The sequence below is a fragment of the Notechis scutatus genome, chromosome 1, assembly GCF_049901735.1.
Source record: "Notechis scutatus isolate UNSWTSFEM ecotype Mainland chromosome 1, rNotScu1.2, whole genome shotgun sequence".
Classification (NCBI taxonomy): Eukaryota; Metazoa; Chordata; class Lepidosauria; order Squamata; family Elapidae; genus Notechis; species Notechis scutatus.
The window spans coordinates 81,571,542-81,715,720 of NC_142009.1; the positions used below are offsets into that span (position 1 = coordinate 81,571,542).

The following is a 144,179-nucleotide window of genomic DNA, read 5'->3' on the forward strand; positions in this document are numbered from 1 at the left end:
CGCTAGAACCAGTTGTTAACATTCTAAGCAGTTCAGAGAACCGGTTGTTAAAAGAAATTACTGGCCTAATCCTGTAAGGAAGGCAGGAAGGAAACATTCTGGTGTTGCTTACAGAAACTGCCTCTCTGTTATTACATTCTTGACAGGACTAGACTTCCTGTCTCAGGAACTTCTCTGGAGGTTTTTTTCCCCCTCCTTTGCTGGTACTTTGCTTGTGTGGAGTGACCATTCAAAGTTACAATGGCACTGAAAAAAGTGACTTATGACCGTTTTTCACACTTACGACTGTTGCAGCATCCCCACAGTCATGAGAGGCCAGTGGAGGAGATGCGTGCCTCGATGTGAGTGATATTGAGTTGGCCACGCCCAGGCAATAACATGACCACCAAGCCATGTCCACCCAGTTACATGACCACCAAGACATACCCACCACCTAAGCCACGCCCACAGAACTGGATGTTAAAAATTTGAATCCCACCCCTGTTTATAATGCAACACTGGTTCCCATAGTATTTTTGTATATGTACAGTATATTGAAGTGGCCACTTCTGAAAAGGAATCCTTTTGCATGTTGCAATTTTGTTCTGGAAAAGCTATTTATTTAAGAAATGTAAGAAAGGGGTTTTATCACACATTTGTTGATATAGATAAAATGTATTATAAAATAAGTAGATTTGGTCCCTTTGCTCCCAATTATAGTAAAAGTGATTTCTCTATTGGAACAATCACCTTATCACCAACAAAACTATTTGGAAGATTATGTAGAAATTTGTCTGGATAAATAAATTATCTCTTTAAATTCCCTTTCTTCCCTGTTCTTAGGTGAATGAACAAATCATAATAATCACGTAACATGACTCAGATAGTCCTTGTTTAGCAATTGCTTCAGAGCACAGGTGTCAAAATCACGTCACGTGACTTTTGCGGTTTTTGCCATTCACAGAGCTAGGATGGGCATGGCCTACGCATGATGTATCTGGCCTGCAGGCCACCAGTTTAACATCCCTGCTTCAGAGAGTGACCTTTTCTATTTACAACAGCAATGAAAACGTTTGCTGCCAATCCTCATATTTATGACCTTTGCAGGTTGGCAAAGCAATGCTTAATATCATAAGAACAGTTGCGTTTTCATTCAGCTCAGTGACTGAATTGCCAATCCCACTTGTGGGCATTTACCAAGGACTACCTGTTGTTTTGTGTCACATGTGAAAAAATTCTGGTTTGAGGAGTTTCTTTTTGCAATATAAAATCCCATAAGGTATCTGCATGAACAGAGCGTAATACTGTAATAACAAGAAATTGTGTTTGCTTTTGACAGGTTGAGAATAATTTCAAAACATGTGAATAATGTTGTGCCAGAACAGATTAGCAATATTCCATCTATGCTGACCCAGCGAATGAAAATGAGACTGAAGTAGCACAGAAAGCATTCCACACTGACATAAGCGATGATCCTCGTTGCTATTCCGATCAGCATTTTGGGAATATCTGGAAACATACTAGTTATTCTTTTTCTTTCCTTTAACATTAGGAAGACCAGGTTTACCGTATATGTTCTAAACAGAACTATTGCTGACCTTGGTATTCTAATCTATCTATATACCTATTGTATGCTATTTTTACAACCAAGTATTGTCAATCTATCTGTATCCTATGTAATGGAACTGATATATGCAATTGGATGCAATTCTAGCTTCTATATGTTAACAGCTCTCTGCTTTGAAAGGTATTTATCTGTTTTTTACTTTACCTGGTATCAATGTCATAGGCCAGAACATCTTTCTTTCTTTCTCGTCAGCACAGTGTGGACATTTTCTGGCCTGGTATCGCTTTTGGAATACTTTGCTTGCTACCCAAGGTTCTACATATACTTGGATGAAAGTACGTTACAGTGCAGAATCACAAATCTATTCCAAATATTTCTCGAGTTCCTGATTTTTATTCCCATCATGGTCTTTTACACCTTGGCTATTTTTATCAGAATGCAGAAAAAAACCCAGCAAACTCCTCTAGCAACACTTGACATCTCTATTACTGCTACTGTTGTTCTTTTTCTTGTATTTGATGTATCGGTTAAAATTCTGAATACCATTGAATTTTGGTTTGATGCAGTACACGTACCAACATTTTCAGTGGCGGTATTATTTGACGCCATAAGCAGCAGTGTCAGCCCGTATGTGTATTTTATTATTGGAGGTTGTCTGAAAAGGCCCTTTGATCCTGTTCTAGTTTATCTTGAGAAAGCTTTGCAAGATGAAGGAACAATAGTGGAGGAAACACAAATGCAGCAAGGATAGCTTTCCAAGTGACCCTAGGAGCCAAAGAAATATCCATAGAAGAATACACTATTGGCTTACAATTCCAGTTCCAAAATAATTTATTCAGTACTCCTTATATATCATCCAGGTCCATTAACTAAATCAGCCAAATGCTTTATTGGCTCACAACTCCCTGTTTATTCCTGCCGCACAAAAAAAAAAAAAAAAAAAACAGAATAAAGAAATTGGTGGCCAGGAAAGAAAGGTTCCTCTGATGAAAGAATTTTAATTCTGCAAAGACTTTGTTGTGATTATGAACTATGAGATCGAGAGCTCCTAAAGCAGGAAGTAAGAGGGAAGGAGAAGCAGCTGTAGACTGGCCTCTACACGTGGAAGATATTAGAAGGGAGCAGAGGAAGGAGAAAAGGAAGAAGAGAAAGCTAATGGTGTCAAAGGAAGCTGGAAGGAGTAGAAAGAAAAACGTACAGATGAGAATATAGTGGCATTTGTATACCCTGTCTGAAGACAGACAGAGAAGGTTTATGTTCACACAAACAGTATTTATCCCACAGGACAATTTTGATAGTTATGACGTGATGCATCTTGACTCTGAGTTACATACATTGAGAAAGCACAACTGTTTATCTTTAGAGTATAATGTACTGCTTTCAAGAACATTAGAAAAGAAGTGGGGAGAATCTCCAAACTTTTTGGATTTTGTATGTTAATGTCGTAAACTTTTTCTTTATTTGAAATTTTATAACTACCACGACATAGTACTGAAAGGTTCTGGCTGGTGTAAACTTATAGAAACAAAATAGTAAAAGTTTGCCAAATAAAAGAAGGGTAAAACCAGTAAATAATAAGCAATGCAGTGCCTTCTTTTTAAAACCAAGCTCAAAATCAGAAGCAAAAATAGATTTTTTTCAAAAAGAAAGAAGAAGCATGAACAGTTCTTAAATTAACGGGTAGAATTAAAAACAATTCTTCATCTGACAGGGAAAAAAATCTAAAGAAAACAAAATCTGGTATTGGGTAACCATTTCTGAAAAGATTGAAGGAGACAGAATAAAGCACTTCACAAGACACAGTTTAATGCTGTAACCCATGGGTGTCAAACTCGCTGCATCACGTGCCATTATGTGATGTTTTGCAACATTTTTCCCATTCAAGGAGCTGGGATGAGTATGGCCTGTGCATGACGCATAGGGCCACGGGCCGCCTGTTTCACACCCCTACTGTAATCCAAATGAAGACAGGGCCTTTCATCTCTGCCATTTTATTAAATCAAGCAGGGGAGATCCTATCATAAAGGAGAAACAGGAGTAGGAACGTCTGCAAGGGGTGTGGTAATTAATGAAGTCAAAATGCAGTTGTGATCATATAACTAAAGCCCCACCCCTTTCTGACATGTGTTGTAATAACCATAAAGGGAAATTTGATTGCATGATTGTAGCTGCTATCTTTATTTTATTTTTTTACTGTCGCTTACAGATACTTCTCGCTGGGTGAAGGTAAAACAATTTGGTGAACTTCCTACAAAAAAGCTACCCCTCAGATGCCATGTTCAGTTATCATGAAACTGGATACTATGACATTATTTATTTGATGGGTTTATAGGGCTGATCTAGTAGGCCACTTGTGAACGCTTATGAAGATACCAAACAGTTTCACATAAGTTATTTTGTTTTAAAGTAAAACAAAAAAACAAAAAAGTTATTTCAATCCTTACCCAGAAGCTGGCAGCCGGGGTTTGAGGCCCGAGCATCAACAACGGGATGAACTCCTGTTACTTATCTCAGCTCCTACCTACCTAGCAGTTCGAAAGCATGCAAATGTGAATAGATAAAATAGACGTCACCAGCCAACTGCAAAAACTTCAGTTCCTGCAGTCTACTTAGGAGGAATTGCTGTCCAGGGTACATATGGATGATCTTACAATCTCTACTTTCTCCAGAGAGAATTTGGTGGCCAAGATCTACCCTCTGGCAGCCAATCTCCACTGAATTCCATCACTGCTCTTTGGCAAATGCCTAGGTCACCATGGAAGTGTCTGGGGCTGAACGTGAACTACATAAATTATAACCTTCATCCATTTTTAATATTTCCACTAGGTGCATCTTAAATTAAATTTTCCATCTTTTTCTACACAGGAACTAAAAACAATTGAAACCTGGTTTGTAATCCCTTGGGTCCTAAATCCTATTCATCTCAGAGGCTAGAAGGAAAATTGGGAAGAAGGCACAGCTTCTGGGGATATCAAAGAGAACTGATTAACTAAGTGTATTTTTAATCCAATTTGACATACTGCCCCTATATCCAATCTTGAGTTAATAAGACTGTTAAATTACACACAATTTATATTCTGAAGTATTGCCTCTTTTTTCCATGTTTCTTTTTGTACTGTTGAAATGCACTGTTACAATTATATTCATAGCAGATTTTTTTTTTTTAAATTCAAAGTAAGGACTTAAGGTTTTACTATATACTTAGAAGGGAAAAACTATATATTTCTAAATTAAGGCTGGCTGGTCTAGTTTTTGGATAAGCAACTACACAAACTGGATTGGGCACATCCTTCTGTGGAACAATAAACTGGTGCCATGTTAACTTTGGGGTTTGGGAAACTCATTCAACCTATGTAATCAGCACCTCAAAATTCTCTATTTTGATCCTTTCACTCACGGGAAGTTAGAGACTGTAGCCTTTAGTTTGGGACACAATGATAGTGCTGTTCTGAAGATTATTCTTAGTGTGGAGAGATCACTGGCACAGTCTTGAAAATGGGCATTCAATACCAATCAAACATCCTTTTTCCAGTTTTCTATGAAGTTTTTCCCCCTTCTTGCTGGTAGAGATAGAAGACCATTTCTGAAGAAAAATGAATGAAGATTGGAATAAATGATGAGTTTAGAGTGGGCTATGAGTATCAATATCAAATTGCTTTGTTTTGTAAAATCAACAGCTCTCATAAATATCACAGTATTTATGTTGGATGAGACTAGGAAATATTCGTTTATCAAAAACAGATGTAAATCTTATTTAAAGCTATATGTAGCAGCCATGATGATTGATGGTTTAAACTGCTTACCCTGAGCATTGGAAACTGAGTTTAGGGCCCTCAGGGTTTACATTGGAGCTTAAAATAATCACAGGAATTTTTACTTTTTCTCAACTATAAATAGAAAGAAAATACATTCAAGCAGCATAAGCTTTTTCAAAAGCTCTCTCTTCACATTCTATGAATTACCGAGAAGAAGGGTTGAAATGGGCTGTTAGTGAAGCTGTTTGTTCTTGGAGAAGAAATTAAGAAGGTAAAAAAAATAGGGCAATGATGATACCTGTTCTACATTTGGATGTATTCTGGGTCTTCTAGGGAATTTTCAGCCTAGGACCCCGATACTTAATGCTATTTTTTTTCTTCTACCCCAACTTTCCTGTATACAGAGCTAAACTCCCGAGGTCCTTACCATGAAAGGTTAGTGTTTGGTGACTGGAGTGTCTTCTATGTTACAAGTCTCTACAAGAACTGCCTACTCTGCGATTGGCTTTTTGATATCAAATAGAGCTATTTCACTTCTTCCAGAATTTGACATCTATTTGTGTAGTTTGTACATTAAATTATTTTGGGTTCTCTATATGAACTGTCCTGGAAGCTTCATGTTCCTCTTGAAAAGAAAGGGAGGAAAGTTGCTCAGTGCTGGACAGATTGTGTGTACAAGCAGCAAGCACAAAATATTTTGTGCAATACTTACACTTTTAAGAAAATCCGCAATATCCCTTCCATTACTCTTTTCCATTCTTCTATATATATATTTTTCATAATAAAGAAGTTTGCTTTTCTCTGCATCCTATTTGACCAAGTTCTCCTTTCTTATTCTTCTTCCCATATCAGGAACCACAGAATTTTGGATCATTGCAATGTGTTTTTAATCTATTATTGTATAGCTTACATTGTGGGAAAAAGAAACCAAGCATTTCTAGTGGATGAGCTGTTACACACGACAACTATAAGAGCCTCCAAACAAGAAAGCCAGCAGAGACCAAGAAGCCACAATGCCACATATTCTGAAAGGGCATAAACAAATAAACATAAATGCAATTGTTCCAAAGCCAAACAACATCAAGAGTTAACAAGCTTAGTTCTATCTGCTATAGATTCAGTTTCAACTGAATTCATCATTCAAAATGGGCAATTTAATTACAAGGGCATTATACAATAGTTTAGATACTCTGTGCTTTACTTATTGCATAAAAACACATAATTCCCAAAGCAGCTTATAGCATAAAAATCTTTCGAATATATTATACTCAATAAGCAATTTTAAATAAACCCAGTCATAATGAAATACAGTATCCTGTTAACACAATCCTATTAATCCTGAGAATCTTTCCCAGATTCTCTACTTGTTCAGTCTTTGTCTTCACTACCTGAAGTAGCAAAACAAAATGAATACATATATAAAAAGATTTCATGACCTACATCTACCTTCCCCCAGGAGATTTTTCCAAGTATGTTGGAATACAGCTCACTTCAGCCTTGGCCTGCGTAGCTATGGAGGCTAGAGATGATGAGAACTGCATTTCTCAATCCAGAGCAAATATGTCTGTATATTCAATGACCGTTAGAAAGTGGCTGGAACTGTGCTCAAGTGTGCATTATCAATAACACTTAAAATAAATTCTGCACTCTTTCAGCCCTGGTTCTGTTTGTTCTTTCTGTGGTTTTAAGCACTGTATATCATTGAGGCTAAGGACTGACAGGTTTTACTCTGGTAAGATCACAACTGCATTCCACAAACAGTGCAATTTGGAGATGGAAGTGTTTTTGATATATCAATTCAACATCTTGGAAAATTAAGCCCCTAAATGATGCTATCCAGGATGAAAACTTAACAGTTACATATAGTTTGAGAATTATTTCATAAGTTCCAACAGGCAGAAAAGGCTATTGGGCTAGTGTAGGTCATACTAGTGTAGGTAGCTGTTCTGTCTCCAATGGTATGAACATCGGAGAATGTGAATCTGGACGATACTCAATAAGTTTTTAATCATTAATACTTTGAAAATGTATGCTTGGCCAATAGATGAGTGGAAAGAAACCATGGCAGACAAATGTAGCACACTTCTCTTGAAGAATGTACTTCTAACTGAGCAGCTGCAACCAGATGCAGAATGCAACAACTCAAGCATTTAAGCAGGGTTAGATTTCCACACCAACACGCAGACTGAATTCAGATATTTTTTTGTAACCTACCATTCCAAAAGATAGCATAAAGTCAAGCATACTTACCGTAGGAAGCTAGTCACTCGTGGAGAATGCTTCCAATGGTGATACACGGAAATCTGCAGGTTGGGATGGGCTTTATATACTTTCATAACTATCCTGATGCTGTAAGAATAATTTGAAGAGGAAACTCAGCTTGCTGGATAATACAATGAAGAAGAATGCTTTCATACAACCAAACAATAGCTTTGCTACCAGAAGAAGCATGCACTAATCCAGTGGTCGCCAACCAGTGGGTCGGGGACCACCAGTGGTCTGCGAGTAAATTTTGGTGGTCCGCAGAGAAATGTCACCCCCAAAGTACCCCCCAAAGCAATTAATCCAGACTGCGCGGGAACACAAGGCTGCACTGCCCACATGTCCCATGGGAACACAAGGCTTGTGTCACTTGCATTGCGAACAACACAAGGTAGTAAGGGGAGGGGGGAAAGGGCGGGGGGGGGACTTGCCCCACTTGCCTCACACGCTTCGCCTGGCCACCGTGCTACTTCTTTCCGCTTCTTTCTTCTTCTGCTTTTGGCTGCATGAAACCAAAAAGCAACAAGTCTTTCTTTCTCTCCCCCAAACTCCACCAGAAATGAGTCTTTGGGACCTGCAAGGCATCTTGCTCTGCGCCGGCATGACAAGTCTCACAAAGACTCATTTCTGGCGGAGTTTGGGGGAGAGAAAGAAAGAGTTTTGCTGCTTCTGCTGCTTTCTTTGCATGAAGCCAAAAGTCTCTCTCTCTCTCTCTCTCCCCGAGAACTGAGCTGGAGAATGTATCCTGCGATCATAAATAAAGATCGATTGGTAGGAAGACGGAGTGGGGAATTTTCCTGCAGAGACTTTTGGGGGATTTTCTCAGCGTTTCTGCTCATGAGATTTAAAATTATGAGTTTGGTGGTCCCTGAAGTCCAAAAGGTTGGCGACCCCTGCACTAATCAATGCTGGGAAACTGCTGCCTCAGCTATAGTCCCAAAGGTGCTTTTTCAAGGAGCAATTGGTTTTTCTGATTTTTTTTTCTTTGAAAACGTTTCGCTTCTCATCCCAGAAGCTTTTTCAGCTCAGAGCATATACACTGTAATTTTGAAACTTCTAAACTCAAGTTTTTGCACCCCCTAGAATATCGTCTCGCACCCCTAGAGTGCGAGCACCCCTGATTGGGAATCCCTGCACAGGAACATCAGAGACAGATGATCGTCCAACTCTGAAAATCCCTAACAAAAGTGAACATACAATGGCAGCCTGGTCCATAGGCTGATAGCCCAGTTGGAAAATTGCATATTCAGGCACAATTGGGATTTTAATCGCATACTCTTTTAAATGATTGGAGAGCAGGAGAAACTGGTTCTTTCTTAGCCGACGGACATCAAACCTGCAGAAAGACCTCAACTCTTGATGAATCTGCTCTTCAGTTGCCCCATGCCACCCCTTCACAGTGGCTAGTAGGAGGGGTGGACGTGTTGTTAGGTCATCTGCACCAGAAAAATTCTGAGAAAATAATAAATTTTTAATCACTAAGAGCAACAGAAAGATGTTTCAGACTAATTAGTTGAACCATTATAGCATTCTATACAAAACAGATACACGCTGTATTGATGGCAAAATCCAAGTCCAGTTGACTTTAGCTGATCTAAAAGAAAAGTTGGCCAATACTTGCATGGAAAACAAGCAGGGAATCCCAGAGTTATAGGTTAGAAAGGACATGATAAAAACCATTCAGGAAGAAAGTAATAATGAAACATTTCTAATGTTGTTTGTACTTAACAGATCTTGAGAACAAGAGGAACCATCAAAGCAATAAAGGGAGGAAGCAGAGCCATCAGAGAAGAGGTTCTGGAGTCCAAGGGATGGGTAGAATTGTGAGAAACAAATTCAAAGTTACTAGCTATCTTTTTTGCCCATTTTAACAGACACAACTCTAGGCAGCGCAAAACAACAGTATAAATAAATAAATAAATAAATAAATCACTAGGAAAAACCTGGTACCTCAGCCATTCTCCTCCAATGCAACTAGATTTCACACTAGGTATAAGTTGATCTGGAGAATTATTTTGGCAAGTTTTCAAGGTTCTGTTACATTGTCTTGCTGGCATTAAATATCTTATCCAGAAATCCAAGTGAAACTTGTTTTCTAAGGTTGGCAGCTTCAGTGGGATTGGCAACATTGCAGCAGAACAAATTGCATGGCCTGATGCAGAAAACCACCAAGAATTGAGTACAATTCAAAAACGCCATACCATCATAGATTGCAACGGTTGCAAAAGACCTTGGAGATAAGCTACTTCAACTCCTTGTCCACTGGGGTTTCTACTTCTACAGCAGTAGCCCCCAATCTTTTTTGTGCCATGGCCCGGTACCGGCATCACAAAATGATCCGCGGCCCGGTACCGGCATTAGCACGCATGACAAGGCAAGATGAGCCGAGCGACCGGCCAGCCAGCCGTCCCCCGCTTCTCTCCGCCACCTTCAACTCCTCCTTTGTACCTTTTTTGTGCTTTCTTAATCTCCTCTGCCATCGGGACGGCTCTTCGTTCGAAGCTGCCCCCCCCCTTCGATGAAACTAAGGCGCGAGGATTCCTTCAGGACCCAAACGCCGCTTTCCAACCGGAAAAGCTCACCCGGAAGCACTTTCTCGTCGAAACAAGATGGCGGCGCCCAGCAAACTGGCGGCCTGGTAGAAAATGATCCACGGACTGGTACCAGTCCGGGGCCTGGTGGTTGGGGACCCCTGTTCTACAGCATAATCTTTACTCTCTTTAATAATGTTACATGGTTGGGAATCCTGGATTTGATATTCAGGATAGGTAAAACACACTTGGCAGACTATAATCCTGCAAGCATGAAATGTAAATTTGAAACAATTAAATTTATTAAGAATCAATGCTCTTGAAATGTAAGTTCACTGTGAGGTTACATGTAATGTGAATGTTTGAAAGGAATTTGCTTTTAGAGATTAAATAATGACCAATCACATGAGTCTGTAATTAAGGATGGCAATGTAGCATCAGTATATTTCCCCCTTGAATTCCAGGCCATCATTTGATCCTTTCCATTTGTAAAAAAGTTACATAATGGAGTTGGTGAAAATATTTGAATACTGAGACCTCAAAGCAAGATAGGAGTTTTCTGTCATCACTACCCTCTTTTCTTTATATCGCATCACATCAAAGGGAATGATATACTACTGAACTTCTGTCCAGCCACATTAAAACTCAAAAACAAAGAGGGACTGGAGAAAAACAAACAAACAAACCTCCCTGACATGCGGGTGGGGAGGGACACACACACACACACACAAATGTCAAAAAAAAACAACAGTGAGAAAATCAAAGAAACTGCATGCTGCTCAGATGCCCATATTTAGAGAAAACAAAATGTTGTCAACATTGAGAATTAATGATGTTCCCAAACTTCATGATAGCCTATTTTAGGTGGGTCCCTGGAAAGATATGTATTCAAAAGACTCTGGAGACTCACTCTAAAATTTGATATATTTGAGATGAAGACTGATTTTCTATTCATAAGAACTAGAGTAAAACATTTAGTCAAATGTGGCAAACTAGGACATGTAGTCAACTGCCTTTATTATTGTGCTGCTGAAGATTATTAATCAGAAAAATTGGATATTTACTTTCTTCCTATGATATGAACAACACGTATGTTGCCCATAACAGTATCTTAATAAATGATCCTGTTTTGCCTCCTTGCCTACATGGGGAGAAAGGGAAAGAAGCAGGGGGAGAGAGAAAGAGAACCTTAATTTCACAATTCCTCCCATAACAGATGCAAGCTCTGTAATGGAAAAGGTAGGCTCCTCTAGCTGCAAAAATCATGTTTCTTCATTACCTAACAGAAAAAGGGGGAGTGGGAGAGGAATGTGATATAAGCAAATGGTGATGTGAAGAAGTAATTGTTTTAATTCCTTTTTTGTTTTTTCAAACTCTGCATTTCAGCCTTTCACGGTGTAGCTATTACAAGCCTTCTGCTCCCAAAACTCCGTCTCCCGGAGGCCCATTACATAGGCCAGAGGTAGGGAACTATGGCCCTTTTATGATCTGTGAAGTTCAACTCCTAGAATTCCTGAGCCAATATGGCTGGCTCAGGAATTCTGGGAGTTGAAGTTCACAAATTGTACAAGAGCCATAGTTCACCACCCCTTGTCACAGATCAACCCTTTTTTAGGATTTTAGCAGATGAGGAAGGTGCAGTCTTTTTTCACCTGGGATGGAGGGTGGCCATAGCTCAGCTTTTGTGCTCTGATTAAAGACTCACAAGGGAAACTGCTTGTGATGTTGTGGCCTCACTGGGGCAGCAACCAATCCAATTTGGGGGTGGGAGGTGGGGGAATTTAAGGAATACAATTAGTGCCTTAATGAAAGATTTGCTACATCCATTACAAGACCCCTTCCCCAACAAAACAGGGTTCAAATAGTTAGCCCTGCCTATTTCAAGGGAAATCTGAAGCTGCTCACCCCAACCTGCTAGCTTATGTCTTTTCATAACTGGCTGATGTAATCCCTTTGTATTTCATACTCACAATTTTCTGAATTGCGCCTCGAATCAAGTTCACTTGATTCACATATGCAGCTAATACATCAAGGTACTGAGAAAAAGTTGGTGCTGCTGTTTGATGACTAAATGAAAGGAAATAAGGTAAGCTTTAATAATTTAACAAAGTTGCATTGGAGACCAATACCATGACTTCAGTGTATAAATGCCAAATTCCCATTTAATGCTTTTTGTCCAGCTTAAAATGTTTGTTCTTTAAAGTAAAGAATATATATAGATTTAGACAATTTGCACCTTTTTAGCCTAATAATCATCATATACAATATCCCAGTGTGCTTCTTCAGTTTCATTTTTTTGGTAGTTTTTGAACTATCAAATCCAAGCTTAAAGCTTCTTTTTCAAGCAAAAATACCTCCAACACTGTAACCTTTCCCTTATGCAAAAATGGCTCCATTCTTCTGTAACCTCAGTTGATTTATTCATGTCCTTTTTCCAAACCTACAATAGCTACCAATTTTAGCCAGAAATATACATATCATTTCATGTGTAACATAAATATGGAGAAATTTATCTCTGCCTCTAAGATGTGATATCTAACTTTATCCATAGCAACTAAACATACTTATTCAACAAGTGATCCAGAATTCAAAGGCCTCCTGATTAGTTACCATTAATTCAAATCCTAAAAGGGGCATGTTACTTAGGATTTTTATCTCTTGCCGTAAAAGAAATTCCTTTAAACTTCCTTCAGTCAAGAATATGACATTTGGAGTTGTGAATTTTTTTTAACTACTCTAAGTAATTTGTTGGGGTTAGCAAATTTATTCACCTCTCTGATAACTCTGACTTTCAGAATATTTATCAGTTATATAGATGTTCCTCACAGCATTCAATGAAAAAATTAATTACTGCCATTCACACTTATTATTGAAAGGTCAAACTGTTACTTACCCAGTTTTTCTGCAAAGGAGCAAGTGAGCTATTTTAAGAAGAACTAGAAGAAAGGATATGTATATAGTTATATATATCTATTGTTAGTTACTACCGGTTTAAGTGCTGTGACTGGAAAAATAAATGGGGAAACTGTTAAGTGAAAAGAGAATCCCATAATGATCTTCCCCTACTATAGCTCCTACAAAGCATTAAGAGATCTGGGTCTTTGGACGAAGTACAGGTTTGCTGGAGACAGGTGGAGGTGACAAGGATTTGCCCATTCAGTCACTCAGACTTAAGCCGATCTTGAGGGCACCCAACTTACAAGCCCTTCAAATATTCCTTCATTTGCCGAATTGCAAAAGCTACAGTAGTAAGATTATGGCTAGTTCCTTAGCTAAGAATGTACAACCATTCCCAAAAGGACTGAAATATGTACTCTTGCGGGAGACACAAATATTACTATTTCATTTGCTTTTTAAAAATACAGTAATGGAACAGAGAGAATGATAAGAGTAGTCCTTGCTAAACAAGCATTAATTCAGCAAGCATTCAAAGTTATGTTATGACTGGACCTCAGAGTTATAGAATAGAATAGAATAGAATAGAATAGAATAGAATAGAATAGAATAGAATAGAATTCTTTATTGGCCAAGTGTGGTTGGACACACAAGGAACTTGTCTTTGGTGCATATGCTCTCAGTGTACATAAAGAAAAAATAAAATATATTCATCGAGAATCATAAGTTTATGATTATGGCTGTTTTTATGGTTTGTTATTGTTTTATGGTTATTTATATATATAAAATAATATATATATTATAAATTATACACACACACACACACAAAATATGGTTATGGCTGTTGCAATGCCTCTGCAGCTGTGTCATTACATAGCAATAGCACTTAGACATATACTGCTTCTTAGTGCTTTACATCCCTCTCTAAGAGGTTTACAGAGTCAGCATATTGCCCCCAACAATCTGGGTCCTCATTTTATTAACCTCGGAAGGATGGAAAGCTGAGGACCAAACTGTTGGCAGTCAGCAGATATAGTCTGCAGTACTGCATTCTAACCACTGTGCCACCATGGCTCCAAAATTTGGGCAGTCCATCCTTATTTCTGATTGCAGCATTCACTTCAATTCCTCCTACTTCCCTATCCCACCCCATCTCTAGCCTTTTGGCCATCCTGCATTCCATTGAAACCTACCCCTGCTGCCCCTTGCTGACCTTTGCCACCTTCTTACTTCTACTGCTGAGGCACCCAAAGCATTGCAAAGGGAAGTAGCTGCCTCAGCTAGCAGAAGTGTAAAGTCTTTTCCTAACACCAGTATAACCCTCACTTAACCAAGCAAAGGGATTCCCGGAACTACCATTGCCAAGAGGTGCAGTCATGTGATATTTCACCTAAGAAACCACTTCAGTTAGCAACAGAAATTCCGATGCCAAGTAGGAGAATTAAATGAAGACTGTCTGTAAATGGAAATCAGAAGAGTTCCAGCAGGGAATTTACTTTTCAGAGGAAAAGCATACGAATATATATTTTTTAAAATGAATTATCCATGTAATTTCACTAGCAACAAATGAAAATTTATAGATTTTATATATTCATGAGCTGTGAAGGACAGGATCCAGACGTTCTACCTGAAAGCAAAAGCTCTAACTATGCTGAAGTTTTTCTTTCTACAATATAGCAGAAAATAGGACAGAAGCTACTTGGTAGCAGCATAATTCTATAAAGAGCCGTGGTGGCACAGTGGTTAGAATGCAGTATTGCAGGCTAATTCTACCGGCTGCCAGCAGTTTGATTCTCACTGGCTCAAGTTTGACTCAGCCTTCCATCCTTCCAAGGTTGGTAAAACAAGGACCCAGATTGATGTGGGGAAATATGGTGACTTTGTAAACCACTTAGAGAGGGCTGTAAAGCACTGTGGAACAGTATATAAGTCGAAGTGCTATTGCTGTAACTGTAAAGCCACCAATTTCCCACCCCTTGGGTAGTCCATATCTGGAATTGGAAAAAAGCCTCAAAAAGAAATACATTTGATTCTTAAAGATAAAGCACATACCTGCTCCACAGAGGAATGCATCATAGGCGGCCTCATGAGGACACTTATTTATAGCTGAAAGATTTCAAATGCAGAGAAAAGGTAAAACATGGAAAAAGAACTAGACATATAAAAGAAGCTGGCTGATGTTTTAATAATTAAAAGGGCTATATGAACCATAAATGAACAGAGTAACCATAATAATTACACTGGATTTACAAATAAAATCTTGTGACAAGGGACAAAGAAAAACTGAAAGGAAATAAAGTTTTGCAACATTATTTGAATGCACTGAAGAGTAAGATTGTTAGAATTAATAGTAAGGAATATAAAGTTGGTTTATTTGATTAAAATAAAGTTATAAATGTATATATGATGTAAAAATGCTTAAAATATTAAAAGAGACATGCTGATAAATCTATAAATAATAAAGAGAAGAGATCATTTGTTATATTTAAGAGATGACAAACTAATAAAAGTATTCATATTTGTTAGGATGAAGATGGAAAGTCACTTCTTTGTAAGTTTTTCTTTTTCTTTACTATATTTAAACTTTTCTTTCTTTTCTATTTTTCATTTTCTTCTTTTCTATACAGTCTAATTTTTATTCTTTTCTATATAGTTTAATTTTTATTCTTCTATTTTTGTTTAGTTTGTTTTTTTTAACTTTTATAATTACAATCTTTAATAAAGTTATTATTTAAAAAAGAGAAAGTAAGTAATAGTCACACTCTATTAAGTTGCCCTCGTTATTCCTTATGGATAAAGAATAAGATGGCAACAGAACAGATAACTCTGTAAAGTTCAGAGGTGCCGCCTACACCCCTTTCAAAGAATACCTGAGTGTTTGTTGCAATGAAGCTAACTGAACCTTGTGACAGCTCTATGCACATTAATGTGATCTTTTCTTCAAGATTATGAAAAATCTCTTCAAACTAAGCAAAGGACATTTTTTTAGATTTACCAGTGATAATGGTTACATGGTAAGAGTTTCATTCCAAACCAGACGTACCGTATCTGAGGGAATCATCTGAGTGAAAGATCTCTGGACAAAGCTGGTCTGTTGGATTCACAATGCTGTTAAGAGGCAGAAATCATTTTTAATTCCTGCATGTTTCTTTCTGACAACCCTTCCCTCCCTCCTCCTCCACATCCACTCATATGGCTCCTTTGAAAAAGAGAAATTGAATGGATTAGAATTTCTAGAGTAGGCCTCCAGAGGTCAGATCTAAAGACCTCATACCGCTATTTTATGCTCTCCTGTAACTTCTTAACACCATTTATATAAGCTTCCTATTGTCAGAAACTATGCATACGTCAATCCTATAAAGCAGACGAGAACGAAAAACAGCATGATACAGGCCTCAAACTACTTTTATTAAAATTGGCTACAGTAACACAAACTTGCAAGTATGAATATGTTCTGCTCAATCCTATTTTGTCTATCAGGTGAAGTTTGTGTATGTGTGTGTTTCTGGATGGATGTCTGCTTAAGACATTTTTGCTCCCGGTTCCCAAATCTGGGATTCTGCAACCTTTATCTCCATCAAGGTCATCCTCCTGACAGGCATATTCCCCTCTGAAAAAAAATCGGGGCTGGCCAAAGAGACCCCCCACCGCGTGCCAAGAAATCGCTGCCCAGCTCCCTTTTCCTGCCGCTCAGCAGCCTCCGCTCGCACCGCCCGCCCGCCCGGGCTCCGCTCAGGTATCCGGCTGGGGCTGTCAGGAGTTGCTACCGCTGGCGCGGCTCCGCGTGGCTCCAGTCCGCGTTGCCTGGGGAAGGGAAAGGCAAAACCAGGAGCCGCTGCTGCCGTTGCAAAGCGCCGCCGCAGCTCTTCCTTTTGCCTTTCCCTTCCTGAGGCAACGCGGGACTGGAGCCACGCAGAGCCTGCGCCAGCGGTAGCAACTCCTGACTCGGGCCTCCGAGGGAGGAAGGAGAGAAGAAGTGGGGGAAGGGGCGATTCCCAAAAAATCAAAATTCCGATTTTAATCGGAAGAATATCATGTCTGTCCTGATGGTCTATAGTATTGCAGATTTATGACCATGACATCAGAAAATTCTATAGATAGACTGACTTTAATGTTATCCTAAAATCTGCTTCTGTACTGAGAATGACAAGACTTTTGGGCAATACATTGGTTGTTTATTCCTCTTTCAAATGTCCAAATGAGCAATGTGCCATCTAGCTACATCTAAATGAAGGAAATACGGAACTAAAACACCATTTGAGTATGGAACTAAAACACCATTTGATTCCTGAGAGTTTTTACTGGAATAATCGGTCAGTGAAATGAAATAGTTATTAAGATTACTAATCAGATATTATAATGATTGCACAGGGACGAGTTCAAGAAAGAGGCATTTGGCTGACCTGCACAGTGTTTCATACAATTCGAAAAGATAAGAAACTTGACGAAACTGGAATTCCTGTGTTGAAGGTGGGGAAAAAAAAGAAATGAGAAGTTTTTAGGTGCCACGGATATGAATCAATTGGCAAAGAATAAAAGAGACAGTAAAAGTATGGAAGTCAGAAGGAAGGTGTGAAACCCACTGTGCTTCTGAATTTTCCTATAACCTTTGTTTTCCTATGGGGAAAATGAGATTATTACCCATTTCACTATTAAATTTTCTATGCTATGAATGCAATACCCTTAAATAAGCTTGGAATTTACATGAACCAAAACTGATTTAACATATTTTTATTCTAGTTCCTCCGAAAACACATCTCATCTTCATCAGCTACCCCTCCTAAAAACGGGAAGCCTGGGGAAATAGAATTCTATTTTGAAACTCAAGGAAGGCCAGCCTTATTCCCCTTCCCATAATGAAGATAAATCTTATCAGCCTGCACATTGGAGATTAGTGTGTGGAACTTACAAAGCAGACCTCAAACAGGGACATCAGCATTGTCACTCTGAGCCAAGCCAGTGGTTACATCCTTCCAATTCATTTTTTTGTAAGTTCAAAAAGAGAAGTTTTTATTTGCTCAGCCCTAAAATATACCATTTTTAATATATGTAATATTCAGGTTCCCCAGGAACCTACCAACATTTTCTTGCAGTGTCTGCAGCACTGAGTTCGTGAGCCTGGGACTTACGCTGAAATGGACCAGAAGCTGGCATTAAATCACTTCTGCTGAACTCTGGGATTATTGCTCCTCTAAGAAGTATTGAACAATGAAAAACAAAGAGTAGGCTTTCTTGATCTTTATTAAAAGGGGGAAATGACTATGTGCTCATTTATTTATTAAACTAAAATACTTAATTTGAAAGAAAATGTAATATAAAAGTGACCGAGCTTGATCTCTTTAGTCTGGTAGTCCAAAACCATTCACTTTATGTTAATGGCACTTTATTGCCTCATGTAAGTGTTTTTTTTTTCCCCAGCCACAAACTGAGATCCTTCAGCTATTTAATCTGGGACATTAAGCATCTTTTTTTTTTAAAAAAAGGCCCCTCACTTTGAGAGGAAGAAAGAAATGCAGATGAAAACAAGCTGGAACATTTTTAATAGTGGCAGAGAATGAAAATTACCTTCCACATGGCTTTGGCAATGTTCTTTGTATCCAAAAGAACCGGAAACAGGAAGTGAATGTTATCTTTGAATTCTTCATAATTTTCTGAAGATTATAAGTAATAAAATGGGAAAAGGAGGGAGAACAAATTACCAACTTACAACCAGTTGATTAATAAGTGTTCAAAGTTACGAAGGAGCCCTGCTAAAGGTACTTATGACTTGGTTCTGAAGCTCCAAAGGCTGCCCTCCCCACAGTCACATTTACTTCTAGTTTTCACCAAAAACGTTCCCTAAAAGAGGGGTCCCCAACCCCCCAGGCTGTGGACCAGCACTGATCCGTGGCCCTCCAGGAACCGGTCAACACAAGTGAGCAAAGCCCCATCCGCACACATGCAGGATCCAGGCAGCACGGAAAACTGCCTCCCATGGAACTAGTTCCTGGTACCCAAATTATTGGGAGGGTTTCTTACCATAGAGAACAATGGGTTCACTTAACAACTGTGGTAATTTGTTTAGTGACCGCCATCAAAAAAAGGTTGTAAAATTGGATAGCTCATGTGGTTGACCTGCTTTACAACCATCAAGACTTATGACCATAATGGGCAGACTCCACTATGGTTGCAAGTCGAGACTATCTGTAATGCTTGCTTGTAAATTTATTAAGCTAATGCCATTAAACTTGCAAGAGACCCAAATTGCACCAGTTCTTTTCTAATAGCAAAGATGAAGAGCAATTGCTTAAGAGCTGAAAGAGGGATACGATAGATCCTATACGACTGGTATTCGAAATGGCTTTACCAGGAAGGGGCTTGTAAAATTTCTCGTGTAGATACAGAAGATCCATCAGCATATTGTGTCCCACCAGCGGCTACAGAGAGCGAAAATAAAAAACAACAACAAAACCAAGCAAAACTTGGTAAGATTGTCAGTACATCCTTGCAATTCTGCATTGCTCCTTTAAAAACACTAAGTATAATTTGCTTGCTAGAGCTATGCTTTGCAGAGGGCATTCTTCCAAACCCAGGGACAAACTGCAGGTAATGCAGAACATAAGTAATGTAATGGAAGTGAAATTGTAAGTTGTGGTCATATGATTTTATGGCTTAGCAGCCACATTGCTTCACTTAGTGGCCGAAGGTTGAAAGGCCAGATGACATGAAAGAAACCGGGCCATTCAAACAAGTGAAATACCATCTGTGGGATGCAGACAGCATATGAAACCACGGCCCCTCCGGTCTGCAGAAAAACCTCTCTCCATAGAACTGGGCCCTGGTACCCAAAAGGTTGGGGAGGGGCTGCTGACTAGTTCTGCTCTCCACCCTCCTATCCTTCTGCAAGAGCCTGAAGACCTGGCTCTGACAGGTGGCCTGGAGCCCCAATGGGAGAGTTCCAGGCTGGAGGTACCGTGTTTCTCAATATAATAAAGCTGGGTCTTATTTTTATTTTTTTTGAGCCCTGAAAAAATGGCTAGGCCGTCTTTTCGGGGGTGACTTAATTCCCCCCCCCCCTTGCATCTTCGGGCGGGCGGCAATGGCTTGGATGTTGACCTCGGCGTTGGTGGGGCACTTCGTATCGGGGACAACGCAGGCAGCACCATATCCGGGTGTGCAACAAAAGAACTTCCTAACGGCAAGCCCCCCCACCATTCCCCCCCATTTTGCATGTTTTAATATAGGCCTTAATTTGGGGGGAGGGGCTTAATTTCATTTCATGCCTATAAAACATGCTGGGACTTCCTATTGGGGGAGGCCGTATTGTTGGAGAAACAGGGTAGTTACTGGACTGATGACAGATTCCATCTCCCCTCCCCACTTGCTCTCTGCTCCCCACACGTCCATCTTTTTTGGTTATCATATTGATGTATTCTCATTGTTTTCTTTTTTTGTAGTTTATTTTATGGTTCTGTTATTTCGGTTTTGTTGTCACTCTTTTCATTTCTTCCTTTTCATTGTTGTAAGCCACCTAGAGTATTCCCAGGGTGAGAGAGGCGACAAATAAATTTAATAGCAATAAATAAACATTTTGCAACTCAGGCTTTTATCATGAATGGACTTTCTAACAGAAAACTGGGCTTTACCTTCTTAGCTCTCACAAGTGTCTGGAAAATGTTGGTAAAGCCCCTTGCGGAATAAAGAATTTGTTCTCTCTGACATGGATCAAAAGCCGTGTTTTCCAGGACCCAGCGGTATTGTGGATTCATCTTTTTCACCATCAACTAAGAGATAAGAACAGCAGTTGTCAGTAACTCATTCTCTTTTGTTACCTCTGCTTGGGTGAATGTTTAATATACTCAGCCTTTTTAACTGTCAAACCATGTTTGTCTGTTCAAACTGATGGTGTTTGGTACATTTGTTATACAGTATTTAACAGAGAGAATTTTTCAGTCTACAGTGACTGCAGAAAAATCTAGGCAATTTTTAGTAGGCAGTGATTCAGGAGGCAGGGAAGATTTTTCACTCTAGACATAAGTCAACTGCATCGGGTTTTCCCTTGCCACATCTATGTGCGTTTCCTTTGGACAAAATATAAATAAAAATAAAAGGAAGTTTTCTAAAGAAGAATGCAAAATGTATATGCAGAATTATATCTATATAATTTCGCTCCATTTAGTATTGCATTAATAAAATTTAAAGCACACAAATGCTTAGTCTTTTTTATTTGTCTTAAAATTCTCAAGAAACACAGTATCATATTCATATATATATATATATATATATATATATATATATATATATATATATATATATATATATATATATATATATATATATATATATGGATCTTTGGTTATTCGGGTTTTCTCCCGCGTAAGATTCAAAGTATCTAGGCAACGTTTCGATGAAGTCTCATTCATCATCTTCAGGCTTGCTTCTTCGGCTCTGTGCTTCTCAGAGTGATGTGAGCTTTCAGCTGCTTCTTCCTTCTAACTGCCAGTGGGGTGTGACTTGACTGGGTGGGGGCTTGGCTGCGTTCCGATTGGGTGGGGTGTGTTCTCATTGGTTGGAGGCTTGGCTGTGTTCTGATTGGTTGGAGGGCTGGCCGTGTTCTGATTGGCTGGAGGCGTGCTCTGTTCAGGTGGGGCTTGGCCGTGCTCAGGCTAGTCCCAGCTGCTGGGGATTTGAGCTGGTGAGCTGGGATCTTGCTGTTTGGCTTTGAGTTCGTGGTCGTGCCACATCTTCATGGTGGGGTCAGTTCGCTTCATGTATGGCTCAGATGGGTTTGAAGTGGGTAGTGATGCAGCTGCAGTGCGGCTTCTGGTCTGTGGTCGTGTCTCATCTTCTGTGTGGGTGTGAGTCTGATTTTTACGTGGAAGTGTGGTGGTGGCATCTTGTGTGGCCCTCGTGGGTGTGGGTCTGGTGTCATTCATCATGTTGGGTACTCGTCTGTTCATGAGGGCGGGTTTCCAAATGGCTGGTAAGCGGGAGGTGTCATCTCTTTTATTCATGCTGTGTGGGCGTTTTCTATCTCTATCGCTTCTCTGATTATTCTGCTGCTGAAGTGTTCAGTTTTGGCGATAGTTCTGGTATTTTAAAGTCGATCTCATGTCCTGTGGCTTTGAGGTGTTGGACCAGGGAAGAGGTTGGTTCTTCTTTTTGATTGAGTTCTTATGTTCTTCAACGCGTGCACTTATTCTTCTGTTAGTTTGTCCAATGTATGTGGTGAGGCAGGCAGTGCAAGGGATTTCATATACTCCTTGGTTTTCTAACTCGATTTTGTCTTTAGGGTTTCTTAGGATGGTGGATATTTTTCTGTTTGTGCAGAATGCTGTTTTAATGTTGTGTTTTTGGAGGATCTTGCTGATTTTGTCTGTAGTGCCTTTTATATATGGGAGGAGGGCTTTGCCGTTCTCTTGTTCTCTGTCTTGGATTTTGGTTGGGGTTTCTTTTTGGATTAGGTGGGTGATCTTCTTTCTTTGAAATCCATTGGCTGTTAGTACGTTGGTGAGAGTGTTTAGTTCGGTTTTAGGTGTTGTTCATCAGCTAAGCATTTTGTTCTGGAGATGAGTGTCTCAGCTACGGAATTGATCTGTGCTGGGTGGTGGTGTGAGAGTGCGTGTAGATAGCGGTTTGTATGTGTCTTCTTTTGGTAGATGGTGTGTCCTAGGGAGCCATTGGGTTTTTGTATACCAAGACATCTAGGAAGGGAAGTTGATTGTTAGCTTCTGTTTCCATGGTGAATTGTATTTTGGGGTGTAGGCTGTTGAGGTGTGTGAGGAAGTTGTTCAGTTTTTCTTTCCCGTGTGGCCAGATTATGAAGGTGTCATCTACGTATCTGAGCCAGAGTTTGGGTTTGTGATCATATTTTTCTAGAGCTTGTGTTTCAAAGTGTTCCATGTAGAGGTTTGCGATGACAGGTGAGAGGGGTGATCCCATGGGTGCTCCTTCTATTTGTTTGTATTTTTGTCCGTTGTAGGTGAAGTATGTATTGGATAGACAGTGATTGGTCAGATCTAGGATGTGCTGGGGGGTTGTATTTGTTTTGGATGGCTGTCAAGGCTTCTTTTATTGGCACTTGGGTGAAGAGGGATATGACATCGAAGCTCACTAGTAGGTCGCTGGGTTGTAAGTTTTGTTTCTTTATGATCTCGATGAACTGGAATGAGTTTCTTACATGTGAGTTGATGGATTCTGCATAGGGCTGTAGTTGTTTGGCGAGAAATTTGGCTAGGTTTTGTAGAGGTGAGCCTATGGAGCTGACTATTGGTCTAAGTGGAGTTCCTTCTTTGTGTATCTTGGGGAGACCATAAAGCTTAGGGCATCTGGAAGATTTCTCTCTGGGTATGATTCTTTGCTGGATTTCTTCACTGATGGGGGAGGCTTTTATTTTGGATCTGGTGGTTTTTTCTAGGTAGGTGGTGGGGTCTGTCTTTAGGGGTTTGTATGTGGGGTCTAGGAGTAGGTTGGTTAACTTGGTTTGGTAGTCAGATGTGTCCATAACCACTGTCGCGTTGCCCTTGTCTGCTGGTAGGATTATTATGCTGGTGTCTTCTTTCAGGTTACGTAGTGCAGTTTGTTCTTCTTTGGATAAGTTGCTTTTGGGTGGTTTGCTAGTGCAGAGGATGTTGGTGATTTCGAGTCTGATTCTATTAGCATCATCAGGGTTGGTTTTGGTCAGGCTGGTTTCAACTCCGCATATGATGGTTTCTGTGGGGATGTGTTTGGGAGCAACAGCAAAGTTGAATCCTTTTGAAAGGACCTTGGTTTCGGCTTCGGTGAGGATCTTGTCTGAGATGTTGTGCACTGTTTGTTTCATGTGTGGCTGTGAGGGAGAGGAGTTGGTTTCTGGCATTGTTGTAGTTTTCTGAGTTTGTTGGTGTGTGTGTCTGTCTTGAGGGTGGTCTGTGTTTCGGCTCTCCAGACAGCGAGTTGTTTGGATTTGTCCCAAAGTAAGGGGTGAATCTTGTTGCTGAGTCTGAGGTGAAGTGTGAGAAGATCTTTGTTGATTTGGTCTAGGAGAAATCTTTTTGTGTGAAGTTCATTTCTAATTAGGGCCAATTCTGTTCTTTTTAGGATGCGTTTGGTGGCTGCTGTGTTGGTGTGGAATTTCAATTGGAAGCTTGTGGGAATTAAATTTTGATCTCGGCAGTTGCATAGGAATGCGAGGTCACATAAAATGGAAGCTCTTTGGACTTCAAGTTTTTCATAAGTCCTGGTCAGATGGTGGGTTTCCTCCCCATAGAGGTGCAATATTTGTTTTCTGAGGTTCTCGCGGGTATTTGTATGTGGATCTTTGGTTATTCGGGTTTTCTCCCGCGTAAGATTCAAAGTATCTAGGCAACGTTTCGATGAAGTCTCATTCATCATCTTCAGGCTTGCTTCTTCGGCTCTGTGCTTCTCAGAGTGATGTGAGCTTTCAGCTGCTTCTTCCTTCTAACTGCCAGTGGGGGTGTGACTTGACTGGGTGGGGGCTTGGCTGCGTTCCGATTGGGTGGGGTGTGTTCTCATTGGTTGGAGGCTTGGCTGTGTTCTGATTGGTTGGAGGGCTGGCCGTGTTCTGATTGGCTGGAGGCGTGCTCTGTTCAGATGGGGGCTTGGCCGTGCTCAGGCTAGTCCCAGCTGCTGGGGATTTGAGCTGGTGAGCTGGGATCTTGCTGTTTGGCTTTGAGTTCGTGGTCGTGCCACATCTTCATGGTGGGGGTCAGTTCGCTTCATGTATGGCTCAGATGGGTTTGAAGTGGGTAGTGATGCAGCTGCAGTGCGGCTTCTGGTCTGTGGTCGTGTCTCATCTTCTGTGTGGGTGTGAGTCTGATTTTTACGTGGAAGTGTGGTGGTGGCATCTTGTGTGGCCCTCGTGGGTGTGGGTCTGGTGTCATTCATCATGTTGGGTACTCGTCTGTTCATGAGGGCGGGTTTCCAAATGGCTGGTAAGCGGGAGGTGTCATCTCTTTTATTCATGCTGTGTGGGCGTTTTTCTATCTCTATCGCTTCTCTGATTATTCTGCTGCTGAAGTGTTCAGTTTTGGCGATAGTTCTGGTATTTTTAAAGTCAATCTCATGTCCTGTGGCTTTGAGGTGTTGGACCAGGGAAGAGGTCGGTTCTTCTTTTTTGATTGAGTTCTTATGTTCTTTAATGCGTGCACTTATTCTTCTGTTAGTTTGTCCAATGTATGTGGTGGGGCAAGCGGTGCAAGGGATTTCGTATACTCCTTGGTTTTCTAACTCTAACACAGCCAAACCCCCAACCAATGAGAACACACCCCCACCCAATCAGAACACAGCCAAGCCCCCACCCAATCAAGTCACACCACCACTAGCAGTTAAAAGGAAGAAGCAGCTGCAAGCTCACATTACTCTGAGAAGCACAGAGCTGAAGACACAAGCCTGAAGATGATGAATGAGACTTCATCGAAATGTTGCCTAGATACTTCCAATCTTACGCGGGAGAAAACCCGAATAACCAAAGACCCACATACAAATACCCGCGAGAACCTCAGAAATATATATATTTTCTGAGGTTCTCGGTGTAGATGTGGATCTTGTTATTGGGTTTTTCTCACAGAGATTGAAGTATCTAGCAGGTTGATGAAGTCTCATTCATCATCTTCAGGCTTGTGTCTTCTTCTCTCTTCACTCTGAGAAGCACAGAGAAGAAGACACAAGCCTGAAGATGATGAATGAGACTTCATCGAAACGTTGCCTAGATACTTCCAATCTTACGTGGGAGAAAACCTGAATAACCAAAGATCCACATACATACATACATACATACACACACATATATATATATATATATACATACATACATATACATATACATATACATATACATATACATATACATATACATATACATATATATATATATATATATATATATATATAGACTCAAGAGTTTCTACAGCATGAGAAGTATTTAAATTTTCAAAATCTAAAAGAAGAAGACTCTCCTGCATACTTTTTTTGTATTCAATAAGTAAATAATGAAGTGCGATATCTAACAACCAATTACAAGATTCAACTAACACAATTTGTAGTATCCATGAAAAATTAGTGTAATGGACAAAGAGTTAAGCATTCAGAGATAACTCCCCATTTAATCTTAGCTCAAGCTTTTATGCCTTTTTAGAAAAATATAACTTCATTTATTAATAGTTAACACCCGTTCCTTGGGTCACAATCTTATATTAATATTTTAAATAGAAAGTCACAAAATAATAATACCTTTGTTATTACTGTCTGTTCATTGAAAACAATATCTTTATGCCAAATTTCATTTCTTTCTACTCTTCTTCAATCCTTTTTTTCTTGTTCTACTTATCTGTTTTCATTTCATGCTAGCTGGTTTCACAGTTTAATCAAGTTCTACTTGTCCAATGACACGAAGCCCAAAAATTCTTTATAAAATTATACTGCAAATTTTCCCTTAAGACAATCACTACCTTTATTATTCTTCTATATTTCAAATAGTTGATTATTTCAATATTCAGTATTTTCACTTACATATAGCATAAGCCGCTAATAGAGAAGTATAGCATAAGCCACTAATGTAGCAAGTATAGCATAAGCTAATAGAGAAGTAATTTATGTAATTTGCAAGGCTATATCATAAGCCAACTTTGTTCTGTACCTAGTGATATGACAAACCTAATTTAACAACTACAGTACTTTTGTATAATCCCAGCTAAACGTTTGTCAGAAATCTCAATGTTACAAACAATGGCAGGGGCAGATTGACTTTGAGGATCTTAATACATATACCAATCTTACCTAATATCCTACAGTATTAAACTCACTTTTTCATCTTCCAAAGGAATAGTCCAAATATCTGGAAAAGCTTTTCTTAGAATGAGCTGTAGTTCAATTACTTGAAAGCCTGTAAGACAAAGTGTAAATAGCATAATGGAAAGTTGAAAATAGTATTATTACAATATATTTTTCTGTGTCTAAAAAAGGTTCTTCAGCCTTGCATTAAAGCATTTAAGTGAGAAATTCATCGCAGTTATACAATTGAATGATGGCGGAGACACCAAGGAAAAATGTTAATAGAACATAAGAAACACACATACCAATAGAAATGAGAATCATACAAATTTTCTTATCCTTTTTTCAGTATATTTTTGATTATGGTTGGTCACACAATCAACCAATTGTTTAGACTGGATTTGGCATTTTTATTCACCTATTAAGTCCTTCCCGTAGGCCAAGATAAGCCAATGTTGTTATTTGATGGGGTTAAAGGTATCATCACAGATACCGTAATGACATAGATACTGTCAACCCTGAAGCTGACCTGACTTAAGCCATTTTGAAGCTTCAGTGTTGCCACACTGGAGCTGAGGGATAGGGAGGGGGAAAAATTAGTGTAATGGACAAAGAGTTAAGCATTCAGAGATAACTCCCCATTTAATCTTTAGCTCAAGCTTTTATGCCTTTTAGAAAAATATAACTTCATTTATTAATAGTTAATCCCCATTCCTTGGGTCACAATGTTATATTAATATTTTAAATAGAAAGTCACAAAATAATAATACCTTTGTTATTACTGTCTGTTCATTGAAACAATATCTTTATGCCAAATTTCATTTCTTTCTACTCTTCTTCAATCCTTTTTTCTTGTTCTACTTATCTGTTTTCATTTCATGCTAGCTGGTTTCACAATTTAATCAAGTTCTACTTGTCCAATGACACGAAGCCCAAAAATTCTTTATGAAAATGATACTGCAAATTTTCCTTAAGACAATCACTACCTTTATTATTCTTCTATATTTCAAATAGTTGATTATTTCAATATTCAGTATTTTCACTTACATATAGTATGTTTCGCTAATAGAGAAGTATAGCATAAGCCACTAATGTAGCAAGTATAGCATAAGCTAATAGAGAAGTAATTTATGTAATTTGGTAAGGCTATATCATGCAAGCCAACTTTGTTCTGTACCTAGTGATATGACAAACCTAATTTAACAACTACAGTACTTTTGTATAATCCCAGCTAAACGTTTGTCAGAAATCTCAATGTTACAAACAATGGCAGGGGCAGATTGACTTTGAGGATCTTAATACATATACCAATCTTACCTAATATCCTACAGTATTAAACTCACTTTTTCATCTTCCAAAGGAATAGTCCAAATATCTGGAAAAGCTTTTCTTAGAATGAGCTGTAGTTCAATTACTTGAAAGCCTGTAAGACAAAGTGTAAATAGCATAATGGAAAGTTGAAAATAGTATTATTACAATATATTTTTCTGTGTCTAAAAAGGTTCTTCAGCCTTGCATTAAAGCATTTAAGTGAGAAATTCATCGCAGTTATACAATTGAATGATGCGGAGACACCAAGGAAAAATGTTAATAGAACATAAGAAACACACATACCAATAGAAATGAGAATCATACAAATTTTCTTATCCTTTTTTCAGTATATTTTTGATTATGGTTGGTCACACAATCAACCAATTGTTTAGACTGGATTTGGCATTTTTATTCACCTATTAAGTCCTTCCCGAGGCCGAGATAAGCCAATGTTGTTATTTGATGGGGTTAAAGGCATCATCACAGATATCGTAATGACATAGATACTGTCAACCCTGAAGCTGACCTGACTGAAGCCATTTTGAAGCTTCAGTGTTGCCACACTGGAGCTGAGGGATAGGGAGGGGGGAATAGAGATAACTGGGGTTGTGTAGCCAAAACAAAATACATTCTCATGAGAACCAAGGACATTCTCACACCTGTCAGAGAGAGGAGTGATGTTACCCAGCAACTGAACAGCACCCTGATTGGACCACGTGACTGATTGATTGGTGAAGGGGAAAAACTTTTACTTTTAATTAGGTAAAAACTGTGAGAACCTTCAGAGTCGGTTTTTACCAGAACTGTGCCAATATGATATATCCAATAAAACTATTCTTTGAGGAATCTACCTGCCTCAGAGTTTTCTTTGCTATATGGATGTATTACTTGGAACCCTGACACTGTTCCAAGTAAAGCTGCCTTTTGCAATTGACTGATGGCAATTTTGTCAATGCCAATGATGTTTAAGTGGTGCTCCAGATGTTTTGGGATTGAAAACCCAGGGTGCCTATTAGTATTGAATATTTTTGCTTTTCTTTTGCCATAGTTGTTCTACTTCTCATTTGCAGGTCTTTGTGCTTTGCAATTCTTATGGTTGGTTGTATAGCTAGCCAGATGTTTAGAATTGACATTTTTATCTATCCATCAAGTCCTTCCCAAGGATCTGGGATAAAGACTCAAGAGGTGGATAAAAATGCCAAACCTAGTTTTATTATATTGTTATCCCACCTTTTTTATTTATGTATTTATATATTTCTATCATCCCAAAGGTTTCATATCTCATCTATAACTGTGGCCAGTACTAAGCAGCAAACGATCTAATTCTCCTGCCTCCTATTTTCCCCACAACCACCGTGAGGTAGGTTCTAGCTGAGACAGAGTAAATGGACCAAAGTCACACAGTTGACTTTCATGTGTGCCTAAGGCAGGACTAAAACTTACAGTCTCCTAGTTTCTAGTCCAGCTTTTTAATCACTAAAACAAACTATATATAGCAAACAAATATACACTTTCAAAATTATAGCCTCTCCCCTAATGCAAAAACAAAACAAAACCCATCAGTTTGAAGGGAAATGTCCACATCAAAAACACTGACCCTTTGTTAAAATATTGTACCTCATGAATAGAGTTATAGTTTATGAACTATTTCACATAGATATGTATATTACACACATATTAATAGCTATAGCTCCTGGAAATAAGTCTCTCTCATGCCACACTACCAATACACACACACACCCATGAAGGAGAAAAATTATGCATATTAAGATAACCCCCCCTGACCTGGAAGGGAGGGGGAAGAGTTTTGAAGTTTTGAAAGAGAAATGGGACAAAATATCAAAAAGTTACTGAAGCAAGGCTGGGAAAGAAGAGAGTCTTTGTCATCCCCACAGCCTGTTTCAAATTTGGAACCAAAGAAAAGGAGAATTCAAGATAAAAGGGAACTTTGTTTCTGTAGAAATGGTTAATATGTTTTAGCCAGGAATCTATACCACATTCTTGGCTTATATTCCTTTTGTTGTGCTAAAGTCTGAATATTTTTATTTCTCTGTACTTCTTTAAAATAATTCCTATATTTACATTCTGAAGGCATGTCCAAAACAACTTGCTTTCTCCAGGCTAATACTTCTCAAAGTGTGATCTGAGGATCACTGGGGATTCCCTCAAGACCCTTTCAAGACCTTTCAGTGTGGCCTGCAAAGTCAAATAACTAAATAAATAATTTAAAAATAATCAGGTTTGTTAAACCAGGCGAGTCAAATAACTAAATAAATAATTTAAAATAATCAGGTTTAATTTGTAACACAGGAAATATCGATAGGTCTAACGTGAAATAAAGCAAAGCTTCTGGTTCCTCAATCATTTTTAAGAATGCAAAGGGCTCACCCAGAATATTGTATTTCTTTTAGGAATCTTTTTTTGTTTCTATAAATTTCATTTTATTTTTAAACAACTTTAAATTATGTTTTATCTTTCCTTCCTTTTAAAATAAAGAAGATTTTGTTTCTCTCTTTATGGTCTAATTCCTCAATGCGGCTATGGGAAAGACTGAATCCTTTAGGCCCTATGTTTCAGAAAGCATGCTCTAATGGTCACAAAGTGGTTTGCAAGATACAAATTAAACTTTTTTAATTTTTAATCTTCAGCTATGATTCATCTGCATTACAGTCCAGAGTTGGGTAGGAAGTCAGGTGAGGCAGTTCCCAAAGACAGGTGGTGGCAGAAGAATTACAAAGATACTATCAATAATTTTAATGATACATTTGAGTTTGATTGGGGGGTGGTTATGATAAGATTATGCGTTCTTTGCAAGGTATACCATAAAGCAAGTCATTCCACAAAACTTCCTTGTATTACATGTCGCTCAAATGGTTTAACTATAATTATCACCCTTTAAAGTGAATACTGCTCCCAAACCCAAGAATATAAAAAAAAAAGATTTAAGGCACTCAATAAACAAGAGATTTAAAAATATAAGAATCTTAATTAACCATACCATATACATCATGTAGAACTATAGAATCTTCCTCTGCGGTTAGGATATCCAGTAAGTTAATTGATCAATCACTTTTTCACCTTTTGTTTCATTAAAACCGGTAAGCAAAGAGTAAGAATAATTAATGACACTATTGTCCAGCCCAGCCTTTCCAGTAATCCCTTCCAGGTCCTGAGAAAATTAACCTACTTCAATAATAAATCTCTAAAAGGTCCAGCTGGTAATAAGATGCCTTCAGAGGCCAAAGCCAATAACGAAGGTTCTATGATTTTTAATCATCCCAAAGTTTCATATCTGTCTATATCTGTGAATGTATTAGGAGCAAACATATCTTTCTCCCGCCTCCCATTTTCCTCACAGCAGCTCTCTTTATTGGTCAGGCAGAATGGTGAGTTAGATACCAATTATCACACAACAAGATGCCTCAATGCTTCACAGTTTTATGAGTAGCCCACTACTTTTCTTGAGGTAAACAAACAAAAAAGTTATGTTTCTGTAATGAGTGGTATCAGTAAACTATTCCCAGGAAAATTGTAATAAAAGGACAGAGCAGGTAGTTGAGGACAGTTTAAGAGAAAAGATATGAGGAGTGAGTTGCAGAACGTAAGCAACAAAATATATACTTGAAGATGAGAAAAGAACAAAAGCCGTGAATTTGAGTTAAATAGAAATGAGAATCATACAAATTTTCTTATCCTTTTTCAGTATATTTTTGATTATGGTTGGTCACACAATCTCAACCAATTGTTTAGACTGGATTTGGCATTTTTATTCACCTATTAAGTCCTTCCCGAGGCCAAGATAAGCCAATGTTGTTATTTGATGGGGTTAAAGGTATCATCACAGATACCGTAATGACATAGATACTGTCAACCCTGAAGCTGACCTGACTTAAGCCATTTTGAAGCTTCAGTGTTGCCACACTGGAGCTGAGGGATAGGGAGGGGGGAATAGAGATAACTGGGGTTGTGTAGCCAAAACAAAATACATTCTCATGAGAACCAAGGACATTCTCACACCTGTCAGAGAGAGGAGTGATGTTACCCAGCAACTGAACAGCACCCTGATTGGACCACGTGACTGATTGATTGGTGAAGGGGAAAAACTTTTACTTTTAATTAGGTAAAAACCGTGAGAACCTTCAGAGTCGGTTTTTACTAGAACTGTGCCAATATGATATATCCAATAAAACTATTCTTTGAGGAATCTACCTGCCTCAGAGTTTTCTTTGCTATATGGATGTATTACTTGGAACCCTGACACTGTTCCAAGTAAAGCTGCCTTTTGCAATTGACTGATGGCAATTTTGTCAATGCCAATGATGTTTAAGTGGTGCTCCAGATGTTTTGGGATTGCACCCAGGGTGCCTATTAGTATTGAATATTTTTGCTTTCTTTTGCCATAGTTGTTCTACTTCTATTTGCAGGTCTTTGTGCTTTGCAATTCTTATGGTTGGTTGTATAGCTAGCCAGATGTTTAGAGTTGACATTTTTATCTATCCATCAAGTCCTTCCAAAGGATCTGGGATAGAGAAGGACTCAAGAGGTGGATAAAAATGCCAAACCTAGTTTTATTATATTGTTATCCCACCTTTTTTATTTATGTATTTATATATTTCTATCATCCCAAAGGTTTCATATCTATCTATAACTGTGGCCGTACTAAGCAGCAAACGTATCTAATTCTCCTGCCTCCTATTTTCCCCACAACCACTGTGAGGTAGGTTCAGCTGAGACAGAGTAAATGGACCAAAGTCACACAGTTGACTTTCATGCCTAAGGCAGGACTAAAACTTACAGTCTCCTAGTTTCTAGTCCAGCTTTTTAATCACTAAAACAAACTATATATAGCAAACAAATATACACTTTCAAAATTATAGCCTCTCCCCAATGCAAAAAACAAAACAAAACCCATCAGTTTGAAGGGAAATGTCCACATCAAAAACACTGACCCTTTTGTTAAAATATTGTACTCATGAATAGAGTTATAGTTTATGAACTATTTCACATAGATATGTATATTACACACATATTAATAGCTATAGCTCCTGGAAATAAGTCTCTCTCATGCCACACTACCAATACACACACACACCCATGAAGGAGAAAAATTATGCATATTAAGACAACCCCCCCCCCTGACCTGGAAGGGGAGGGGGGAAGAGTTTTGAAGTTTTGAAAGAGAAATGGGACAAAATATCAAAAAAGTCACTGAAGCAAGGCTGGGAAAGAAGAGAGTCTTTGTCATCCCCCCACAGCCTGTTTCAAATTTGGAACCAAAGAAAAGGAGAATTCAAGATAAAAGGGAACTTTGTTTCTGTAGAAATGGTTAATATGTTTTAGCCAGGAATCTATACCACATTCTTGGCTTATATTCCTTTGTTGTGCTAAAGTCTGAATATTTTTATTTCTCTGTACTTCTCTTAAAATAATTCCTATATTTATGCATTCTGAAGGCATGTCCAAAATAAATCCTTGCTTTCTCCAGGCTAATACTTCTCAAAGTGTGATCTGAGGATCACTGGGGATTCCCCAAGACCCTTTCAAGACCTTTCAGGTGGCCTGCAAAGTCAAATAACTAAATAAATAATTTAAAATAATCAGGTTTAATTTGTAACACAGGAAATATCGATAGGTCTAACGTAAATAAAGCAAAGCTCTCTGGACTCCTCAATCATTTTTAAGAATGCAAAGGGGTCTACCCAGAATATTGTATTTCTTTTAGGAATCTTTTTTGTTTCTATAAATTTCTATTTTATTTTTAAATAACTTTAAATTATGTTTTATCTTTCCTTCCTTTTTAAAATAAAGAAGATTTTGTTTCTCTCTTATGGTCTAATTCCTAATGCGGGCTATGGGAAAGACTGAATCCTTTAGCCCTATGTTTGCATGCTCTATGGCCACAAAGTGGCTTTGCAGATACAAATTAAACTTTTTTAATTTTTAATCTCTGAAATACATCTGTCTCACAGTCCAGAGTTGGGGTAGGAAGCCAGGTGAGGCAGTTCCCGAAAGACAGGTGGTGGCAGAAGAATTACAAAGATACTATCAATAATTTTAATGATACATTTGAGTTTGATTGGGGGGGTGGTTATGACAAGATTACTGCCTTTGCAAGGTATACCATAAAGCAAGTCATTCCACAAAACTCTTTATTACATGTCGTTCAAATGGTTTGAAACTATAATTATCCCCTTTAAAGTGAATACTGCTCCCTAAACCCAAGAATATAAAAAAAGATTTTCAAGGCACCAATAAACAAGAAATTTAAAAATATAAGAATCTTAATTAATTCATACCATATATATCATGCAGAACCATAGAATCTTCCTCTTCTGCTGAGGATATCCAGCAAGTTACTTGATCAATCACTTTTTTCACCTTGTCTCTATCAAAACTACAGTAAGCAGAGTAAGACAATTGAATGACACTATTGTCCAGCCCAGCCTTTCCAGTACCTTCAGGTTCCCAGAAAATTAACTCTATTTCTTAATAATAAATCTCTAAAAAGGTCCAGCTTCTCAATAAGATGCCTTCCAGAGGCCAAAGCAAATAATAACTTAGTTGCCCTATGATTTTTTTAATCATCCCAAAGTTTCATATCTGTCTATATCTGTGAATGTATTAGGCAGCAAACATATCTTTCTCCCGCCTCCCATTTTCCTCACAGCAGCCTTTATTGGTCAGACAGAATGGTGAGTTAGATACCAATTATCATACAACAAGATGCCTTCACAATGCTTCACAGTTTTTATTAGTAGCCCAATTACTTTTCTTGATGTAAACAATAAATAAAAATGTTATGTTTCTGTAATGAGGAAGACTGAATCCATCTCTAGGAAAATTGTAACAAAAAGGACAGAGCAGGTAGCTGAGACAGAAGTGGAAAATATATGAGTAGTGAGCTGTAGAATGCAGCACAAAACATATACTGGAGATGAGAAAGAACAAATGCTGTGAATTTGAAGTTAAATAAAAGGCAACAGTTCACAAGACTAGAAAAGCAAAATGGCCACAGAAATGTGAGAAGGAACACAGACAAAAATTCAGGAAGAATGGCAGACAATTAGAGGAAGACTGTGAGAAGAGGATGTCTGAAATTAAGACCCTGGGTCTTTTATCTATCAGGGAATTGCTTTTTAATTTATCCTAAGGCCTATCAATAAATCTACCAAAGAATCTGTATGTCATACAATATAAACAAAACTTTTTCAACAAAGGATTTCTGTATGTTTAGAGGCCTTTTATTATATTAATCATTCACATTTTAAAGACTTTAAATGACAACTGAAGTCTCAGTTAGACTATTTCTGAATTTCAGTTCTTGTAGAGTGCCATTGGCTGATAGCTACTGTTCTAAGAAGAAGGATTCTGTCACTCCAATTACTTAAATGCATAAAGAAACACAGGAGAAAAAACGCAACATTAGTGTGGAAACAATAGTGTGGAAAAGGGTTACCTTTGGACCATCCAATTACCAGATAACAGATGCTGAAGTTTCTTCTCTTGTGTTTCATTCATATAAGGGATTCCATCTTTAAGAAACTAAAGGCAAATAGATAGTGTTACATAGTATGGAATTCAGGCATCAAGATCGTTTTCTCTTGACTTAAGAGAAAATCATGTATAATACCAGGATAAGTAAAAACAAGTAAAGGTTCTCTCAGCTTGGCTTCTAATAACTACATTAACACATTAATATATTAAATCATAAGGTAGTCATTAAAATTCAAGATTTACAAAAAAAAACATTTGAACTATTTATCAATCACTTATACTCTGATGATAAGCACAATTCATCCTATGATCTAGTAATCTGATAAACTCTAAAGCAGGGGTGGGCAAACTTTTTGGCTCGGGGCCTCATTGACTTTTAAAATTTGACAGACGGGCCGCTACCTGGTGTCGAAATGCCTGTCCTTACAAGTCAAAATCAAATGAATGCAATCATTCAATCATTCACATCAAACCTTAATTCTGTACCAATCTTCGGCGGGCCGGATTAAAAAGACCAACGGGCCGGATGTGGCCCTCGGGCCGTAGTTTGCCCACCCCTGCTCTAAAGTGTTGCAAGCCGTTTGACAAAAAGGGTGGAGAAAGGAACCATTTACTCCTGTATAAGGCTGGTCTAAATTATTCTACTTAGATAGAATGATAGAGAATCAGTACGCTTAGAATCCTTAAAATCTCTTACCTCCCATGCTAAACTTTCCATCCCATTATTAACCTCTTACCCTACATTCACCATGGTCTTTCGGGGGTGGAAATGTTGAAGAAGATTCTCAGTTATCCAGATAAGAGTTTCTGGAAGTTAAGTCATGGCAAATGGACTTTTCTTTTTTAGTTTGAAACATTTCATTCCTTATCAAACTGAAGAAGCTACTTGGATAAGCAGTGAAACATATCAAACTAAAAAAAGAAAAGTAGTCCAGTTGCCGTAACTCAACTTCCAGACATCTTTCTGGGGAATTGGCCAGTTACAAACCTACTAGGAGTCTTCATCAAATGCTGGATCTTCTCTTTCCTGAGACAGGAGCCCTGTTCTGACCTCACAGAAAGAATGAAACAATTCAAGGGGGGCTGAGATATTGACAGTGATAAAAATTATCTACAACAGGGGTGTCAAACTCGATTTCATTGAGGGCTGCATCAGGGTTGTGTTTGACCTCGGGAGGCCAAGTGAGCATGGCCAGCTTGACATCCTGCATCCCTCTGCCAGCAAAAACAGAGCCCGGGAGGGCCGCACATGGCACTTGCAAGCTCCGTTTTCACTACAGAGGCACTGCAAGCCAGTCCTTTGCTGTTTTCAGGACGGCCCCACAGGCCAAATCTAAGCACTCCGCGGGCTGAAACTGGCCTGTGGGTCTTGAGTTTGACACCCCTAATCTATACCATTCAACTGGAAATTAAATGTTGAAAATATATTTTATTATATTTATACCTAAGAGATATGTAAGGGGCGTGCATAAGTGCACCATTGTGCCTACCGTCCCTGTCCTATTGTCCCCATTTATTTGTACCTATTTCCTGTATTCTTACTCATGTTTATACTTATACCTATTATCTTGTAAGCAATTAACAAATCAAATAAATAAATAAAATAAAATACTGCATTTCAACAGCATTTTAAGGGCAAAGCCCAAATCTAGTTTCTTTCCTACTTAAATTCTTGCCTATCTATTAAATAAAAGAAAATATACCTTATTATAGTCAAAGTCATAATGAGACAGGAATTGAATACTAGATGTTCGGCAGGAGAACTCGGAATCCATTTGGCCAAATGTGGCAGGGAACAGGAAGAAGTTATACGAATGTGCAATATACCTATAAAAATTAACAAAAATAATTAAGGCTAGCTAACTGGCAGGGAAGACCTGAAAGTTATCATCAGATAAATATAATTGACAATGAAACAATTTACTTACTCATTTGACATCCCCTTGTAAAATATGGACAAACCTAACAGGGGAAAAAATTCAATTTATTGCGCAGCAATATGCTGATCACAGAGTCTTCTTTGTGGGGTTTTTTGCCCAACTTCTATGTTAACTAGCATCCTCAGGAATGGATTATGGATTATTGTATATATCATCAGATTATGTTCTATTTGGGAGCAAATGTGTTGGTCTTATGTGTAAGGGATTTGTGAATTAACATCTTGGGTGAATGTGGGGTAGTTTGTCTGCCATGAGCCTTCATAGGGGTTGGTCATTCACTGCACTCTTATACTGTATGTAGCTTAATCCCCCCCCCCCCCAAAAGTTCCTTTAATAGATATATCTCAAAATACATTTGGGAAAGAGGAAAGGTATATAAATGTATTCTTTTAAGATTATTATTTTTTTGAGAAATTAAGATGATCTTGAAAGGGATTTTAGTTCAGATACGATTTCTAACTTTTGATTGCCACATTTTAAGCAATCTTAAAACCTATCTTTTAGAAACCAGAAGAGCTCACCAAGTTGATTCACTGTAAATCGCTGAACACTCTGTCTGCCTTTCCGATACCACTCAGCAGGTAAATCAAAGAGACTGGGGAAAAGAAAGATATGAAAGATTTCCATGTTGTTCATCATCTTTCTAACTTCTATGGGAACATTACTAGAAAATATATTTATTTCAACAAGCTTACCTAGGCTGATTGTCAGAATGCAAACCTGTGAATTCCATATCAAGGCCTGCAATAGAAAGAACATGTGCCTTCCACTATTATTAAATGATGAATACAAAGTTTTATTTAATTCATATATCTCAATCTTACCTATGTATGTTTTTATGCTATTCATAATTCATACTGAATATATTAATAAATTGTGTGTGTGTGTGTGTGGTATAGTAGTAACATGCTCCTAAACTTTAAAACAGGGATTGAGGGGTTTCTCCATGATCAGTAAAGTGATTTCAATTATAAATATTTTAATGCACCACACCAGATTTTTGTCCATCATTTGCAGTATTTTCTCAGTATTCTATGGTAATGCATTTAATACACCCTTCAATGTGCTTTTTATTTTTTATCAGTTGGAGTAAAATTCTTGTCTTTATAAGTCAATTTAAAACATTAGCAACCCTTCTACTATAAACTATAAGATTCAGATATGGAATGCCATAGAGAAGGAAGGATGCCAGATCAGAGCTCTTCAAATAATCACACTATGGAAAAAATATGACTAAAGGATTTATTTTACTGGGGAATAGTTAAGTGCAAACTTTGCAAATTTAGAACATTTGCCCTAGGAAATACCTTATTTCTAAACCACAAAACAAGGCAATATTTTTGCTCCTCTTGCAGAGTATCACTGGACACAACATAATCCTGGGAGCTTTCTTGGAATTAAATACTTAAAAGTCTGTTAAGGAAATGCTGTACTGATCTTGCTACAACTCTCAAAATCCCATATTGGTTAGGATGAAAATAAAAGAGCTCTGCAATGATTTCTCTACAATAACAAATTTATGACCTTTCCAAAATCAGAAGGCATAATCCATACAGCAGCATACTGATACCAATTTTCATAATATTCATCAACCTTGCTTACATCCTCTTCTTATATCCTTCTTACAACAACCCTGTAAAGTAGGTTGAGATCATGACTGTGATCACATATACTAAACCATGATTTGCTCCATCAGCTATTTAACAAGCCAGTTGATTTTACATAATCATGGTGTACAAATTACATTGGCTGGATGTGTGTTTTATTTTCTATCTCACATGTCGTCTTTTGGCTCCATAACCCGGCCGGCAAGTCATCCAAAGGGCCAAGTGAGAATCCAGTCAGTGATCCAGTCCCCCATCTACAGTAGCCAGATCCTGGTAAGCCCCTGAAGTGTATCCAGCAACTTCCTTGGGATCAATAACAGCTTTCTCCATTTAAAAACACCTCTCAAAGTTTAAGGAGGAGCGCGTCATCCGTACAGCAGCTGAGACCAAAGTTAACACGGATAAATAAGCGTGGACGTGTGTGAACAACAGGGCTCCCCAATTTCGTAGTTAACCTATTAAAGATGGGAAAGGTTTCACCCTCCATATCACATCCCTGCCTCACCAACAAAGTCGCAGCCCAGGACAAGCTCTTCTAACCGAGGCAACATTTCTGGAAACTGCGCTGCCCCCACATCCATCCCGCCCACGCTGCTTTCTCTCCGCCGCATGGCCAACTCCTGCCTTTGCGGCTCAACTTCCCGCTCCTCTTTGGAGGCTGAAGGGGGCGGAACCAGCCTTATTTGCTACTCCGTCCGTCCCCCCTCCGCACTTAAAGACTTTTCCGCCTTCCCCGATCGCTGGAAATGATTGTCTGAATCCGGTCATTGGTGCTTTTTCGTTGTCCGTCTAGGAAAGCAACGCTTGGGAGATTGCCTAGATTCCGTCGCTGATATAAGGGGCCGAGGAACCACTTGAACAAACGTTTATTGGCTAAAATTCAGATCGGCTATTTAGAAAATTAACCGGGTTATATACGTGTTTTTGCCTTGTAGGTATTCTGAGTTCGATAATATTTAAGTATGAAATAAGGCTAAGCTTAATATTGAGTGAATTTCTATGCCACATGACACTCAGCGACTCTGGACCTAGAATGAAATGGGAATAGGAATAGAATACTTTATTGGCCAAGTGTGATTGGACACACAAGGAATTTGTGTTCAGTGCATAAGCTCTTGGTGTACATAAAGCTATATGTGATAAATCATATACTTGCATACAGGTAGGCCTCGATTTACAATAGTTCATATATTGACCGAAGTTACACTGGTGCTGAAAAAAGTGACTTATGACAGTTTTTCAGAGTTACCACCTTTGCAGCATCCCCATGATCATGTGATCAAAATTCAGGTGCTTGGTAACTGACCATTGCAGTGTCCCAGGGTCATGTGATCCACCTTTGCGACCTTCTGACAAAGTCAAGGGGTAAGCCAGATTCATTTAACAACCTTGTTACTAATTTAACAGCCAATTCACTTAACCTGGCAAGAAAAGTCATAAAATGGGGCAAAACTTACTTAACAAATTTCTTACTTAGCAACATACATTTCAGGCTCAATTGTGGTTGTAAATCTACGATTACCTGTATTCTTGCAGGGTTTTTTCTCCTTTTGTGCTCATAATAGATGTTTAAATGGCACTGTAAGATCAATTAAGGGCTGCTTAATTACCTTTCTAAAATAAAAATTGCACTGCCTTGACTTAATGTAGTATCTTGCTGATATATTGTGTCCACACAGTCTTTGAGAATGAGGTAAAATCATATGTATTTTGTTTTCTTTAACCAACTTCTCTAGTTGCAGCAATGAAGAAGGCCTCTTGAATGGTATCTTCTGAGTAGACCAGAAAGCCATGGTAATAATTTATTTATTTTTTTATTTTTTTATTTTATTTTATTTATTTATTTGATTTGCCAATTGTTTACAAGATAATAAGTATAAGTGTATACATAGTTGTGAATACATGAAATGGGTACATATAAGAAAAATAAAAGAAGAATAAGAGAAACAATAGGACAGGGACGGTAGGCACGTTGGTGCGCTTATGCACGCCCCCTACAGACCTCTTAGGAAAGGGGTGAGGTCATGATGGGCAATCTAGACAAATAGCCGTGAGATTCCCCCTCCCCCAAAGAGCAAGATAAAAGTAACTTGATATGGTGGTATAATCCAAATAAAATCTCTTTTCTTTATGCCGAGTATCTCTTATCCTTTGTTTTATGAGGGAAACTTTGCTAGAAAAGAGACAAATGAAGATACTGCAGAGCAGGTTAGTTGATAGTCCTAATCAAGTTTCTGTTACAGAGACTAAACCTATTACTTCCAGACTCAGCAGAAAATGTGCCAGACTCTGCTAGAATTTAATCAATCCCACCTGGCTTAAGGTCCAGAATGAATTTTGGAACACCATCTTCCAACGTTTTCCAGTAAGTGGATCATAATATATTAAATCACTTTTGTGGACCAACGAAAGTTTTAAACACTGTCAAAAGAAATCTGATATATACATATTTGCAACAAGACAATTTTCTACCATTAAAAGAAATCACCCATCACAGTCAAGTGGTTTATTTTAAAAAGCAAAAGGGAATAAAAGAGCCTTTCGTTACTGCAGGTGAGTGAGTGCACACCAGACCTACCATTTATTTTTAAAGAGAAATAATGATATTGGCTATTTATTTCTTAAAAAGATATAGACACATTGGCTAGGGAACCACCTGTAGCAGGTTATTATTTTATACTGTTATATTTTATGAAAATAGTTAATGAGAAAGCAAACAAAAAACTGTCACCAGCAGTTGTATATTTATTGGATTTTTATTTAATATAGAAAGGTTCAATGGTATTATGTATTAAGAGCGGTATGTGATTGACTGTCCTCCAAGGATGGAACTGCAGGCTTCTGAGGCTGTACTTCTCTGGGAAGCTTCTTATTACCATACTTATCATAAATTCTTTCAAGTTCTTTCAGTTCAACACCACCTTCAGTCATAGCCTGCTTGAAACGTTTCAGCTATTTTCATTTAAAAAGAAAGACACAACTGTTAATTTTGTCAGTTCCATTGGTACTTTCAGCATACACAGTGAATTACAGTTCTCTTAATTCCTTTCTCCTCCCAAATAATGCAATTCTCATGTTAAGAGGGTATGCCAACTCTGACATTAAGCAGTCATTGATATTTACATTTTTAATACTTTGGCCATAAACCATGCTATGAGTAAGCTGTGCAATATTATGGTCAAGAACATAAAATGTAGGATAAGTAGCAACCAAAGTAAGAAAAACAAAGTCAACTTGCCCCTTCGCCATGTTTTTCCCATGGAATTATAACCTTGTCATCCACAAAGTTGATTCCAGCTTCAAGACAACGTTGTGCTAATACACGCCCCACATTCTCACATGCTGCCACACCGGTTGTTTTATAAAGATGCTTCTTAATAGCCCACTCGCGAGTGGAAGCAGAGACTACAATATGACCACTGTAATGTTCAATGTAGCCTTTCACATGTTTTTGGGTTTTTTCCAATCGTAACCTGAATGGTTAAATATGAAAAACAAAATGTTACTGTTTTACTATCAGAGAAATTCACCCACAATAACAAAAATTCATATAGTTCTGTACTTGTAAATCTTATGTCTCATATTTGAAATTTTACATATCTCGGATTATTTGTAAACTTCTCTTTCCCTTTTCAAACATTAATTTAATTATAAACAGAAAATGATGCCTCCGTTATGTGGAACAGCCTGTCTCTGGATAATTGGACCACAACCCTCTTGTTGGGCTTTCATAAGGTCAAACATATATGGCTTTTCAACAAAACATTTGAGGGATTTGAAGACTAATCTATCCCTTGCAGATGGCATATCAAATATTAAATTCTGTAATACTTGCTCATTTTGTTTTATTGATTTTAATTCTATGTGTTGGTGGATGTAAGCTACTTAACACTTCTGGCAACTTTGGCATAAAAGCCATTACAAATGAATTAACATGCATACTTGCATGCATATATGCTGCACTGATGAAAACAGAATCATTCCTCTGAAATAAATGGGAACTGCCGCTAAGTTAGGATTTCCTGCGGAAACTTCAAGTGAACTCCAAGTCTCTTTGGCTCTTGTAGATCCCCAAAAAACAAACCTTTACTTTTAAACTCAATTTTTAGCGCAATAATTGTTTCCCTTAACTATATTTTCCATCATAGGTATCTCATTAGTGCATCTATAAAGAGGGCAGAATCAGAAACAGAATTTAAAAGATTCAAGAAAATAAATATAATTTCAAAACATTATGGCTGAAATAACATGTGGACTATTACAGGCTATATGTTCTGTGTCCTGACAGAAATCTCAAGTATCAACAAATTTATTTTAAACAAGGTAAATTGTACAGTCTTGAAGTATGTTTCAAATGTACACTATAAACAGGAATACAGTCCTCGACTTACAACAGTTTGTTTAGTGACTGTTCAGTTACAATGGCACTGAAAAAAGTGATTTATGACCATTTTTCATACTTACGATCATTGCAGCATCCTTGTGGCCATGTGATCTAAATTTGAATGCTTGGCAACTGGTTCATATTTTTGATGCAGTGTCCTAGAGTTATGCAATCACCTTTTGTGACCTTTGGGAAGCGGAATGGGGAAGCCAGATTCACTTAACAATCATGTTACTAACAGCTGCAATGATTAACTTAACAAATGTGGCAAGAAAGTTCATAAAAAGGGCAAAACTCACTTAACAAATTTCTCACTTAGCAACATAAATTTTGGGCTCAATTGTGGTTGTAAGTCGAGGACTCCTGTACTGCAACAGACTTCATGATTTGGCAGGTGCCACAGGCTGTGAAAATATATGTTTTGCACTGTAACAGTGGTTCTCAACTTTTTCTTGAAAGGTACTACGGACCCTTTTAAATACCTTTTGTTGCCATAGACCCTCAAGACTTAAGATTTAAATCATAATATTTATTCAAGCCTTTGCAGACCCCTGTGATGAGATTGCACCCATCCCATGGGTCCACGGATCACAGGTTCAGAACCACTGTATGTAAAGCAAGTGCAGAAATTTCCAGTGAATTAAAAATACAATATATTGGCTTCCTATGTGAGTTGCTCTATAACTTGCTATATTCACAGAAGGCATTGCTGTCAACAGGCAGAAAAGAGTAGGGAACTTTATAATGCAAACTGATAGAGGAATAAAATACAATAGCTCTTTAGACAATCAATCACACCCTGGTTATTTCATGGCTTGACTACTGCAATACACTCTACATGGAGTTGTCCTTGAAGACCATCCAGAAGCTTCAATTAATGGAATGCAGTGACACAAACAATGATGACCATATCTCAGTATGCCCATATAATGCCTCTGCTTCACGAGCTGCATTGGTGGCCAGTTTGCTTCCAGGTGTGATTCAAGTGCTAATTGTTACCTATAAAGTACTACATATCATAGGGCCTGGTTACTTGAGGGTTCATCTGTCTCCCATAATATCTAGCCAACTGATTCAATCTGTCAGGGTTGGCATGCTCCAAGTCCTTCAATTAAACAATGCCATCCATTAATACTCTGGAAGTGTGCCTTCTTTGTCACAACACCCTTACTGTGAGATTACCTCTGAGATTAGAATGTTCCCCATTCTGCTGGTGTTTCCAAGGGACCAGGCTCTTTATCCAAGCCTTTGGTAATCTCCTTTTATTCTAGGTTGTTTGCTTTTGCTTTTGTTTCCAGCTTGTTTGTTATTCTGCCATTTTTACTCTTTTCTTTGTTTCTTGTTTTTGTCATCCTCTTCATGTTTTAAATAACTTATAAACCACCCAGGATCACTGGGCATAGGGCCCAATATAAATTTAAATAATAATAATGAAAAGGGATCTACAACTAGTGGTCAAAAAAAGCTCAAATATCAATATTGGGAATTTGGAATCAATCAAAAAGCAAACGAACTGCTACAGATTCATATGAGCATTAAGACAGAAAAGATTGAGAGCCCGACAACATGAGTATCACCGACAACGTATTTGCCCTCTTCAGAATAGAATATTTGATAAAAAGAATTCTTCAAAATTAAGTGAAATTCTATATTATTGAACATAGGTTGTTTTTGCATTGTTCTAATTTACCTGTACCAATAGTCCCGTTTTGGCCATGAGGTTTTCCAGCCTAGATCCTTTCTTGCTATAGCCAATCTTTCCAAATTATGTGGGTTCCTATTTGTGAATTCAGGAGCAACAACCTCATTTTCTCTTGTATCCACTTCATCAGGAAGAGGTATGGGATTGGGAACAGAAGAATTAAATTTAACTCCTGCAAGAAAATAAAGAAAAATAAATGTATGCTTAAAAAACTTAGAAAACAACCAAGAATACAAAAAGATTATTCAGTATAATATATAAATGTACTAAAGTCATACACTGATGGTGAAGTGGGGATAAGGAAAACAGATAAAAATGCTTAATATTGTTGATTTAAGCAAGCTGAATCTCATTAAACTCTCAATACATTTTGTATTCCCATTCATTAAAGAATACTTGGCACATCGTTTCTAATTTGTGATTTAGAAAGGCTGCAAAGATGTCCCTTAAATGTTTATTTAACTGCAAAATGTTTATTTCTAGATTGGCCCCCCACCACCTACAGCAAAACAAACCCTTCTCCCTTAAGTTAATGCTCCCCAAAGTACAACTATCATAATTTTATTCAGCATTTTGCTTGCAATTCAAGTTAAAACCATCCAGAAAGTAAGCAGCTAAGGATGGCTGCCTGTCAAAATCTTTTGGTAATCGCAGGAGCTGCATTCTTGTGTAGACTTTGAAAGGGTCCTACTTCCAAGAGGGTAGCTTTAGAATCCGCTGTTCGGATTCAACCTCAAAAAATAATATTACTGTACCGAAAAAGACCCCTGCAAAAAAAGTTAGAAGAGAGAAAACCCCTCGCTGACTTAACCCTTCAGTCTCCTTCCCTACGTTTCTGAATGTCATATTAAAGACCCGTGCTTCTCCAACCAAAAATCTGAAACTCAAAGAGTCGCCTACCGTGCTCGGATTCCTCGAATGTCCTGGCCGCCCTGCTCAGCGGCGGAGCCAACCTCCTGAACGCCATCGCGCCTGGGAAAACTAAACAGGAAGGGACCTAGCCGGACCTACAAGAAGCTGGGGGGCGCCACCTTTTCCTCTGTTGAACCTTGCATGTTTTTTCCCCATGGTCTCTTTCGGTTTTCATTAAAAAAAGAAAAAAGGAAATCGAAAGCCTGATTGGTCAGCCACATATTAATCCGTTTCATTTCCTCTAGAATAGCTCTATAAGCCAATAACAATGCAAATGAACGTGGCTATAGATTTGTAACTGTAGAGTAGCGTTTTTCAAACTTGGCAACTTTAAGATACGAGGACTTTAATTCTTAGCATTGCCCAACCGGCATGTTTGAAAAACGTTGCTATAGTAACGTTGCTATCAGGAACTTTTCCATCATCTCTCTATACAGCAATGTTTTCCTATGCTATTTCCTCTGATCTGTGCCCAAGAACCCACGCCTTAGGAATCCACGGAGTTATCTTTAAAAATATTCTTTTCTAATTAATGCTTTGTTTTTTTGCGAATGGTGGGTTTTAAAGAAATCAAAAGACCTCAACGTATTCTGAGGAACATCGCTGGATTTATGGATGGTGTTCAACAGCAAATTTTATAGGTATATAGAGGCTTCTAAAAGAAGTAAAATTAAGTGAAGTGCAAACAAGCGGAGACCTTACATCAAAACATGGATGAATTTGTTAGTGTCAGTAAATCCGTTACTCCTTGTCCTGGTGCTTTGGAGATAATCCAATGCAATAAACAACTATTGATGTCCACTAACCTCCTACAGAATGTGACGTTTTATCAGCCCAAAGTCACTCAGCTGGCTTTGTGCCGAAGGCAGGACCACAACTCATGCTTTTTAAGCCTGATGCCTTAACTACACCACCGAACTGGTTCCCAGTTATCATAATGAAGATGGAAGTACATAACTTATAAAACGTTTAAATCAAGGGTCTTCAAACTTGGCAGCTTTAAGACTTGTGGACTTCAACTCCCAGAGTTCCTGAGCTAACATGACTGGAGGAGTAGTTCTGGGAGTTGAAGTCCACAAGTCTTTACAGCTGCCAAGTTTGAAAGGCCCCTCGTTTAAATCTTTCGATTTTAACCCCTTTAATTTGCAATATTGAGGGAGTGATTCTGCTGAGACATAGCATTGCTTTTTTCGCCCAATATTGGAAAAACATCCAGTGTTATCTTAATCGAGCAAAAATTCTATGTGTCGGTTGAAATTGCCCTTGGGTGCTTTTTCAAGAGGCAACTGAACTTTGAAGACGTTTCAGTCAGAGCTGAAGAAGCTTCTCGGGTGACAAGCGAAACGTCTTCAAAGAAAAACCAAAAAGTCCAGTTGCCTCTAAGTATGTAACTGTTGAAACGCCGCTTTTCCTTTCTTTTTCCTTTTCCTATCTCTGTGGGTTTGAGATCCAAAGGAAACACTTCATTCGTATCCCGTGCAACCTTGGAGACAGACCATGTGATTGCGCATTTTTTTTAACGCGTTATGTACCGAGCTTCCCTGATTTCAGAGTTTTAAAAAGCCTTTGCGAAATGGACCCCTTCGGTCAGCTTTCATCAGCTGTTATAAGAAACAAAGACAACATTGACTGTTTCTTTTTATAGACCATTCTTTTTATTTATTTTAAACCGGCGAGCCCGCCAGTTGGCAGCAGCGCTTAATACGCCCTTTGAAGGAGAAGCGACTACTGTCACCCACACTAGAATCTTCTAGAACGCATTGACCCCACCCGTCTGTTCTCATTGGTTGTTCCTCGAAAAAAAGGGCGGGTCGTTTGTTGCCCGATCACCAATCGTCCTCCAAGACCCGACGGGCCGAGCAGGGGAAGTTCGTTTCCTTTCTCTTCAAATCACGCTAGTTTTACGACGCTCCCGGGCGACTGAGTCGTGTCTAATCCACCGATAAGCTTATAGGTCGCGAGGGGGCGGAGCTTCCCAAAAGACCTCGCCTCGCCGTCCGCAATCCCTTGCAGGCTCGTGCACGTTGCGGCCTCGTTCTCTTTGTCCGGGAAAATGGCGCTGGAGGGGCCTTTGGCGGTTTTTGGGGAGCGGAGCACCGGCGACAACATCCGGACACAAAACGGTAAACTCTCGAAAGCTTCCCTCGGGGCCCCCTTAAGCCGCCGCAGCTCGAGTCGCCGGAGAGTTAACGGTTCCTCCGCCGTTCGTTTGCGGCGGGTGGAAAGGTGGGCGCGGGCATCCAAACGAGACCGGCCGTTGCTGCCTCAACTCGTGGTCCCGAGTAGGGTGGGGCCGGGTCTGGGTGCGAAGTCGGCCCGGCGGAAGCAGTGGTTGCTGGCGGGCCGGCAGGTAGGCCGGCCGGCCGGCTCGCACGTGTGCTTGATTAACCCGAAAGGGAAGAAGGTGTTACAGGAGAGGATGAGGAAGAAGGGGCCGCATTAGGAACAATCCAGTCCTTTATTTTTTTTCCCCTGTTCGGTTCTGGCTGGGCTCCATTTAGACCTGAGATAACCGCGGACCGATTCTGCGCAACTGACAAGTGATCCCTGATTCCCACGTGGGAGAACTTGAGTCACGCCCCGTATGAATGGGTGGGTTTAGTGACTGGGTCCAGGCTTAAGAGCCTGGATCGCTTCCCTCTACAGGTATCCTCGACTTTCAGCAGTTCGCTTAGTGACCGTCGGAAGTTACAACAGCACTGAAAAAAAAGTGACTTGTGACCATTTTTCACACTTGTGACCGTTGCGAGATTTGCATTTGGATGCTTGGCAAAGTGACTCACGTTTGTGACTGTTGTAGTGTCCTGGGATTATGTGATTCCCATTTGGGACCTTCTGACAAGCGAAAGTCAATGTGGGGGAAGCCGGATTCACTTAACCGTGTTACTAATTTAATAACTGCAGTGATTCACTTTAACAAGTGTGGCAGCAAAAGTCATGAAATGGGGCAAAATTCGCTTAACAACTTTCTCACTTAGCAACATAAATTTTGAGTTCAATTGTGGTCGTAAGGGGAGAACTACGTGTAGTACACTGGTGGTTGAGAAGCAGTGTTGTTAAGCACGCCAGGATGCAGAATCTCTTTGGGGGAGAAGATAAGTTATCAGTAGCCTTTGAGCATTTTAAAATTGCTGTAGAAACCATAGCGAATATATTCAGCTGTTTAAAAGTAAGCTTTATAGCCGAAGTGTTTTGGTCCTTAACTTTTACACCATTTTTTTTTCCAGAGTCAGATACTACTTTATGTCCTATCAAAATATGTCATGAAGAATGTTAGTTCTTCTACCGAAGTTAGAGGTGTTTACGTGCCTCGATTTCTAAAATACATTTCAGAGACCTACATATCTGTAAAGGGGTTTGCCACAGTTTCTATTTAAATATCTGTCTCTTTCTTTCTGTTCCTGGAAGAAATAATATGCAGAACCAGGCTATTGTAGAAAATAACTGGACTGGGTTCAGTTGATTATTAAATCTCAGGATTCAATTGCAATTAAAGTTCTAAAGTTTAAGACAGTGACAAACCACTTTTGTAGTGTTAAGCAAACAACATGTTTCCATGTGGTAACCAAGAAACCAGCTGTACGATGAGACTGCTTTACTTATGAGTAACAAGTTTGAGAAGAAAACTTCTGTAAATGCTGTCTCTTTTATTCTGGATCCTGTGGTGATATGCATTTATGCATCTTGTTTTAGTGTTAAACAATTTAAAAAATAGATTTTGATTATCCAAGTATGTATGAGAGGCTGTTTTTTTTTTAAAAAAAGGATGCTCTTATATTTCAATCTACTGGATTGTCATAACTTCTCTTGTTAAAATAGTTCCAGAATAAATTGCTAGGTGTTAGACTGTCCCATTGTACTGCCTCTTATTTGCACTACAAAATAAGAGATAATCCTTATGGGATAAATAAATATCTGTCATAGTCTGATGGAGAAGAATGAATACCAGCTTCTTTCTATATGAAATGGCAGAACAAAGCATTACAAAGACAAGTACGATATTTCTAAGATTGAATCATGTTCTTTTTTTGGTACTTGATGAAAGGAACCTGAAGTTAATTTTCCATAAAAATTTTCATAATGGCCTAAATTTTGCTTATGATAAACTGAATGGTTGGATCACAAACTATGGCCTGTGTATAAAACAACTGCTTTGTATAAGTTACAGCATACAGTCTGTTTTCAAATGCAACTACAAATATATTAGTGTGTAAACGAGACAGTGGTTAAAACCTAAACAAAGTAGTAATTGCCAGTTTTATTGCCCAAATCTATTTTCTATTTTTAAAATATTTAAAAGCATATATTTAGCACTTGAATTCCATCAGTTAAAATTTTAGGAAACAATTCTGCTTTTGAAGAAAAAAAAATCTGTTTTGTTGAAACAGTTACAGCTGCTGCTTCAATTGCCAATATTGTAAAGAGTTCACTGGGTCCAGTTGGTTTGGATAAAATGCTGGTGGATGACATTGGTGTAAGTAGATCTTCTTTTTTTTTTTTTTGAAACTACCAATAGAAAATAATTTGTTTTAATTTTAAAAATAGAAAGCTGAGTCATTCTATTCAAGGTGCCAAGTAACATGGCGGAGGATGGATAGGCAGGGTTTTCCTCCACCCCAGCATTCCCATTTATGTCTCCCTGATCTGGGAAAGAAGAAAAAAATCCCTTACCCCTACATCTGTATGTAGTCTTCACACAGGTGTCAAAAAAGTAGCCTAAGATACTCCAAAATCTCACAAATAGCCAAACTAGTATAAAAAAAAGCCTTGGTAGCAGTTATTGGACTGCCTCGTTAAGTCAACATTTATTTTTAGCCTTGTACTGTATTTCTAAAATAGAAACAAATAGAATAAAATAAAAATAAACTTTTGGCCAGTAGTATTCCAGGTATGATCCAAAGATGGCATGCATGCTCTCTCTCTCTCTTTTCCTTTGCTACAGGGAAAGAGGGGTACTTCTTTGGCTTCAGTTTGATAGAGGTACTTTCAAACTGATGATTCCATAACAGGAAAATAATTTCTATCACTTTGAGCCAGTCACAGTCAGCCTAACCCATTTCAGGGGGTACTGGTTGCATGCAAAATAGGAAGAGGAGGGAGGATTAGGTATGTTACTTATTTAAAAAAGGGGTGGGGTGAAACTAAATACTAATTCTAGAGCTTAATAAGGACAGTAGGATATTATACATTTATTTTAATACATTTATATAGCCACCTGACTCACATAGGTGGCTCTGGGTGGGTTACAAATTTTTAAAAAACCACCATATAATCCCCTCCACTCCCACCCCACATGGCATCAACAATTGAATTGGCCACTTGATTGGCTTTGTCTCCATTTATAGTCACCAGGCCCATTGACAAAAAATGGGTTTTAGAGCATAGATTAAGCTACAGTTGGATTGTTAAGACAATTATATGATGGATAAATAGTTAAATACATCACTAATTAAAGGGCAATTACCTATATTCCAATTGATATTAAGCTACATGATCCCAATTGATATTAAGCTACATGAATGACTATTGTGTATTTGGAATATTAGGATGTGACCATTACTAACGATGGTGCAACTATCCTGAAGTTGTTGGAGGTAGAACATCCTGCTGCAAAAGTACTGTGTGAACTAGCAGAATTGCAAGACAAAGAAGTTGGAGATGGGACTACCTCTGTGGTATGTATTGGTATATTATATGCTCTCATGACCGTGTCAACATTCAAGTAGCATTAATAGTATTTAAAACTTACATGTTATAATGCAAGTATGTGAAATTAACTTGTGCCCCTTTCAACAATGGCAAACACTAAAGTATTGTACTGAAACAGCATAATTAGCTCTAGCACTTTCTTCAGTTAAAATACAGTTTCACTTGGATACGAAGAACTGGTATGATGTATCTTCAGAGAAACTAAATTCTGAATCCATTTTCAGGGCTACTTAAGTTTGCCTCTAAAAATGAAATAAAACTTTCCCATTTAACTACCATTTATTTCTTCTACAAAATAAATGGCTATGCTTATGGGATAAAGGAATAACTGCCAAAGTCTGAAGGAGAAGACTTAACAATATCTTTTTCCTATATGAAGTGGCAGAACATATTATAGAATAATTTTAACTCTAAGCAGGTAGTCCTCAAGTATTTGTTCAGCGACTGTTGAAGATACGATGATGCTGAACAAGGAGAGTTATGGCCAGTTTTTCAAGTCATGATGGTCATAGTGTCCCCTGCAATCATGTGATCATGATTTGGGTACTTGGCAACCGACTCAAAATTACAATGGTCACAGGGTCCTGGAGTTAAATGATTACTATTTATGATCTTCACTGCTGGCTTCCACCAAGCACAGTCAATGGAGAAGTCAGCAGGAGATTGCAAATGGTGATCATGGGACTATGATGCTGCAACTGCATGGGATTCACCTAGCAACTGCAGCTGGAAATGGCTTTGTAAGTTGGCATGATCATGTGAATGTGTTTTTATGACCACATCACTTAGTGACAATGTTCCTGATCCCAATTACTATAACTAACCAAGGGCTATTTTCAGAAAAAGAAGGCATGTATTTGTTTAATTGTGAGGTGATCAACATCACAATTTAATTAAAAACGGATGACACATAATCAATTGTTTTAAACACTAATGATGGAATAAATAGTTTGTGATGCCAGAATTTAAATCCAGAAAATGTTGTCTCCTAAGGTAACTAGAGTAGTTCTTCCCGAGAGAGGTCCCCTTGGGATATTTTTACAAGTACATGCTAATGTTCTTGGCTATTCTGGCTCAGTCTTTTAGTCAACAGCATCTAAAATGTCAACTAAAGGCCAGTGCACTTCCTTGCCTTCAATGTGGCAAAATTATTTTCAGATTATTTTTTGTCTTGGCTGGTTCATCCTATCTCCCTGGCTTCTGATTAATTTTTGATTATATTCCATGATCATGGGGAATATAATATAGTTCTTTCAATGTTGAAAATTTCCAAGAAAATGAGATGTTCTACAGAACTTCAGTCTCAACAGTATTCAAAACAAAAAGTTCTATTTACCTGTAACTTGAATCATGTGTTAGAGTAAATTGAATAGCTCTGCCTCCTGAAGCAAATGTAACTTGTAAGTTTTTCAAGAATGTCTTTGCTGGAGTGAAATTTATGTGGGTTTTTTATTTTTGTTTTGTTTTTTACTGTTTGTATCAAGGACATAACTTTTTCACAGAAATAGTTTTAAATTAAATGTTGTCTTTCATAGGTAATTGTTGCTGCAGAACTTTTGAAAAATGCAGATGAATTGGTGAAACAGAAAATTCATCCGACTTCTGTCATTAGTGGATATCGTCTTGCTTGCAAGTAAGACCTATTGATTTACTTCAAGTGAGAAATTGTACAATTAAGTTTCAAAGTTTCAGCCAATACATTTTTAAATCAATATAGCATTTTTCAAATATTGATGGCCTCCTATCAGTCATGAGGTAATTGACAAATAGAGCCCTTTCACTAAGAGTTCTATGATGGTGGAGTGCTGTTATCTGCCCCAATAACAAGCAACTGGAAAGCTAGCTTTGGATGTAGATAGAAGCAGGTGTTTATGAGTGAGCAAGTAAAAGATGAAATCCACAGTGCTTTGCCAGTACAGATTTTCCCCTTCACCAATGGAGAGAAAGGATTGTTGTTACTGTCATTATGTTTGAGGGTTACAGTACAATTTGAGATTGGTTAGAATTCTTTGTGCTACATATATCCCTCTTGTGGTTCAGTAAAGCATAAGGGTTTGGGAGCAAGTTAGGTGACAGTGGTCTGAATTTCATTGACAGGGAACAATTTTTGTATCGTCCCCATTTTATCCTTTAGTCTATAACTACTCCACAGTATTTTGGTCCTGGTTTTTAACTTTCTTAATTTTGGTTCATTTCATAGTTAATGTTTTAATATTTTATACCTCTGTTTTATGATGTTTATAAACTGCCCAGAGTCATTTGTTAATGAGATGGAAAGTATATAAATTTAATAAAATTGATCTAGGTGTTCTGCTAATGTATCTGTCATGATGGCAGCATATCTCAATCTTGACAGTATAACTGCTTTTGCTAGAATACAGAATTGATCTATATTGCCCATGAAATCTTTAAATTGTTTGAAGCTTTTATGTTTAATGATTAAGTGCGCTACTGATAGGATATGCTTTGTTTAAAAAATTAGGTGTGTATTTTTAAATGTTTAGTGATAGGTTTTAAAATATTAGAAAGCATGGAAATGCAGGGCCACTGAAAATGTAAATTTAAGATATTTTATTTTTCTAATCTGCACACAATTTACAGTTTGGGGGACAGAACATTCTAGTTCTCTTTTCTTCTGGAAAATTTCAGAAGTAAATAGTTGGTTCACTCACCAGAATGGCCAGAACAATATAGTCTGGAAGAAAATAGAACTTATGACATTCCCTGAAGTAGTAAGTTTTTCACACTCCTATTATATGTATTTAATTAACATTTCTAAGTTGGAAGCATTCAAATTAAATTCTGATGATTCTGTGAAAATACTGAGTTTCTTTTCCTCAACAGGGAGGCAGTTCGCTACATCAATGAAAATTTGGTTATTAACTCAGATGAGTTGGGCAAAGACTGTCTTATTAATGCAGCAAAAACATCAATGTCATCCAAAATCATAGGATTGTATCCTTTCACAGAGAAAAATTAGGAACGAGTATTGTGTAGAAATTAGACACTGACTGAAGTATCTAATTTATGAAGAAAAATGGCATTATTAGCATTTGTAATTCTTATTGTTGTGAGGCATATAGGATTTATATTCCATGTATTAGATTATGTTAACCTTAACAGTATTCTTGTAGTGACAGTGACTTCTTTGCCAACATGGTAGTAGATGCTGTACTTGCAGTAAAATACACAGATCAAAGGGGACAACCACATTATCCTATCAGCTCTATCAATGTTTTGAAGGCACATGGTCGCAGTCAGAAAGAGAGTATTCTTGTAAATGGCTATGCATTAAACTGTGTTGTAGGCTCCCAAGGTAAGATTAACACCCCCCCCCACCAAGTAAAACAGTAAATGGACATAATTTTAAAAGTTAATGCAGTTTTATATCTGCATATAAACACATTTTTAGAAATTATATTTTTGACTGATAAGTTGACTAGAAGAAATAGTATAACAACATAGAGGTTGAAATTATTTTACACATTTGCAATAGAGTTGATTTGTAAGTATTTTCAGATAGATGGTCCTCCCCTTTGCTTGAATGGAGATGGCTTTCCTAAATTAGGTTTGTATTTTCCCTATCAGGGTAAGGCTTTAGTTAGGTATAAGTTTAAACTTAACTCCCCCCCCAATTACCTGAAATGATTTGACCAGGATAGAAAGTGCTATTTCAAAGAGTGAGAAAGGTGGTAGGATTCAGAATGGAACACAAAAATTCTTGGTTATAAATCTATAAATGGTGAACAGAAGACATGGGGGAACTTTTTGTTTCCACAAGAATGGTTTTTATACAACTCTCTGGAAAGAAAATTTTCTGGTAAATTGATGATTGTGCAAGTTGGTTGCATAGGGGGATGGCTTGATGATCTCTCCAAATATTTACTTTGTATTTTAGTAGTATTTAAGCAGAAGTATGATGCATTTGATGTATGCATTGATATGTCTTCAAAATCTTTGAAGCTTTTCAAGTATTTTAAGATGGATTATTCAAGTCTAGCCTCACTGTTTATAATGGAGTGAGGCCTCTTTCCCATTTGGGAAAGTAAATTCAAATAAGTTTTTATAAACTATACTCATACTTATTAAAGTAAATAGAAATAAACTGAAGGATACCTATGAAAAGAAGGTATCACTGTGTTTTAGATGCATTAAATTTTATATAGAATCTTAAGAGCATTTCTCTTTTTCTTTTAGGTATGCCTAAGAGAATAGTTAATGCCAAAATTGCATGCCTTGATTTCAGCCTACAGAAAACTAAAATGAAGCTTGGTGTTCAGGTGGTAATCTCAGACCCAGAAAAACTGGATCAAATTAGACAGAGGTATTCTATAGACACATTTTTTAACAAAAATGATGCAAATGGCAGCTTTAAAATAGGAAACAAAAATAAATCTGTATATTTCTATAATTTGTTCTGCATTTATTAAGAGAATGGCATCTTGAATATAAATTTTGACTAAGAATATGACAGTATTGTCAAATATCATTCTTTCTACAGTATATCCAATAGCTACATTAATCTATAATTTGCGAGATCTGGTTAAGAAATTTACCATTCCTATGCCTGGTAAATGCATTTTTAAAAGTTAGTAATGCCTCTTTTATTTACTAATAATAGTATCCTGAAGTGTCTCCCTTGAATTAATCTCAAAAATTAACCAAAAGATCCAGTGTAACAATGGAGAAATTTTATCTACACTGAATTTTGAGGGAGGCATGGTTAAAGTATTATTTTGACACACTTCTCAACTATTCTAATTAAAAACTTTTGCAATTCTCTTGAATTTAAGTTTATAGTTCTAGTTAATCAGTGTGCACTTTCTTATGCAGAGAGGGTGACATCACTAAAGAAAAAATTCAGAAGATCCTGGCTACAGGAGCAAATGTTATTTTGAACACTGGGGGCATTGATGATATGTGTCTGAAATATTTCGTTGATGCTGGTGCTATGGCAGTACGCAGAGTTCTAAAAAGAGACCTTAAACGCATTGCTAAGGCTTCTGGAGGTAATTACAGACATCTCTAAATATGATCACAGTTACATGTCTTGTCAATACAGAGCTTAATTATGTAGAACAAGGGTCCCCGGTCCGCAGCCTGTTGGGAAATGGGCTGCACAAGCAATGGATGAGCGCACAAGCGCTTAAAGCTACATTTGCACAACAGGTGTCCGTATACAAAACAAATCCCCCCCCCCCCTTGCTGTTGCTGCCTGTCCACAGAACCAGAAAGGCTGGGACTGTTGATGTAGAAGATTGCTATTGTTCCTTCAGACTAGCAGTTATATAAAATTGTGATTTTGTCAAATCTTTTTTACTTTGTATTAGCCATCGTTTGTTCTACTCTGGCAAATCTGGAAGGTGAAGAAACTTTTGAGGCATCAATGTTGGGACAAGCAGAAGAAGTGGTTCAAGAACGAATTTGTGATGATGAATTGATTATAATTAAAAAGTAAGGAAATACCTACCTTATATAATTTGTAATGGACGCATTTTGTTGTAACCTTTGAAAATATTTCCCATTTAATTGCTGCCATGCTGTTTTCAAATCGTATGAGCAGTTATACGCGTGGGATAGATTACTTTTAGTCCCCCTATAAATGTTGAGGCAGTAAATGTCTTTGACTTTGTTGATGGACTTGAACACATAGAATTCTAGCATTTCCCTACCCTCAAGGTTAGAGATTTATAATTTGATAATTATTTCACAAGGAAAAATTATTGTCTTTCTGAAACAGTACTAAGGCACGGACCTCAGCTGCTATTATATTACGAGGAGCAAATGACTTCATGTGTGATGAAATGGAGAGGTCTTTGCATGATGCTCTTTGCGTGGTCAAAAGAATACTAGAGTCAAAGTCTGTTGTACCAGGAGGAGGTGCAGTTGAAGCAGCACTTTCCATTTATCTAGAAAATTATGCAACTAGCATGGTAAGTATTTAGTTAACTAAAGTTTAAAGTATGTTTTTCTTAGGAAATCAAGGCTTATAGTAACATTCAGCGCTTTCTATATCTGAAAAGATTTATAGAACTGGGACTGGAGGGGGCCATTTAACTATCAAGTCCTATTTGCTGCTTGGTGCAGATCATATTAAAGCTTTATCCATGGTGGCTGTCCAGTCTTCATTTCAGCACATCCAGCAAGTGTAGCTTCATTGCCTCTCTGTTATTTTATCATATATGAATATATTAATAGAATTTTTCTTGTTTGAATTAGGGGTCACGGGAACAGCTCGCTATAGCAGAATTTGCAAGATCTCTTCTAGTTATTCCAAATACGTTAGCAGTTAATGCTGCTCAAGATGCTATAGATCTTGTTGCAAAGCTGAGAGCATTTCACAATGAAGCTCAAGTGAATCCAGATCGCAAAAATTTGAAGTGGTAAGTGTGCATAGAATTGATGGTAACATCGGAATATTGATTTCCTTTATGCATTTTTGCTTAATCTTGTTGAATGAATCAGAATTGGGCATGAACATTCAACATCCTAAGTCAAAACGATTCCTAGTTTTAAGGTGCTAGCATACAGTAAGGTTAAGCATACTTTAACTGTTGGCATTTGGTCTTACATAGTTGGCTTATAGCTTTACCAGAAGTGGTATATTTTGGGTGTGCAAAACCTAGATGTTCATGTGTGGAGTAGTGTTGATAATTCCAGAATGTTCCAGTTTCTTTCTGGGTAACATTAGTCATTCCATGCATGGATTGGCAATTTCCAAGAAGTTAATCCCCCAAACTGGAAGTGGTTTGTTATGCTCCGGAAATAGCTTGAAACAAACTTTCCCTTGGGACTTCACAAATAGTTTTGACTTTGGGGGATTAACTTCTGGAAAACAGGTGAATCTTGGCAGAATCAGTGTGCCCTGACCAGAAATTGCCATTGTTATTTGGAATATCCCAATCTTTAAATGCTAAATTTTACCTATTCTTAGTATATATTATAGCTCCTACTCTATTGAACATTCTCTGGAATGGCCTTAAAACATGGCTTTGCCAGATGGCTTGGGGGCCCAGTTGCACTCTCCACTGGTAGTGGTTTATAGTATAAAAGACAACTTCATGCTGTCCATCCCCTTGGTTTTAAGTCTTAATTTGAACTGTTTTTATATTTAACTTTTTTACCATTTTGTAAGCCTCCCAGGATTGCCTGATCAATGGGATGGACAGCATATAAATGTAAGCAATAAAATAGTTGTGTGCTTGCAGAGAACTACTAGGTACTATTTGACTTTTGTTGCATTTGATGTTGAAAAATTTGAAGCTGATCTCTGATTGCAGGTTCATAGTTTGAGAATACCAAAGACATTTGAAATGTACTTTCCAGTTTTAAAACGGTATTGCTTTTTTTTTTTTTTTAAGGATTGGTCTTGATTTAATCAATGGGAAACCACGTGACAACAAACAAGCTGGTGTATATGAGCCTACTCTAGTCAAAACAAAGAGCTTAAAGTTTGCAACAGAAGCAGCAATTACTATTCTTCGAATTGATGATCTTATTAAGTTGCACCCTGAAAGTAAAGGTGAAAAAGGAGGATGCTATGAAGATGCAGTTCAATCTGGAGCAATTGAAGACTAAATGAATTTTTATTTGCCTATTCCTGTGAAATTCTCTCAAGTCTGTATTAACTAATACGTTGATGAAAGCAAGTTGTCAGACTTCCGCATAACTAGCAAATAAATGAAATATGGCTGTATTTTGTATTTGTATCAGTATTATAATGCAGAATGTAAAGGGGAGGAGGTTGGAGAAAACCTGAGGATTTCAGCAGTAGCTACCACTAACAAAGTCAAATTACAGCCAAACGCTTAGCTTTTGGTGCATTTCTTGTAAGTATTTTGCTACTGAGAATAATGCAGAATACAAAAACCCTCCGTTGTATATACAAACTGGTCATAGCTTTATGCTAGTATTGGAGCAGGGGGGAGAGTTGTAATGGCTTTTTTTTCTCAAAGGCAGGATGAAGTTATCTGCAGGGGTTAATATTAGGGTGGGTGTAAATGGTATGTAGAGGCTGCCTTCTGCTTCTCAAAGATTCAGTGCATCCCTTGTCTTCATTAGAAATCTGAGGTGAGAAGAAACCAAGTAGATTGTTGAAGAAAGTTCTACGTATTTAAACTGACACAGCAGGATGCTTAGATCTGGCCTAGTATCAATATATAGGTATTGGCTAATACTATTTATTACTTATTAATAAAGATGAGTCGTGTTACAAATTGTTATAAAATCAAAGAAAAGTTTCCTTTATCTTTCTACACACATAGCTATGCCCATTCCTCCTCCTATACATAAAGCTGCAACTCCTCGTTTTCCACCTGTTCGTTCTAGTGAGTGCAGAAGTGTAACTAGGATTCGACAACCAGATGCTCCAAGAGGGTGGCCAAGAGCAACGGCCCCACCTTCAATGTTAACCTGCCAAAATAAATAAATAATGTTAAATCAAATGTAGAAGTTTTCCTTTCCTATGTTGGAACTTAATATTTAGAGCAAGGATTGGAAACCTCTGACAATAGATTTTATAGTGAAGTGGGCAAGACTTTTCATGCTGAAATCAGAGGAAAGTTTGTCTCTGAGGCATCAGTTACACAACATACTTGCCTATTTCTACTTCAAACATACCTTCAAATTTTCTTAGCATTTTTTAAAATGAACACCTGCTATTTGCCTATTCAATTTTTATCCCCAGCCACCAAATTTGTGGAAGGAACGTTCTGCTGTGAATGTTGTTCTACATAGTATTGGAACTATCATAAAATGGTGATTGTAACTTACACAATATATATCTCTGCAGTGCAATACTGGTCTTCAATTGCAGAATTAGCTAATGCAGTTGAAGTAAATGGACCATCAGAGAGCCCCCAAGAAATATTTCATGATGTAAAATTATTGGTTAACAGCTCTTATTGTCAAAAAAAAAAATCACTCCAATATCCAGCCTGAATTTTAACCAGCAATTATAACCTGATTAAGATCCCACCCCCTAGAGAAATGGAGTATAAATCCAATCCTTTGTATGACAGCCCTTTAGGCAAGGTTCGTATACACCCCCTTCAATCTACAGCCTAAATATATCCAATTCCTTCACATAGAACTTTGTCCTCTGAACTTGCTTTAATTTTTTAATGTCCCTTTTGGACTGCAATACCTAGATATGTTCCTTGGGAAGTACTACTAGAAGTATACAGCTCAACATAAGCTTTGTTTCCAAAATAATTTTTTTATGTGAATAGCATCACTGAGTAACAAATTATATCTGATGTTCAACAATTCCTTGTGTGGCCAATCAAATCAATTCCTTTGTGTGTCCAATCTAATCTAAATAATTGCTTGTGTGTCCAATCTAATCTAAATAATTCTTTGTGTGTCCAAACTAATTTGCTTGTCTAATCACTCTTGGCCAATAAAATATTTACTATGTCTTTTACATTTAACAAGCAGATTTTTAAAAAGTGAACTTAAGATTCTCAGAGGTTCTGTATTACAGCACAGAGAAAGATAAGCTTTTAATCACTGAAATACCAATTTGTATTAGAAGGAATCCTCCATCTATATATAGTTTGTCAATTTTTCCCAAATTGATGTCCTGTAATTTACCGTATTTATCGGCGTATAACACGCACTTTTTCCCCCCTGAAAATAGGGGGCAAATGATGTATGCGTGTTATACGCCGATATAATGTTAAGAAGCCTTCGGTGAATGCTGCTGGGATCGGGGATCAAGGACACAAATGAAAGAAGGGGAGGGAGGAAGCAACTGAAGCCTGTCCTTCTCTCTGGGTCAGCTCTCTCAGTCGCTCTCTCGCTCCTCCACCAGCACAGGAAGAAACTGCTTCAAAGAAGCGGGGGGCTTTTCCTGTCGCCGCAGCTTCCCTGAAGCGCCCGTTTCTCTCCCACCCCGTCCGCCCGCCCGCCCGCCCGCAGTGCTCCGTTCTGCCTGCCTGCCTGCCTTCGTTAATGGTTGAATCGTTAATGGTTGAATCGGAACAGCTTCGGCTGAGTAAAAGAGGCGAATAGTTATTATTCTCAGCCGAAGCTGCTCCCAAACAACCAGAAACTAAGGCAGGCAGGCAGAATTTTTTTTAATTTTTTTTCCTGAAATTTCCCTCTTAAAATGAAGATGCGTGTTATACGCCTGTGCGTGTTATACGCCGATAAATACGGTATTTCAGATGACAAGCTATTTTGAATGTTACCTTTCCCATCCCATCTAGCAAATATTGCATGATTGCATGAAAAAAAAAATATTTCAGTGCCCTATTCATTTGGACCAGTATATGCACTCAAGGTTATAAATAAACATCTGCAGTATTTGGGGTAGTATGCTTTTATAGCAATATTTAAACATACCTTTTCTGGCTTCAGTTTTAGTTCTTTTGTTATTGCGACACCCACGGCAGCAAAAGCTTCATTAATTTCATACAGATCCACTTGATCCAATGTCCAACCAGCTTTTTCCACCTGCAAGCAATCCAACAAGCTCGTCCAATTAACATGGTTAAAAATCATAGCTGAATTCTATTAAAAAACAATGAGTTCTGTTCTATTCCCCCCCCCCCCCCAAAATTTGTAATACTTAGAGATAAATGAGGTTCTGGTTACAAATACGGTGGTCTAACAAACAATTTGATGCTCAAATCAGTATTTAAGATGTGGTGCTGAAATAAACTAATCTAGAATTTAAACTCGAATAAGGAGTAGGACCACAAATGCATACAAGTCCAGTGTTTCCACTTATGCTGGACTTATTTGTTATAGCTATGATAAAAATGCACAATTCAATTAACTCTTGGGAGTTCAATCTTCACTAATGACCAATGCACTTGTTTTCTTTCCACAAAAGTATATGTGCACGTGCACACACAAACACATGCATATACAAACAAATTTAATATCCAGAAAAAAAATACCTAGAAAAATTCACTAACATGGAGAATTACCGTATTTTTTGCACTATAAGACGCTCTGGACTATAAGACACACATTACCTTTAGAGGAGGAAAACAAGAAAAGAAAAAAACCTGCCTCTGCCTCCCAGCATCCATCCGGTATTTTATCTGGCTAGCGTCCTTGCAGCAAACAGCAGTCAGCTTCAGCACGTTATCGCAGCCCCGGCACGTGGCTGCACCCACCACTGATCAATTGAGCTGAGCTGCTGGTGCCGCCAGGGAACGCTGCAGCTTTTACTGCCGAGCAGCTGATTGTCGCTGCCCATTCGCCACCGATCACCATAGCCCATTCGCTGAACGGGAGGCAATAGGCAGCAGAGATCCCCACCACCCAGAACAGCTGATCCGTGGTATTCCAGGAGGCCAATCCAACCGCCAATCAGCTACTCAGCAGCAAAAGCTCCAGCGTTCCCCAGCAGTGATGCATCAACCCCCACCCCTGCTGCAATATTTGGTCTATAAAGACGCACAGACATTTCCACCCATTTTTGGAGAGGTGTATCTTATAGTGCGAAAAATAAGTAAATGAAACATTTATTAGCAAAGCTACCATAATTCAACAGGATTGGGACGGGCTATGCATATTACGATATAAATATACTATGCTTACAGTTTGATTTTTCAGAATTAACACATTAATTCAATGTAATGGATCCTGTTCCCTACTTACAGCTTTTTTTATTGCCGTGATGGGTGCTGTTCCCATAACTGAAGGCTCAATACCAACTTGAGCCGAAGACACGATCCGTGCCAAAGGAATGAGATTTCGTTTAACTGCTTCTGATTTTTTCATAAGAATGACAGCCGCGGCACCATCATTTATACCTGAAGAGAAAAACAACTAAACTTAGCTTTAAAGTTTCTAATAAAGTTTGATACTTCTCCAGATACATCTGTTTTGCCCAGCTTTATTTTCATGGATATTTCCATCATAAAGCAGTAATTTCCAGTGAAATGTTTTCAATTTGGCCAGGATGAGGCATAAGAAAAAAGAAAATTTCTCCCGGAAAAGATCTAAGATCTGCTCCCTTAAACTAACATGGTTTTACCTCTGAAACGACTCTTTAACTTTTTAGGTTAGATTATATAGAGGTTTTTTTAAAAATGGAAAGTTCATTTTTAATTGAAGAGTACATACAGCTAATCCCTGGGTTACAAGCGTTCATTTAGCGCCTGTTCGAAGTTACGACATAAGCGCCCTCTAGTGTTTATGAGCAAGTCCCAAAACTACGAATGTTGCAGCACTGCGGCAGTTATTCGCCCTTACGAACAACTGCAGAGGTCTACAACATTCACCTTATCTTGCAAAGACCAGGTGCCTGAACCCTCACTAGATCACGGACCCCAGTAACTTTCATTTTCCTCGTGAAAAATGTTTGTGGTGCCTGTCTCCTGTCCCCCCACCCCCACCCCCACTAATTCCTTTCCTCCACCACCGGGACACTTTTCGCAGAGATGGAGACTTGACTGGCACTGGAAACTTCACAGAGGGATTCGCTCCATTTTGAAATGCCCCATAGACGCCTATGAGGCCTTTGAAAATGGAGGAATTCGCTCCGTTTTCAAAGGCCTCATAGGTGCCTATGGAGTGTTTCAAATCAGAGTGATTTGCTTCATTTTGAAATGCTCCAGAGGTACCTATGAGGTCTTTGGAAACGGAGGGATTCACTCTCTTTTGAAAGGCCGCATAGGTGTCTATGGGACATTTCAAAACAAAGCAAATCCCTCTGTTTTCAAAGGCCTCATAAACATCTATGGAGTGTTTCAATAGGGAGTGAATCCCTCTTTTTTCAAAAGCCCCATTTGCATGCAGATGAAGCCTCCAGCCCCCAACAGGTCTCTATCTGGTAGTGGAAAGGAGTTGAGGGAGGAGGGGAGGAGTAGGAGACAGGTGCAGCAAATACTTTTCACGCCCAGGAGAAACTGTAGTAGAGGAGGCAGATCTTTGCAAGGTAAATGAGTCCGGCACAACAGGGAGTGGGAAGCATGAGGGTTGGGGAGGCCTTTGGGGCCTATTCCATCCCAGCCACCCCGCTCCCATGGCCTTCTCCACCCTGAGATACCTCATGTGCACTTAACGAACTCTGCATTCGTCCACTCATTAAACTAGCAAATGCATGGGCGAAAGCAGGGAGTACATCTCATTCAAGGTACCATGAATCCTCGAGGTATGGATAGAATGGGCAGGCTCCATTACATTCATAACTCAGGGGTTTTTAGGCACCTTTAGTACCAGAATCCAAACTTTTGCAGTTGTAGTTAATAATCAATAGCACGGTTTCTTTTCTTTCTTTTTTTTTTTGCCATTTTGAGGGAGGTGGACTTAGCATTAGGTATAATTTTGAATGCTTTTTTGTATGTTTTTCTTTAGTTTTATGTCCTTTCTATCTGGTCCTTTGAATTCTTCATCCAAGACCATACTCACACAACATCACACTCCAATAATTCATGTTTCTTTCACTAAATCCAAAGTGTTATCAATTGAATCAGAAAAATGGCAGAAATATTCCTCATCCTTAATAAAATCAGATTGCTAAAACTGGAACAGATACAATTTTATGGCTTTATCTTTAAATTGCTCAACAAAACAACCTGAGGCATTTGCTGCAGTCACGGTGCCTGTCCCATCGGTTATGAAGCAAGGTTTCAACTTTGCCACAGTTTCTAGGTTGCACCCATGGCGAGGATGTTCATCAGCTTTAACTTCTGTGGGGCCTGTCAAAAACAAGTATTTCAACAGCAGCCATTTTATACTTGGTGCAGAAAAGGAAAGGTCTACTTCACATGCTTTTTCAACAAAGATATGCACTCCCCTTACCGATGATATTTAACATCTGATAAACTGCCAAGATACATAAGGATATGTATATGTTGGAAATGTAATCAGCCGGTACCATTTTTATTATCGTTGGTTGAAATGTAAAAAGTCTAAGAAATACTAGGATCAGATATGTAGCTTGATTCAGAGAATTCTTGGAATGCACAATTGAAACCAGAGATTTTTCTTGATGGATACAAGGATCTGTTTTTATTTATGATAACTTCAGGAAGACACTCGTATGCCACAGGGATGGAAGGACATACAGAAACTGGCAACGGAAGAACTGATGATGAAATGGAGATGACAAAACACTTTGATCAAAGAAAAGATTCTTAGGTATCTTTGTTTCTACTTGGAAACCACTTTTGGACATTTTTTCTTGAATCCAAGACAAATGAAACTTTGATTTTGGCATTTGACGATCAGAACTATTTTATGATTAGAGAAATACTGTGTGTTACTTTTAGTCTAGGAGTAAAAAGTTACAGTATGTCACATTTGTACCTCTACCAAAGAAAGTGGACACACACACATATAGACATACATACATACATATATCCTTTTCTGCCCTCCTAACCTTGTTCTCTTGACTTTTTCTTTTCTACTTCTTTATTTTTCTCTTTCTTACATTTAATTCTTTGTTGAAACTTTAAGTTTTATTTTTAAAAAATGCACTGCCCTTCAATTGAGTGTTGTAGAGGGGTCATCTGCAGTAGCATTTTATCCTGGAACTCTAATGTCCAGTTCACAAGCTATGTACCATATGCTTTGTTATTAAAAATGGTAACATTATATTTATTTCTCCCTTTGTATGACAATGTCTATTAGTTACCTTTTCAGTCACTGCAATTTCCCACACTCCTTAATTATATGTGTTCTAGCCTAAACTGAGTTCATATATTAAGCCATACAGTTTATCAACTAACATCAACTAAACAACACAGATTGGGCTCATGCTGTATTTAAATCCCAATGTAGAGCTCTGTGGCTTAATATATGAATTCAGTTTATCACTTCTAGTAATGTGGAAAAGTACAGCATGAACCCAATCTGTGTTGTTTAGCTGATTAAAGTCATAACAAGGTTCAAAAAATTGATTTAGTATGTCTTGGAATTAACTCACAAGAAATTTTAAAATTCAGTGGGATTATTTTTTAAATTACTATTAAATTAATAATTATTTTAAAAAACCATTGTTATTGAAACAGGAAGAAACTTTGGTTCAATTTATGAACCAGTTCAAAACTGACATTGTGGCAGCAGTGAATGATAGATGATATTCTTTCCAGACCTGTAATTATACTTCTTCTTTCAAAGTCTAGATGTTTATAATTGGCAGCACAAAATGGTTACATTCACAATTTTATCTTCATCTAGCAGTAAAGACTAAGTAATTATACCTGAGGGTAGTAAGTCTCTCTCCCTTCCCAATACACCAATTATTTTAACACATGAGGGAGGAGGAATTGAAGCAAATAACAATGATCACAAAGATGAATCATTATAGTTATCCCAGCCCTTTGTCCAGTATGTAAAACTATTCACTGACCTCTTCTAGAAGGTACAACAACAGGTACAATCTCTTTATCAAAATATCCTCCCTTCTGGGCATTTTCAGCCTTGTTCTGAGACATTACAGCCTGTTGGTCTTGTTCTTTTCGAGTAACCTTCCATTGTTTGGCCACATTTTCAGCTGAAACAATTAAAAAATGCAGTAGATACTCTAATCACAATGCATCACAATTTAGTTACTATATTACTTATTACATTACATTGATTATTCTAATACTGATAAGAGAATGCATCGTTTCCAGCAAGTAATGTTCCACATTCGCACCAGTTTTGAATTGAGCTTTGCTGGAAATTTACTTCCATTGAATAAATGAGTACGCAACACTACAGGCAAAGAAATGTAATTCTGAAGTCCTGTGAGGTTGATCCTACTTGATTAGCTGATTAGGACAGAAGAAGCTATTGAAAAATCAACTGAGCAAGAGGTGTGAATGACTGAAAAGTGGAGGATACCTTTGAGGATTATTTATAACACAGCGTTTATTACATGCTATATATAATATACATTACATATAAGTAAAAGTATGCAATCAATGCAATTATACTGATAGAATAAACCAGTGGTTCCCAAAGTGGGTGGTACCGCCCCCTGGAGGGCGGTGGGATGCCTTAGGGGGGCGCTAAGAGGCAAGGGAGCTGGCAGGGGGGTGCTAAGAGGCGGCAGGGGGGCATTCGAGGCTCCGGCCCTGCAGGTTCACCCATTGACTAGCACCGCTCCAGAGCCGGCACCTGCCTGCCTGTCTTTCTCTCTCTATCCATCCATCCATCCCTCCCTCCCTCCCTCCATCCATGTTCGAAGGCGCGCCGGCCCCGCAGGCACATCAGGAAAGTAGAGCAAAGCCAGTCTGAGAGGGAGGGAGGGAAGGAAGGAGGGAGGGAGAGAGAGACAGAGAGAGAAAGAGAGAGACCTGATGCATCAGCTTGAACGAGGCCTAGTTTAGACTGAGGCCCTTCTCCACATTGAAACATCTTTGCCAGAACATTGAAACCTCTTTGGCTTCTATTAAAGGTTTTGTGGACGAAACATGGTCAAGACTATCAGGAAGCTCTCACATTTTGTTGAGGCTTTAAACAGGATCCATTGGACCAGATTTCCACCCTAAAAATTACTTTTCCCCAATGTATTACAGTGCCAATTCTGAAGAAGGCAAAACCAAAACGTACTGGTAAATTACAAGGAGAACACACACACAAACACACACACTCCCTTATAACCCTGCTGGAGCAGGTGATTGGACTAGAATAGATATCTCATTATCTTTCCCCTCCCTCCCTCCTTTATTTTTTTTCTCTCTCTCCCTTCCTTCCATCCCCCACTCTTTCTTTGTCCCTTTTTCTTTCTTTCCCTTTTCTCTTTATTTTCTTCCTCTCTTCCTCTCTTTTTTCTCTCTCTTTCTCCCTCTCTCAGGCTCATCCCTTTGGATCAGGGGTCGCCAAACTTTTGGACCTCAGGGACCACCAAACTCGTAATTTTAAATCCCGGAGACCACTAATATGAATTTTGACTGACGGTGGCTTTTGGCGTTGGTGAGAGAGATAGATAGATAGATCTGATCCAACCTCTCTCTCTCCCTCTCACACACACACGCAGGCAGGGGTGGGATTTAGACCCCTGATCTAAAGATGTCAAAACTCCAAAAACTGGTCAAGTAGTTCTGAGGAGGTCAATCATAAATTAGAACACTTGCTAAACATCCGGTCATTAAGTAAGGACCACTTGTATTTGGTTTGCCGGTCACCTGGCCACGGCCACCCAGTCACATGACCAGCAAGCCATGCCCACCCAGTCATGTGACCAGCAAACCACACCCTCAAATTAGGCCACACCCACAGAAATTTGAATCCCACCCCTGGGTGGGGGGCACCGAGGATGAGTTCGTAGCACCAAGGGGGCAGTGGACTGAAAAAGTTTGGGAACCACTGAAATAAACTGTAGTTATTTATTACTATTTTATTATTTATATCACATCTTTTGGCAAGAGCTCAAGATATTGTATACAGCACTCCTTCCCCCTATTTTGGTAGGTTGAACTGACAGAGAGACTGGCCTGAAGTCCAATGAATTTTCCTGGTAGATGATAGATTAGAACTTGGCCTTCTGCATCTAGTGCAACATCCCAACCACTGTGCCAATCTCGCTTTCAGCGTGCAATGACGACCTGGGAGAGGCTCTTTGTTTGGGGAATGTCACCCTAAATAGGGGTTCTTTATCTTTACTTTTTTTCCTAGATCATACATGCATGGACATAGCCGTTGTAAAAGCAATTGTAATTAGATTTATATATACCACTTCATAGTGCTTTACAACCTGCTCTAAGCGGTTTACAGAGTCAGCATATTGCCCCCAACAATCTGAGTCCTCATTTTACCGACCTCAAAAGGATGGAAGGCTGAGTCAACTTTGAGATGGTCAGGATCAAACTGCTGAACTGTTAGCAGCTGGCAGTCAGCAGAAGTAGCCTGCAGCACTGCGCCACCACAGCTCTTATGTAGGTATTTCCATGCTTTTGCAGCGTTTGGGTACAGGGATTCTTTTAAGTACAGCTGGCAAGCTCAGTATTCTTCCTCCCATCCTTATAATTCTTGCTTTCTGTCCACTCTTTGTTTTTCTATGAAATAAAACCGGGACACACTTTCATCCAATCTCCTTGTAAGTGCTATTTTCACGTGGCTTACCTGTAATACCCATGTGATAACAGTGGAAAGCATCTGTCAAGCCATCTACGATAATAGTGTCTTGCAAAGAGGTTTCCCCCATCTTCACCCCACCACGCAGATGAATGACATGAGGAGCCTGGGGAAAAAATATTTTAACGCATTTAAGACATTGAAAACAACTTTCTTTAGAAGTGGATGGAAATAACTTTTGGGGCACCAATTCTCACTGTATGATCCTTCTGTTCATCGGCCATAAATAAATCTAATATAGAGGAAGTATTCCAACTCAGTTGCAGAGCACATGCTTTGTATACATCAGTTCTCAACTTTGATCCCTGATATTTCCCATTAGAAGAATCACATGGTATGTATGAATGAGAGAATGTAAGAAAAAATAAGTTTCCATATTGCTTCCCCCTAGATTCTAACCAGAAGGAAGGTGAAGGCTTGAAATAAGCTAAAGAATATTTCTTTAAGACTAGAGGCATATCCACCTGAAAGAAATACACACACCTGAAAAAAGTTCTCTCCCTGCCTCCCTGTGAATACACATGTAATGATAAAAAATAAATAAAACCAACCCTAACCTTATGTACACTCAGACACCTACAATAAACAGATTATTTCTAGCTATCTTTCTCTCTGGCCAAACTACTTTTCCTACTTCTTATACTCCTATATACTAGAAATTCAAAGGAGAGAGTGGGTAAGTTCAATTCATGATAAACTATGGTTGAAATAAGTCAGGTTACTTTAAAACAGAAATATCTTAGCAAACAAGCTACATATTAGTTATCCAGGGTATTTAAACCACAGCTGCACAATTCTCCTTTCCCCCCAAAATGTCTACTTGGGTCTATTTCAATTTAGTTTCCCTTCAATGTTTAGCAATAACCTGCTTTTCCTGTAAAATTATGTTACTCCTGCCCTATGGGTTTTTGGGGGCATTCTGGCATGAATAGCGGCTAACCCAAAGCCAAGTTCTTATTTGCTTTTGGCTGAGCATAAAGTGCTAAGCAATGCATTTAGCACAAAGTGCTAATTCTTCTGAAGAAATGACATGGCTGTGTTTTTTTTAAACTTCAAGAACTTTTATAAACCCACAAAAACATTTCATTATATCTTAATGCAAAAAACTCCTGATTTATTCCAGATTTAGTTTTGTGCTTTGCATGAATCAGGAAGTAATCTAGGAAAGCATAATTACTCAATCTCCTAGTGTTGTACGGAGCCACTCAATTCTATCACTCAAAGTTTTAGATATTGGTGGTGTTCATATATGATTTGTTTTGGCATCGAGTCATGTCCTGTTTGTCAAACAATGCTTTAATAACTGTGCTTAAGCTTGTGTGCCAATAAGCATCTCAAATTGGGCTGGACAGGGTACAATTATAGAATAATGGGATTGGAAGGGACCTTGGAGTTATGTCAAGCCTCAGCCCACTGAAGCCCAAGCTATTATGGTTGCTGGTGAGAAAGAAGTTGCTCTTCAGAAAGGCTCAATGTACAGCTTGTGTACTCTTTAATGCAATTCTCCCATGGAAATCATCCTTCCATGCTTTTTCAGCATAAGCGTCTTAGGAGCAGCAAGCTTTAACCTCTATGAATATCAAGCAGCCTTACCTTGCTCATGTTTTCCATACCACCAGCCACAACAATACTGGAATCTCCTGTCATAATAGCCTGAGCCCCGAGACAGACGGCTTTCAGGCCTGATCCGCATAACATTTGACAACTCCAAGCTGGTATCACATATGGAATCCCTGCCCCAACGCTGGCTTGTCGAGCAGGATTCTGGCCAGCACCTACAGAAATAAACACACAGGAACCACTATATTAAATTGTTTTAAGCTCATTCTCCTACCTCACTTCCTAGTGACATACAGACAGGTGGCCATGTTATTTGCCTGTAAATTACTCATAACCAGTTTGTTTCAAATTGACCCACCTCGTTTCCAGGTGCTGCTTTGTAAAAATGAATGCTTCAGTCTTCATTTCAATGCCCATGTCTTAATTTTTTTCAAATTATTTTTATTTTCAGTTTTCTTAGGTTGACCTTCATTGTCTTTGGACTATATTTCAATTCTGTTGTGGCAGATGAAGGTAGTGTATGGTTTTGTTTTTCACTTTTAACCTCTGGCAAAATGTGAACATTTGTTCTAAGGCTGGTCTGCATTCATAGGATCAAAATCACCCAAATAGTTTCTAGGTCAGGTTGATCTCCTCACTCTTAGCGCAATACCTTAATCATTACATCATACTGACTCTCATAGAAAAGCACATATGCAGGTCATAAAACTGGAGAAGGTTAAACTAAAAGAGGAAAAGACCCAAAGGGATACGAAGCAGTAAAAGTATGAGCAACAATACAGGCAGTTAGAACAGACTGCCACGTGGTGATTTAACTACACCCAGAATTGTGGGAAAAGAAAGCACCATGACTTCATTACATTCCTGTCCTTATTTGTCACCCTTCACTCTTGTCTCTGATTTATGCATGCATGCTTGGAAGCCCTTCTGTTGCAACAAGTAATGGGAACTGCAGAAGAAGAATCAATGCAAGAGTATGAAGGAAATGTCAAAGTTGTTCCATCTGCTATTTCCAGGAACATTAGACATTGTTACACAAATTGCTAGTTTGGGAGATTGACCTTGAACCTATGGGAAGAAAGAAAGTACAAATTTCCAATAGGTAAAACTGAAGAACTATAATTAATTCTCTTTCTGTGTGTAGTTCCGCATTACAAAAATGTAAAAAAGGCCATAAATGGGATCCAGATCAAAATCCTGGACAAATGCTTTATCAAGTTCATACCTGCAGCCAATACTTGTCCAAGTATAACTTCAGAGATTTCTTTAGGATCAATTTTTGTCCTCTCCAACAATTCTTTAATGACTACTGAAGCCAATTCGTGGGCATGCAGGGTTGACAAGGCACCATTGAAGGATCCTAGATAAAATATAAAAATAAGAAATAGGTGTTTTAATTCTACTCTATTCCCTCTTTCCTTTCATCCTATTCCTCTTTTAAGCATTCTAGGTAACACACAAAGATTACAACTCTAGGAAAATAAACAAATATAGTATTTTATGGGTATACTTGGGACTTAAGTTATATCTATTTTGTTCATTAAAAGTTTGCTATTTTGTTTTATTATCTGGTCTGAAGTCCTGTCAAACACTTTGAGAACTCATTCTTCAAATATGATAGCCGTTTCTTGGTCTGCCAGAGTTATGTATAATTATGTGTACTGCAGGTATAATAAAATAAAACCTTGTGGAGGAACTTAATCAGAAGAGGGAAGGATCAGAGAGGATGGAGAACAACCCATCCCATGAGAAGATGCAGCACTGTTTTTGGAAGCCAAGCCTCCAAGGCTGACTAGGTCCTCTTCTGGATAGAAGACCGGGAGACGGGTTTTATTCATGGCAGGAAACAAGCGATCAGACTCTCCTGGTTCTACCGGCCAAGCGCCAATCAGAGCAAGAGGGATTCCTCAGCGGGAGTCGCGAAGCAATCACAGCGCATCTTCGCGCGGTGGCTCTATAGCTCATTGTCCAATCATTGCGAGAAAAGTACAAGCAAGGGAGGAGCCTCAGGGATTACGCAAAAAAACAAACAAAGCAACGGCTGCAAATAAGCCAACAGATAGGCAAGCAAGCAGGGATCTATTTTTTTTTGTATCGTTTCTTCTGCCATAGTAGAAGGCAGTTTCTTCTGCCATTCACCCTTTTTCTTTTAATCACAAGCCATCTAGAGACACTTAGATGGGGTGGGCGGTGAATGAATTGGATAAATAAACGAACCAAGGGGGGGAAACTTCCACTCAACGTTGACCTGGAGCTTAAGAGTGATGAAGTCCACATTCTGACACCCGCTCTGGCTAATAATTTCCCGTGTGTTTCAAACTGTTCTCCTAATGAACGTAATGACTTTGCAGACTAATAAAGAGAGCGAAGACGCCAAGCCGACTCCCACCTTGTGGAGGACAGATGGAAGGAGGAATGTCGGTGTAGCGTGGAGGGGGTAAGAAAATACGTTAGAAGAACGACTTAGCCTGCTATTTTGCACACGACAGCTCAAATGAAGGCTTGTTAAACTCCATCGGACTTGCGGTGCCCATTTCCAATCTGTTACCTGAATAATTCTTAACAGTTATCTAAGGAGTTAACAAGCCCTGTATCCTCCCGCCCTCGCAGTTCTCCACCCCTTCTCGCAGTACAATTCCAAGCTCACCTACCACAATCCTACCTCGGTTCATTTTCTTACCTTCCTGCCACGGGCAGAAAAAAGTACAGGATTTCCTCCCATACCAGCCAGCATAACAAGAAAAAAAATGGGCGAAGGCAAAATTTCCCCCAGCCTTCAGAATGAATGGACCATTCACGGTTGGGAGCAAGCGGGATATGCCACTCCATGAAAACGCCCCTTTCAGAGCAATCCGAGACCGAGGCAGGAAATGGCCTCAGGAATAGCTTCGACTTACCGACCGGGGTCCTTGCAGCAGCAACGAAAACGACGGCCTCGTCCCCGCAATCCATGATGCTTCGAAGTGGTGGGTGCCACAGACGCGCTCTCTGCCGGTGCAAACTGCCTCGCGCCTCCCTTAAAGTCAGGCAGCGATGCGCACCCTAGTTCTCATTGGTTGCCCCGGGCCCCGCCCACCCCTTACCTTGGTCTGGCAGGGCTTAGATTGAAAGGGCGCTCGTCGTCACGTGATAGAAACTGGGTCGCGCCTGACGGGAGACGGTTCAGTCGGAGAGACTGGCGAGAGGGAAGGCAGGCCGCTTTCATCCAAACGCTTTCGGCGTTGATGTTTTATTTATTTATTTATTTTTATTTATTTTATTTGTCAATTGCTTACAAGATAATAGGTATAAGTATATACATAGTTATGAATACATGAAATGGGTACATATAAGAAAAATAAAAGAAACAATAGGACAGGGACGGTAGGCACGTTGGTGCGCTTATGCATGCCCCCTACAGACCTCTTAGGAAGGGGGTGAGGTCAATAGTAGACAATCTAAGGCTAAAGATTTTGGGGTTTGGGGAAGAAACCACAGTCAGGTAGACATTGACTACTCCAGACATTGACCACTCTGTTGCTGAAGTCGTATTTCCTGCAATCAAGTTTGGTGCAGTTAACCTTGAGTTTGTATCTATTGTGTGCTCTTGTGTTGTTATGGTTGAAGCTGAAGTATTCATTGACAGGTAGGACATTGCAATGTATGATTTTATATACCATACTTAGATCAGACCAAAGACTGATTTTCAAGGTTTTCTAGGTCTAGAATTTCAAGTCTGGAGGCATAAGGTATTCTACAACGAGTAGACGAGTGGAGAACTCTTGTGAAATATTTCTGGACTTTCTCAACTGTGAAATTGTGTAAACAAAGCAGCCCTGTTATTCAAGTTTCTGTTTTTCTGGAGAAGCCTGCAGCACCGGTTGGGGTACAGCAAAGGCTGTTTTTTAAAATAATTCTACATGCAAGAAGCCCCTTGCAGTATACCATGTGATTCACATTATGACTTCTGACAGAAGAAAGTCCAAATAATTCCATTTTATAAAATTAGGGGTTCCAGTATACTTTCAGCATGGTCAATACAGAAATACCCCAAATCCTATTGATCTAAATTAAAGATCTTATAAAGTAGGGTTAGGCAGATGTAAAACACAAAAATCTAGACAATCACTAATTAGCAGTGAAGAGATTTTGTTTCCTGAATTTTTTTTCACTGTCAACTAATGATTGTCCAGATTTTTATATTCTAGATGCAATAACAGATTGCCACCTGAGAACAGTACAAGACTATAGCATTGCTTTCTAGAAACATGCAAGGGTATTCCTCTTTAAACATGCCAATCCCATTTATTTTCCCCTATTTTTAAAAGCCCTTTTAAAAATGGCCAAGGTAAGGAAGGCTTAAACCTGACCACCACTGAACAAGACACATAAGTTGAAACGGCAAGACTGGACCAAGAAATATCTGAAGACAGCTTTTTTAAAGGTTTTATGGACTGATGACTTGAGAGTGACTCTACAGACCAGATGGATGAGCCTGTAGCTGGATCAGTAACAGGTACAAAGCTGCACTTCGACTCAGAAGCCAGCAACTTAGAGATGGGGTACTGGTATGGGCTGGTATTATTAAAGATGAGCTAGTTAGACATTTTTGGGTTGAAGATGGACTCAAAAATCAACTCTCAAACCTATTGCCAGTTTTTAGAAGAGACTTTCTTCAAGCAGCGGAAAAGTCTACATCTTTCAAAGCCATTATTTTATGCAGGACAATGCATTGAAGTACACCACTGTGTGGCTAGCCAGTAAAGGCCTTAACATGGCCCCCTTCCTCACCTGATCTAAACCCTATTGAGAACCTGTGGGCCCTTCTTAAATGGGATATTTACAGTGAAGAAAAACAGTCCACCTCTGTGAAGTGTCTGGGAGGCTGTGGTTGTTGCTGCACAAAAAGTTGATTGTCAACAGATCAGGAAACTGATTTTTTTAAAATGTCAGAAATGCTTATTTGTACATTTCGAGCTGTTTATTATTCTTACTTTAACATGCAAATAAACGGGTGAGATGGGCAAATTTTGATTTTTTCATTTATTTCCATAATAATTCTGCGCAGAGTTGCCCAATAATTGTGCACATATATTCTCCTAAGAAAGCCAAAATCTCACTTTTACTTTCTTCAATATTCAGGCTTGAGGTTAATTAACATTTTCGATTGATCCAGAGCACTATAGTTGTTCAACAATAAAATTAATCCTCCAAAATACAACTTGCCTAATAATTGTGCACACAGTGTAGTTGTATTGGTACCTTTCATCAATATTACTAACCCTTAAATTGGGGGATCTGTTGGCCAGTATTGCACAAGTGGTTTGAGTAACTGATTAACTGACCTATAAAGCTTGGTCAATACATTACTTAAATCTGTGATTAACTGGCCTATAAAGCTTGGTCAATACATTACTTAAACCTTTGTTTTAGCAGCTGTCATGAATGTACTTTGGAATATTCTGAATATTGTGCCTCTTTGGATGTCAGCATTGTAACTTATTTAAGATACGATTATTTGAACAAGAAGAATCTGAATCTTCATTGGAAAACAAAGTGATTTTTCCAACATTTTGCTGGCATTCAGTTCAAAAAGGCTGCTGATTTACTAACCTTTCTGAACTGTCTGTTTGATGACATGACTAGGAATTCATCCTTGACCTGATGTATGGCAGTTGTTTCTAGCAGTGATATAGACTCGTGATGTCTTTATACATCAGAATCAGGTTGTATACTGCAAATTGGGACTTTAAGTTGGAAGGCTTTTGTTTATTTAAGGCCTCTTTTGTCAGCAAAACAGAGGAGATATAATTTGAGCTACTATATAATAGGGTTCAACATGTTCACCTTATGGTAATCAGAATTAATTATAAATGCCCATGAGTAAGAACTTTCTTGTGAAATATACAAAAAGGTTTGCCTGATAAGTGTTAGTATAGTTAGGCTTAGCTTGATATGGAGACAACCATATAATGTATTTTTATAGTTGTAGGTTTGTAATCATTTTACTAATGGCATTTCATACATCAGAACTAGGTAGAAAAAGTGATTTTCCTTTTTGCCTCCCTGATCCAACTATGGCAAGCAGAAGCAGTGAAAACGAGTCTGCTTCAGTTGCAGCATCTTTGTTGTTTCCATTTTTTGTCTGTGTGTTTTTGCAGCTTGTCTTTGAGGGTGAAACAGGAATGCTGGTACCAATAGAAGACAATATTTGTAGCTCAGGGTTAAACTGTGGATTCTTTACTGCTCTTGGTTATTTTTTCGCAGATGTTTCTTTGGGTAATGAGAGCTCAGGGCATCATATACCCCCACAGGAATGCCAGTGCAGTGCAGAAAGCTCAACCTTTCTCTGTCTTACACACAGTATCTTTCTCTCTGTCTTATACATAGTATTGACTCTGATTGGGCCACCTCATTTTTTTAAAATAATAAAATAAAAATGGAAAAAGTAACCGGAACATGTCAGTGTCAGGTGGCCAATGAACACAAAGATCTCTGTGATGCCAACCAACAATAAAAGTTGCTTTTTTGCTGGCCAAGTGTGGTCTGTTGTCTTGGTTAGTATAGGTTTGAAGGATAAGTACTGTAATTATGATTAGTGCCCAAACATGACAGTGTGCTGTTATTTTCATGCATTATCAATATTACTGATCACCTTGGACAAAAGTATTTCCTCCATATAATCCTTAGTATATCTGTCCAGTGCTGGAATGCAAACTTTTTTACTCCTGGTTCTGTGGGTGTGCGCCTAGTGCGCGCACATGTGCTTTGCGTGCACACAGAGGGTTTTACAACGGGAAATTTTAAGCTTGAAAATTTACCGTCAGTGCTGGTGAGTAAAACAGCTTAGCCGTAGCAATTTGCTCTGCCACACGAATCAGCTGAGCTACAAACAAAGGCAATATAGGACAGGAAAGGGTGGGGGCAAGTGGGCAGGGCCAACTACTGACCAGCGCTACCGGATCTCTAGAACCAGTGTGAACCGGCAGCATACTACCTCTGTATCTGTTCTGCTAAAAAAAAAGTTGAATTGATTATTAGAAAAATTTTATGTCATTAAATGGAACTTAATCCATGCTATAGAGGTAATTCTAGAACAAGGGTGGCAAACTCAAGGCCCGGGGGCCAGAGCCAGCCTATGGGGTGTTTAGATCTGGGCTGCAGGGCTGCTCTGAAAACAGTGAAGGACCAGCCCGTGGTGTCTCTGCCAGCCAAAATGGAGCCCAGGAGGGCCATATGTGGCCCTCGCAAACTCCATTTTCAATGGCAGAGAGTGCAGGAGGCTATTCCAGCCAAAAATGGAGCTCACGAGGGCTATGCATGGCTCCCCGAGCTCTGTTTTCACTGGCAGAGGGTTGTAGGAAGCCATCCCAGCCAAAAACAGAGCTTGGAAGCCAATTTTTGGTGGCAGAGTGCTCAGGCTGCCACAGGCGCTCCCCCAACACGAGTGACGTCATGCAGCCACATCTACCCTGGTCATGCCCCTTCTGGCCCTTCAAGGTCAAACAGAACCCTGATGTGGTGCTCAATGAAATTGAGTTTGACACTCCTATACTAGACTTATAACCATTCGTTAATGATTATTCAAAGTTACAATGGCACAGAAAAAAGTGACATGGCCAGTTTTCAGACTTATGACTGTTGCAGAATCCCCACAGTCATGTGATCAAACTTTGTTTGTTTGGCAACTACCATGTATTTGCAATGATTGCAGCATCCAATCCAACATCACTCAAAACTAGGCACGCACGCCCCTACCTCTATTCTAACCACAACTGGCCTTAAATGCAAGCTACTCAATGCAAGAAGCCTTGTAAATAAAATACCTGAATTTCTCCTCTTACTAAATACGGCTACATTCGACATTATATTTGTCTGTGAAACATGGCTCCAACGCATCTCTCCCTGACTCCATTACCACAGAGGAAACCCTATACTTTTTTCTGCCCGTGGCAGAAAGGTAAGAAAATGAACTGAGGTAGGATTGTGGTAGGTAAGCTTGGAATTGTACTGCGAGAAGGGGTGGAGAACTGCGAGGGTGGGAGGATACAGGGCTTGTTAACTCCTTAGTTAACTGTTAAGAACTGTTTAGGTAACAGATTGGAAATGGGCACTGCAAGTCCGATTGAGTTTAACAAGCCTTCATTTCAGCTGTCGTGTGCAAAATAGCAGGCTAAGTCGTTCTTCTAACGTATTTTCTTACCCCTCCACACTACACTGACATTCCTCCTTCCATCTGTCCTCCACAAGGTGGGAGTCGTCTTGGCATCTTCGTTTCTTCATTCTCTTTATTTGTCTGCAGAGTCATTACGTTCATTAGGAGAACAGTTTGAAACACACGGGAAATTATTAGCCAGAGCGGGTGTCGGAATGTGGACTTCATCACTCTTAAGCTCCAGGTCAAGGTTGGGTGGAAGTTCCCCCCACCCTTGGTTCGTTTATTTATCCAATTCATTCACCGCCCACCCCACCTAAGTGTCTCTAGATGGCTTGTGATTAAAAGAAAAAGGGTGAATGCTACTATGGCAGAAGAAACGATGCAAAAAAATAGATCGCTGCTTGCTTGCCTATCTGTTGGCTTATTTGCAGCCATTGCTTTGTTTGTTTTTTACGTAATCCCTGAGGCTCCTCCCTTGCCTGTACTTTTCTCGCAGTGATTGGACAATGAGTTATATAGCTACCACGCGAAGATGCGCTGGATTGCTTCACGACTCCCGCTGAGGAATCCCTCTTGCTCTGATTGGCGCTTGTCCGGTAGAACCAGGAGGTCGCCGGCACTTATTTCCTGCCATTAATAAAACCCGTCTCCTGGTCTTCCATCTAGAAGAGGACCTTGTCAGCCTTGGAGGCTTGGCTTCTAAAGACAGTATTGCATCTTCACTTGGGATGGGTTCTCCATCCGTTCTGATCCTTCCCTCTTCTGATTAGTTCTTCCACACGGTTTTATTTATTTATTATATTTATTAATAAATCCCTCCATCTCACTGTCAAGTGACCATTGGGTGGCTTACATTTTCAAACAATAATATAAAACAATGAGAACGTTAAAAAAATTGAGCATTAAAAATGAGAATGTTACAAATTAACAAAATTGGATAAATGGGACGAATACATAAACGGGGTGAGGTGGAGATCTCCTAATCTCCTAAACAAATTCAGAGTGGTAGGCCCCCATTGGGCCCCCAAGCCAGTTGGCAGAACCAGGTTTCCAGGCCCTTTTGGAAGGCCTAGAGGTGGAGGGGCAGACCTCACCTTGAGTGGCACAATATTTCAAAGGCTGAAAGTCACAGCAGAAAATGCTCTTTTCCTGGACCCCACAGCCAGAATTCCTTGGCTGACAAGATTTATAGCTAGCCCTGCCTGATGGAGCGAGCACAGTTGATCAGTCCTATTTTATATTTTATAAATCCTTTCCTAGAGTTTTATATGATAACAATTTAAAAAAAAAACTTCTTAAATCATTTTCTTAAACAATCATGTAAGACATAGAGATATGAATAATTCCTGAGTATATTTAACAAGAAAGCAATGGAGATTCTTGTACATATAATTAAAAATTAGACTGCACAAGTTTTTCTAATTAGAAGAGCTGTAAATAAAATGTATTCATTTAAATAGTTTTGAGTTCTATTTAGCATAAGGAGATAAGAAACAGATACACAAAATGCATTTATTGAAGTTTACCAGGTATGACAACCGGAATAGTGCTCTCCCTAAGAAAGCTTTTTACTGTATTATAGGATGGTATCTAATTCATAAATGAATCTAGTGGTTATGTTTAATTTTGGGGTAATATCAACAAAGAACTAAGTTTTCGTGGGTATGGTATTCAGCTTTGTTCGGGTATTTTCCCACGTCATTATAGTTGTGCTTTTAAAGTTGTAGCAACGTTTCGGCAGAATCTCATCTGCCATCATCAGGCTTCTGTATTGTGTTCGTCTGTGAGTCAGACTTTTACAGTTGTTTCAGTTTTAAATTTGGGGCTAGCCTACTGCTGTGCCAGAATGGTTTTTTCTTCATCCTGATTGGTTGGGAGTCTTGGTCTGTGTTTATTGGTCTTGGAGTTTGCTGTGTTCTGCTTGATTGGTGTTTCTAATATCTTCTGTGGCTTTTTTTGTCTTGATTGGCTGGCAACATTGTGTTCCTGTATTGGAGGCTTTTAGTGCAGCTTGGCTCCAAGTAAATGGATGGCTATCATTTGTTAGGAAGCTAGGTTTTGTCTGGGTGCCTGGTTGGGGTGTGTTTGAGCTGGAGGTATCAGGGGGGATCTGTTTGTGCCCAGGTGTTTGCCTGGCTTGTGGTGTGGAGATTTTTTTGTTTGTGAGTGCAGGCTTCCAAATAATTGACAGTCTGGTGGAATCATCTCTTCTATTCATGCTTTCAGGTCTCTATGGCTTCTCTGATAATTCTGTGGCTGGGGTTTTCTATAGTGGCTAGGGTTTTGGTGCCATTGAAGTTGATGCTATGACCTGTGGCTTTCATGTGTTGGACTAGTGAGGAAGTGTGTTCCAGCTTTTTTACTGCATTTTTGTGTTCATCCAGGTGGGTACTAATTCTTCTATTGGTCTGTCCAATGTATTTGGCCGGGCATGATGCACAGGGGACTTCATATATGCCTTGGTTTTCCAGGTCAATTTTATCTTTGGGGTTTCTAAGGATGGCTGCTATTTTTCTGTCTGTTTTAAAGGAAGTCTTGATGTGATACCTGTGTAGTATCTTACTGATTTTGTCTGTAATACCTCTTATGTAGGGCAGGACAGCTGTTCCATACAGGCTGGTGCTTTCGGCTTCGTGCTTGTGCGAGCAAAACGTGATCGGAGCTGCCATCTCTATATAAATACTGGTGGGGAGGTGTGGTGTGCTGGCTCTGTTGTAAGCGGGCTGGTTGACTGGGTTGTCATTTCTTGATTGGTTGATGGAGTTGATGTTTGCAGATTGGTTGGCTTTTTTGTAAGAACCTGTGCGGCTGAGGTGCTGGCTGTGTGTCTATCAGCCTCCTGTGTTGTAACGACCTGGGTAATGGGCTGTGTGATGACCTTCTGGGTTCTATAGTTGTGACATCGAAATAGAGAAACACCTCCATAACATGAATAAACGGGAGGATACCTCCCACCTACCAGACATATGGAAACTAGCTCTTATCAACAAATGAGTCCCACCCACGAAAACCAACACCGGACCCAAAACAACACATGTCACCACCACCAATCTCCCTCACCAGACTCAAACCCAAACCTATCCCATAGATGAAAGGCAACCACCGTCCAGAAACCAGACCATGACTGTATCACCAGCAGCCACATACCCGACCCCCAAACCAAGCAAACTGACACACACCATGAACACATAGCCAGACCTCAAACTCGGAGCCAAACCAAAACCCGGAATGTTACATCATAGCCACCTGCTCAGGATATCACATCACGGAACTCAGGAGGTTACACCACAAAACTTCAGGATGTTACAACACAGCCCAGGAGATTACAGCACAAGACCCAGAAGGTCATCACACAGCCTATTACCCAGAATAGAATAGAATAGAATAGAATAGAATAGAATAGAATAGAATAGAATAGAATAGAATAGAATAGAATAGAATAGAATAGAATAGAATTCTTCATTGGCCAAGTGTGGTTGGAAACACAAGGAATTTGTCTTGGTGCAAAAATTTCTTTTATGTATACACATAAAAGAAAATATACATTTGTCAACAATCATAAGGTACAACACTTAATGATAGTCATAGTTTTGTCCCAGCAAAACCTCTTTTATTAATCAAAGTTGAATTTCTTGCATTTACATTCAGCCAAAGGCCTGGCAAAAAGTCTTTCAAAGGTCTAATTAGGAGTACAGACCTTATCTAGCCTGGAGAGATGCCAAGTAAATATTTTCAAACATAGTGCTGACAAAGAAAGGCTTGGCAGAGAGTCACTGCGATGCAGAGACAGATTTTCACACTGCTGCAATGAACGAACAAACAAATGGTTTCCTGAAAAAGCCACCTCCCCTTTTGCTCTTCTTTGAATCCCTATGGGAGGGACTATTCACTGTTCATCTGTGGCCTTACTCCCACGTTGACCCTTAATTCATAACTGTTCTTTTCTTTTGGCAGCTCTGTGCATGCGCAGTGTGCAAACCGTCTCCAGCTGCTCCCCGGCCTCACTGCTATCTGACTCTGAAGGCAGCTGATAACTGCCAGCCTGCCCTGGCCCCATCTCTGCCTCTGACGCAGAACCCTCATCTGAGCTTTCCTCAACTTCCAGGACTGGCCCATATTCCTCCCCAACCTCCTCACTGTGTGACTCTGCTGCCAGCTCCGCCAGCCGCTGGTGGGCCACAACAGTTTTAAAGAGAAATATTCTTTAACTTATTTCAAGCCTTCCGCTTCCTCCCAGCTAGAATTCTAGAGGATGAAATATGGAGGCTTATTTTTTCTTATACTCTTTCTCATTCATACATATCACGTGATTCTTCTAATGGGTAATATCAGGGATTGAAATTGAGACCTCATGCATACAAAGCAAGTGCTCGACAACTGAGTTGGGATTTTTTCTCGATAATGTACTGTACTTATAGCCGATGAACAGAAAGGTCATACTGTTGTGGTTAGCTGGCAGCAGGTGCGGACGGTGGAGGAGAGCGAGGACTCAGATGAGGGGCCAGGACCATTAGGGAGTGAACAGCTGCCTTCAGAGAATGTGGGGGCTAGTAGCAGTGATGATGAGGTTCCCGAGGAGCCTGTGCCAAGTGCGCGTGCACGCAGGGTTGCTCATAGGAGAGAGCAGTTACAGCAGCACGGGCGACTCGGGAGTAAGGCTGCAAGGTAATGGCCCCTCCCCCTGGTAATCATAATTACCAGTACTTATTCTTCAAACCTATACTAATCAAGACAACAGAACAAACTTGGCCAGTGAACCAAAAACATTTATTGTTGGTTGGCATCACAGAGATCTTTGTGTTCATTGGCCATGACACTGACATGTTCCAGTTATTTTTTCCACTTTTATTTTAATATTTTTTTTTAAAAATGAGGTGGCCCAAACAGAGTCAAAGATACTGTGTGTAAGACAGAGAAAGGTTGAGCTTTCTGCACTGCACTGGCATTCCTGTGGGGGTATATGATGCCCTGAGCTCTCATTACTCAAAGAAACATCTGCAAAAAAATAACCAAGAGCAGTAAAGAATCCACAGTTTAACCCTGAGCTACAAATATTGTCTTCTATTGGTACTAGCATTCCTGTTTCACCCTCAAAGGCAAATTGCAAAAACACAGACAAAAAATGGAAACAACAAAGATGCTGCAACTGAAACAGACTCATTTTCACTGCTTCTGTTTGCCATGGTTGGATCAGGGAGGCAAAAAGAAAAATAACTTTTTCTACCTAATTCTGATGTATGAAGTGCCATTAAGTAAAATGATTATAAATCTACAGCTATAAAAATACATTAGATGGTTGTCTCCATATCAAGCTAAGCCTAACTATACCAACACTTATCAAGCAAACCATTTTGTATATTTCACAAGAAAGTTCTTACTCATGGGCATTTATAATTAATTCTGATTACCATAAGGTGAACATGTTGAACCCTATTATATAGTAGCTCAAATTATATCTCCTCTATTTTGCTGACAAAAGAGGCCTTAAATAAACAAAAGCCTTCCAACTTAAGTACATAAGTAATGCACTGAACAAGCTTTATAGGCCAGTTAATCACAGTTCTTCAACATTACTCAAACCACTTGTGTAGAACTGGCCAACAGATCCCCCAATTAAGGGTTAGTAACATTGATGAAGGTTGCTGATACAACTACACTGTGTGCAAGTTGTATTTTGGAGGATTCATATTACTGTTGAACAACTATAGTGCTCTGGGTCAACTGAAAATGTTAATAAACCTCAAACCTGAATATTGAAGAAAGTAAAAGTGAGAATTCGTCTGTAGAGTCACTCAACTCATCAGTCCATAAATTTTTTAAAAAAATCTGTCTTCAGATATTTCTTGGCCCAGTCTTGTTAGGAATGATAGTCACCTAACTGTTGGGTTGGCAATATATAAACCAGGATAGTTATTTAATACTGTTGTATCTTTAAGAGAGTGCTGTAATTGTGATTGGCTGAGGTTCCTCTGACGGCCATAAGATGGAGCCAGAAACCTGGTTTGTCTTCTTGCATTTCCCTATTGCCTTTTGCCTGATCGTGGTTCTGCTTGGATTGCTGTGAGTCTTGCAAACTGTTAGCAAACTCGGTTTACTGAACTTTATGATACGGGACTTCGTTTTTGGATTATCCCTGGACTGATTGTATTGAATACTACCTGCTTTAACCGTGTATGATTTGGACTGTTCGTTGGACTTTGTTTACCTGTTTACAGGAAGTAAAACCTACATTTTACCATTCAGTGTATCTATAGGCTAGTTGTGTGTTATTCCTCACCACTCTCTCTATGTTTCCCTGAGTGCACTCATTCTCCTAATGGGGAATACCTCAACAAGTCTTGCCATTTCAACTTATGTGTCTTGTTCAGTGGTGGTCAGGTTTCAGCCTTCCTTGGCCATGTCTTTGAGCACTGAACACCTTGTACTTCTGGGCACTCCTGGTAGGTTGCAATTCTGGAATATGACAGCACTGGAGGATAATGAGTTCCTAGTAGTTTCACGTTTGATTCTTCTCAAATCTTCGGCAGTTAATGTGCATCTTTTTTTTCTCAACACATTTCTTGCAACCCTGTTGACTATTTGAAACAAAATGTTTGATGGTTCTGTGAATATGCCCCAATATCTCAACCATTTCAAGAGCGCTGCATCCCTCTGAAAGACTTCTTACAATTGTTGACTTTTCAAAACCAGTTGAATCTCTTTTTTTGGCCCATTTTGCCTGAGGAAAAGAAGCTCCCTAATAATTATGCACACCTCGATATAGAGTATTGATCTCCTTAGGACACACACCCTCTCTCATTACACAAAAACACATCACCTGGTATGCTTATATACACTAAGCATTCAAGTTTACACAGCTCGGAGGTGGAAAATATGCATAAAAATGATGATATGGTCAAAATACTCACTTGCCTAATAATTGTGCATGCAGTGTAGAGTGCAACTTCAAATTCTTATTGTTCAAATAATCATATCTTACATCAGCAGTTACAATGCTGGTATCCAAAGAGGCACAACAATTCACAATATTCCAAGTACATTCATGACAGTTGCTAAAAAAAAGGTCAATCTCTCTTCCCATTTTTTAGAATCATATAGATCAGTGATCCCCAACCTTTCTTATGCCGTGGCCCGGTATCCCCAACCTTTTTTATGGCGCGGGCCGGTACGTGCATTAGCTGGGCGCCGCCATCTTTTTGATGAAAAGTGCTTCCGGTGAGCTTTCTACCGGAAAAGCTCACCGGAAGCACTTTTTCATCAAAAAGATGGCGCGCCAGCAAACCAGCGCCCGGTAGGACTTGTTCCACGGACGGTACCGGTCCGCGGACCGGTGGTTGGGGACCCCTGATATAGATTATACTTTCACTACATATTGTATGCCTGCTGATTGAATTAATTAGCACTGTTATTCATAGCCTAAAATTTAACTTTCTGATCCTTTAGGAAGTCTATCACAACATACAGTAGGTGTCCAAAAGGGAGCATGTAATATCATGACATAATACACCCCATCACTTATGTGGAACTCAAGTAAAGCTGATAAAACCTAATGGTATGTTTGCAAACCTGGCCAACGAAATGTTGTTGTCCAAGTTCTTTTCACTGTTTTAAGTCTATGGGAACATGGGTAAGGAGAATCTAGCTTAAACTCAACTTTTCTGTCCTGTCTCATGCACAGAGGTGGATTTGTGGCTATGCAGATATGCAGATAGATAATTGCACAAAACATCCATAACAAAGTACAATTATTGGTACATCAGGTATCTTCATAACTCACATTTGTTACGAAGCTCTTCTATAATGACCAATCCTTTGTATATCAGCATTGCAGGTAAAAAATGGTTATTTTCCTAACCCATCACGTAGCAATAGAAAGAAAGCTGTTATCAGTCCATGAGTGCAGACAAGAATGGAGGAAACCTCCCTCAACCCTTGGAGGGGCAATTTAGTGCCCAACCAGGATTACAGATGTGGCCACGTGACATGAACTACATTTCCCAGAATACCTTTAACTACATTTACCATAATGCATTCCCTTAAGGGGACAGCTCACAATTCCTTAGTAACTATCCAACTCCCGTAGACTGGCTGGGACAGCACATCAACCTTTGTAAGCTGAGCAACTGTGGATTCTAGGTCCCCTTACATCTCAGAATTTTCTGTCATTGGTTCTGACTGGGGTTGCATTGCCCAGCAGGACATTATGATCTTTGTGTGTACGTCCTAAGTGTTTTTGTTATCTTAGTGGCATTTAATATATGATTGAGCTTTTAATTTGAACTGAATTATATGTTTATTTTACTCGTACTTGTGTTCTATTTATTGTGTATATTTTCAAGGTAAAAAGCATAATAAAAATGGACAAACAGACAATTACATTCCAGTGTAATTTTCTGTCCCTTCAAGGATAGGTGGAGCACATTGGGGGGGCACTGGTTGCTGGAAAAGACCTAAGACATAAATCATGGTTTACAAGTTACATTGTGTTAATTCACACACTATGCTGTAAACTACACCAAGCTCATTGTAGTTTAGCTATTACAGTAGATATAAGTTATTAACTGCTTGCTTGGAAATAATAAAGCTAATTTAAGTAATGTATTGAACAAGCTTCCAATTTTATTTTTGCACATTGATTTTGACTAAGCAATTAAATGAGTTAATTTACTGTCACATAATAACATTTATACTAACTAGGTAGGGAGACACAACAGTTCTTGAATTTCAAAGTTTGTTCTTTATAGCCTACACATATACAAATGTCTGGTTTTAGAAATGTAGAATTCAGAATTTGCAAGAAAAGGGCTTTTAAAAATTGGGGAAAATAAATGGATTGGCATGTTTAAAGTGGAATATCCTTGCCGGTTTGTAGAAAGCAATGCTACAGTCATATACTATTCTCAGGTGACAACCAGTTATTGCATCTAGAAAATAAAAATCTGGACAACCATTTGTCGATAGTGAAAAAAAAATACAGGAAATAAAGTAACTTCACTGCTAATTAGTGATTGTCTAGATTTTTGTATCTAGACAATAATCTTACTTGAGAAGATCTTTAATTTAGATCAATAGGATTTGGGGTATTTCTGTATTGACCTCACTGTAAGTATACTGGAACCCCTAATTTTATAAAATGGAATTATTTGCACTTTCTTCTGTCAGAAGTCATAATGTGAATCACATGGTATACTGCAAGGGGCTTGCATGTAAAATTATATAAAAAAACAACCTTTGCTGTACCCCAACCGGTGCTGCAGGCTTCTCCAAAAAAACAAACTTGAAAAACGGCTGCTTTGCTTACACAATTTCATCAGCTTAAAAACAATTACGACCCTTTCTACAAGTTGTCAAAACATGTCACCAGTCAAAACCCCTTGGCTTACCACATTGTGCGAACCTAGCTGTCGCTGTTTTTTTTGTTTCTTTTATAAGATTATATTTTATAATCGCAGCTCTTCAACGTTACTCAAAGTACTTGGGCAGTACTGGCCAACATATCCTGTAGAAAAAATTTGTTAGTAATGATTCTTACGAACAAGTTGGTCATTCCCGAAACATTTCATTAATAGTTTTCCGGCTGTTTCAGAACGACCCTCTCCCAATAACAAACGAATCGATAACCTTGGAAAAAGGATCCCTCCTACGCAAGGAAAAGCAACCTTTACGCCAATTTCAGATAACTATTTTAGATAGTTCTGCATTCTGCGCAATAGTGAACTGGGCGTAGGAGAGCCGAGCCACAATCCTTGAATCATTTTGCAAAATCCACCTGCAATTCGAAAAACACAAATGAAGATTCGACGCTCTTTATTTTTATTGTGTCAAGTCTCCTTCCGCCAAAACAGCCTCACTCTTGCAGGTGGTTATATAGTAAGATTTCGAATCCTTCCGCTGACACCACCTACCCATCATGCTTTGCGAATGCGCATCCTGACAGACGGAGTAGACCGACTTGACCGTTTCGCATATCCTAACCCCTCCCCCTCCTCGAAAATATTATTCTGTCCCTTTTCCCGCGCAACGGCTGTTTTGTTCCCACAGAAACCAACAGAAAGAAACACCGTCCGCGCGCGGCGGAGGGAGGGGGGGCGAAAGAAGCGGCGGAGAAGTATAGTTCCGGCGCTAAGCGAGCGCCGCAGCGGCTGCCGCGGAGTCAGTTGCTGGCTGGCTGGGCCGGTAAGTGAAGAGGGAGGGAGCGAGTGGGTGCGCGAGTGCGGGGGAGGGGCCGGGGAATTGAGTGGCAGCGGTTGGCTCCGCGCTGCGGCGGCGCTGCCTTCTGGCTGGGACGAGGCGGGAGTGAAGGAAGGGGCGAGGCGGCTTTTCTCATTTCCCTCTCGGGCGCCATTTTGTAGCGCAGCGAACCAGCGAATAAAGAGCGGGCGGGAAGCGGAATGTGGCGGCGGCGGTGGTGACCGTTTCAGGGCGGTGGTTCTAAGTTTATCGATGCGACAGGAGAAACCGTCCTTGGAAGTATCTGGAGCGATCTGGACACGACGCCTTAGCGGCGCCGCCATCGGCGGGAGGTGAGTGGTGGCCTACTCCTTTTCCCGCGCGAGCCGCCGCCGACTCCAGCCTTAACGAGAGACCGCCGGGAAGAACGAAGAAGAAGAGATTGCGAAGGCCGTCCAGTGGGGATCGGGGCAACCCTTCGCGAGGCTCGACGTTGCCACGCCTGTAGCATCTTCTTGCTTGTCGCTCGCCCTCCCCCGCCCGCCGCGATCTTCCTGAAGGCCCATTTTAGACAGGCGATCTTTATTTTCGAGAAGATCTTGATTTGTTTACCTAGATGGCCATAAGGCTTAGGAGAATCTGAAGAGGTTCTTCTTATATTGTTCGTTTGCAGAACAGTTCCAAACGTGTGCTATTTTTATTATAGCGTGCCTGAGAAGCTTGGAAGTATAGATATAAAGGCACGTGTCTAAAAATTATAAAGTCTCGAAATTTATGCACGGGAGTGTCTTAAGTCTTCAGAATAAATGGGTTGAATTGGACTGCGCATCACATGCTTGTGTTTTTAAGACCTTAGCTTGCAAAAATGGTTTTAAGTTTGTCAGTATTTTATGTCTTAGCAATTCTTTTCAATAAAAAATAGGATAGATTATGTTGCTATATTTTATTAGGAAGTTAACAGTGATTCTGGAGGAAAATTTAGTTTGATTTACCCTTAAAACCATAAACTGACCTAGATTTCATTATATTTACATACTCTGCTGAACTATTGATATTTTACTTGGCAGTTTTGCCACTGTGTGGACAACAGTTGTATAAAATCTAAAATGTTACTGGTTATTTTCCATCTAGCAAATGACTCTTCAAAATGATGTCCTCCTATGTGAAATTATAAATCATCTGTTTCAGCATATCCAATAATTGGTAGAAATGAGAATTGTAGCCTAATGCACTTGCAGAAGACCCAAGTTGGGGGGGAAGGCAGATCAGAGACAGAATATTTTTGTTCATTCTACAGGTTGCTTAGAAAGAATCTAGCACACCATTGATGTGCTAGATTGCAATGAATATGTTACATGCAGTGGTGATCCAGTTGGCTATGAAATAAACTGCCCATGTAAAAATTAGTTATATGTCACATGTAGAAAGTCAGTTATTATATTGACCAAGTTGTTCAGTGTACAGTTACTATAAATCACAATGTACACAATTCCATTTGTTAAAATTATATAGCCAGGTTTATATGAGATGAGGTATTTATACAACAATTTATATTACTAAGTGTTTTAACTATAGTTGCTATTATATCTGTTTCAGTCCAGTGATTATTATGAGCAGAGGAAAAATATTTTTCATTGGAATAAAAATTTCAATGAAATTTATTTAATAAGCTTGAGAAAAACAAATAATTTTAAGTTGAAATTGGCTTGCTCTACTGAGTATTTATTTGGCAAAGTTTACTATAGCATAGTAATGTCTAACAATACATACTGTAATTTCTATTATACTCTTACATTTTGGGGGTTATATATACAACTTTGGGGTCAGATTATGTTCTTACATTTTAAGATTGTACATAAGAGATGAAGGCTGTATGCAGAACAATATCTCAATTTCTAAAGTCCCTAAATCTGTTCCAAATAAATCTTAGCATGCAAAAGATAATTATTTTAGAATTAGAAGTCATCTAATATAAAAATGGATAATATTTATTTGCAGTAGAAAAAATAAAATTTCAATAAAGCTACTGAATATAAACAGATTATTGTTATTGTAATTAGTTTGAAACAAATGATAGAAAGTCTGGGTTAATCAAATTTTATGGTATGATAAAAAAAAAGAACTGTGGTTGATCCTTATGGGGGGGAACCCTTAAAATAATCAGAACTCAGTCATTGTATGGAAAACTACAAGAGAGTAAAGTCAAAACATCCTGTGAGATAGTAAGCCAGTTCTGTAGTATTGCCAAAAAACCCTACACTGATCTGTGTTAGGGTTTTAAATTGTGCTTAGTTTTTGCATTTTGGAATTTATAATTAAAAACAGATTATTAAATTCTCTGATAATTTAAGTAAAGGGTTCCTTATAGGCTCCTCAGATTGAATTTATATGGCATTATATAAAATAGCAGCATTGTTAATTGCTGCATGCTTGTTGCCATTCTGCACTGGTGCTGTGAAATAGATCAGCCTGAAAAATAGTGACTGCCTCATTTGGTAAAACTAAAGTTTTAGAGTTCTAGTCTGATGCTGATAATTACAACTATCAGTGTTCTAAAACTTTAAGCGAAACATTTTCTCTACTATATATTTATTTAAAACATATATTTGCCCATCTTATAAACAATAGGGTCAGCTTTCTACTAGTTATGGAAAACGTTAGTTTTGGATTACCTATGTAGTGCAGAAAAATAATATTTGAAAGTCAATAAATGTGATCCTGGGTTGATTACATTCTGAAATGGCAAAAACCCTAAATTTAATATGGCAAAGTTATCTGTAATAGGATGGATCTGTATTACACAAGCAGTAGTGAGCTTTCATATATATTCAGACATTCTCAGAAATTATTTAAATGTTCATTATTGTTGAAAATAAATGTCTTAATTATCCACAAAATGAGGAAAATATTTTTGTAACATAGAGTTCTGTAGGGCTTAATTGATACATTTCTCAAGAGTTATAATGTGTATACATAAATTGTTGAAATTAAAAGTTTTTATTATTTTCCAAAGCTATTATAAAAATGTACTACATATACTCAAACTGATTGGAACTTACACTTGTAAGAGGGTGAAATAATAATAGTGTTATTTCTTCTACAGAATTCACAATGACTAATGAAGAGCCACTTCCAAAGAAGGTAATCTGGAAACATGTATTCTACTATTACTTTTCTTTGTCAATGCTAGATGAAATAATTCAATGAAATTATTTTTGTGCAGGCCCGTCTCAGTGAAACAGACTTCAAGGTTCTACCTAGAGAAGAATTAATCTTAAGGTAAAATAATGGTCTATTTCATAATAACAAAAAATCATTTATCATAACTTACATAGAATAATTTGGATCTTAATACTTTATTGAATAAGGACTAATAAAGAACTATTTTTGCATATGAAAATGTTAAAAAGTTTAATTAAGCTAAATCAGACATTTGGGAGAATTAAATGCTTAGAATACCAAATTTTGTAGTTCATGATTTATTGAGATTCAAAACGAATTTCAGAAAAATGAAAAGATAAGTATCCCATTATTTATAGACAGTCCTTGACTTATGGTCACAACTGAAACCAGAATCTTTGATCTTTGTTCAAAGATTCCTGTAAGCCGCCTTGAATCGCCATATGCGAGTAGGCGGCAATATAAATTTTCTAAAATAAATAAATAAATAGAGTGAAGTGGTTGTTAAGTGAGATGTCATGTGGCTGTTTTGCTCAATGACAGTAGTCCCGTTGTCATTGAGTGATCTGGGTGGAGAGAGCTGCCTGCTGGAGGGAGATTACCTCATATGGAGTCAAAATCTTCCAGTGGGCAGCACTTCCACTGTCAAACAGCTGCCTGGTGGAAGAACTCTGGCCAGACGGAGTCAAAATTTTCCTGCTGACAGCCCCTTTTTTTTCAAAGAGCTGCCTGCCAGAGGTATTTTCCCCAGATAGGTCTGAATTTTGTATGGTGGGTAGCCCTTTCACTCTCAAAGAGACTGGTTGAGAAAGATGTTTGCAGCCAACTCCCAAAGATGAGAACATCCTCTGATTTCTGGGGTCTGGCTGCAAATGTGCCATACTACAAATGCTCTGTGCTGAGACCCTGTTTGGATCTCAGGATAGACCTTTTTTAGCCTGCCCCAAGAAACCAGAGGGAGTTCTTTTAGCAGGCAGTACTGGCTTTCCCTGCCAACTTCCCTGTTGACTTTCTGGGGAAGCTATCACAGAAGTTTGCAAGTGGTGATCAAATGGTTGTGAGGTGCTTGGCAACCAGTTGTAAATGAACGTGTTATGAAGAGCCCAGATTGCAATCATGTGACCACAGGGATGCTATAATGACCATAATATCAGGTACAGGTCATAAATCCCTTTGCTCAGTGCTATCATAATTATGAATGATTGCTGAACGGATAGTCATTAAGCAAGAATTATCTGCAGTTTGATCCAAACATTTCTATTGATCATAAGTTGGCCCCGAACCATTTTTGGCTAATCTCTTAAAAAAATAAATCAGTGTTCATAGAATTCATTGGAAGAGGTCCTTTGAAATATGGTTTCACAAATTAGGATCTTTCTGCAATTTGTTAAAGCAGTTATGTTTTATGAGTTAGTACAATTGCTGCAGGGCTGCTCTTGAAGTTCAGGCCTGAAAACAAGCATATTTTGGAGCATCTCTTCTAAATCAAATCTGAAGTGCTGCATAATTCTCCTGGTTAATATTTGAATTGAGGACTGTCAGGATAGCTAAGTGTTATTGCTAGATGAAGACTTTGAAAAAGACAACTTGGAAGAAGGCAGTGACAAGCCACTTCCTAAAGAACACTATGTGGAAGTGTCTATAAAGTCATCAGGACAGAAGCATTATTCAAATATTTACCCATGTAATGGATATAGGGTCCACATATTGCACTAGGCTATTATTAATCCTGATTCACATAACACATAATGATATATCAAATGCATGATAATTTGGAAAGCACAATGGCAGGTGTACGAATCTTTTTCTTTGCATATCTGAAATTAGTTTAAAAGTACAATTATGTGCATGTAATATATATTTGGGTTGGGCTAAACAAGCATGAGAAAGATCTCAATTCAATTTTCAATTTAGTGACCTTGAGCCAGTTGTTTATAGCAGCATCCCCAACCTTTTTGGCACTAGGGACCAGTTTTGTGGAAGACAATGTTACCATGGTCTCCAGTAGTGGTGGTTTCTGTTTTGCTTGCTCACCACATGCTTCCGGCTGTGCGGCCCGGTTCCTGACAGGCCATGGCCCTCAGATTAAAAGCAGTTAACAATTTCACTGAACTATTAAAATCTATTAAATATAGTTTGCAAGGATAGAAAAGTATGGGGAGATAAGGCAAATGATTTTGTTGTACATTATATTTATCTTTTGATTTTCAGCTATGTCTTTATATTTATTTTCTTAACTCCTTTTCTAAATTTTACATTATATTGCTTATCCTCTGAAAATGAATAGTGTGGTGGGTATGTATGTATTTTAAAAAACTAATCAAAATAGGCAGAGATGAAAAAACTGAAAAAGATACAAATTATTAAAGAAAGTTAACTGTAAACCTGTTCAAACAATATTGCCTCTGCCTTGGCTCACACATAAGATTAGGTAATTCGTCAAATTCTCCAAAAAAAAAAAGGATTATTTTTGAAAGCAGACTACAATTTGAAATAGGGACTTGGTGTATGTTCACTGTAGCTGCTAAACTTGTTTCTAGATATTAAACTACATATCATGATAAGTAATTAAATTATTTAATGAAAGCTGTAAGGTGGGTTTAATTGTATACTGCTACTTTTTTAAACCATATACACAATTCAGAAATGTTTTTTTCTTTGTTTAGATGGAAGCAGTATGAAGCATACGTGCAAGCTCTTGAGGGCAAATACACTGATCTAAACTGTAAGTTGAAAATCAGCTGAATATATAATTAGACCCTGCCATATTCTTTGAAAAGTGGAAGTAATAATAAAAAATTGAGGTTTTTGGAAGTGAATTATTGGACAACATATGGACATAGCAACTAAAATATATTCCTATAGTATGTACATTTTTAAGTAAGTTTGAACCTATTAATTCACGAATTGGTAACTTAATATTTATCACCTGCTTGAGGAAGATTATATACTAATGCCATCAGGCTAGTCTTCCTATCAAAGTAAATCGCAATAAGTTGTTTTTATCTGATCTCTAGCATTCAAAGTAATTGATTAATAATTTTTCCTAAAACTAATTTAGAATCACAATTAAAAGGATTAATGATTAGAAGTTATTACATGAACTATCTTCTTATCTTTTGTTGCAAACTTTAAAAAAAACTTACTGGGAAAAGGAGATTAATATCTAGCATAAAACTGATACAGGCAGTCCTTGCTTAACAACCATTTGTTTAGTGAGTGGCCGTTCAAAGCTACGACAATGCTAAAAACAGGTGACTTACGAGAGGTCCTTGTATTTATAACCATTGTACCATCCTCGTTATTGTGATTCCAGTGCTTGTTATTGTGATTACAATGCTTGGCAATTGTTGCACATTTAAATCATGTCATCCTCTGGTCATGTGATCATTTGTGACCTTTCCAGCTAGCTTCTGACAGGCATAGTCAATGTGGGACTGGAGTAGTAGTCACTTGATGTCTCACTTAACCATTACAGGTGATTCATTCACGACTGACAAAAAGTTGCAAAATCAGGTGTGGACACGTGATGCATAAGTTAACGACTGCACTGCTTTATTATAAGATTTTTGGTTCCAATCATAGTTATAAATTGAGGACTACCTGTTCTCAATCTCTAATGATATATTAAAATTTATACACTATATCTGAATCAATAATTTCTGATATTCATTAGGCTAGATTTTTTCTGTAATATTGCTCAGTTCACCTGTATACGTAAAAAGCAAAACACCAACCGTGTTACTCTGAATACATTTACTGAAGCAGGCCTTTGTCAATTTCAGATATTGGCATAAATATTTTCCCAGTTGATATGATAGATGAGTAAACAGTAGTTCACGTAACTGGTCTGATTATACCACCTGTTTTGTGGTAATTGTTAAATGAAACCATGTGTTACAAGTAGCACAACAATTACATTTAATTATTTTTAGTTAAAGCTTTTTTGGGATAGTCATTTCCTTATTAATGTATCCATGAAAGCACTGCTTGCTTGATAGTACCTTTAAAATGTGTTGAAATACATGTATTTTCAATTAAACCTGATTTATATTTCATTTTCGAATTCTGAAATTGATAGGGGCAACTTTTATATTACTATTTTATATTCCTATGTTTTTTATTGGATGAGAGCAGTGATATATTATTCTTGTATAGACAAATTTAGTATGTTAAGAATAAATAAGATAATCTAATTATTAAATAATCTGTAGGGCATCAACAGGCTTTAGGATTATGTTTTCTTCCTTTGAATAGTCAAGCTTGTTTACTTCTGATTTAACAACATTCAATAAGAAACCTTCATAGAATAATGAGCTTGTTAAGCTGTTGATATATCTTTGGGATTTGAGTTTAGGTTATTTTAAGTTACTCATCCTTGTCCCAGAACTATGCATCTGGGGAGAAAACATTGGCTTCACCTGCGCCCTGAGATTAATACTAAGCAATAATTAGGGACTGATAGATAGCTGTGTTCATGCAATGCCTCTGGGGTTTGACAAATCACTATTTCCTGTATCAAAGAAAGTTGCTTTCTTTTCCTTAATATAAATCTGTTGACAAAATTCAAAGTAAAATGCAAGTAGAAGAAAACTATTCTTTTTGATGCTTTTTTTGTGCTTGTAGAACTGATACCAGTAGGTGCAAATGAGCAGATTATAGTTTGTAGCTCTTACCATTCTCATACAACAGGCATGTCCAACATCTTGGCTTGCCCTGGGCTGCACTGAGTGAAGAGGAATTGTCCTGGACCACATGAAATATATAGTTAATGTATATAAACATACGTATTAATGTTGGTGGTCTTGTGGGGCCAATTACTAGCTGTCCAGGGCCGTGATTTGATAGGCCGGTCATAGAATGATCTGTATGTGTTAATGTGCAACTTGAATTCAGTTACAGAAACCTGTTAAAGTTGTATCCCTGTCAATAAGGACCCCGTATATTTTATTTGTAGCTCCCTTTAAAACAAGAAGCTGCTTTTTCCCATGGCTGTAAAAAATTATCATCATAAATTTGCAGGTGATTTTATGACATTGGGACTGAAGAGGAGGATTGTGACAGCTTGTTTGTATGATGCAGTGTCATGCCATTACTATTATCTTCTGTTCTTTTGTGAACAGTTAAAAGGCCAGTAGAAAATAATCAGAGCGAACTTTGTGTGGTGTTACCTGTGTTCTCATAGAAGTTATATATCTTCCTTTTTTACATTTGCTTTCAAAAAGGAATATTTATGATTCACATTATTTTTTCTTTGTTTTTAGATATCATTTTTATCTTATTGTTCATCTTTTTATCTTACTATTTTGAAGGATTTCAATTATAAACTTTGTAATTTCTTCCTTTTTACACTAGCCAATGATGTAACTGGATTGAGAGAGTCTGAAGAAAAACTGAAGCAGCAACAACAAGAATCTGCTCGAAGGGAAAATATCTTGGTGATGCGACTAGCAACTAAAGAACAAGAAATGCAAGAGTGTACTGTAAGTGAAATTAATCAAATCATTTGAGATTGTGTTGATAAAATCTATTGATTTGGCTTTGAATGCACAATTCTATTCATTTGTTGTGCTAATTCCTACTATTTAGCATGGTTTGAACTATAAATTTTTATCAAAACCTGTTCTAATGATGTAAAATATGTTGACATATTACTGATTTTTCAAAGAGTTGTGAGCTACCATAGTTCAATAGCAACCTTTAATGTAGATGACACAAAGATTACAAAACATATTCAATACAGAGTTCCACTAGATTGATCACTAACATTAGAAAACGTATAAATACCACTAATTTGTATTATAAAATTCTGTTGCAATGTTCACATAAATCTAAAACTAAGGCTTGCTTTTCCTTTTTGTTTGAGATGGTAATGTGATTGTGTGCAGCCCTGAATCTCTGTTTCAAAGTCCTTGAAATTACCCCCAACTACGCTACTAAAATTTGATGGCAAATTTTGGGCTGTTTCCTCTGTCCATTTAGAGGCTACAGGTAGTCCCGTTATAGCAAACATAATTGGGACATGCAATTCTGTCAATAAGTGAAGTGGTCACTAAGCTGGAAATCATATGACTGCACCTATGCTTTCCTTTTCTCCATAGCCTTTTGGAACACTCGCCCAAATAGCTATGCTATAGGGGGCTCGAAACTGACAAGACTAATCCTTTTTACACCCTCCACTTTGTTTGTGTCCTAACCACTCTTCCATAGTCTGACTAAGGAGCACTGGGAACATGTAAACGTGGGTGTTGGTCATTATTTATTTTTAGCACTATAACTTTGAAAAGTTATAATTTGAAAAGAATTTACTTTGAAAAGTTACTCTGGTTCTTTTTGATGTCACCAACTTTTTAGTAATACCACTTGCAACGCTCTAACTTATTTGGATAGTCCCAAAACTGGATAAATGATTATTAAATCCTCTGGTATTTTTTGCGGTCATTATTATGTTTAATTCTCTTGAGTTTCTAATCCTCAGCAACCCTAATGTTGAGAATTTATGATTTTTGAGGACAAAGTTTATTGTATTTATATGTTTCTCTAAACATTGTATTTTCACTATAATAGTTTACTAAATAATAAATATTATATACTGGAATAAGTGTAATTGGAATTCACCATTACAATGATATTTATTCTGCCTTACTAAAATCAAAGCTTACATTTATTTCCTTGCAATATGTAAGAATTAGGTTTTTCAGGTTATGAGATTTTGCCACCACTAAAAACTAAACATCATAAAAGACTATAAATTGGTCAGTTGAAAAATTGTTTAAATATTGTTAATATTTATTTTATAAAATTACAAATAGTATATATAAAAATATTTTATAAGATAAAATTGTGTGTGTATTGCAGTATTGCAGTGCCATTTCTTAAATTTGTGATTAGTACATGCATGGTTGTATGAATTGTTATGGTGTTTATAGCACCTATATAAATTCTGTCATATAATTTCAGAGTTCATTTTATTTTCTACTAATTTTAATAAAAAAGAAAGGATTACTTTTCAGATTGTGTGGACCAGTGATAGTATATATTGACTTAATATTTCTTTCCTTCATGCAGAATCAGATACAGTACCTCAAGCAAGTCCAGCAACCAAGTGTTGCTCAACTGAGATCAACCATGGTGGACCCAGCCATCAACTTGTTTTTCCTAAAAATGAAAGGTGAACTGGAACAGACTAAAGACAAACTGGAACAAGCCCAAAATGAACTGAGTGCCTGGAAATTTACACCTGATAGGTAAACAAAACATACTCCCCAGTCAAGACTTCCCTGACAGAGAATGCTTTGGTGGGACAACCACGTACTCGTTTCCACACCAAGACTCAGACGTTTTGAGCCAAAAGCTACATTTTATTCTGTCCAGCTTGTATTGCTTAATGTAAAACTTATCAGATGAACCTTGTGTTTCAGCTTTTCCCCCCCTTTGCTTCAGAGGCCTGACAGCGTCGGACTGTTCTGAAGAAGTGGCCACCACAGAAAATGTGTACTTTCTAGAACATGTAGACACTTGCAAAGTGGTTCTGTTTGAAGAAAATGAGGGAGAAGCAGAAGTCTAAAGTCTGTGGCACACTATGTCTACAGACAAATTGGAGGAGAACCTAGAGATTTTAAATCATGAATTGATCATATCAAATTCCAGTAAAACATATAAATGGAATGTGCTTCGCTCTTAATCCCAAACCTAGTGATGTAGAGACTGATTAAGTCAGTTTTGCCATTAAGACTGTGGACTTCCTCCTTGTTCACTGAACTGCTGGGTCAAAACTCAAATGAGGTGAATTTTGTTTAAATCACATTTTTTTTGCTAATCAGTGGTGAGAACATACACACACTCAAGTGTTGGTTTGCTTAGCATTTGGGCTTTATAGGAATTCAGTGAAACTTGTCGTGGTTTGGATTAACAAATTATTCTGTGGATGGCTGGTAAAATGTAAATTCCTAAATCTAGCGCTGTACAAACATGCAATTTAATTACTAATTTTTATATTGTTGAACAGTTGTATATACATGTGAATCTCAACTAGAATATATAAACAAAAACTAGTTGTGATTCCTATCCTATCCTTGACAGTATAAAATTGCCATATATAGTATCATCCTGAGAAAATATATGCAAACTATACAAGGCATACCAGAGTCAGTTGCCTAGATAGCACAATGCATTTGTATATTTAGTTTCATATAAAGCTGCACTCTTCTTTAAATTTGCTTTAAAATAGGTAATGTCAAGTAATTGAGAGACACAGTTGGCTGAACCACTGTACAAAGTTCCAGTGAAATATGAACATAAAAGAATGGAGAACAGGCTGCTACCATGTTTTATCCTGTTCTCTGAAAGAAAGATAATGTCAAAGCTTATTGCATACATCCCATGGGTTTACAACAGCTCAAAATCATTGGTACTACCTGGCACCATGTCACGTCTTAAGTGATTTCTAGGAATAGTTGTATTGGACATTTCAGTATTCTCAAGATTACAGTGGGAAAAGCTTCTAAAATTACTTGCTTTGTCTTAATACTTGTATAGTCTTCTATAGTAAGTTGATTGAAAAAATTGAGGACTATTGCATAGAATATTTCAACTGGACATAATACCAGCATTCCACGTTCAGTAATTAATCTAAAACAACCATTTTATGAAATGCATATACCTGTGATAAAATTATTTCAACATAAAAATGTGGTAATAAAGAAATCATGGGTATTTCATCAAAAGGGAAAAAAATTCACATTAATTCAGGCTTTTGAAGATCATCTTGGTGGGATGGTATGGAAAATCTTTTAAAGGTCTATCAACAGAACTGAGGTAAGATTTCTGCAGAAAAAAGTATCCTAAAATGTTACATTTGTCTTTGTAAGACTTGTTGAATGTATAATCAGAAAATAATTCTTCATAGGTATGTTTTAATTGTGTCATACAAATTGCCTGTGAATTCCCAACTTGATCAGATAATATTTAGAAGGAAAGATAGCTTCTATATATATCCAGTTTATTTTAGGGTGCATTTATTTTGTTTGCACTTAAAATAGACACCTACCATTTAAAAATGGTTTCAGAAAATGACTAATTGTAATCTTAATTCAATCTTTGATATGTCCATACTTAATCAGATTAATAGATTAATCAGAAGATAAGTGTGAAATTGGTACTTTTAAGTACTCAAGTAGTCATACTTTCCTTTATTGTGTCTATGAAATTGTAAGACAGCTTTCCTTAAGCTGTTGGCCTCCAGATGTTTTGAACTGCAATCCTCAATACCCTTAGCTATCATATATGAGAGATAGAAACAATTATTTTGAAACTTTAGAAACAAAAAACTCAGAGGCTGCCAGATTGAAAGTGTTTGGTTCAAGAGATGAATGTTAATTTATTGTTTTTAAAATATTTTCCTTAAGTTGTTTGTCTTCTGTGTTCTGCCATAATTTATTTCTGATCTTATGCTTCAAAATGGTAATGTATTTTTCTACACTGTGAAAGTGATTCTGAAGTACTAAGGAAAGAGTATTCTTGTATCTGCGTATAATATTTTGTGGATCCTATGTCTTTGCAAGTTTGTGCTCAAAATCTTACCTTTTTTCAACAGTGTTTTAAGAATTGTATTGCATTGCCCTTGTTTACAGGCTTTAGAACTTCAGCAAGAGAAAATATTCACAGTATGAACATGAATAGGAATAAGATACAATATTGGTGTTTCATTAGATAACAATATTTGTTTTGAAATTATATTTGTTTCGTTTTTGAAACTTTATAAGATAGTCTTGGCATCCTCCAGATGCTTTGGACAAGGTGAAACTATGGCCTACATTAATTAATATGTTTGTTTTTGCTTATCAGTCATTTATAAATTAATTTAAGTAAATATACATAAAATCTAGTTAAAATTACAAGAGTTACAATTTTTGCCCTAAGTTAAAAATTTAAAATGTTATTCAGATTCTAAAAACTCAGCATTTATGTATTTTGTTTAGTGGTAAATCTATTGTAGCTAAATTTTATAGGCAAGAATTAGGATCCAAAGAATCATCCACTTAATTCCAGGAATTTAGGGTTGAGATATGTCTTTTTTCCTTGAACGGAAGTCTACTAACCTTCATACAATGCTGCTTTTTAAAGAGTGTTTAATAATGAAGGTTGTTATTTTAAAAAAACTAAGGCATATTCAAAATCTTGACATATCTAAAACAGCTTTGTGGCAACTAGCCAAATTTTGAGTTCACTTCAAGTTGTTTATGTATCAGAAACAAAAAAAAAGCTAGATATGCTGTAATATGTAATATACATATTTTTGGAGGCCAGGATTCACAATGGGTTCCACGCACGTACAAAATATGCACTGTTGGGCATTATGCTATATTTATAGTTTTCCTGTAGAAAAATAACTTATGTGGGAAACTACTTGTATGATATCTTTGTGTCAGTCTACTAGAAAATATTGTTGAAGGTGCCAATTTTTTCCAATCAGAAAAAAGTGGGATAATTTAATAATTCTGCATTGACTTATAATTTTGAAACAGGTACTAGATTTGTTTTTAAAAAATCCAATGGAAGAACACTGAAATTAACTTTCTTAGATTATGTGATCAAAACTTCAAATATATTTGCTAAGCTCAGAAAATAAGCATGATATTGCAAAGTATAACTTTCAGGAAAAAACCTTGGATACATGTACCCAGTTTTTTGTGTTTTCTTTTGGGATTTTAGTTCTGGCAGTCTGTTAAGCCATGTTTCTCTTTCAAAATGATATGTGTAAGTTATCTTCCAATAGTTTAATGTGCTATTATGTTGAAAAGGTGCTTTCTTGCATTATTAGGCCTTTTAAGATAGTCATTTTGCCTTCTATTTTTTGCTTTTGGCCAGATCATAACTTAATCATTTTTATTTATATTGAATCATACCATTGGTTTACACAGGTCAGTTTTTAAAATTAGTTTAAATCTAAAATAGTTTTTCCAATGTTTGCTGCTTTACTACTAAGCTGTCATTGCTTTATATAGTTTTTTAAAATGTATGTAATAAACTAAAATAGTTTTGTCAAATAGAAATAGTTCTAAGATCCAATACCACACTTCAAGAAGGATGTTGACAGATATATACAAAGAACAATAAAGTGGATAAGTGATACCAAAGTTCTATGAGGACAAAGCTTTTAGCCTAAAAAGGCAATTTAAAACATGTCATTTCCTCATGTTTGAAGGGCTTTTATATAGGTCACATTTTCAGTTACTCTAGAGCAGGGGTGTCAAACTCACGGCCCACAGGTCACTTGCTGGCCATGCCCACCTCTGGTTTAGCGAAGGAGGAAAAAGTTGCAGTATGTCATGTGATGAAAACGAGACGCCGCGAGTTTGACAACCTTGCACTAGAGGTTTAGGCTTGAACCAACAAGTTCGAATAATCAAAGATTTCAAACACTGAAAATAACTTTCTGATTATATAAAATGTTAAGCTCTGAAAGTTACATTACTTTTAGATGTTTTAGGGCAGAAGCTGGATATTTATAAGAAGTTAACTTGTATACTATTGACAGAATTACTTCTGCATTTTGAAAGTTTATTACAACTTTAATATTCGTCTTATACTAGTTTACTGCAGTGTGACTGTCTATTCTTAGATAGCAGACAGACATATATAGGTGGGTGGTGCTTCTGCTAGCATAAGCTGCTTACTCAAAGTAGTGAGTATATAAAAAGGTGCAGAAGAACTTTACTTTGCCAGAAACACTGCTTGTAATGGCTTGACACTGGAACAAAATACTGGCATGAGCCCAATAGGAGAGACATGAAATCTTCAAACTTTTTGGGGATTCCAAATTTGTATAATTTCAAAGATATGGAATTAAGCTTAAAGACATGACTAAGGTTTTCATTACATAAGTCTATTTAGTTTTTCTGTTCCCAGAAACCAAAAATTGTTACTGTTTTCAACATTTCTGCCCATTGCTTTTTTTATTGAGTCCAATTTCTATCGAAATTGCCCAGTCAAAAGATAAAAGCAATAGATACAATTCGATCATAATTATAATTTGATAATTAAACTGTAGAAACTTGCCTTTCAGCTGACCACGTGGGGCCAGAAGACCAATAAACAATGTTCAATGTCAACTGGCAGCAAGATACTTTAGAAAGATGTGTTACAGAAGTAGTGCTCCCAGTGGCAGCCTTTATCAAGGGAGATGAAAGAAAATTGTTTTCATTTTATGATAGATGACTCTTTCCTTTACAGCCAAACAGGCAAAAAGTTAATGGCGAAGTGTCGAATGCTTATCCAGGAGAATCAAGAGCTTGGAAGGCAACTGTCCCAAGGACGTATTGCACAACTTGAGGCAGAGTTGGCTTTACAGAAGAAATATAGTGAGGAGCTTAAAAGCAGTCAGGATGGTAAGGGATTTTTTAAAAAAGAAAAAGAATTGTACTGTGTTTGTGTAAGCTTCAAAAGTCAAATGTGGGTATTATACATGTCTACGCATTTAAAATGTTTTGGAAGGGATTTCAAGCTCATAAAACTTATAGTTACCAGCACAACTAAATATGGTAATGGTGAGAATTAAGCATGAATTTTTCACATGATTAACTACAATAGGCTTAATTTTAACTTGGATGATTCTGTCCTCCTTTGCAAAAGCTTTCTTTTCCACTGAACAAAATCAACATAAACTAAGCATGTTGTGGTTATTCTATAGTGTTTTGATTATTATTTTTTGAAAGGCAGAAGTGCTAGTGATAGTACATAAATTCTTAGTCTTTAAGGTATCCTTTTCTAGTTTCTTACTATATTTCAGTGCCTCAGAAAACAGTTACAGAAAGTTAGCACTTAATTTCAATGAATTTGGCACTTCTTTAATGTTGCTTCCATGTAAATGCTTAGTTGAATTGAAAACTGTTTTGTGTATTAGTATCTTCGTTAAATTTTGTTTCATAGTCATTGGAAACTTTCTTTTAAATTTTCACTAATAGGCTATTCTGGCTAGCAAACTTTGATTTAATTCTCAATAAAATTATTTTGAATGCATTTGACATTTAGTTATATAAATGTTATATCTAAGATACAAGTAAACAAATGAAATTGTACTAGAAATGATTAGTTTTTCTATATGAGATACAAAAGGAAGATAATCAGTGCTGTTTCTATGAGAATAATTTCAAAATATAATTATCAGAAGCAGTTCATAGATTTTAAGTCTAATGCCAGTCTCCACATTGCTGTTTTATCTTTTGGGATTTTCAGAAGCCATAGCTCAACATAGTTAAATTTGGGTAGTTATTAAATTGTAATAGACTACAAATTTTAAAAATCTTTTTAAAAATCTACTTTTGCCGTCTCTATATTACAATGTGCTCAAAGATTTCTATGCTATTAATTAAGACTTGGGTCTAATATTAGTTTGTTAAATGCCACAGAGAACTTATTTAATTAACATTTAAATTAAATGTACTGTATGTCATTACAGTAAAGAGCAAGTTCAATGTGATTCTATTCAGATCAATTAGATTGTGTTAGCTAGGAATCCTGGGAAATAAAAAAAAATTACTATTTATAAAGGGGAACCCTAGAATTTATAAAAGGGAAAATATGTGGAATATTTCTTGCAGAAAGGTAGAAAATATTTTGCTGCTAATATCAAATACTTTTATCTGTGTACAGTAAGCAAACCTTATTTATGAACATCAGTGCATATATTATTTTGAATTCAGTACTAGTTTTTATGTTAGGATTTGTAGATCAGTTTTGGACAGAAAATATTGCTTAGCTCAAAAGTAATTAGAAGCAGCAAGGTATATATAGCCATTTAGATAAGCAGATCCACCACTGGGACTTTTGCACATCTGTTGACCTTTTTACAAATGTATTTTTCATTTATTTCCTTTATGCTGAATTTAGGCATCAATTAAACAGATTAAAAAATCTATTTTTGAGCTTTACCAAAGCTTTAAACAAACAATTATCATGGAAATTAAAATAGGGCTTAAAATTTACATTTTAAAGTTGTTCTGTTGGACTTGTGTTGCTCACATGTGCATGCGTGCATGCAGAGAAAATAGATTATTAATAATTTAATTTACATTAAATTATTTTTAAGAGTTATGATGGAATATGTTTAAGATCAAGTAAGGTATTAATGTATGAAACTGAGCATATTATTTAGTTGTGCCCAGTTTGAAGAGACAGATACTACTTATTAAGTATATGCTCTCAATTGTTTTTCTTCATATAGAACTGAATGATTTCATCATCCAGCTTGATGAGGAAGTAGAAGGTATGCAGAGTACCATTCTAGTTCTACAACAACAATTGAAAGAGACTCGCCAACAATTGGTTCAGTATCAGCAGCAGCAGCAGTTACAAGCTTCAATTCCAGGTACCAGCCGGACTCCATCTTGTGAAATTACAGATCAGGGAGAAACCATGAGCAAAGATTGCAGTCGCCTGGCCAATGGACCAAGTAATGGCAGCTCTTCACATCAGAGGACAGCGGGGCCTGGTTTTTATCGAGAAGGTAGTGGAACAGAGGATGATTTTCCACCCTCGCCAAGCAATGGTAATAAGCTTTCCAACCACTCTGAAGATAGAACTGGCAGAGGATCTGGTAGTTATATAAATCAACTCAGTACTGGGTACGAAAGTGTAGACTCTCCCACTGGTAGTGAAAATTCTCTTACTCACCATTCAAATGATACAGACTCTAATCATGATCCACAAGAGGAAAAAACAGTCAGTGTGAAAGGTAACAGAACTTCGGGGTCTCGTCATGTTCAGAATGGTTTGGACTCTAATGTAAATGTGCAGGGTTCGGTTTTGTAACCTTTTTCTGCAAAAAATTTTTTTTATAGTGTCACTTAATTGGGAGAAGAAACTGTCCAGAACTGTTCAAATTAGTGCATATATGTCACAATTCTGCCTTTGTGGGTTTTCTGCTTCAATACCTCTGCCACTTCTGAAATTTTAACAATTGATTACGTTGAATGTTGCTAAAAGGATGTTTGTGTAAGCTCAAGGTATATTTTGAGTTAATGTGAAGTTGAAAATGGAATTTTATTTCCAGGTATAACACAATGATGTATGTACAAATCTGTGTATATCTAGAACTTGTGCTGTGTAAGGGCATTCTTTACTCATACTGTTTATAACACTCAAAACTTTGTCAGAATAGTTGTGGGTTGATGACTGCCAAGTTTGCCCAGTACAGTAGTTTTCTAACTAAACTTGGTGAGGGAGTCCTATAGTAGTTTGTGTTCCACTTTTGCCACTATGCATCTGTGTGTTCTCTTTAGATGACAATGTTTAAGAATTTTGTGTGCATAGTTACTCAGTTTTAAGAACTGTTGTATCCTGTTAATGCATATTGCTCTGTGACTCCAATATTATCTTACCTGTACTGACCAAACCCAAATAAAATTTTTAATAATGTAATTTATTTGATGCTGCTGCATTTATTTATTCAGCATTGGATTTTTCTTCATTTTATGCAGAAATCTTTATAAAATCTTTTAAAAAATATTTCTTTAATATACTGAATATATTGGGACAAATGATAGATCTTGCATTGATGTTATTACATGATGAAAGTGATACCGTAAAAACTGAATAACAAATATAAGTACTGAAAATATTCCATATCTGAAAACCTTAGTTGCACTTCTCTCTTCTTATGTACATTTGGTAAATTCCTCTTCTATTAAAAAACTGAATTTCTAAACCTGAGGTTCAATTTTAAGCCTATGTTCTACAGTATTTGGATTAGTTATTTAGTATAACTTCTATCACAGTAAATTTTCTGTTCAATTTAATGAAAATTTGTAGGAAAGAGATTATTTCAAGATAGCTTGCATGTACCTGTCAAACTGACTTATGCCTCAATGTGACAGTAGTCAAGTTGTCTATATACTGCAATTACAGTGTTGTTTTATGTACAGATTTATACACATCTTGAAATTTGTGTACTCTATAGTTTATAAATGTAGCCTATTATAGCCTTGCCATGAATGGTAAATTATAACCATTACAGTATAAATATAAATATTGTAGTATGAAAACATTATGGATCCTTAAAAGCCATTACAGAGAGCCATGTCGATATACAGTAGTGCTTAAGGCACCAGGCCAGAATCTAGACTGGGCTGTAATACTGCGTTAGGCACAAAACCATTTGGGTGACCTTGGGCCAATCCCTCATGCAACCCAGGGAAATGGAAAGTCACTTCTGAAATCTTACCAATCTTGGAGGGAATTATCCAGGCAGTTGTCATGCATCAACACTGATTTGAAGGCACACATACAAAAGAAAACCCATAACAATCGGTAAGTTAGAAAGAGAAATTACAATTTTGATGTTTAATATAAACTTGCATCATTCTAATGCAAAATCGTACTTTAAAAACATCAATAATTAGTATTTTGGGGGTCTTGTCGATATAAATACATTCACTTTTAATCTTAATGGTACTTGCACAATGTTATCCAGACCAGGGTTTTTCTGAATGTTCAAGAGAACCCTAAGTTTCCAGGGGAACATGATGGGATTCTGTGAGAGACAAAGGGCAAAAAAGTTCACTTGAACAAAAAGGAATCCATAAGAATTTTTCTAAGATACTGTGGGAAGATGAGGTCATATCAGGAATATTCAGAAACACTCCCCTAGAGAGCAATCGTGCTTATGGTGACATAGTATTGTATGTATTGAGACAAGTAACAGGGCTTCCAGTAAATTATTTTAATGGGCTGTTCTAAAAAAGTTTGAAAACCCTTGGTCTAGCTGATCTTGCATTCTGTTTCTTAACATCCTGAAAAATCTGGGTAAGTCTGACAACTTATTTTCTTCTAATGTTCATGTAAATATCTGTAATCTCAACTCCCAATATGGCACTCTGCATTCCTGTAGATTCATCAGCAACTTAAGATGCTAACAAGACTTCCTGACCTATCTTTTTTTCAAAAGCTCCTTCCCATTAAAAATGTATATAGAAAACAAGTTGCAAAACACTAGTCTGAAGATGGGAACATCTGAGAAAATTAAGTGGGGGAGGTATAATAACCAAGCAGCTGGTGTGGAGGATGGTTGCATGGTTTGAAGGGGAAAAATAGCTAAGCAATCGCATCATAAGCTAAAGGGAATGGTGGAAAGGAACCTTGCCATTTTGTTTTCTGGGAAATCCATGTAACCACACCCACCATGATAGGGTATGTCATGCTTTCAAAAATTGTATTTTTTTTTTCCACCAGTAGGGATAGCTAGCTTAGAGAAAGCCACCAGAAAGACAAAAAGCAGGAAAACTTCAAGGGAGAGGTTTGTGATTTGAAAACAGCATGCAGCCAAAAATTGCCTACATTTATAAATGTATTCATTTTTAAAAGCCTGTTAGGCTTATGGTTGTTACTAAACTGCAGCAGCAAATTCCAAGTAATTGTAACTTATATAAAATATTGTTTTGCTATTGAATTTCTTAGAAGTTCATTTAATTGGTTGGTCTAAAGACAGAGTTTTTTCAACTGGAGTCACAAGCAAATTTGAGAGCCATCACACTCTCTCTGTCTAGACAGCCACCTTTTGTCTTGTCCAGGTAGAACAAGAGCAGAGTCTGGCAACAATTCTGTTGTGCATTGCAAACCAGACTTGTGCACCCAATTCAAATCGCTGTCAAGAATGTGCTGCCAAGGGCAACTTCATCATTTACAGTGTCCCTGCTCTCTTGCTTTGGATATGCCTTCATGTATAAGTCACTTGCCTGCCCACCAAGCCACACTAGTGCCCTCATACATCTTATTTGGACTTTCTGCTCTCCTTGAAGCCTGTTGTCTTTAACCCAGTGGTATTCCTCTGCACATCACAGGCAAAGATAGGGAGGCAGCAGGGTGGACGGAGTGAGATCGTCACTGCTTAGGACCTTGTGTTCCACGGCTGCTATCACAGAATGGCTGCTTCAGTGATGGAGTGCAGAGCTGAGAAGCAGCATCAGCATCTCAGCAAATTCTAGCAATTTAGCTAGGAGACAAGACTGTTTCTAATGAGAAAGAAAATGGAATGATACCCTTGTCCAGGAAGCAGAAGTAAGGCTGAACTCCTTGGTTGGCCTCTGCCAGTTGCATTCTACCATGTTAACCACAGTACTGTAGCAAATCTGTATTGTCCACAGAACTCTCACGTAAGAGATCATCCTTATCTGTCTCCCATGAACCTGTAGAAAGACAGGGATTAGCAGAATTTTCAAAATTCTGCTACTAGGCACTATATCAATATTATTTCACTTAAACTTGTGGAGTCTGTTTCTTGACCTGATCTATCTTAGAGTGCTGCCATCAAATTTGAAAGCCTGATTGTGTTTCCTTTTCCCTGTCTCCTATACTCCAGCAAATTATGGTGGAGCCAAACTGAGCTGCTTTATCACACTTCTTCTATTTTCTATACTTAAAGTACACTTCCTTTTTTATAACCATTTCTATATATTTCCTCCAAAATCATTCATTTTGATTCATACTGCACTTGGATGTCAACCCTCGAAAAGCAATGGCCCTATTCCGGGTGTTAAATTACCATCTTGTACACCCCAAAGGAGATAGTCCCTGTTTTTACCTTACACTAATAATTTTCTCCCCATTACAATCCTAAAAAATGGGAGTGGCCAAGCTGTAGAATTTGAGCCAATCCCTATTTTTGCCATGTTGGCAGATCTGAGCAGAGCTGGACCAGCTGGAAGGTTCTAGATCAGGACTGTCAAACTCCCATCCCACGGACTGGATGTGTCGCATGTTGGCCATGCTTGGTTTAACGAAGGGGGGGGGGAAATCCTGATATGTCACGTGACACCGTGATGCCATGAGTTTGACACCCCTGATCTAGATTCAGAAATAACTGGTGCCTGGGCATAACTGTCCTGTGCTGGGGAAGTTTCCATATCATCTCTAGCAGTCCCTGATGCATTTGTGGAAAATTTGCCATACCCTCTATAGTGGATCAAATGGAGGTTTGAGCCTGATGCTCAGTCCTATACACCAGGATTTCCGGCATAGAAGAAGCAATTATACTGGTAGGAAAAATTATCTTACTGGCCTAGGCTCCCCTAAAAGTCATTCTGGACTCCAAAAAGCTACCTCCAGAAATGGTGAGACTCTGAAGGGTCTCTTGCTTCCTGTCAAGTCAGCTTGACTTTTAACTTCAGATTGTTGCCTATTTTAAATAAGACCAAGGTCTTCATTATTTGTTATTTAACTATCCTGCTGATTTAGGAAACAGCACTTCTAACAGAATCCAAGGAAGTTAAATTAAAAAGATATAGGACAGTAGCTGAACACAGTACATGTTCTGAGAGGTAACATAACCATAGTTTACTCAACCCAATTTTATATTATATTGGAAACCATGAATTAACAATACTTGCTGAGATTCTCAATGCATTATGGTATGCTAAAATCAACTAGTTTGGAGTGACATTTATGATTCAATATGCTCTGGAAATCCAGATAGCCAAGTTAATTCAGTAACCATAATTCAATGAGCCAGAGATTGAGAAAAAAAAGGAGTTGTGTCTTCTCTAGCTTTTTACATTAAGTAAATCTCACAGGACTTGATAGACTGACTAAATTATGTGCCATCAAATCTTTTTTTTTTGACTCATAGCCACTAAATATAGTCACACTTACCAAAGCTTTTAGAAAAAAAATTGCTCATGGATCTCTGCCCATCTGCTTGGATTGTGAGAGAATGAAAAAATATTGCCTGAGTTGGGAGTCTTTGGAAAACTATGAAATTTTTTATTTGCTAAATGAATCAGTGCTGCAATAACGTTTAGAAATCACAGCCATTAATTTCCATTATTGTAGAAACATGAATTAATTTCTGCTATTACTCCTGTGGGATAGGAGTGAGCTGCATTTTAGCAACATCTGTGTAACATGAAAAAGCTTCTAATGTATTATGAAATAGTTACGCTAGAAACTCAACAGTTTTGCTACATTCTCATTATTTAGTTGTCAGGATGGAAGTTATTCCACTGGTCAGGTAGCTGTAGCCCAGAGGTCTCCAACTCTCAAAATTCTCCAGCCAGCTTATAGTTGCCAAGTTCGGACAGCCCTGCTCTAGTCCAGATCACAAACCATTCAGTTATAGCAGGCAGGGTGCAGACAAGAGTGAAAAGTTTTACTTTCTCCCACACAAGTTGTGTTGCCACATACACCTGGTTAAAGAGTGCAGAGAAGAGCAACAAAAAATGATTAGGCGGCTGGAGGCTAAAACATATAAAGAGAAAGGTTGCTGGAATTGGGTATGTCTAGTTTAATGAAAAGAAGGACTAGGGGTGATGATAGCAGTGTTCCAATATCTCTGGGGGTGCCACAAAGAAGAAGAGGGAATCAAGCTATTTTCCAAAGCACCTGAAGGCAGGACAAGAAGCAATGGATGGAAACTTATCAAGGAGAGAACCAACCTAGAACTAAGGAGACATTTCCTGACAAGTGAGAACAATGGATCAGTGGAACAACTTGCCTCCAGAAGTTGTGAATGCTCCATTACTGGAGGCTTTCAAGAAGAGATTGGACACCTAATTGTCTGAAATGGTACTATAGGAGCTCCTGCTTGTACAGGGGGCTGGACTAGAAGACTTCCAAGGTCCTTTCTAATTCTGTTATTCTGTTAACTGAAAAGGCCTAGTACAGTATTTCTCAATTTTAATAACTTTAAGACAAGTCAACTTCAACTCCCAGAATTCCCCTGCTAACTTGGTGGCTGGGGAATTCTGGGAGCCCAAGTTTCTAAGGTTGAGAAACGCTGGCCTAGTAAACTGCGTTCACAGCGTGCTGCGCCGCAAGCAACGAAACCTCCTTTTAGCCTTGGCGACGGATAGCAAAATGCCGGCTGCAAATAGCGAACGGCAGCAATGAGACCCGCCAACACTTCGCGTCACGATCGTCCAAAAGTCTGCCGCCCAGGACTACTGTATGCCTTGACTTCAGTGCATTGTCTGAATTCAGCCAATGCATATGGGACGAGAAGGTATTCAAACGGGCCATTGCTTGTAGAAAAAAATAAAAAAAAATAAAAATACTTGAAAAAGGAACTCCAACTCGGTAGAGAAGCAAAGTAAGAAGTCAGCCACACCCACCCCCTAATTCCTTCCAGGCTACCGCTTCCGTCTCTGAGTCCGGCACCTCCCGTTACAGGCCCGATAAGACAAGAAGATGCCCTCCGCCGAACGCCAAGAGGAGGGAGGAGGAGGAGGAGGGCGAGGCGGAGCTGCGCAGGCGCCGTAGTGAAGAAAGGGGCGCAAGGCTCGCGGCACGGCGAGAGCAGCGCGCGCGACCTCGTACCCGCGCGGAACTTTTTATTTTTTTTGGTGCGCCGTCCTTGCTGTCTGGCGAACCCCGAGGCCGTCATGCTCTGCCGCTTGGCTGTCGCGGCCGGCCGCAGGTGAGAACCTGGCCGGGTCGGGAAGCCCTTGAATTCCCGGCCAAGGACGCGACGAGAGGCGGGAGATTAGGAATGGCCAGGACGCGAGGGCACGAAAGGGCGGGCTGCTTGGGGAGCAGGAGGAGGAGGAGGAGGAGAGCGCTGGGATTCGATCGAAGGCGGCTGCCGCAGGCGAATAGCAGTAGCGCTTAGACTTATATACCGCTTCACAGTGCTTTGCAGCCTTCTCTAAGCGGTTTACAGAGTCAGCCTATTGCCCCCAACTACCTGGGTCGTCCTTCATTTGAATTGCGGGCTTATCGTCCCATTGTAGGCCAGTATAGCTGGAAGGATCTGCGCTGGGCAAAGCGTTGAACTACCCCGTTAAAGTTTTTGCATATAGCTTTTATTCTGTGTCCAAAGGAACTGCGCAGCTTAAACTTATTATTTGCCCCTGGCACTGTCAGCCCGATAATGAAATGCTTTACAATAATTTTGGAACTGGCTTTGGCTGTTGCACATCAACCTTGTTAAGTAAATTATTGTCATTGGCCAGTCATTGGTTCCTCCCTCTATAAAGGGGAGTTTATTCATCGAATTTGTATGCCACCCATCTCACTGTTACCGCGATTCTTGGTGGCTTACAGAGTAATTAAAATGTAAAAAACATAGCACAAAACACTTAAAAGTAGGAAGATTAAATAAACTAAAAACCCTAACCCTAACCTCCAGCCTAGAAAGCCCCAGGCCAGCTGGCAAAGAGGTAGGTTAGTGTCCTTTGATTATGTGCCATTGGACATAGATTTCCATGAACATGCTCTTCTTTAATACTTGTTTTTTTGCAAATTCCCACGCCCCCTAGTAAAAAGAGTTTTCTGCATGTGCTGTCATCTTGTAATAATCTGGATTTAGAGGCCAAGTATAGTAATCCTATGTTGACAAAGTTTTTCTAGCACTTTTCCCTTTGTGAATGTTACATATATTCTTCCACAAAAGAGAAACAAACAATTACCTGCATTTTATAGCTAAACTTTGATGCCACTTTTTAATGTTTGTGGATATATGTATATATTATGTTGTTTTATTATTGATGTTGTTTTGGCTGGGACTACTGAGAGTTTTATATAAGATAGGCACCTATATAAATGTTGAAAGAAAGAAAAAGAATGAATAAATGAATCTGGGTATGGGATGGCAACAACTTTATTTACTGATTAAAAACATAGTTTTGACTAGAAGCCTGAAAGAAATCTAATATCAACTTTAATGAAAAATAAAAGTCATAAGTGATAAGTGATAGTTAGTGCTTAGTGTTTCCAATCCATATACACAATACAGTCCATATTTGCAAAATACATTTAAAGAATAAAATAAATATTCAATGTAGTTCAGTTTGAGAGAAATGTGTATCACGGTGCAGAAGATATGAAAGAATCTCCCATGGAGAGGAGGGCATGTCTTACACTCTTGGTAAAATTAGAAGAAGCTGTTGCAAGCAAATGAATACAGGTAGTCATTGACTTAACAAACATTTGTTTAGTGACCGTTCAATGTTACAGTGGCACTGAAAATAATGACTTATAACTGTTTTTTACACTTAGAACCATTGCACCATTCTTGTGTTATGTGGCAGCTGGCATGTATTTATAACAGTTGCAATGTCCCAGGGTTTTGCGACCTTGACAAAGTCAATTGGAAAGCCAGATTCACTTAACAGCCATGTTACTAACTTAACCACCACAATTATTTTCTTAACAACTGTGGCAAAGAAACGTCGTAACAAGGAACAAAATTCACAACTCTGTTGCTTAGCAATTTTTGTGCTCAATTGTAGTTGTAATTGTAGACTGCTGGAGATAATATGGAGAACCGTGGTGGCACAGTGGTTAGAATGCAATACTACAGGTCTAACTCACTGCTCACTGTCAGGAGTTCAATCAGACCGGTGCAAGGTTGACTCAGCCTTCTATCCTTCCGAGGTCGGTAAGGAGGGCCTAGATTGTTGGGGGAGATATGCTGACTCTGTAAACTGCTTACAGAGTGCTATAAAGGGCCCCAACCACCGCTGGCTTTACCGGGCAAAAAAAAAATTAAAAAGGGGTGTGGTGGCATAAAGGGGGCGCGCCGGCGCTCGGGCCCCCGCAGGAGACGGGGTGGGGGGCGTCCCGGTCCCCCCCCGCCCGCTGGTGGGCCGCGGCCGTGGTGGGGCTGGTTTTTTATCGGGAGTGCCCGAGCGAAGGAGGCAGGGGGGGGGGGCCCAGGGTCGGCTGGCCCCGTTGGGGTGGGGCGGAGGGCCTGAGGGGGGGTGGGGCTGGGGGGGGGCCCGCGGGGCTGGCGGTTCCGAGGAACAACCGGTCGTCGGTTGGCCGCAGTGCTCCCCGCCTGAAAAAGTTCGCGGTCTGTACAAAAAGGTGGGCCCTGCTGTAAAGCACTGTAAAGTGGTATATAAGTATAAGTGCTATTGTTGTTGCTATCTATAGATGGCTACTGATATTGTTGCAGTAGGGTGGGAGCCATTGGAGGCTATCTTGGACATCAGTTATTGCTTGTTGAAGTTAATGCTTATGTTGCACTTTCAGAGAACAGTAATCTCTTTCCCATATCTCATCTCTATCTCAGGTCAGAGTGTAAAACGATCAAACAAATTAATTGTGTGATATTAACATAAATCATATCTAGACTGATCCCTGTATCCCTGTCATTGTCCTGGGCTATGTTTTGTTTCTCTTCAATTCACAGGTTAAATGGAAGAAATAATGATATGAGAAATTGTGGCAATAATGATAATGATTAGGAAAATTTTAACAGCTAAAGGTATCAGGTGATAGCAAAAAAAATCCTACAAATTGAAAATCAATGCATTTTTATTATATAATTATTTTTTTGTCTTTCAGAAATAACACTGTGGTGATTACATCTCTTGGTTGTGTGGCCTCCAGAAAAAAGTACACTCTCCCTGACTTGCCCTATGATTATGGTGCTTTGCAACCACATATTAGTGCAGAAATTATGCAGCTTCACCACAGCAAACATCATGCAGCATATGTAAATAATCTGAATATTGCTGAAGAAAAATACAAAGAGGCTTTGGCAAAAGGTACTGGGAATAATATATCACTGTACATCTTTCTGATTTTATTCCTTTAAAACTGACACTTTATGATTGTTCTATGTACATTTGTTTCCCCTATGCTAAGAGTAATAATTATTCAAGATGAAAGCCATCTTCTTTGGACTGTCAGTGAGTCAGACTCACACATAAACTCTTTTGAATTTTCAGAGGAAAAAATGGGATATAAATGCAGCAATTGTGTTCCTATCTTCTCTTACCCAACTGGAGTGCAATAGGGGCATTGTAGAGTCCAGGATCCACATGTCAAATGTTAGTTTAAAAGACTTAACATAAATGATAATGAAACCAATTTGAGGACTTTTATGCAAAATGAATATGTTAAAGAGAAGGCATTGTACCTTCAACTAGCCATTGATAGTAGCCTTAATATATTTGGATTATGAGGAAATCACAGTTGAAATTTGTTGTCCCCCTGGCTGACTAACACAAGTAAGCAGAGGAGGCCATTTGTCGTTTGTGCCTTCCGTCCCTACTTGGTTTATTACATTTTCAAAAGTATTAGTTATGAATGGTTTATGTAAGTTATTGAATATAACTCTTAATCCTAGCCGGAATATAAGTTTATTTCTAAGGTACCAGCATACTAGTTATTGAGGACTTTGAATGATGCTTCTCAACAATTGCTCATAGAAGCTTTACAGATAGAATAAGAAGAAGAGATGTAGTCCATAAGAGTTTAATAATTACAGGACTTCCGGTTTGTCGGCTTCGCGAGCGGCAGGGATTTGCGATTCCGTGCGATCCCTGCCGCGCTAGCCACTTTTGGTGCTCCGATCCGGATGGGTCCGGGAGCTAGGCTACCCTGCAGGGGTAGCTGAAGATAGGGGGATCCGGAGAGGGGTTTGGGGGTGTTGCAGACCCCTCCCGGCCGGCAGAACCCCTTTTCCCAAGACGGTGCAGCGGCGGTCCGCAATGGTCGCCACAAAGAAGCCGGCAGCTGGGCAAGTATGCGCAGGAGGAAGAGGAGAAAGCTTTTGAGAGTGAAAGTTTTCTTGGTTGATCCAGGACTCTAAGATACATTTAATTTAATTCCTGGAAATGATGGCTTTTTGGATGATTCTTTCCACAAGAGAAAATAAGCGGCAATTCTGAGGTGCTGAAAGGAAAGTTTATTCTCCTCCCGACAGAATTAATAAGTGGATATTGAGAAACCTGTTTTTTTTTCAGGTAAAACTAGCTTTATGGGATAAGTCGGAAGGGAGAGGACAAAAAATATATTCATCTGGTTTGATTTTGGAGGAGATGGAGGAGTTGGAGGAGATGCCTTAAGGATTTGAAGACAGAAATCAAAATGTTGAAATGTTTAATAATGATTGATTTTAAAATGTAATAAAATATTAAAGGGAAAGGCAATGGGAATGTTATAAAATTTAATATTTAGATTTATTATTCAACTATGTATTTAGGAGGGCACTATGTATTTAAACATTTTCGATTTATTACTCTGTTTTTATTGTTATTAAAAGAAAAATTAGTAGATAGAATGTACCAAGCAGAATCAGATTGGGTATTAGGTGTTAGTTTAAATGTTAATCTAATTAATTTAGGGGAGGATAGAAAGGCATCATACTCTGATTAGTGATTTCAGGAGAAATTCTTTTTTTTTTTCATTATAAGGAATGAGATAGAGGGATAATAAAGAATGGGCAAAAGATACAAATATAATGATTTAAATTAAGATGGATTAAATAAGATAGAATTATGAAGAGTGATGTGTGGAGAAGTTTATATAGAAGATATAGAATGGTAAACAAAATAGGTAATGATATGTATGATGAGCATGAATATAATTAAAGCCCATATAAAGAGGTACCTGGGGCCAAGTTACTTTCCTAAAAGATTATTTATATGTTTGTTTGTTGTGTGTTTATGTTTTTGAGAGTATTAATAAAACCTTGTAGAAATACAGAATGAGAATAATGGTAATCAAGTCAGAAAGAAATAGATGAAATAATAATAGTGAAATTGAATAAGAGTAAAGAGAAGTAAAGAGAAATTGGATAAGAGGTATTTTTATGCTCATATGGAAATGGCTTAAAATAGAATTGTATTGTATAAAATAAGGTTTTATCTGACTTGTAAAATTTATAATGGAAAAAGGTTCAAATATGTAATGGTTGATGATGATTTGTTTGTCTTTGAAATTAATAAAATTTGCTTGGAAAAAAAAAAGAGTTTAATAATTAAACTGGGACAGGAATGCTTTTTGTTGATGGTTCCAAGAATCTTTATTCATAGTATGTAGCCAAGCACTGTTCTTGGTGTGTGTGGTCTAGAGATAAATCAAAAGAATCTTATTCAAACTGCATGAAACAGAAAATAAAAATCAATTTGCATAAAGCTAGTTTATATTTGCATCCATTGTTTCATGTTGCATTTTTTTGCGTCATCAGAAGAAAATTTGATTAGTCTGATGATAATTTTTTTTAATCAAAAGAAGCTTTCAACATAAGACTTTTCCCTTCTTGGTGTTATTTCCATTTCCATTTCTGATTAATGATACATTCAAGAAAAGAAAGTCTGGGAAATCAACTTTTGTTTTGCCTTTCCCCTAATTCAGATGTGGGTCAGGAAGCAGCAATTACAATTCCTTGAAACTGGTATGAGGAAGCATGGATTTGGTGTATTGGAACCCAAAGCTAAAGGGAGCCAGGTTAAGTTCCTAACATTTTAGAAATTTTGCTGAACTGAAGAATGTCGACACATGTTTTAACTAGGATGTGCATGACAGTACTTGAATACCTGTTCTAATTCTTAAATGGAAGGCACTTGCATAAGATGTTTTGAGTTAGGGATTAATAGTTCTGCTTTTTCTCTGTACTTTCCATCTTCAGGGGATGTAACGGCCCAGGTGTCTCTTCAGCCAGCTGTGAAGTTCAATGGGGGAGGTCATATTAATCATAGCATCTTTTGGACAAATCTGTCTCCTAAAGGTGGAGGAGAACCAAAAGGTTTGTATTTGAACTGGTTTATAGTAGTTTTTAGTAATACTGATACAGGCTTAGGTAAACTTTGGGTTTATTTTAGAAATTTTGCTTAAGTTTTAAATAAAATAAATTGGTTTCCATATCAGTGGCAAATAAAAATCAGAGCTGAATACTTGATCTGCATCACTCCAAAATGCTTATTAATGTTTGCAATGAGGGTGTCCACAGGGAGGATCAACAGTAGCAAAATGGTAAACAGGCCAGCTAATTAAAGTCCTGTCCCTTTTTACATGCATATAAAGTGTAAAAAGGGGGCACAATGGCTCAGTGGTTAAAGACATGAGTTTGTCAGCTGGAAAGCTGACAGCCTGAGTTTGGGGCCAGAGTGCTGTGGGATAGGGTGAGATCTCATTCCTCCCCCAGCTCTTGCCAACCCAGCAGTTCGAAAGCATGCAAATGCAAATAGATAAATAGGTACCACTTTGGTGGGAAGGTAACAGCGTTCCATGCACCCTGATATATATTTATACTGGCCACATGACCAGGGAAGCCTCTTCAGACAACACTGGCTCCCTCGGCTAAGAAACTGAGATAAGCACTGCCCCCTAGAGTCGGATACGACTGGAAAGGGGAAACCTTTACCTTTATAGTGTGTACAATACCTGTTAAAAAAGTGGGACTTTGGTCAGTCCGTCCTGCCATTTTGAGAGTGTTGAACCCCTACCAACAGAGCAGGCTTCAGTATTAGCTTGACAGAATGATAATGTCTGGTATGAGAAATAATAATTATATAGATACAAAAGTTATGTCTTCCACCTTGATGGTATCCAAGTTCCCAGGGTCTATTGACAAAGGGAGCCCTTCATGTTACTAATATTAGAGCTAGTTTTACAGTGTCTGCAGATTCATAGGCCTAGAGTTGGTGTGATGACCAAGGGCATGACACAGAGATAACACAAACAGCTGGCAGTTCAAACTGGCCCTTTTATGCTCCAAATTTCCCCCAAAAGCTTCCACGTTGCTGACAAGTCCCTGAGCAGGGTGATAATAAAACCCCACACAAACCTCAAGCAGCCTCTGGTTGCAATTAGTCCAACCCAGCGCTGTCTTCACCAAGGCTGCACGGCAATAAATCCCAAATGTATTTGGTAAAACGAGCAAAGCAAGGAATTCAGGGAGCAAAATATCCAGATAATTGGTCCAGAATGCCACACAGGAATGCAAGGATTCTTGGCACATTCAAATAGCATACAACACTTCCGGAACTCAGCGTTTGTTCCCAACAAATGCCCCTCCCCACAGTGTCTCCTTAAGTCACCTTCCCCAGGTGTGCCTGGTGAAGCTGGACAGGGCACTCTCCTTGTGAGTGGCCTCCTCCATCTAAGTTGATCCTGCCTTCTCTGAGCCCTTGCCTCAGTAAGGGGTGGTTCTTGCCCCTTGTCTGAGCTCTGTTCCTGCCTGCCTGCAGGCCTAACTAATTCCGAAAGGCCTTGCCTGGACTGACTCTGCCGTTCCCCAGTTGCTTCCAAGGCCAATGGAGCTGCCTCTCGCTCTCTTGTCAGTTCTTGTTCCATCTCATCTTCCCCCACCGATTCAGACTCTTGACAGGGCCATGATAGTTGGGGCATCTTTTCAGATGCCATGCTGAGACATGTTTTATCAGAAAGTAAAATATTTCAAAAATAAGACAGATCAAAAAATAAAAACAAGAAATCGGAAAAGAATTTATGAAAGCAAACTAAAATATTGGTATTAAAATAACATTTACGTTATTTTAACTTTGGCCCAATACTGCAGTTGATAATCAGGAAATAAACCAAGATTACAGCTTTTGCCAAAGCTGTTTATGGAATGTTAATGGCCATATAATAAAACAAGTGACTAGCATTAAGTATTTAGGAGTAGTCATGCATGCCACTGGTTTAAGGAACACCCATGTGAATATGCTGCTGCTACTGGACAAAGATTTGCCAATCCCATCCCTAAGTTTTTATGATCCAAAGGAGGCTGTTATGTTCCAGCCACACTTAAGCTTTTTCAGGCTAAGTCGCTAGCCTAACTCTTTTATGGGACTCTGGTTGGCCCCTCCAACGTCACATTTCATCTCTCTGGAGAGGATACAATCCAAATTTATCAGAGCAGCTCTCCAGATACCATGCTGTGTCTCAAACACACATCTACAACTGAAGACAGGCATGATAAAAGTTGAGTCAAGAGTGTCCAATTTCTATAAACCTTTTGTTAAAACTCAACTTACGTCTTCAAGAATTAGCATCATTGGCTTGTGCAGAATTGGACAGTTAACCCTAGAATTAAAAAACAAGGGGGAATCTTGAGTACTTTGAAACGTGGAATAAATTCTATCAGTGGTTGTGTAAAAGAAGGCAAGGTCAGAACATAAGTAGCTATGATGATTAGAATAATTAGTAAACAATGTATCAAACAAGAAGATTGTAAATGGTGAAGTAACATTTATATATGTATGCCAGAACGGCTGCACCATGTTTTCAATCTGCAGGGTTCAAGGCTGTTGAATTTAATATTTTAAATCCAGGCTAGTCTCCGGCCTCAGTTCTTAATATGGAATATGATCAGGCCTGAAGCAAGGGATAAAGGATACAGAGAGGCAAGCAGACCTAGAGAAGGCCCCAGGCTTCCTATCATCACTACGCAACAGATGTATTTTCGCTTCTGCCACCAACCTTACATGGCTAGAAACACCCAACCATCAGAAAACTTTCTTGCCCAGTGTCATGCTCTCCCCTCTGCAGTATTGGATGGTAAAGATCAAAAAATACCAAGGCTCTGCCCCAGTGATTCCAGAGAAGTGGAAACTACAAAACATGTTCTTCTTCATTGCTCCTTTTATGGAGATATCCACACTAGATTTATATTGCCTCTGATTAGTAGATATCCAGATTTCCCCAAATTTGGCTTTTGCCCAGATGCTGCTCATAGATATGGTGTGCCTTGTTACAGTACAGGTAACTGTAACTGTGTTTTGTGCAGCATTGTGGAAATTCTGTTCAAGCTTGATAGGGACCAATCTCCCATAATGCATTCTTTGTAACTAATTCATTTAAATTTTAGTATTTGTTGATACTAATGGTTTTAGATAATATTACTTTGTTGTAAATTTAATATAATTTTAGTGTTTACATTATGATTTAATATGGGCTGTATTCTAGAACTCATCTATAGATATCAGTTGGATTGTTTTACAAATGTATTTTAATTTTGTCTTAAACTTTATTTTATTTGTCATCTGCCTTTTGAGACAACAGCATAAATACAAGATCAGCAGGTTGCAGAATCACACAGAGCCTACATATCTACATATATCTACATATCCTTCTTTCACAAGTGTGAAATAGCTCTGACTTTTGCTGCTTGCAGTTCTGGTGGCTCAGCATCGCAGTAGCAGCATTGCTAAACAATTACCATTAACTAGCATATCTTTCTCAAATCTTGATTAAGAGACAGCCTGACAAGTTACAATTATAATCCTGATGATAATGGATGCCTTACTGTAATTAATATTGCATTGAATTGATGGGAGGAACTTAATAAAATATGTAATTTTTAGGCTGCTTCTATTTTCTTCACATTGGTTAAAATTATATTTACACCAACTGTCTTCAGAATTAATCTGAAATAGTTCTTTGGGCTACCTGATGAAAAACAAACAATGATGTGCTATGTAAATGCAAACTGTTTATATATTTCTCGTTTTAAGGAGAGCTTTTGGAAGCCATTAAACGTGATTTTGGCTCTTTTGCAAGTTTTAAGGAGAAACTCACAGCTGTTTCAGTTGGTGTCCAAGGCTCAGGTTGGGGATGGCTCGGTTTTAATAAAGAATCTAATAGACTCCAAATTGCTGCATGTTCCAATCAGGACCCTCTACAGGGAACCACAGGTAAAACTCTCTAGATGGAAGTTGACTACATCTATCAAAGACCATTTTTAGCTGCAGAAGGAATAAAGTAATATCTATAAGCACTTAGACTTATATACTTCCCTGTAGTGTTTTACAGCACTCTCTGAATGGTTTGTAACAGTGATGGCTAACCTTTTCCAGGTTGTGTGCCAAAAGTGTGTGCGTGCATGCGCGTACACGCTTTCTCACGTGCCTGCACCCATGATGCAATGCGCACATGACCCCCGCATCGCACACCTCCACGCATGTGCACACAACCCCCTGCATGCCTCTGTGCATGCGTCTTCCACGCGCACGTCTCCCCCACATGCCTCTGTGCATCCGCGGCAGATGCCCGACAGCTGGCTGGTGGGGGGCATGTGCAGTGAGAGACTTCTGGGCAACCTCTTGCATGCCACTTCCGGCACGTGTGCCATAGGTTCACTATTACGAGTTTATAAAGTCAGCATATTGTTCCCAACAGTCTGGCTCCAATATGAGCATTGATGATTCTGCTTTGTGCTTCACTAGTGAATGCTTTTGCTTTACTCATGATAAGTGTTTCTGACAATCTCACTTCCATAGCAGTTTGGATAAGAAAACAAAAGAGTAAACCAGATATGAGCAACATTTGTAGGCTAAAGGCTACATTCACCAAAGCATACTCTTGGCCTCCCTGAAAGTTTCAGCAATTGGGTGTTCAGACATTGATATAAAATAATATGTGTTGGTGGGAAAACTTCCAAACTGCTCCTGCCCTTCCTCATCTCCCCTGCAGCTAAGAAATAGCTCAGTCTCTCTTTCCAGCTTCTCATTTCAGCCTTGTGATCATCACATAGTTTTTGGCAAGGACAGCTGTCCTTGAACTGAGTTTTGTTTTGAATAAGAATATGTTGGGAGGTATTTTCTGTGTATATCAGAAAAGCATTTGCTTTCTCTTTCTGTATTAAGACAAAAATGCCATTTTTACAACTTTCTAGGATTAACAAAATAAAAACTCTTCTTTCTACACCTTTATAATTTACAGTAGCTGTATTTAGAGGAAGAAGGTATAGATACTCTTCAGTTTACGGTCACAATTGGCCCCAAAATTTCTGTTGCTAATTGAGACATTTGTTAAGTGAATTTTGCCCCATTTTAAGACCTTTCTTGACACAGTTGTTAAGTGAATCACTGCGGTTGCTAAGTTAATAACACAGTTAAATGAATCTGGCTTCCCCATTGACAGATAACAGATAATCAGTTGGAAGGGACCTTGTAGGTCATCTAGCCCAACCCCTTGCCCAAGCAGGAGACACTATACCAGTGATCCCCAACCTTTCTTATGCCGCGGCCCGGTATCCCCAACCTTTTTTATTGCGGCCCGGTACCGGCATTAGCTGGGCGCCGCCATCTTTTTGATGAAAAGTGCTTCCGGTGAGCTTTCTGCCGAAAAAGCTCACTGGAAGCACTTTTTCATCAAAAAAAGATGGCGGCGCCCAGCAAACCAGCGGTCCGGTAGGACTTGTTCCACGGACCGGTACTGGTCCGCGGACCGGTGGTTGGGGACCCCTGCACTATACCATTTCTGACAAATGGCAATCCAATCTCTTCTTGAAAGTCTCACTTTGACTTGTCTTGTCAGAAGTTTGCAAAAGGGGATCACATGACCCCGGGACATGGCAACTGTCATAAACATCAGTCAGTTGCCAAGTGTCTAAATTTTGATCATGTAACCATGGGGATGCTGCAATGATTGTGTGAAAAACAGTAACAAGTCAGTGCCATTGTAACTTTGAACAGTCATTAAATGAACTGTTATAAGTCGAGAACTACCTGTACGTCTAAGAGACATGATGGGTGTGTAATGAGAGTAATTAAACCTGTCTGGAAATCAGTTTATTTTGAAAAGTATGTTTTATATTCCCTTGAAAGAAATTAATACTAACTGGCTGGTCGGTATTTATTTTGGTAATAACCCTATAGGCTTTATTTAAATTTGGGTGGCGGGTATGTTTGTGGCAATAACTTGTTAAAGTTTGTAGAATTTTAGCAATATTTTTCCTCTTTTTTAGGACTGACTCCTCTATTGGGAATTGATGTATGGGAACATGCATATTATCTTCAATATAAAAATGTTAGACCCGACTATCTCAAAGCTATCTGGAATGTGATCAACTGGGAAAACGTATCTTCAAGATATGCAGCTTGCAAATCATAGAACAGAAAATCTTATAGAAACAAGACCTAAGTGTTCCTCAGATTATTTTCATAATATGTAGCAGTTCAGTTGTTAATTGTTCCATTACTGAAAAATACCACATGACCAGAAAGTCCTCTCTATCAAGCTAATTTGTACCTAAATGCGGTAAAATTGTAAGTTCTGAAAGTGCTAATTTTCTCTTTTAAAAAACGGGTTATCTAATTTTCTGAAAGAATGCAAATTTCTAAAACTTAAAAATGGATTATAAATTCCTTTTAGTAATATGTGAATTTGAATGCTTTTGAATAATTTCTTGCAAATTGAGGAAGAGTCCAGGAAGTAAAATTTAGAGAACATTTAATAAATTAGATGTCTTGAAAAGTTATATATCAAGAGCTTCATGGTACTTAAGTTATACTGTTATACTCATGTTAATGATTGACATTCTGCATGTTCATTATAAAGATTCAAAATCTGTGTCAGTTGATAAATATAGAAGTTCAGTTCATGAAATTGGTGTTCTGAAAGGGGGGGAAATCAGTGATACAATATAGTGTACCAAGTATATAAGATAAATTGGTTGGATTAAAGATGTAATTTGCACTTTGTGCCTTTGAGTGAAATATATCCATCTATTGCTATGTCTACTATATATCTCACTATTGTATATGACGCTCCAAAAATAAAAGTGCAGAATGCCTCTTAAGTCATTAAATAAACGTGTATTATGCTAATGGACCATTTTAAATGAAAGAATTTTAGGATTAAATGTGAAAATTAAGGGGATTGGTGTATTGGGTATGCCTGGAGAAATGGTTGTTAAAAATTCAGAATCTCATACTTTTAAAGAGCAAAATATGGAAAAGGTGAAAATGAGAAAAATGTAGATTTATTTAGATACAAGGTAAATTGAATAGGCTTAAATTATAAAACATTGCATATAAATAAGATATTGAAAGTTGGTTGCAGATTACAATAGAATAAATAGAATGCTTGACAAATGGTTCAGCTCTGAGCAGGGAACAAACCAAAGATTTGTTTGTGTAAGGAATATTTTGATATCAGAGATGTGTTTGGGGACATGAATACGTGTGTATTTTTGTATGCAGATTATGCTGTGTTGTTGACTGAGAACCTAAACTTGCAGTAGATGTTAGGGTAGATAATGCATTGAATATGGATAAAAATAAATAAACAACCAAAAATTAGAGCATAAAGGCTTGGCATGGAAATGATTCTGTGCACCTTATAAGGATCTTAAAAACATCCCATACATATCACTTAATGTATTAGCAGCAGGGAGGGGATTCAGTTGTCTAGGAACCTTTGTACAAGATAGATTGTGTGTTTTGTAAGTGTCCCTTAAGTCATTTTTGTAAAACCATGAGGGTGAATGAGTATGAAATGTTAACTCAAGTGTTCATGCAATCTGATCATCAAATAGGGACGCCATGGCTACATCTGTTGTTCTTGGATTGAGTATAGTAGGCTTCCATCCCCTAGAGAATTTACAAATCTGTGTATTTACAAATTTACAAATAGTTAATTTTCTATTTTGTAAAGGTAGCAGGAAGTCTTTAACATTGCCACTAGATGGCAGTGCTGTACCATACTTAGAAATTCTGTTTGGCTAATGCAATAAATTATTGGTATATTTAAATACTAACTAATTTGTTATGACATAAGCTTCTATAGGCTAGAAAATATTTCAACAAATGTAGAAAATGTTTTCATAAGCTGGAAGAAGAGTGAATATTAGTTATCCAACTCAGCAAATGGAAAGATACACTATGGGAATTGTGGTAGGATTCATTAAAAACTAAATAGACTATAGGAAACAGGCTTTATAATTTTTTCTTTTAATGGCTTTCTATCCACTCTCCCCATTGCCACTAATTGATGTAGATAAGAAGAAATATCTATTCCAGAATTGAGGCTGGTGTACAGCAACCTAGTAAAGAACTTACTAGGGAATGGAGGAGCTTTGGATCCAGAATATCCAAAAGATTTTGCCTAAATTACTGCCAACAGTTGGATCCATCCCCAGAGATTTCTCATTACAGTCCCCATTCCATTTTATCTAGCAGCTAAAATTATAGAATAGAATATTTTTTTGAAATAATGATTACAGAAAAAAATGTGTAACTTGCATCCAAGCAGTAGCTTTTGTTTTTTTTTCAAATGGGGGAGAGATTGTTTTCAATATCTCCTTTTTTAAAAAAACAAAAACAAATGAAGTTTTCAGTAAATGGCTGCAATGAAAGTAAATGGCAGCAAATTGGGAAAATGTCTCCTGTCTGAAATCCTCTTGGAATTGAGGGTCTGAAGTGTGTATCAGGTGTGGCTTCAGCCATAATATCACTGAAATTGGAATTTCTGATTTTTCTAATATTTAAGCAATAGCAATAAGACTTATATGCCGCTTTATATTGCTTTACAGCCACCCTCTCTAAGCAGTTTTACAGAATCGGCCTATTGCCCCCAACAATTTGTGTCCTCATTTTACCCACTGATCGGAAGAATGGAAGGCTGAGTCAACCTTGAGCCTGGTGAGATTCGATCTGCCAAATTGCAGGTAGCTGGCATCCAGCAGAAGTAGCTTGCAGTACTGCACTCTAACCACTGCGCCACCGAGGCTCTTTTCAATATTTTACCCAGAATATTGATCATATTTTTAAAATATTTTTAAATGGTATTGCCTTGTCCATTCGTGCATAAAGTGAATTTCATCCACTACAAACACAATAGGATTCTGTTTATTTAAAGTGTATTCTTTCAGCTGATGTTCTGAAAACAAGTCTGGTGAACAGAAACGTATGATCTCATAAGTTTCAACCAACTAAAATACTAATGTTCCATTGGATTTTTATTGCAGAATAATTTACAAAATACTACACATAAATTCTTACCTATCTTTAAATTGAATGAAATGGCAAATAAACTGACTTAAGGCAACAATCTCCTGATCCTTGGAAGTAAGCTCAGAGACTTAAAATATTTCAGAATTTTCTTTCAGAGGGTAGAGATTCAACTTAGAACATGCTAATAGGGCACATTCCCTTTTAGGGTCACTGAAACTGCTGTCAAAGATTTGACAGAATTGGAAACAAGCAGAAGACATTTCATGAATGTATGGTGACAGATTCCCTAGAGCAGGGGTGTCAAACTCGAATTCGTTGAGGGCTGCATCGGGGTTGTGTTTGAACTTGGGTGGGTTGGCGGGGGCACGACCAGGATGGGCGTGGCCAGTTCAACATCACTCATGTTGGTGATGTCTGTGGTGTCCCGAGCACTCTGCTAGCAAAGATGGAGCTCCGTTTTTGCTGGCAAAAGCACTGCGGACCGGTCCTTTGCTATTTCCAGAGTGACCCTGCAGGCCAGGTTTAAGCACTCCGCGGGCTGCACCCCTGCCCTAGAGAGATCCCCAGAATAAAAAAATAAAAAATACATGGCAGCTCTGGAGAATTCGTATGTAATTTGATAGACAATCTTTTAAAACAATCATTACTGAGAAAGGCAAATGATGCTGCGATTCAGAAAAGCAGTTGCTTAATCTTTGATCAGTTCTTTCACTCATGGGATTCTTTTGCCCAGAAGATTAAATCAACAGTTGTGTAATACTTTACCACCTAAGAAAACGCACGTTCTGTTATTTGGAAGCTTCACAAGCAAAAAATGTATGCAGAATCAAATGGATGAAGTGCCATCAGTAGAGGGAGTTCTTTAGCTGGTTAAAGTAATCTGGCCTGGATATTATAGCAGCTTGTATAAATAGCTCATGTTTCTCTGGATAATTTTCTGTTTGGGGGTGCACACAAGCTTCTTCGTGCTGTCATCACACATTTCTTTCTATGTTTATAACTATTTTTAAAATCTGAAATTTCCACACAGCCTAGCATGTATCTTTAAACATAATTAACAATTGCCAGAGTTCAGAAGCTTCAAAACAGGAGACAGGTAATTGAAAAGGCACCAAAAATCCTAGATCCTTTAAAAATATGCATGTGCAGAATTGGTATACATGCAAATATAATATTTAAAAAAGCAGAGTTGACATGCTGTCTTAAACCGAATCAGTTTTATCTGAAGATCTAAATTAGGGACGGGGGATTTATTGGCCTCTATGCTTGACCAGTCCAACTTGTGAGACTTAACACAAGGTTTCTTTCCCTATGCAATATCCTTGTATCAATATCTTGCTGTTCTAGTCCTGTTTATGCTTTTACAAGACTATTAGCAGGTATGGGTTGGCTTTGGCTATATTCTGCCTCTCCCTCTTTTAGATGAAGAGTGAAGTAAGGGCCTCTGATGCTGCTTGAGGATCATAGTAGGCAAGAGTGGGCTGCTGGAGGTTCACAGGGGTTCGGGAGATCCTCTAGTTAAGATTCTGCACAGTTTGGAGAACCCCCAAATCCCACTCCTGGCTGGCCCTGCCCACCCATCCCTGTCCCTCCTGCAAGTCCCCATGGGGACCGTTCTGGATGCAGGGTGCGCATGGAGGCTCGGGGAGGGTGAAAAACTGGCCTCCCAGAAGTTCGGGAAGGCCAGAAACGGGCCCATTTCCACCTTCCAGAGGGCCGTTTTCACTCTCCCGGAGACTCGAGGAAAGCCTTCAGAGCCCGGGGAGGGCAAAAATGCCCTACCCCGCCATGGTGCAGGAGGCTAACTAGGCCACACCCACCATGGCCACGGGTCCCCAGCAACCGGGCAGAGAACCCGTTGCTAAAATTTATGAAGCCCACCCCGATAATAGGTCATGTCAAGGTGAACTGCTTTTCTAGGCAGAGGTCTTTTTCATTTAGGAAGAATCCTATTGGAATAATCTCTTGTACTCCCTGATCATGGATCATGCTTTTTTTTTTTTTTTTAAGTTTTTTATTTTTATTTTTTATAAAAACAAATCCATCTTTCAGTTATACAGTGTGTTGACTGGGTACATATATCTTGTGCACATATTAATATTTGTATACATTTCTTACTAAGTTTACATTCAGAGGATAATTAGGACTGCAGAGAAAACAACTACTACCACCTGCCTTCAATCGAGGACCTGTGTACTGCACGAGTCAAAAAGAGGGCTGTGAAAATATTTACAGACCCCTCACATCTCGGACATAAACTGTTTCAACTCCTTCCCTCAAAACGACAATATAGAGCACTGACACCAGAACAACTAGACACAAGAACAGTTTTCCCCCGAAAGCCATCACTCTGCTAAACAAATAATTCCCTCAACACTGTCCAACTACTGCAAAGTCTGCACTACTATTACTGTTAATCTTCTCATTACTCCTTATCACCCATCCCCTCCCACTTGTGACTGTATGACTGTAACTTTGTCACTTGTATCCTTATGATTTATTTTGACTGTTTCCTAGTATGATTTGATTGCTTATTGTATCCTATGACTATCATTAAGTGTTGTACCTTATGATTTTTGTCTCTTGACGAATGTAGGTTTTCTTTTATGTATACTGAGAGCATTTGCACCAAGAGAAATTCCTTGGGTGTCCAATCACACTTGGCCAATAAAGTATTCTATTCTATTCTATTCTATTCTATTCTATTCTATTCTATTCTATTCTATTCTATTCTATTCTATTCTATTCTATTCTATTCATATTACAACCTATTCATCATTATATATCATTATGACAATATCGTTTAATTTCTTACTTTATTTCCCAACCATTTATAAAATAAATCCCAAATCATATAATACTCCATTTCTTCTTGTTCTCTAATTGCCAGTGTTAACCTACTCATTTCTGCACATTCCAATATTTTCTTAATCACCTCTTCCTTCCATCGGAACCTTTTCGCTTTTCCAATTTTGAGCAAATACAATTCTAGCTGCTGTATGTGTGTGTGTGTGTGTGTGTGTTTTCTTTACTATAGTTCTCTCAGGTAAAATCCCCAATAGGAATATCTCAAGCTTTAAATCTATATGTTGTTTTATCATCTTTTTCAACTATGTATGTATTTTTGTCCAATATCTTTTAGCTTCTGTGCATGTCCGCCACATATGGTAATGTGATCCAGGTATCTGATGACATTTCCAACATTTTGCAGATTTGTCTTTAAACATCTTTGCCAATCTTGCCGGGGCAAAATGCCATCTATAAAACACCTTATACAAATTTTCTTTATAAGCTGTTGACATTGTTAATTTACAGTTTCTATCCCATAGTTTCTGCCATTTATCCAAGTCTATCCCATAATGAAAATTTTTCCCCCAGGCTATCATCGTCTCCTAAACTAATCAATTTCTGTGAACTATTGTAATTTTATTGTATCATGAGATCTTAAGCTAAAAGTCTTTCTGGTGAAAATACTTTCTACTTTCTTAGCAGTCTGCATCTCAGAACCAATGAACAAGATAAATATATATTTGTGTTTATTATGTTATTTATCTTTAACATTCCTTCCTATACAATGATTACTAATTTCCTTGGTCCTGTTGGTTTGATAGGAGCCTAGTCCAAAAGACAGGAGGTATCCTTTCCACCAAAAATATGGCTCGTAGAACCCAAATGTGAAATCCATCTTACTAACAAGGGCCATTTATAGATAGGAGTGGTTGCCAACATCAATATCACAGAGTACTTGAAATATTTATGCAAAGCAAAATTTACCCACTGTCTTGGAATCTTAGTGTAAATGTGAGGGACATATATGGAAGTTTCCATACATGTGAGTGCCATTTCTAGACTAATTCAGCTCAAACAGTTCAGTGCTTAGGAATTTGGGACACTGAGTACAAATTTTTTCCTAAATATGCTTACATATACACCTCCCAAAAATACTGCAATCTTTATGGGAGAAACAGTTGTTTAGCATCCAAATTTCTTTTTTCCCTTCGCCTTGGAAAATAACTTACTCTGCCTTTTGTAAAGTAAGCCATTGTAACAGTCTGAAAATACATCAGTAGCTTCCACGAGCCAATTTGGAATGAAACTCACACTAATGGTAGCCTGGAAATTCAGCAATTAGTGCCAGATATCAACGTACACCATTGTTACAAGCTGCAACCTACATATGCAGTACACTCCAAGCTTGTTGAAATTCCTGAAAGGGCCGAAGGTGTGTGTCATTTTGGTTCAGTTCCAGTAACTCACCACATCGTGAATGAACAAAAGCAATGGAATAACTGCAAGTGTTTGGCATGTTAACTCCTGACAGGCTTGGGTTATGTAAAAGAATGAAGTATTTCACCGATTTCTCTAATTTAACATTATTCAGAGCAAGGAATGGGTTTGTAATTAATCATAGGTTAACCACAACATTTTCCTGCTCCATCTCTTTTTAAACGCCTTTCTGCTAAAATGAATGTAGGCAATGAGGTCAATTTGATGTCATTGTTCAAGGCATCAGTCTGGGAATTGGCAGACCATGAGTTCTAGTCTCACTTTAAGACATAAAGCTAGCTTGGTAGCTTGGACCAGCCATTCTCTCTTGGCCCTAGGAAGAAGACAATGGCAAACCACTTATGAAAATATTTCCAAGAAAACTGCAAGGACTTGTTCAGATACTTGTCAGGAGTCAACATTGACTTGAAGGGAGAGAGAGAGAGACAGAGATAGAGGGAGAGAGAAATCTGGACTGAATAGGAAGTAAAGGAGTATGATACAGTGTGAGCTAAGAAGTGAAAATTGTGTGACAGCTTTTTACTTTACCCAAGGGTGTCAAACTGGCGGCCCATGTGCCAGATGTATCACGCACAGGCCATGCCCAACCCAGCTCCATGAATGGGAAAAATGTCGTGAAACATCATGTGACGGCAATGTGACGTGGCAAGTTTGACACCCGTGTTCTACACAATGGCTTAGCAGGCAGCCTTTTACAGAAACTGCAGAAGGAGTTTTCATTTGGTGAAAAACATGAACATTTTTCAACTTTTGTATAATTTTCCTAGGGAAAAAGGAGAACATTAAGATTATATTTGGTATCACTTGGCTTGTTTGCTATTCTGACCTCTTTCACATTGCGGTGCTATATATTTACATTTGGTTTCTCCCGAAGAATCCAGGAATTATAGCTAGTTTTTTTTCCCTGAAAAAAAAAGAAACAAACCAATTTAAGGGTACAATGAATATCTTAAAGAAATGCATCTTATAGACGCCATTACTTGGCTTATAGTAGTGATGGTGAAGCTTTTGAGCTCTGTGTATCAAAAATTCAGAAAACCCTATGTTGACTTCTGCTAGTGTGTCATGTGCACCCATACCCTGGACAAAAGAGAAGCAATTCATAGTTAAGAAGAGTAATAAATTAAATTATTTAAATTATTGAATACTTACATAATTGAGAATATTTTTCAAAATGCCTACCTGAGGCAGCTCCAGGTTGTGTGATGCCTAGAAGACAGTTTTGAAAATTAACATTTAAATAAAACCAGCGCTAATGAATAGTCAATTAGAAAAGATTCATTGATTATTTGTTTTCGTATATGGTACCATGTTTCTCCAACAATACAGCCTCCACCAATAGGAAGGCCCAGCATGATTTCTAGGCATGAGGTGAAATTAAGCCCCACCCCCCAAAATTTAGGCCTATTTAATCCATGCATTTCCCCACCATTTCTCACATCGTTCATTAGAACTACACGAGATGAAGAGAAATGGGGGAGGAAGGGCAGGGGTGGGTGGGGAGAAAACTGCCTTTAGGAGTGCCCTGCAGGTAGACTAGAATACCCGGATCTACCTATAGAACATCAGCCGATAGAAGCTCCCTGAAGGCAGAGTCCCCAGCCGCTTCGGGGCGAGTCATGGCTGCCCATGTCCCCTCGCCATTAGGCAGTGTCTTTCAAGCTATGGAAGCTCCCCAAGGGCAGTCACCAGCCACTTCGATTGGCCGATAGAAGTGGCCTCGCGGTGAGGGGAATGTGTGTGTGCGCTCGCCCCGAGGCCGCTTCTACCAGCCAATCAAAGTGGCTGGTGACTGCCCTTGGGGAGCTTCCATCACCCGAAAGACACTGCCTAATGGCGAGGGGACATGGGCAGCCACGACTCGCCCCGAAGCGGCTGGGGACTCTGCCTTCGGGGAGCTTTCATCGGCCGATAGAAACGGGCTCGTGGAGAGGTACGTGCATATGGGCTGCTCTAGGTGGGGGAGGAAATTAAGTCACCCCCAAAAAGACAGCCTAACCATTTTTTGGGGGGTCAAAAAAAAATAAGGCCCAGCCTTATTTTGTGAGAAACACAGTAATCACAGCCAAATTGTTATATGCATAAAGATAAAAGAATATAGAAATATCTACAATAAAAATGGATTATGAAGATGGTAGAACTTGCAGAAATGGTTTATTTGGCTTCTGATTGGGGAAGGAACAACTACTTTTATGAAATACTGGAAACCCTTTATAGAATTTTTGGTGTAAATGGATAAAAAATGAACTGATGATTTCTATATTTACTGTGTAATAAGGGTTCAACAAATGGAGAAGGGAAACATAATTTAGAAGGGACAAAACGGTTTTAAGAATGTCTATTACTGTTGTAAAGAATATTGGAAGATGCTTCCTTAATTTTTTTGTTTTATTTATCTTTGCTTTCTACTATTTTTGACACTTTTTTTCTTTTTCTTGCTTGCTTCTATATTTTTGTGTTTATCTTTTAAATTTGGAAACTCACACACATAGATAGATAGATAGATAGATAGATAGATAGATAGATGTGTTTTTTTTTACAAAATGAAAAGATAAACCCAAAATATAGAAGCAAGAAAAAGAAGTATCTCAACAGGAATAAAAAAAAATCATTTTTTATAGATCCAAGGCAAATACCTGTTTCTAGACAACTGACCAAGATATTCTGACCTTAGAAATATTAAACATCAGTGCTAGCAGTGATGATGGTAGACATCGGAGACAAAGATCTTAAGAAATGATGGTAGGAATTAAGTAACATACAATTTACCAATGAGAAAATCTAGAAGTGGGGAAAGAAGATTCCAGAACAAGTGTCATGTTCAAAATAAAGAGCTCGACTGCCTTTGATAAAATTCCCATAATGGATTCCCATAATGGAACAGGACAAATGGCTCAAGAGTATATCCTAATGGATTCTGTAATTCCCAGAGAGATTTTTATTGAATTAGATCTGTTGAAATCTTTATGTTAACTGAGGGGAGCTTAGCAGCATTAGCCTAAATAATGATAGATAATGCTTCTTGGTGGATGTTATTGCATACTGAATGGGGTGTCTGTGTTTTCTGAATATCAGAGAGTTTCTCCACTCAGAGATTAATTGGGGCCAAGATGAGTTCTTCCTGGCTTTCTAATACATTTTCTTCTGAGAGGAAACATCTGCTAAAGCATTTCTTTTTCTTTGAGAGGTGCTGAACAGTCCTTTTGTAATAAATACACTTTCCATATGATTTTGATTTAAATACAAAAAAATGATAGTTTTGCAGCCAAAACACTTTCTCACGTGTGTGTTTATATATATTTTTAAAACCTATCATGCAAGGTCAAACAACAAGACATTGTGGAATCCCTTGAATTATGTGAGAGGTTGAATTATAATTTTGGAAAACAGGACAAATGGAAACAGTTTAAAACACATTTTATCACGCTGCACTAGGTGTGTACAGATGTGCTTTGAAAATATGCTTTAGTTTTTAAGACATGCCTCAACATTCTAAGGCTATAAAGAAATGCTAAAGTATGTAGTTAGTCAATGGCACATAATATTACCTACTCCATCAAAAGCAGTTTTAATTAGGTTGGATAACTGCCTGATTCATAAGAATCTTCTGTTTCAAAGGCTTATCAGTTCAATCAGCTCTATAGATAAGAACCATAAGGAGGGAAAATAGGACCTTAAACGTTTATCCATTAAAATTTAAATAGATAGATAGCAATTTTCTCCAAGTGTGCAAGTTGCCAGGCTAGAGGAGACATCCCCACTAGGACAAGAAGCAATGTGTATCTTATTTACCTCTCTCTACTCTTTAATTAAATATCAGTGATTGCAACTAAACTATTCCTGGTCACGATATTTTATTAATCCATTTAGAGCAGGGGTGTCAAACTGGAGGCTCGTCTCCGTTCCTTGCGCCCACTCCTCCAGATCTAACAGGTGTGGCTTGGTGGGCATAGCAGGGGAAGGATACAGTAAAATCCCCATTCCTTTCCCACCCCACTAACCTGCTTTCCAGCTCTGTTCTTTTGTGCAGGGCAACCAAAGAAGACCCAGCCAATCAGCTGGGACTCAGGAGGCAGAGAATCAATGGGGGCAGGGCCAGTCAGAGGTGGTATTTTCCAGTTCTCTGAACTACTCAAAATTTCTGCTACCGGTTCTCCAGAACTGGTCAGAACCTGCTAAATGCCACCTCTGATTGGTTAATCTTCTTAATCATTCATTGGAAATGGTATACAGGTAGTCCTTGACTTACAACCATTTATTTAATGATCTTTCAAAGTTACAAAGTGATTAATGATCAGTCCTTGCACTTATGACTGTCAGAACATCCTTCCAGTCACACAAACAAAATATGGCTACCGTATAGCTTGCATACATTTACAATGATAGCAACATCCTAGGGCCATGATGGTGAACCTATGGCACTCGTGCCACAAGTGGCACGCAGATCCATTTGTGCTGGCACGCGAGCCACAGGCAAACTTACCTCACTGCACATGCATGCGCCTCACAGCTGATTTTTTTTTCCCCGGTTGGTTTGAAGCCTTTTTCGGCCTTGCAGAGGCTTGGAAAAAACCTCTGCAAAGCTTTTCAGGACAAATTATAGGCCCATTCCTCACTTCCTGTAATACCGGAAATGATGAAACGGGCCTATAATTCGATCTGAAAAGCCTCTGGGAGGCCGAAAAAGGCCTCAAACCAGCAGAAAAATCAACTGTACAGTGCAGTGCAGGTAAGGGGGTGGCAGGGGGGAATTGCACGCACATGCACAGGAGCTTGGGGAGGGGCACGCGCATTGCATTTTGGGTGCTGGCACGTGAGTGCATGCATGCTGGCGTGCGTGCAATTTTTGGCACAAGAGCCCAAAAAGGTTAGCCACCACTGTCCTAGGGTCATGTGATCACCATTTGCAACCTTCTCAGCCAACTTCGGAGAAGCCAAGTCAATGGAGGAAGCCAGCTTCCCTTAATTACTGTGGGATTCACTTAACAACTGCAGTGATTTGTTTAGCTGTGGCAAAAAGGATAATAAAACTGGACACCACTCACTAACAGCCGCCTTGCTTAGTTATGGAAATTCTCATCCAGACTGTGGTCGTAAGTCAAGGATTATTTGCAGGTGGATATTTAGAGAGTCACAGTTAGCCCAAGGCCATCTGAGGATAAATATGAATAAGGCACTTTGCAACTCATGCCCTCTCTCTCTCTCTCTCTCTCTCTCTCCACTCCCTCATATATCTTTGCATTTTTTCCTAGTTTTTTTTTTTTTCTGGAGATCTGAAACAGATTGAGAGCCATACTAGGGATTTTTGTTTATTTATTTGAACTTTCATTTCAACTTCTTTAAAAACAAAACAAAACAAAACATGCTTGCTTAATGAAAAGGCCATGAGTCAAGCCAAGCTAACATGCAGAAACAGCACATAGATAATTTCCCTCTCCTAATCCAGCATTTTTGGTTGAATGTGAGTGACTTTAGCTCCGCTCACCACAAACAAGCCTTTAGGGTATATATAATACTTATTTGGCAGTAGCCAAACTGTCTTGAACCCAGTTGAATTCTAATCGTCCTTTAGGCCTGTTGTTTTAGTTATTTTTAAACTAATACAAGCAATGGGGAGTTGATATGTACTGAGTATTCCAAGTCCAACTACACTAATTGAGGAGATGTTTCCAAAAGTCAGAGACAATGTGACAAGAGGGAAGAGTACTACCAAAAGAGGTCCCCTTTGTGAGCTATTCTGGTTAAGTGTTTGATTTACTACCTCTTGTCTTTCTCTTTCTTTCCATTCCTCTTTTTGTTGTCTTTCCATGGCTTTGTACTTTCTGACACTTTCTGGGTGAGTGAGAAATTACTGTTTCTATTTACACCATTTAACCAGACAACATTTAACCAGAGTCTGCATTTTTGTACATTTATTATTCCATATCTTTCCCTCTGGAATGATGGACAACAGGTCTTAACTTTCTTTCTGGATGCTGTTGTATGTTTGATGACCCAAAGAAAGTTCAAGCCTGTTAATTGTACTGTTCTCAGGCTATACTTAATTAGCTTACTAATCAGATTGTCATGATGCATTTTGTTAAACATTTTGCTGACGCCAAGAAATAATAATGTACAGCTTTCTCACAATTTACTAAAGAAATTACCCAACAGGGGCATGCAGTGTTCACTGGTTTTGGAATGGAACTTCATTACATTTGGTTTCCATTCTAGACCATGCCAACCCCCCCCCCCCCACAAGACATGGTTCTGGAGGTATTTGTGGTGTTTCCAGAATCCAGTATCTCCCATTTAACAATTTCTGAATCTAGATATCTGCTGTGTATATATTTAAAAACTGGGACGTTACAAAATGTAGATCAAAAAATTGAAATATGCAACAGATTAGTAAGCTAGAATGATGCAAGGGCAGTGATGTGATTCGACTAGTGTAACAGCCGTTTTGGTGATCGTGTGGTTTGCATGTGCACGCGCATGCACACCATTTTTAAAAGCCCATCTTTAGCTATAATACTTACCTTCTACTCCAGCCCCAGTGAATAAAACAGCTGAGGTGTGGCAAAACTGCTTTGCCGTGTGAATCAGCTGTGCTCCAAAACAAGGAAATAAAGCACAGGAAAGAATAGGGGCGGGTGGGTGAGGCCAAATGATCACAGGAACTACCGGTTCACCTGAACCGGTCCGAACCAGTAGAATCCCACCCCTATGCAAGGGTATGGATGAAAGGGAACTGATGACTCCCCAAATTTGATATCTAACTTGAAGTGTAGTTATTGTACTTCTGACATCTCTTGAAGGCATGTTGACTGTTTTGGGTAAAAAAAAACTTATAAAAAGATTCTTGAAGCAACTTATTTTTAGGGCAGAGGTGGTATCCAGCAGGTTCTGACCAGTTCTGGAGAACCGGTAGCGGAAAGTTTGAGTAGTTCGGAGAACCGGCAAATATCACCTCTGACTGGAGATTTTACAGTATCCTTCCCCTGCCACACCCACCAAGTCATGCCCACAGAACCAATAGTAAAAAATTTTGAATCCCACCACTGTTTTAAGGGTCTGGTCTAATTTATAACCCTCTCCCAAAATCTGTTCTAATTTTCTTGTGGCTTTAATAGATCAGTCTAAGAGGGAGGGTGGATATACAGAAAATAATCCTCTCTCCAAAGAGCCACTGGTAATAATAGTTGCATTATCTTAGCTAAAACAGTCATTGATCATCTTAAAAGACAGAAGATTTTTTTAAAAAAATTGAGACGGCAAATATAAACCACAAAAAATAATGACTAGTGTGGGGTGGGGAAGGTATGCATGCTCAAATATGAGTTTTGGTTTTGGTTGCACCTGCCTGATGGTGTAAAACTATGTTAGGAACACATTATAGAACTTAACATACATTCCTTAATAACCACATATGATATACATACATATATGATATACGTGGAGAATGCAACACAGAAAATGAAATAAAAGCAAGAATGTGCACTCTCACATGCAGGGAATGTGGTTACAAAATAATGTACAACAATAGAACAAAATGCTTGGATGTATTTGTTGCTTTATGATGCAAATAGCAGAGGTATGAAATTAAGCTCAGTTTATGGGCATTCTTCATATATTGATTCTGATGTTGTTCAAGCAAATCCAGTATTTCATCTGATAATGAGAATTATTTAGTTTCTGCAGTAAACTGTTGTTCAAACATTAAACATTAGCTTTTTTGTAATATTAACTCATTGCTTCAAGAAATAACCAGATAAGATTAGGAGCACTCAGGAATAAGAAAGTTACCATGGTGTCCAGGACATTGACCTCTCAGAAAAGAAAAATGAGGCAACACCAAAGGATCCAAACCTCTGAGAGGAATGCAGAAAGATAGAACATAATAGATTTCTTTGCTGGGGACTTCTTAGGCAGATAAGTAGATTCAGTGCATATGTACAGGACAATTTTCTGGACAGATGTTTTCTTTAAGGGTTTTGGGAAAACATCTATGAATGGTAAACAAACATCCTGACAATATGTAGTTCTGAAAAGATGATGACAGCAAAATGATCTAGAACCTTTGCAGATGATTTAAAAGACCAGATTTGTTTTTCTTAGCTCAATTTATTTTTCCTAGACAAATCCCACACAATCTTCTTCTAATGGAAGAAGGAGGGACTTGCTGAAGTTTCATGGGTCATAGTGGGAGACTGCTATATTTAGATCTATTATCTTGCAACACAGCCTTTAAGATATATGCATATGATTTCAAAAGAGGCACGAACAATGGAGTATTTCTTTAGGGGAAGAGGATAGTTTATTAATATTATTTTTAAGGGAAGGATGAGAGATTCCATGAACAATGCAGAAGACAATTAGGTTTTTCAAATAAAATAAAAAAGCTAATTGTAATGTATATATGGATTTAGTATATATGAAAATACAGTAATATATGGATTTGGGAAATTACTCCAATAAAATGATATATGTTGGAATTGCCCTGTATGTAATCACTGAAGTCAGTCATTAAGTATATGTAGGAGGCAATCCATACATGTGAACTGATGCAGTGGCATACTAGGATCTGTAAATGGGGGCAACTCTTCCTTGTCTCATTAGCTAGGTAGACTTAAAAGACAAAAATGGACAAAACAATGATGGTTAACAAATTAAGAAATGATGATATCTGTTATATTCTGGGCATGGGTGCAAGGAACTGAGACGAGTCAGAGAATTAGTGAACTTCAACTCTTTATTAAGGATTAGGAACAGAGCGTAAAAACCCTTGGGCAGCAGCAGCTCTTTTATAGAGCTGGCTGCTGACCCGTTAACCAATGACCTGTGTCCAAATGCTTAACTTTTGCCCAATGGGAGATGTTCAACTAATAGCCAATCAGGCTGCTCCATACGGACCAATCCCTGTTCGCTATCCATGGGCCAATCAAAGGTGCAGGATTACAAGCCTGCTTATCATGTGGTTGATAAGTTTTATTAAATAGTTTTTATTAGTTCATAACAATATCCATGATAAAGAGAGAGAGAAAAAGGTACAGTTGGACGTGTTCATGTTCACCTGGGTTGCGACTTTCCTTGGGCAAATATCTAGCCATATGGAGGCCTACCCACCTTCCTTTCAAGCAGATCAAAATAGAATAAAAATTGATTAAAAAACACCTCTCCACTCTAGGTGAGTTCAAATCACCAAGACTACAAGGATTATATTCTGGGGTACTGAAGGAGCAGGAAAATATGATCTCAGACCATTAAACAAAATCTTTCTGACCTCTTGGAGCACGGGAGAGCAGCCAGAGAATTGGGAAAGAGCTGACATGATCCCATTGCTTCTTGTCAGATGCTTTGGAGCAGTGGTCGCCAACCAGTGGGCCAGGAACCACTGATAGTCCTCAAGAAAATTTTGGTAGTCCACAATGAAATGTCACCACCAAAGCACCCTCTAAAGCAATTAATCCAGGCTGCAGAGGAACACAAGGCTGCACTGCCCACATGGCCCACGGGAACACAAAGCTTGAGTTGCTTGCATTGCGAACAACATGAGGTAGTGAGGAGAGGGGGGAAAGGGCGGAGTGGGGGAACTTGCCCCACGTGCCTGGCCTGGCCACCGGGCTGCTTCTTTCTGCTTCTTTCTGCTTCTTTCTTCTTCTGCTTTTGGCTGCACACAAGGAAAGCAGCAAAAGTCTTTCTTTCTCTCCCCCAAACTCTGCCAGAAATGAGTCTTTGGGACCCTGCAAGGCATCCTGCTCCAAGAGGCTGCACCAGCGTGACAAGTCTCACAAAGACTCATTTCTGGCAGAGTTTGGGGGAGAGAAAGAAAGACTTCTGCTGCTTCTGCTGCTTTCCTTGCATGAAGCCAAACGTGTCTCTCTCTCTCTCCCCTTGAGAATAGAGCTGGAGATGGTATTCTGCAATCCCAAATAAAGAATAATCGATCAGTAGGAAAACAGGGTGCGGAATTTTCCTGCAGACTTTTTTTGGGGATTTTCCCAGGGCCTTTGGTCCGCAGGATTTAAAATTATGAGTTTGGTGGTCCCTGAGGTCCAAAAGGTTGGCGACCCCTGCTTTGGAGAATAAATCTATCCTTCCTTCCTATGATTATCCTTAAAGTACCAGGAGACACTTTATGCTAAGTCAAAGTAAGTGAGTTTGTGTATCACACTAAGCCAAAAACAAACAAAACATATGGCTTAGTGTAATATAGAAACCTAGATTAAGTACAACCTGATTGCTTTGTTTTTATTTTTATAAACTTCTTCACAAAAAGGGCAAGGGATGTCTTCTCCCTAAGTGGGCTCTGGAGACAGTATGTCACATGGCTAGATTTATACAACCTTTTGAACCACAAACTAGCCAATCATGTTTTAATTTTGTGTGGTTTAATAAAATTCAATTTTCTCTGTCAATATGAGACAGTGTGTTGATGGAACCCAGATGGCACTTTTAAAAAAACATTTCCCATCATGGTACCTTCTAGCTGTCCTATGATTATGCCACTAAATCCCAAACCCAGGATAACTATTAACCTAGGAGCAGAGTAATTTTGCCAATTGTAGCTTTGAAATAACAGGAGGGTACCAGCTTATTATGCACTTCAGTACGCTGGATGTTAAGATAAACAGTGCC

The 144,179-nt window shown here is 38.3% G+C and overlaps 7 protein-coding genes and 2 non-coding genes across 11 annotated transcripts; 6 read left to right on the forward strand and 3 right to left on the reverse strand.

The window, feature by feature from the left end:
* Positions 1–1,448: 1,448 nt before the first annotated feature.
* Positions 1,449–2,297, forward strand: LOC113417087 (proto-oncogene Mas-like). The gene has a single exon (XM_026675300.1). The coding sequence runs from the start codon at positions 1,449–1,451 to the stop codon at positions 2,295–2,297; it is 849 nt and encodes a 282-aa protein (XP_026531085.1).
* Positions 2,298–3,232: 935 nt separating this feature from the next.
* PNLDC1 (PARN like ribonuclease domain containing exonuclease 1) lies at positions 3,233–39,867 on the reverse strand. The gene is made up of 20 exons (XM_087969382.1): positions 39,596–39,867; positions 38,179–38,224; positions 38,005–38,078; positions 37,472–37,505; positions 37,247–37,370; positions 35,506–35,591; positions 34,346–34,443; positions 28,082–28,161; positions 20,615–20,752; positions 19,336–19,405; positions 18,555–18,640; positions 17,393–17,448; positions 16,033–16,097; positions 15,042–15,095; positions 12,988–13,030; positions 12,065–12,161; positions 8,840–9,015; positions 7,552–7,650; positions 6,014–6,326; positions 3,233–5,129 (listed from the first exon to the last, which is right to left on the reverse strand). Exons 1-19 carry the CDS (start codon positions 39,699–39,701, stop codon positions 6,254–6,256), a joined length of 1,605 nt encoding a protein of 534 aa, XP_087825508.1. The 5' UTR covers positions 39,702–39,867; the 3' UTR covers positions 3,233–5,129; positions 6,014–6,253.
* Positions 39,868–41,827: 1,960 nt separating this feature from the next.
* Positions 41,828–47,121, reverse strand: MRPL18 (mitochondrial ribosomal protein L18). The gene is made up of 4 exons (XM_026675251.2): positions 46,077–47,121; positions 45,165–45,348; positions 42,329–42,563; positions 41,828–42,042 (listed from the first exon to the last, which is right to left on the reverse strand). Exons 1-4 carry the CDS (start codon positions 46,141–46,143, stop codon positions 41,875–41,877), a joined length of 654 nt encoding a protein of 217 aa, XP_026531036.1. The 5' UTR covers positions 46,144–47,121; the 3' UTR covers positions 41,828–41,874.
* A 978-nt stretch (positions 47,122–48,099) lies between these two features.
* On the forward strand, positions 48,100–59,489 carry TCP1 (t-complex 1). Its single transcript, XM_026675249.2, has 12 exons — positions 48,100–48,211; positions 50,477–50,562; positions 51,635–51,763; positions 53,333–53,430; positions 54,642–54,752; positions 54,932–55,113; positions 55,995–56,121; positions 56,631–56,806; positions 57,128–57,251; positions 57,538–57,730; positions 58,017–58,180; positions 59,159–59,489. Exons 1-12 carry the CDS (start codon positions 48,142–48,144, stop codon positions 59,373–59,375), a joined length of 1,677 nt encoding a protein of 558 aa, XP_026531034.1. The 5' UTR covers positions 48,100–48,141; the 3' UTR covers positions 59,376–59,489.
* Positions 49,936–50,071, forward strand: LOC113417090 (small nucleolar RNA SNORA29). Its single transcript, XR_003371571.1, has one exon. It is a non-coding gene; the product is annotated as a small nucleolar RNA SNORA29 (small nucleolar RNA).
* LOC113417089 (small nucleolar RNA SNORA29) lies at positions 52,058–52,193 on the forward strand. The gene has a single exon (XR_003371570.1). It is a non-coding gene; the product is annotated as a small nucleolar RNA SNORA29 (small nucleolar RNA).
* A 466-nt stretch (positions 59,490–59,955) lies between the features above and the next one.
* On the reverse strand, positions 59,956–74,377 carry ACAT2 (acetyl-CoA acetyltransferase 2). The gene is made up of 9 exons (XM_026675250.2): positions 74,282–74,377; positions 72,610–72,744; positions 71,418–71,599; positions 69,813–69,930; positions 67,114–67,257; positions 65,336–65,458; positions 63,414–63,568; positions 62,145–62,255; positions 59,956–60,209 (listed from the first exon to the last, which is right to left on the reverse strand). Exons 1-9 carry the CDS (start codon positions 74,334–74,336, stop codon positions 60,042–60,044), a joined length of 1,191 nt encoding a protein of 396 aa, XP_026531035.1. The 5' UTR covers positions 74,337–74,377; the 3' UTR covers positions 59,956–60,041.
* A 15,054-nt stretch (positions 74,378–89,431) lies between these two features.
* WTAP (WT1 associated protein) lies at positions 89,432–108,291 on the forward strand. 3 transcript variants are annotated; one of them, XM_087969427.1, is made up of 9 exons: positions 89,447–89,697; positions 89,874–90,044; positions 92,795–92,832; positions 92,915–92,970; positions 95,538–95,596; positions 98,227–98,354; positions 99,940–100,118; positions 105,106–105,260; positions 107,096–108,291. In XM_087969427.1, exons 3-9 carry the CDS (start codon positions 92,803–92,805, stop codon positions 107,680–107,682), a joined length of 1,194 nt encoding a protein of 397 aa, XP_087825553.1. In that variant the 5' UTR covers positions 89,447–89,697; positions 89,874–90,044; positions 92,795–92,802; the 3' UTR covers positions 107,683–108,291. The 3 variants fall into 3 exon arrangements, with proteins under 3 accessions (XP_026531039.1, XP_087825553.1, XP_026531038.1); XM_026675254.2 differs by lacking the exon at positions 89,874–90,044 and having other exon boundaries at positions 89,432–89,697; XM_026675253.2 differs by lacking the exon at positions 89,447–89,697 and having other exon boundaries at positions 89,858–90,044.
* A 5,827-nt stretch (positions 108,292–114,118) lies between these two features.
* On the forward strand, positions 114,119–127,133 carry SOD2 (superoxide dismutase 2). The gene is given in 6 exon segments (XM_026675255.2): positions 114,119–114,277; positions 117,151–117,353; positions 120,224–120,340; positions 124,053–124,232; positions 126,287–126,393; positions 126,395–127,133. Coding segments are annotated over 6 exon segments (741 nt in total). The 5' UTR covers positions 114,119–114,242; the 3' UTR covers positions 126,494–127,133.
* Positions 127,134–144,179: the final 17,046 nt, after the last annotated feature.

What these genes read in the sequence shown, in the direction of transcription:
- LOC113417087 (XM_026675300.1), top strand. Translation starts at nt 1,449, where the DNA reads ATGATCCTCGTTGCTATTCCGATCAGCATTTTGGGAATATCTGGAAAC.
- PNLDC1 (XM_087969382.1), bottom strand. Translation starts at nt 39,701, where the DNA reads ATGCGGCGGAGAGAAAGCAGCGTGGGCGGGATGGATGTGGGGGCAGCG. An exon ending in GGTTCTGCATGATATATATG is followed by an intron (nt 28,162 to 34,345) that starts GTATGAATTAAT and finishes TTTGTCTTACAG; the next exon opens with GCTTTCAAGTAATTGAACTA. An exon ending in TTGTATGAAACACTGTGCAG is followed by an intron (nt 16,098 to 17,392) that starts GTCAGCCAAATG and finishes GCCTCTTAACAG; the next exon opens with CATTGTGAATCCAACAGACC.
- MRPL18 (XM_026675251.2), bottom strand. Translation starts at nt 46,143, where the DNA reads ATGGCGTTCAGGAGGTTGGCTCCGCCGCTGAGCAGGGCGGCCAGGACA. An exon ending in AAACGGGACTATTGGTACAG is followed by an intron (nt 42,564 to 45,164) that starts GTAAATTAGAAC and finishes TTAACCATTCAG; the next exon opens with GTTACGATTGGAAAAAACCC. An exon ending in GGGAAAAACATGGCGAAGGG is followed by an intron (nt 42,043 to 42,328) that starts GCAAGTTGACTT and finishes AAATGAAAATAG; the next exon opens with CTGAAACGTTTCAAGCAGGC.
- TCP1 (XM_026675249.2), top strand. Translation starts at nt 48,142, where the DNA reads ATGGCGCTGGAGGGGCCTTTGGCGGTTTTTGGGGAGCGGAGCACCGGC. An exon ending in CTGTGTTGTAGGCTCCCAAG is followed by an intron (nt 55,114 to 55,994) that starts GTAAGATTAACA and finishes TTTTTCTTTTAG; the next exon opens with GTATGCCTAAGAGAATAGTT. An exon ending in CTGGATCAAATTAGACAGAG is followed by an intron (nt 56,122 to 56,630) that starts GTATTCTATAGA and finishes TTTCTTATGCAG; the next exon opens with AGAGGGTGACATCACTAAAG.
- ACAT2 (XM_026675250.2), bottom strand. Translation starts at nt 74,336, where the DNA reads ATGGATTGCGGGGACGAGGCCGTCGTTTTCGTTGCTGCTGCAAGGACC. An exon ending in TGTTGTACCTTCTAGAAGAG is followed by an intron (nt 65,459 to 67,113) that starts GTCAGTGAATAG and finishes TGTTTTTGACAG; the next exon opens with GCCCCACAGAAGTTAAAGCT. An exon ending in TAAAACTGAAGCCAGAAAAG is followed by an intron (nt 60,210 to 62,144) that starts GTATGTTTAAAT and finishes TTATTTTGGCAG; the next exon opens with GTTAACATTGAAGGTGGGGC.
- WTAP (XM_026675254.2), top strand. Translation starts at nt 92,803, where the DNA reads ATGACTAATGAAGAGCCACTTCCAAAGAAG. An exon ending in TGGAAATTTACACCTGATAG is followed by an intron (nt 100,119 to 105,105) that starts GTAAACAAAACA and finishes TTTCCTTTACAG; the next exon opens with CCAAACAGGCAAAAAGTTAA. An exon ending in GCTTAAAAGCAGTCAGGATG is followed by an intron (nt 105,261 to 107,095) that starts GTAAGGGATTTT and finishes TTCTTCATATAG; the next exon opens with AACTGAATGATTTCATCATC.